General features: G+C 47.5%; 1 protein-coding gene across 4 annotated transcripts; it reads right to left on the bottom strand.

Annotated features, from left to right (window-relative positions):
- Window positions 1-41,231: 41,231 nt before the first annotated feature.
- Window positions 41,232-84,559, bottom strand: FAM221A (family with sequence similarity 221 member A). 4 transcript variants are annotated; one of them, XM_063921734.1, is made up of 7 exons: window positions 84,261-84,559; window positions 58,392-58,565; window positions 55,625-55,815; window positions 48,179-48,385; window positions 45,134-45,229; window positions 43,609-43,674; window positions 41,232-41,586 (listed from the first exon to the last, which is right to left on the bottom strand). In XM_063921734.1, the coding sequence occupies exons 1-6, from the start codon at window positions 84,326-84,328 to the stop codon at window positions 43,643-43,645; spliced, it is 768 nt and encodes a 255-aa protein (XP_063777804.1). In that variant the 5' UTR covers window positions 84,329-84,559; the 3' UTR covers window positions 41,232-41,586; window positions 43,609-43,642. The 4 variants fall into 4 exon arrangements, with proteins under 4 accessions (XP_063777804.1, XP_063777802.1, XP_063777805.1 ...); XM_063921732.1 differs by having other exon boundaries at window positions 43,609-43,679; window positions 84,261-84,552; XM_063921735.1 differs by lacking the exon at window positions 84,261-84,559 and adding an exon at window positions 84,002-84,025 and having other exon boundaries at window positions 43,609-43,679.
- Window positions 84,560-124,573: the final 40,014 nt, after the last annotated feature.

The following is a 124,573-nucleotide window of genomic DNA, read 5'->3' as shown; positions in this document are numbered from 1 at the left end:
TGGCAGGTACAGACAATAAAAAAAAAGGTACTGGAGGGTATGTAAACTATGGACACAGTGGGGGGAATTTAAATGTTTGAAAAGTCAGTTTGCTGTCTGTTTTTTTCCCATCTAATAGACAGGGAAAAAACAGACACACAACCGACTTTTCAAACGTTTGAATTTCCCCCAGTATGTTAGAATGTGAATTGGAGGTACTGTGTGGCATAATGTGTACTGACAGCCCTACAATGTGACACAACATGAACTAGGGCACTACTATGGGGCATTACATTACCAACTGCTGCAGAGAGGTGTATCTTTAGAAGCATTGGGACAGGAGCCCCTTTAAAATGTTGCTACGGGACAAACAAAGTTCTTGGTGTGGCAAATTGAAAGCATCACTGTGGGGCATATTGCCAATTTGGTGGCATTACCATGTGTCATTACCATGTGTCATATGGATTTGGGGCACAGATATGTGGCATATATGTAACCCTGATTTAGGGTTTAAACAACACTTATACTGAGGTAGTTATAATATGGTGATTAAAATGGAGTATAAGCATATATATTATTCATATAAAAGTTAATGGATGTTGTAATACTGTATGCATGTTTTGAGGTAAATAATATAGTTCACATATATGTAATTGTATGTACATTGATGTAAATGTAGTGGTGAATACAATTAAGGTTTATTTTATGGTTTCACAGTGTATCTAAAGGGTTAATGTCCTTGTGCTCCTAACTGTCAATCACCTAGTGGGGTGATTGCCAGTGGGCGGGGCATCACCTCAGGGTGGGTCATGTGATTACTAGAGAGGGGTGAATAGGCCACCCGTGCTGTGAGTGTAGCTGAGGGAGAGACTGCATATCCCTTGGTGAGAGGACAGAGTTTTTTGCTGCTCCGGCCGTCACCCGCATTATAGCTGAGCGGTATACATTGCGGCGGCCGGAGGGGGCTTAGTGTGTGTAGCCAGAACAGGGCTTCCTTACTGTAAAGGTGGTGACAGCAGCATTGAGACTCAGAACTGTTCATAGAACCCGGCATCAGCGCTAGTCAACTCACCCAGCAGTATTGGAAGGGCGCATCTGTGACAGGGAGACAGAGAGGGTTCCTTCCTACCTATTACCGTCACAGACTCTGACAGCCACAACAAAGAAGCCAGGACCAGCAGCAGAGGCTCCTTTCTGTGTGGCTGTAAGTGTAAGAGAGGAGTCGGGGGAGCAGCCTGCAGCAGCATCACTAGATCGTAGAAGTGTGAGTGTATAATCCAGCCATTTATATTACACCTACACTATTGTACATAGTCAATTTCATATTGGGACTACGGACTCCAGGGCTAGGCCGCAATAACGGCTATTAAGCAGGAGGTTAGTAATGGGTCACAGTAGTCAAAGTGACCTATAATTACAGTTCCATGTATGGCTTAATCATAGTGCTAAGGAGAAGGTAGAAAGCACTGGGTATATATATGTAACAGGAGGAGTGGAGTGAAACTTGAACTGTTTAACGCTTCATAAATGCAGTTTTAAAGCTCCCCACATATATCATCATCACATCAGTCAAAGGAGAGCCAGAGACATTGTTCCGCAGCGCTAAATAGAAAGTAACACCCTAAAGCTGCCACCTAATGTGTGTATTTATGCCCCTGAATTAGCAGAATTAGAGTCAAGGACATTAAAGGTAGCCAAACTACAGTGACATTGGATGAATGTTAAAGCCTCTTAGCCACAAAGGATTAGAATATCATCCCGATTCAACGACTAGCTTGTGGCACTTTAATACAACTGTGTTATATGTATATTCGTGAACCCGTAAGAAGGACTGACACATTAGAGACTATTAGTTATAAAGTTGAAGGATTTGAGCTCACTGTGACTATGAAAAGAGAAACCATCTCTTGCAGATATATTATATATAGATTCATCCTAAGAGACAACAATAATTTGAGCCATACAGGAATCAAAAAGCTATATATGCTCTGAAATATAGAAAGAATCAGCTACTTCAAATGGACACAAGGACGCAGCATAACAAAGGTTTATCATACCAGCTTCTTAGGAGTTTAGTTTAATACTGGACAACTACTGTTAAATTTTTACTGAGGAAAGGCTACAGATCCCTTGGTAATCAACTGTTGATATTACTATCTATGAGCTAAATAGATACTTTCTGTTATCTGCCAATGAGGAACTATAAGTTACCTTATAGGAGAAAGTAATCGCTACCATAAGTAGACTGAGCCAAACATCTTTCTCTTTAACTGAAAGGAGAACTGATAGTTGATACTAAAACATAGTGTCAGACATTCTGTATTAACTGCTGTTATTTTTAGGAAGTTTATGGGCCCTTATAGTGCACTGTCATATTAAGAGTACCCGGGTCCCTCTAACGCCTAAGGGTTTCTTGAAAAGAAAAAGGATTTGTTGTATTGCATGCAGGTACTGTGTATAGGCCTAATTGACTGGGGGTTAGCATGGATTAATGACTTAAAGGGGAATGTGTAATTGATGAAATGTTAATGTATACTTAATCCATTTGGTACTGGTCATTAAAGTGTTATACTTGCCATGTGTGTCTGGTCCATCTGGAAGTTGATCTGAAGATCCTGGAAGAAAGAGACAGGTATATTAGATAATATATCTATGATATAAGGGAATCATCCCCTAAGGATAGAAATCAGGCTTACTCAAGCAAGCTTTAACGGTAGTTAAATACTGCACATAGCTTGAGTTGAGGCACAACTATTAGGCAACCATCCCTTAATATAATACATAGACAGCTCTCGTTCAAGGTATTGAGGGTAGGGTTACATATGGAGGCACTGCTGAGATAGAAGTTACACTCAGGCCCTATTACACCACAGGTGTCAGCTGCCATTAATTATTATTGATAAAGTCCTCACATCCCTAAAAATAAAATACAAATATGGGAAAGAAGCAAAGGAACAGGGAGAAGGTTGGACATAAAGCCATTGCTGTATCAGTTGGGAGAGTTGAAGCCAATAGAGAATGTAAAAGTATGGACAAACAAGAGTACCATAAGGGACCAGGCTTAAAGGAAGAGGTGACATGCCAGTTTGTGGGAACTTTTGTAAATAACCTAGGTGTGAAAAATGAAAAAATATTAGATGTCCCTGTAGAGTTGGAAAAGAGAAAGAAAAAATCAAAGGACAAGAAAATCAGACTTGATCCCAACCTAAAGGATAGTGAGGGAGGTGTTAGTGACAACCTTGCTCATACTTTGGTCGCTAACATGGATTATGAAATGATAGGAGGTAAGAATGTTCTACCACTGAAAGAGAGAGTTCCAGGGGAAGTGAAGATAGATGTAGGTATGCAGAAATTAGAAACTGTGCTAAAGCAAATATCTGAGGATTATAAGAAACATGGACAATTAGTATTAGCTCTGCCAAAAGATCAACAGAAGGACCTGCTTTCCCTGTTTCCAACTTCCATTGAGGAACCAACAAGAAGAGATAGCCCAGTGGATCTACAGACCCCGATAGAGGTGATAATACATATAGCACTGGACAGGTCTAAACATATTTATCAGTTGTTGGAGGTTCTAGATGAAACCCGATGGAAGCTAAAAGAAGAACAGATGTTTAACACCAAAATTGATGAGAGGAACAAAGAGCTTGAAAGAGAACTTTGGCTTATACAGAGAGAGATGGAAACCATGGCATCTGATGAAAGACAAACCAGAGTGGATCAGGAACAACAAAAGTTGATAATGTACCAGCAGCAGGAAGACAATATTCATTCTCTGGAATAAAAAATAACTGAGTTGTCTGAATTATTGGAAGTGGGTAAAGAAACTGAAAAGGAGGATCATATTCGTCTGAATGAAATGAAAGAAAGACTGTCTCAGCTAGAATCTGAGAATAAAATACTCAAGGATGCCAACTTCCTAAACAACTGTCCTGAAGACGTATCCATGAATTTTCTATGCGACCGGATACTAAGGACATAGCATTACAGACTGAGGTAGTGGATGGTATATTGCTGAGACAATCTTCTATGAATAAAGTTGATAGTAAAGGGACACAGTATATGTCTCTTAAAATGATTGGCACAGTAATATGGTTCCATGTGAAGAAAGGCTATGGCTTCATTAAAAGGCATGACACCGGAGAGGACATATTTGTACATTGGACATTCATAACGAAGAATAACCCCCTAAAACTGTTGTACAGTGTAGGAGATGGAGAGAAAGTAGAATTTGAAGTGTTGGAAGGGGAAAAGGGTGTACATGCAACAAATGTGACTGGCATAGGTGGAGTACCAGTGAAAGGGAGTCGATTTGCTCCAAACCGACGAGGATCATACAGTTATTGTTATCAGCCACGAGAAGTAGCGGTTGATGAAGGAAGTGCATATTCAGAACAAAGGCAAGGGAGAGATCCAGCTCCATGTCATTCTTCTACAACCTTACATTACCGACCTCTCTCGAGATTCAATGGTAGAGTATATCAGTCCCAGGATCAAGAAACGGAAAATTCAGATGCTAAAGACTTGATAACTTTAGAAGCTTCGTCAGAGAAAGAAACTAGTCTCAGTGACAATCGTAGTGAGGTACATGATAACTTTACCCTAGCACAATATCTTAAATCTTCCATCCGAAGTCCAGTACTAAAAGAAGTAAATAAATCAGGTGTAGAAGAGCAAGGGAAACCAGCACGATCAGAGAACACTATCCCTGGGAGGCATGAAGGCTCTGTAGTTCCATCCCTCCCTAGTTGGCCAAAAGTTAAAATGGTTGAGATGAGGTGGCTTGCTAATGGATGTAATGAACATATACTATTTTAGCATAGTGAGTAAGGTAGATGGTGCAATGGCACCTAAAGATGTTAAACAGTGACAATGCACCAGGGGGAGAAATGTAACCCTGATTTAGGGTTTAAACAACACTTATACTGAGGTAGTTATAATATGGTGATTAAAATGGAGTATAAGCATATATATTATTCATATAAAAGTTAATGGATGTTGTAATACTGTATGCATGTTTTGAGGTAAATAATATAGTTCACATATATGTAATTGTATGTACATTAATGTAAATGTAGTGGTGAATACAATTGAGGTTTATTTTATGGTTTCACGGTGTATCTAAAGGATTAATGTCCTTGTGCTCCTAAATGTCAATCACCTAGTGGGGTGATTGCCAGTGGGCGGGGCATCAACTCAGAGTGGGTCATGTGATTACTAGAGAGGGGTGGATAGGCCACCCGTGCTGTGAGTGTAGCTGAGGGAGAGACTGCATATCCCTTGGTGAGAGGACAGAGTTTTTTGCTGCTCCGGCCGTCACCCGCATTATAGCTGAGCGGTATACATTGCGGCGGCCGGAGGGGGCTTAGTGTGTGTAGCCAGAACAGGGCTTCCTTACTGTAAAGGTGGTGACGGCAGCATTGAGACTCAGAACTGTTCATAGAACCCGACATCAGCGCTAGCCAACTCACCCAGCAGTATTGGAAGGGCGCATCTGTGACAGGAAGACAGAGAGGGTTCTTTCCTACCTATTACCGGCACAGACTCTGACAGCCACAACAAAGAAGCCAGGACCAGCAGCAGAGGCTCCATTCTGTGTGGCTGTAAGTGTAAGAGAGGAGTCGGGGGAGCGGCCTGCAGCAGCATCACTAGATCGTAGAAGTGTGAGTGTATAATCCAGCCATTTATTTTACACCTACACTAAGCACAGCAAGCCATAGGTGACTATTGTACATAGAGATGAGCGCCTGAAATTTTTCTGGTTTTGTGTTTTGGTTTTGGGTTCGGTTCCGCGGCCGGGTTTTTTTTTTTTTGGGTTCGACCGCGTTTTGGCAAAACCTCACCGAATTTTTTTTGTCGGATTCGGGTGTGTTTTGGATTCGGGTGTTTTTTTCAAAAAACACAAAAAAACAGCTTAAATCATTGAATTTGCGGTCATTTTGATCCCATAGTATTATTAACCTCAATAACCATAATTTATACTCATTTTCAGTCTATTCTGAACACCTCACACCTCACAATATTATTTTTAGTCCTAAAATTTGCACCGAGGTCGCTGTGTGACTAAGATAAGCGACCCAAGTGGCCGACACAAACACCTGGCCCATCTAGGAGTGGCACTGCAGTGTCACGCAGGATGGCCCTTCAAAAAAATACTCCCCAAACAGCACATGACGCAAAGAAAAAAAGAGGCGCAATGAGGTAGCTGACTGTGTGAGTAATACTAGCGACCCTAGTGGCCGACACAAACACCGGGCCCATCTAGGAGTGGCACTGCAGTGTCACGCAGGATGTCCCTTCCAAAAAAACCTCCCCAAACAGCACATGACGCAAAGAAAAAAAGAGGCGCAATGAGGTAGCTGACTGTGTGAGTAAGACTAGCGACCCTAGTGGCCGACACAAACACCGGGCCCATCTAGGAGTGGCACTGCAGTGTCACGCAGGATGGCCCTTCCAAAAAACCCTCCCCAAACAGCACATGACGCAAAGAAAAAGAAAAGAAAAAAGAGGTGCAAGATGGAATTGTCCTTGGGCCCTCCCACCCTTATGTTGTATAAACAAAACAGGACATGCACACTTTAACCAACCCATCATTTCAGTGACAGGGTCTGCCACACGACTGTGACTGATATGACGGGTTGGTTTGGACCCCCCCCAAAAAAGAATCAATTAATCTCTCCTTGCACAAACTGGCTCTACAGAGGCAAGATGTCCACCTCATCATCACCCTCCGATATATCACCGTGTACATCCCCCTCCTCACAGATTATCAATTCGTCCCCACTGGAATCCACCATCTCAGCTCCCTGTGTACTTTGTGGAGGCAATTGCTGCTGGTCAATGTCTCCGCGGAGGAATTGATTATAATTCATTTTAATGAACATCATCTTCTCCACATTTTCTGGATGTAACCTCGTACGCCGATTGCTGACAAGGTGAGCGGCGGCACTAAACACTCTTTCGGAGTACACACTTGTGGGAGGGCAACTTAGGTAGAATAAAGCCAGTTTGTGCAAGGGCCTCCAAATTGCCTCTTTTTCCTGCCAGTATAAGTACGGACTGTGTGACGTGCCTACTTGGATGCGGTCACTCATATAATCCTCCACCATTCTATCAATGTTGAGAGAATCATATGCAGTGACAGTAGACGACATGTCCGTAATCGTTGTCAGGTCCTTCAGTCCGGACCAGATGTCAGCATCAGCAGTCGCTCCAGACTGCCCTGCATCACCGCCAGCGGGTGGGCTCGGAATTCTGAGCCTTTTCCTCGCACCCCCAGTTGCGGGAGAATGTGAAGGAGGAGATGTTGACAGGTCGCGTTCCGCTTGACTTGACAATTTTGTCACCAGCAGGTCTTTCAACCCCAGCAGACTTGTGTCTGCCGGAAAGAGAGATCCAAGGTAGGCTTTAAATCTAGGATCGAGCACGGTGGCCAAAATGTAGTGCTCTGATTTCAACAGATTGACCACCCGTGAATCCTTGTTAAGCGAATTAAGGGCTCCATCCACAAGTCCCACATGCCTAGCGGAATCGCTCCGTGTTAGCTCCTCCTTCAATGTCTCCAGCTTCTTCTGCAAAAGCCTGATGAGGGGAATGACCTGACTCAGGCTGGCAGTGTCTGAACTGACTTCACGTGTGGCAAGTTCAAAGGGCATCAGAACCTTGCACAACGTTGAAATCATTCTCCACTGCGCTTGAGACAGGTGCATTCCACCTACTATATCGTGCTCAATTGTATAGGCTTGAATGGCCTTTTGCTGCTCCTCCAACCTCTGAAGCATATAGAGGGTTGAATTCCACCTCGTTACCACTTCTTGCTTCAGATGATGGCAGGGCAGGTTCAGTAGTTTTTGGTGGTGCTCCAGTCTTCTGTACATGGTGCCTGTACGCCGAAAGTGTCCCGCAATTCTTCTGGCCACCGACAGCATCTCTTGCACGCCCCTGTCGTTTTTTAAAAAATTCTGCACCACCAAATTCAAGGTATGTGCAAAACATGGGACGTGCTGGAATTTGCCCATATTTAATGCACACACAATATTGCTGGCGTTGTCCGATGCCACAAATCCACAGGAGAGTCCAATTGGGGTAAGCCATTCCGCGATGATCTTCCTCAGTTGCCGTAAGAGGTTTTCAGCTGTGTGCGTATTCTGGAAAGCGGTGATACAAAGCGTAGCCTGCCTAGGAAAGAGTTGGCGTTTGCGAGATGCTGCTACTGGTGCCGCCGCTGCTGTTCTTGCGGCGGGAGTCCATACATCTACCCAGTGGGCTGTCACAGTCATATAGTCCTGACCCTGCCCTGCTCCACTTGTCCACATGTCCGTGGTTAAGTGGACATTGGGTACAACTGCATTTTTTAGGACACTGGTGAGTCTTTTTCTGACGTCCGTGTACATTCTCGGTATCGCCTGCCTAGAGAAGTGGAACCTAGATGGTATTTGGTAACGGGGGCACACTGCCTCAATAAATTGTCTAGTTCCCTGTGAACTAACGGCGGATACCGGACGCACGTCTAACACCAACATAGTTGTCAAGGCCTCAGTTATCCGCTTTGCAGCAGGATGACTGCTGTGATATTTCATCTTCCTCGCAAAGGACTGTTGAACAGTCAATTGCTTACTGGAAGTAGTACAAGTGGGCTTACGACTTCCCCTCTGGGATGACCATCGACTCCCAGCAGCAACAACAGCAGCGCCAGCAGCAGTAGGCGTTACACGCAAGGATGCATCGGAGGAATCCCAGGCAGGAGAGGACTCGTCAGAATTGCCAGTGACATTGCCTGCAGGACTATTGGCATTCCTGGGGAAGGAGGAAATTGACACTGAGGGAGTTGGTGGGGTGGTTTGCGTGAGCTTGGTTACAAGAGGAAGGGATTTACTGGTCAGTGGACTGCTTCCGCTGTCACCCAAAGTTTTTGAACTTGTCACTGACTTATTATGAATGCGCTGCAGGTGACGTATAAGGGAGGATGTTCCGAGGTGGTTAACGTCCTTACCCCTACTTATTACAGCTTGACAAAGGGAACACACGGCTTGACACCTGTTGTCCGCATTTCTGGTGAAATACTTCCACACCGAAGAGCTGATTTTTTTGGTATTTTCACCAGGCATGTCAACGGCCATATTCCTACCACGGACAACAGGTGTCTCCCCGGGTGCCTGACTTAAACAAACCACCTCACCATCAGAATCCTCCTGGTCAATTTCCTCCCCAGCGCCAGCAACACCCATATCCTCCTCATCCTGGTGTACTTCAACACTGACATCTTCAATCTGACTATCAGGAACTGGACTGCGGGTGCTCCTTCCATCACTTGCAGGGGGCGTGCAAATGGTGGAAGGCGCATGCTCTTCACGTCCAGTGTTGGGAAGGTCAGGCATCGCAACCGACACAATTGGAGTCGGACTCTCCTTGTGGATTTGGGATTTCGAAGAACGCACAGTTCTTTGCGGTGCTACTGCTTTTGCCAGCTTTAGTCTTTTCATTTTTCTAGCGAGAGGCTGAGTGCTTCCATCCTCATGTGAAGCTGAACCACTAGCCATGAACATAGGCCAGGGCCTCAGCCGTTCCTTGCCACTCCGTGTGGTAAATGGCATATTGGCAAGTTTACGCTTCTCCTCCGACAATTTTATTTTAGGTTTTGGAGTCCTTTTTTTACTGATATTTGGTGTTTTGGATTTGACATGCTCTGTACTATGACATTGGGCATCGGCCTTGGCAGACGACGTTGCTGGCATTTCATCGTCTCGGCCATGACTAGTGGCAGCAGCTTCAGCACGAGGTGGAAGTGGATCTTGATCTTTCCCTAATTTTGGAACCTCAACATTTTTGTTCTCCATATTTTAATAGGCACAACTAAAAGGCACCTCAGGTAAACAATGGAGATGGATGGATTGGATACTAGTATACAATTATGGACGGGCTGCCGAGTGCCGACACAGAGGTAGCCACAGCCGTGAACTACCGCACTGTACTGTGTCTGCTGCTAATATATAGACTGGTTGATAAAGAGATAGTATACTCGTAACTAGTATGTATGTATAAAGAAAGAAAAAAAAAACACGGTTAGGTGGTATATACAATTATGGACGGGCTGCCGAGTGCCGACACAGAGGTAGCCACAGCCGTGAACTACCGCACTGTACTGTGTCTGCTGCTAATATATAGACTGGTTGATAAAGAGATAGTATACTCGTAACTAGTATGTATGTATAAAGAAAGAAAAAAAAACCACGGTTAGGTGGTATATACAATTATGGACGGGCTGCCGAGTGCCGACACAGAGGTAGCCACAGCCGTGAACTACCGCACTGTACTGTGTCTGCTGCTAATATATAGACTGGTTGATAAAGAGATAGTATACTCGTAACTAGTATGTATGTATAAAGAAAGAAAAAAAAAACACGGTTAGGTGGTATATACAATTATGGACGGGCTGCCGAGTGCCGACACAGAGGTAGCCACAGCCGTGAACTACCGCACTGTACTGTGTCTGCTGCTAATATATAGACTGGTTGATAAAGAGATAGTATACTCGTAACTAGTATGTATGTATAAAGAAAGAAAAAAAAACCACGGTTAGGTGGTATATACAATTATGGACGGGCTGCCGAGTGCCGACACAGAGGTAGCCACAGCCGTGAACTACCGCACTGTACTGTGTCTGCTGCTAATATATAGACTGGTTGATAAAGAGATAGTATACTCGTAACTAGTATGTATGTATAAAGAAAGAAAAAAAAACCACGGTTAGGTGGTATATACAATTATGGACGGGCTGCCGAGTGCCGACACAGAGGTAGCCACAGCCGTGAACTACCGCACTGTACTGTGTCTGCTGCTAATATATAGACTGGTTGATAAAGAGATAGTATACTCGTAACTAGTATGTATGTATAAAGAAAGAAAAAAAAACCACGGTTAGGTGGTATATACAATTATGGACGGGCTGCCGAGTGCCGACACAGAGGTAGCCACAGCCGTGAACTACCGCACTGTACTGTGTCTGCTGCTAATATAGACTGGTTGATAAAGAGATAGTATACTCGTAACTAGTATGACTATAAAGAAAGAAAAAAAAACCACGGTTAGGTGGTATATACAATTATGGACGGGCTGCCGAGTGCCGACACAGAGGTAGCCACAGCCGTGAACTACCGCACTGTACTGTGTCTGCTGCTAATATATAGACTGGTTGATAAAGAGATAGTATACTCGTAACTAGTATGTATGTATAAAGAAAGAAAAAAAAACCACGGTTAGGTGGTATATACAATTATGGACGGGCTGCCGAGTGCCGACACAGAGGTAGCCACAGCCGTGAACTACCGCACTGTACTGTGTCTGCTGCTAATATAGACTGGTTGATAAAGAGATAGTATACTCGTAACTAGTATGACTATAAAGAAAGAAAAAAAAACCACGGTTAGGTGGTATATACAATTATGGACGGGCTGCCGAGTGCCGACACAGAGGTAGCCACAGCCGTGAACTACCGCACTGTACTGTGTCTGCTGCTAATATATAGACTGGTTGATAAAGAGATAGTATACTCGTAACTAGTATGTATGTATAAAGAAAGAAAAAAAAACCACGGTTAGGTGGTATATACAATTATGGACGGGCTGCCGAGTGCCGACACAGAGGTAGCCACAGCCGTGAACTACCGCACTGTACTGTGTCTGCTGCTAATATATAGACTGGTTGATAAAGAGATAGTATACTCGTAACTAGTATGTATGTATAAAGAAAGAAAAAAAAACCACGGTTAGGTGGTATATACAATTATGGACGGGCTGCCGAGTGCCGACACAGAGGTAGCCACAGCCGTGAACTACCGCACTGTACTGTGTCTGCTGCTAATATAGACTGGTTGATAAAGAGATAGTATACTCGTAACTAGTATGTATGTATAAAGAAAGAAAAAAAAACCACGGTTAGGTGGTATATACAATTATGGACGGGCTGCCGAGTGCCGACACAGAGGTAGCCACAGCCGTGAACTACCGCACTGTACTGTGTCTGCTGCTAATATAGACTGGTTGATAAAGAGATAGTATACTCGTAACTAGTATGACTATAAAGAAAGAAAAAAAAACCACGGTTAGGTGGTATATACAATTATGGACGGGCTGCCGAGTGCCGACACAGAGGTAGCCACAGCCGTGAACTACCGCACTGTACTGTGTCTGCTGCTAATATAGACTGGTTGATAAAGAGATAGTATACTACTAATATTATATATACTGGTGGTCAGGTCACTGGTCACTAGTCACACTGGCAGTGGCACTCCTGCAGCAAAAGTGTGCACTGTTTAATTTTAATATAATATTATGTACTCCTGGCTCCTGCTATAACCTATAACTGGCACTGCAGTGCTCCCCAGTCTCCCCCACAATTATAAGCTGTGTGAGCTGAGCACAGTCAGATATATATATACATTGATGCAGCACACTGGGCTGAGCAGTGCACACAGATATGGTATGTGACTGAGTCACTGTGTGTATCGTTTTTTTCAGGCAGAGAACGGATATATTAAATAAAACAAACAACTGCACTGTCTGGTGGTCACTGTGGTCGTCAGTCACTAAACTCTGCACTCTCTTCTACAGTATCACAGCCTCAGGTCAATCTCTCTCTCTCTCTCTCAACCCTAATCTAAATGGAGAGGACGCCAGCCACGTCCTCTCCCTATCAATCTCAATGCACGTGTGAAAATGGCGGCGACGCGCGGCTCCTTATATAGAATCCGAGTCTCGCGAGAATCCGACAGCGTCATGATGACGTTCGGGCGCGCTCGGGTTAACCGAGCAAGGCGGGAGGATCCGAGTCTGCTCGGATCCGTGAAAAAAACCATGAAGTTCTGGCGGGTTCGGATTCAGAGAAACCGAACCCGCTCATCTCTAATTGTACATAGTCAATTTCATATTGGGACTACGGACTCCAGGGCTAGGCCGCAATAACGGCTATTAAGCAGGAGGATAGTAATGGGTCACAGTAGTCAGAGTGACCTATAATTAATTACAGTTCCATGTATGGCTTAATCATAGTGCTAAGGAGAAGGTAGAAAGCACTGGGTATATATATGTAACAGGAAGAGTGGAGTGAAACTTGAACTGTTTAACGCTTCATAAATGCAGTTTTAAAGCTCCCCACATATATCATCATCACATCAGTCAAAGGAGAGCCAGAGACATTGTTCCGCAGCGCTAAATAGAAAGTAACACCCTAAAGCTGCCACCTAATGTGTGTATTTATGCCCCTGAATTAGCAGAATTAGAGTCAAGGACATTAAAGGTAGCCAAACTACAGTGACATTGGATGAATGTTAAAGCCTCTTAGCCACAAAGGATTAGAATATCATCCCGATTCAACGACTACTGTAGCTTGTGGCACTTTAATACAACTGTGTTATATGTATATTCGTGAACCCGTAAGAAGGACTGACACATTAGAGACTATTAGTTATAAAGTTAAAGGATTTGAGCTCACTGTGACTATGAAAAGAGAAACCATCTCTTGCACATATATTTAATATAGATTCATCCTGAGAGACAACAATAATTTGAGCCATACAGGAATCAAAAAGCTATATATGCTCTGAAATATAGAAAGCATCAGCTACTTCAAATGGACACAAGGACGCAGCATAACAAAGGTTTATCATACCAGCTTCTTAGGAGTTTAGTTTAATACTGGACAACTACTGTTACATTTTTACTGAGGAAAGGCTACAGATCCCTTGGTAATCAACTGTTGATATTACTATCTATGAGCTAAATAGATACTTTCTGTTATCTGCCAATGAGGAACTATAAGTAACCTTATAGGAGAAAGTAATTGCTACCAAAAGTAGACTGAGCCAAACATCCTTCTCTTTAACTGAAGGGAGAACTGATAGTTGATACTAAAACATAGTGTCAGACATTCTGTATTAACTGCTGTTATTTTTAGGAAGTTTATGGGCCCTTATAGCGCACTATCATATTAAGAGTACCCGGGTCACTCTAACGCCTAAGGGTGTCTTGAAAAGAAAAAGGATTTGTTGTATTGCATGCAGGTACTGTGTATAGGCCTAATTGACCGGGGGTTAGCATGGATTAATGACTTAAAGGGGAATGTGTAATTGATGAAATGTTAATGTGTACTTAATCCATTTGGTACTGGTCATTAAAGTGTTATACTTGCCATGTGTGTCTGGTCCATCTGGAAGTTGATCTGAAGATCCTGGAAGAAAGAGACAGGTATATTAGATAATATATCTATGATATAAGGGAATCATCCCCTAAGGATAGAGATCAGGCTTACTCAAGCAAGCTTTAACGGTAGTTAAATACTACACATAGCTTGAGTGGAGGCACAACTATTAGGCAACCATCCCTTAATATAATACATAGACAGCTCTCGTTCAAGGTATTGAGGGTATGGTTACATATATATGAGATTTATCTTGATAATTTTAGACTCGTTCAGTGTGCCATCATTTGGAAAATATGTGGTTTACGTACACTGCTGCTGTTTATCTCTACACAGTATAAAATAAAGTCCCTGTCTTAGGGGTCTGTCTGTTTGTTTGGGCTTCTTTAGAACAACTGGATGAATTTTGATGCAGTTTTCACAATTCTATAGAGCATTTGTCGAGAAAGGTTTAGGTGTATGAAACATTAATCCAGGGGTTAAAGTGAGGGGGAACGAGGCAGAACTGAGCTCCACCCCTTCTTCTTTTTTTTTTTTGAGAAATATTTTTTATTGATTTTTAACATTTAACAATATGTTTGCAAAACAAGAGATACATACATCAAATATTAGCACACATTGTGCTTAGTAACAGAGTAACAAAGACAGTGTATCTGCATAAGAAATGGGAGAGATAATAAAACAGATCAGCCAAGTAGGCATGCCTGAGCGTACAGAACCACGAGAAGGTGGCCATAAACAAAAAGAAAAAAAAAGGAACACCAATTAAGGGCAAAGGAGTACCTCTCGTTACGGCAATTTGCAATACAAGATAGAGGCGAAAGTTAGATTAGCAGAGGGAGAAAGAAAGAGAAAGAGGGTGGGAACGAAAGAGGGGAGGGGGGGGGGAATAGGGAAATAGCCGGACGGTCCCGAGAGCCGGAGCTATGCATCAGGGTAATACACAATGGATTTAAGCCTAGAGCATGGGAACCCTTAGGCATAAGCATAGGTCGAAGAATATTATATGGTAGCCAACGGAGGTTCAGCACCGAAATATGTCGTCCATGGAGACCATGTTGCAATAAAGTGGTCTGGGGTGTCATGAAGTATCGCAGTGATACGTTCTAGTCTATAGGTTTGCCATATAGCGTTTATGGTAGCAGGAACAGTAGGGGGTGATATTGATTTCCAGTTAGCTGCAATTTGGCATTTAGCTGTATTCAGAATATGCTTAACTAATTTCTGTTGTTGGCGGGGAGTGTGAGGAACTGGACGAGAAAGCAGATTGTAGAAAGGTGATGTCGGAACCGATAGGCCCAGAATGTTAAAAATTAGGTTATGAATTTTAGTCCAGTATCCCGTAATCCGCGGGCAATTCCACCAAATGTGCAGCAGGGTTCCGCGTTGACCACATAGTCGCCAGCATCTATCTGAGCAGGAGGGGTAGATTGTATGGAGACGTGTAGGTACCAAGTACCAGCGATAGTATAATTTGTAAGAGTTTTCTTTAATTCGAACTGAGATGGAGCTCGTGGAGATTTCCTGTTTGACAACAGACCAATCCACAGGCGTCAGAGTCTCACCCACCTCCCGTTCCCAGGCTATCTCATGTGGCTCCTTTTGGGGCAAATTATGGGCAAGCAAAATTTGGTATATAGCCGACAGCAATCCCTTGGTTGAACGGCAAGTGCAGCACAAAGATTCGAAGCTCGATTTACCTCCCATGGAGGATGGTCTGGGGATAGAAGCATAGAAGTGGCATATCTGTAAGAATTGATAGAAGGCTGAGTGTGGGAGGGAGAAACGGGATTGTAGATCAGCAAACGTAGGGAACGAGTGGAGAGGAGCAATGTCCAAAAGGAACAGTATGTTGTTATTGATCCATGAATCAAATGCTGGATGGTTTTCTCCCGGCAGGAAGCTAGGATTATTCCACAGAGGGGTGAAAAGGGGATGGAAGGAACGTAGCTGGTAGAGCCGGGAACAAAGGTCCCAAATGGAAAGAGTAAAGCGTACAGTGGGCAACAAAGAAGAAGCAGGAGGGCGATATTTCGTCTGGCACCATAGAAAGCTATAAGGAGAGTACTTTTGAAGTGAGGCTGCCTCCAGATGCGTCCATACTCTATGACCAGGATTAGCGTGCCAAAGGACACACGCAGTTAAGTGAGCAGCTCTATAATATTTAAGGAGATCAGGAACTCCCAGACCTCCCTCCAGGCGGTGCTTTTGAAGAATTCGCATCTTCACCCTGGGCTTCCTCCCCGTCCAGATAAATCTAGTGAGATCAGCCTGAAGGTTTTTTAGAACTTTAGTAGGGACATGGATGGGGAGAGTTTGCCACAGGTACAGCAGACGGGGTAGTAACGTCATCTTAACAGCCGTCATTCGCCCAAACCAGGACATGATATACTTATTCCAGTTGGTCATGTCATGTTTAATAGAGGATAGTAACCTGGGAAAGTTGGCAGCATAAAGACCAGAATAGGATTTCGTTAAGTATATACCCAGGTATTTGAGCTTATCAGCTTGCCAAGTACACGGGAAGGAAGCCTGGAGAAGTCGGAGGTCCGGGTCCGCGACATGCAGGGCCAAGATTTCGGTTTTGTCCGAATTAATGTTATAATTCGAAAAATGGCTGTACGTAGATATCTCCTCTAGCAAGTGTGAAAGGGAGGCGTGAGGGTCCGTGAGAGTAAGAATAACGTCATCGGCATACAGTGCGATTTTGTGATTCTGACTTCCCGACACGATACCAGATATATTACGATTTAGTCTAATTCTAGCCGCTAACGGCTCCATAATGAGGGCAAACAGCATGGAGGAGAGAGGACAACCCTGTCGGGTGCCGTTGCGTATGGGAAGGGGGTCGGAGGATAAACCGTTAATTAGAATGGAGGCTGAGGGATTGTGATAAAGCGAAGTGACACCTTTATAAAAGGCCCCATGCATGCCCATATTGAGCAGTGCCTGTTGTAAAAATGGCCAGGCCACCCTATCGAAGGCCTTCTCAGCGTCAAGGGCCACCACCAGTGTCGAAAGAAACCTATCTTGTGCCAGGTGGATGAGGTCGATAAGGCGCCTGGTGTTATCTGAAGCTTGTCTACATGGGATAAAGCCGACCTGGTCGGGGTGGATGAGGGTGGGCAGAAATGGGGCAAGTCTGTTAGCCAAAATTTTTGCAAAGAGCTTCAGGTCGACATTTAGAAGTGAGATAGGTCGATAGTTCTTCATCTCTAGAGGATCTCTATCAGGTTTAGGAATGAGGATAAGGTTGGCCCTGGTGGTGGCCTCATCAAATGATCCCCCGTCTAAGACTGAGTTAAATAGAGATTGAATCATGGGGAGCAACGGAGTTATACATTTTTTATAGTACATGGCGGTAAAACCATCAGGGCCAGGGGCTGCAGAACGGCGTAGCTGTTTAACGGCAGCCGAGATTTCCTCTATAGAAATGGGGGCGTCAAGCTTCGACACGTCCGATTCAGATAGCTTAGGGAGATTACAAGAGGATAGGTAGTCTTGAAGTTCTCTGACATGGTGGGAGTCAGAGTCCGTGGTGGGTGGAAGGTTGTACAAAGCTGTGTAATAATCTCGAAATTGAGAGGCCATACGCGTCGGGTCGAACGTGGTGGAACCGTCAGCGCATCGTAAAGAGACAATGCGGTTTTGGGTGCGCTTCGCTCTGAGTTTCTGGGCTAGCAAGGTATCAGCCTTATCAGATTTCTCATAGAACCTCTGACGCGCCCACAAGAGCGCCTTGACTGCCTTTTTGGTCAGAATTTGAGACAATTGGCCCTTAACTGCTAGGAGTTTGGAATATGTTTTCTTTCTGGGGCGGCGTTGATGCAGAAGGGTCAGGGCAACAAGTTCCGATTCGAGGTCTCGGATACGTTGCGCCTCGGTTTTTCTCTGGGCAGCCGAGAGGCTTATAAGGTAGCCACGAATGGTGTCCTTGTGTGCTTCCCATAGCAAGGAGGGAGTGATGTCTGGAGTCGCGTTTTCTGCGTAGAAATTTGTCAGTGCAGTGGTAATATCAGCAACATTAAATTTCTTGAGGAGAAGGGACTCATTTAAGCGCCAGGATCGGATAGGGGGGAGTGAAGAGGGAGTCGAAATCTCAAACAAGACTGCCGAGTGGTCTGACCAGGAGGTGGGGAGTGTCCGAGCACTGAGGAGCTGTCGGGTCGTGTCACGGTCCACAAACACATAGTCAATACGCGTATAGAGATCATGAGGCGGGGAGTAGTGAGTAAATCCCTTCGCTGAGGGATACAGAGTTCTCCAACCATCATACAGATTATAAAGTGACAGATGTGATTGTAGGCGTTTAGCTAGTTTGGTGGTTGAAACAGCAGTAGCACCGGGATGGGACCTGTCCAGAAGGGGATCCATAGTAACATTACAGTCTCCACCAATTATAGTCATGCCTGTTGGGAGCCGGGAGAGCCTGTCAAAAAAGGCCGTAAAAAGTGAACCCTGCTGCGCACTAGGGGCATACACGGAAGCCAGAACGAGAGGAACCTGGTTATAGGAACAGGAGAGGATAATGTAGCGGCCCTGGGGATCCGATATAGTATCGTGAACAACTATTGGGAGGCCACGACGAATCATGATAGCGGTGCCTCTACGCTTAGCGGGCATGTTAGAGTAGTAGACATGTGGAAATTGTTTACAGGACATAGAGGGATGAGGGGATTTAAAATTAGTCTCTTGGATCAAAACAATATCGGATTTCCGTCTATTAAATAATTGGATGGCCATGGCTCGTTTAGTGGGAGAGTTAAGGCCGTTAGCATTAACCGATAAAACGTTCAAAGTCATGGTGGGAAGGGATGCGGGTGATGCAGAGTGGAGGGCAGGGAGGGACCCGTCCGGCTACGGGGATGAAAATGAGGAGAAGAAAAGAATGGAAAGAGTGAAGAGGGAGAAGAGTCCGTATAAACATACAGAAGGGAGAAACCCTTTCCTATAGAAGGGCCGGGTTCAACAAGGAAAGGATAAGCACCGTCCGGGCGCATCCTTCGGTGGGGGGTTTGGGCTCGTAGCAGAAGAGCAAATAAAGTGAGGAGAAATATAGAGAAAAAGAGAATAGGGGAAGCGACCATGTGACAGGGGGATAGTGGTGGCTGACAGAATTGCATTAGAAAAACAAATATGTGGATATTGCGAGCAGCATGAGCATAGGAGGAGGGCGGGAGAAAACATTCAATAATATCAGAGATTGATCAAATATAAACTAGTGATGAGCGGATTCGGTTTTACTCGGTTTTACTCGGTTCTCAAAACGGCATCTTATTGGCTCACGGATGTCACGTGTTTTGGATAGCCAATAAGATGCCGTTTTGAGAACCGAGTAAAACCGAGTAAAACCGAGTAAAACCGAACCTCGCTCATCACTAATATAAACATTACTGGAACAATACGAACAGGAACAGAAAAACACAGTACTAATCCGCCAGCATCTATGCATTGAGTTATCAAAATAGTAAGGCGGAATCAACCCCATAATGGGGAGCTCCTAGTAGTAAAGTAGAGTGCGTACAGCACAACAGTATCAGGGATTGAGGAAAGACACAACCATCAGGCATAAAAAGAAAACATGGGTAACAAACGTGAAAACACGACAGAGATAAAAAGAAAAAACTGTGGAAATCACATTAGTGAAGGCTGTGTTTTGAAATACCGGGGAATGTTCAAGTGGAAGACCAATCTGGAGCTGGAGCCCTGGGGCCCGGGGCCGAGGATGACAGCTGGTTCCGTATCGAACTATGTAGATCCTCAAAGATGCCAAGAGTTTTAAGCAAGTCCACTCCTTGTGTAGGGGTTTTGATTGCAAACATCGTACCATTCCGAGTAACTTGCAATTGGAAGGGGAAGCCCCACTTATATTTGATGGAATGGGCTCGGAGTGTCTTGGTTATATCGACGAGGTCTCTGCGTTTCTTAAGGGTGGAGGGGGCCAGGTCTTGAAAAAGCTGCAATTGGGAGCCGGCATAAGAAACCAACGGCGTCCCTCTAGCCGACAGCATGATTCGTTCCTTGCTGGAGTAGTAATGGAAACGTATAATAACGTCACGTGGCGGTTGGTTTGGAGGCGGTTTAGGACGGAGGGCCCTATGGGCACGGTCCAAATGAAGGAAGGCACCAGAGACATCCGGGATCAACTGTTGAAAGAGCTTCCCTAAGTAGTCGGGAAGAGACTCAGATGACACACTCTCAGGAATGTTGCGGATTCGGATATTGTTCCGACGTTTGCGGTTATCAATATCCTCTAAGTGGTCTCTGTACGCTTCCATATCGGCCCGAATGTCCGAGATTTCTTGTTCAACCACCGTCTGAAAGTGGCACACTTCATCGACCTTGCGTTCTAACAAATCAGTACGGGAGCCAAGGTCAGCCAGTTCGGTTCTAAATTCAGTTAAGACTGCCCTCATCTCTGACTGAATAGTTTTCGTGACAATGGCCACGATATCTTGAGTAGAAAGTGGAGCAGGGGAGGTAGAGGGATCGATAGAATCAGATGACTGCTCGGCTGAGAGTGAGTTCCGAGCAGAGGAACCAGCCTTCTCCCAAGCACGTAAGATACTAGGTTTAGGCGCCTGGGAATTCTTGCGGTTTTTCTGAGACATTATTGGTACAGAGTCCTGGGTAAATATAGTAGTATAATGCAATATAGGCGACAAGAACCCCTGTCACAATATGGTCGCTGTAATTAGGGTGCCATGAGCCCCATGCGGCTCACCGAGCGTCTAAAGAAGCGTAGAAGCTGCGTGGAGAGCACCACAATAGGGGGTGTAGAAGGGTATGGAGCCCTGTATGATGAGAGCGTAGCCCCCAGATCCTCAGAAATTCCCAGATCCTCCGTGGTACGGAGCGCAGGAGGAGGGGGGGCCGCGTCAGGTCTGAGGTCCCGGGCCGCTAGGTCGACCAGGCCGCAACCCGTGGGGGCCGAGCACGCTGTCCACGGCTCCCGCGGCGAACAGCTGGCGAGGCAGTGGGAGGAGCCCGGGGCCCGAGCAATCAGGCAGCAGATGTTGGGTGAGGAGAGAGAGTCCTCCCGTGCCCCACTCAATGTGACCGCCGGCCTCTGCTATTCTCTGAGCTATATGGGGGTGAAAGTGCAGGCAAGATGGCCGCCGCCATTGTGGCTGTGCCTGCTAAATTGGTGGTGCAGTGAGTGCTTACCGTACTGATTACCGGGCTCCGGGCTGTCACGAGTGGCCCAGATCTGCAATGTCCAGCAGGCAGCGGGCAGACGCTGTGTCTCCTGTGTGCGCGGGCCCGCCGTCCGAGCACCGCGGCTCTGACTTCCGGCGGGTGACGGAGATGCCGCTCGACGGGACGAGCGTTCACAGTCCCCGGCTCCTTACCGCTCCGTCTCGCAGGTGAGGACCAGGGCAGACCCGTAGACAGCAGGCGGGGAGAGCTAGGCGGCTGGTAGCAGCAGAGCTGAGCGGATCCGGGAGCCTCCACCACCAACTTCCGGCCCGACCCTTGGAAAATCGAGGTCCCGGCTTCAGACCCAGCGTAGGCCGCAACCCGCACGGGCACCTAAAGTGACCGCCGGCTCCGCAGCGAACACCAGGCAGCTGCCGCAGGGTAACAGGGACAGTGGCAGGCCTCTATAATCTATATGGGGTGGCTCAGCTAGAGTATATTTGCAGCTTAATACAGGAGCTGGGAGGCCCCACGTCCGTCCTTGTGCACAGCAGGCCACGCCCCCCGAGTTCCACCTCTTCTAATGGTAGGGGGAACTAGTTCCACCACCTCCATTTTCTGCACAGTAATTCCAACAGAAAAACCTGCCCCATCACCTACATTAATAGATGTGTTACTGATGAGCTGCAGCCACCTCCCCCTTCCTCAGGTCCTGGTGGCTTCAGGGTCTTTCTCCATCTACAGCCCACCCCTCCTGGTACTCACGCTGTGTCTGTTGGACAGCATTCATCCCCTCCTCAGGGCCCAGTAGCTTCCTTTTCTGTCACGGCATATGTGAGGTCATGCTGTCACCGCTGCTGAAGTGAAGAGGAGCCATGAAGAGGAACAGGCTCTGTGCATCTTGAAGACAAGATGAGAGGGGGCTGGAGCGACAATAGAAGTGGGGAAGCTGCTGGAGGGATACAGGGCATGAAGCTGCTGGAGGGACACAGGCGATGAGCTGCTGGAGTGACAGAGGCAGAGATGTGTATAAGGGGCACTACTATTGTGGGCATTATGTGTAAGAGGCACTACTACTGTGGGCATTCTGTATATAAGTGGCACTACTACTGTGGGCATTATGTGTAAGGGGCACTACTACTGTGGGCATTCTGTATATAAGTGGCACTACTACTGTGGGCATTTTGTGTATAAGCGGCACTTCTGTGGCCATTATGTGTATAAGTGGCACTACTGTGGTCATTATGTGTAAGGGGCACTACTACTGTGGGAATTATGTATAAGGGGCACTACTGTGGGTACTGCATATAAAGGGCACTACTGTGTGGCATAATATGTATAGAGGGTACCACTGTGTAGTGCAATGTGCATAAAGGGCACAACTGAGTGATGTAACTCAAATAAGGGTCAATGCTCTGCGGTGTAATGTGAATAAAATTGTACTACTGTGTTGTGCAATTTGAATTGAAAGTACTATTATGTGACCATGTTGCTTCTTTGTGAGATCAATGTCCCTTTATAAAGTATGGGAAGTAGGGAACTAATTTATAATTTGCAAGGGGGTGCCGAAAACACTAGCACTGGCCCTGGCTCCACTTAATGTGGGAGGGGGGGGGGGGGGGGGGTGTAGCTGGGTAAATGAGTTCCACCACCTCTCCAGGACCACTTTAGGCCCTGCATTAATCTATGACAAAAGGGAGCCAAGCAGTGACAATTTTAACATAAAGAGTACATTTACTGATGGCAAAGTGAAAAACACATTTTAGCCATTAAGGGGCAGTGTTGGATTACATTTTAATGACAAAAGCACATTGCTAAATAGCATACAAAATAAATCCATGTTACAGGAAAAGCCACCGGGTGGTATTCATGTGACCGGCGGTCTGCTGACCGACAGTCACATGACCACCATCCCGCCGGCTCAGTATCCCGATGGTCGGCATGCCGACCAACAGGGACTATTTCCACTCATGGGTGTCCACGACACCCATAGAGTGGGAATAGAACCCGTGACGACCGCAGGTCGCTACCGAGCCCGCAGCGTGGCGAGCGCAGCGAGCCCGCAAGGGGCTTGCTGCACTCGCTCCTCCCCGCCGGGATCCCGGCGTCGGTATGCTGCCGGGATCCCGCGTCGGTAAGCTGACCGGAGGTCAGGAGACCGCCGGTCAGCCATACTACACCCAAAGCCACCAACAAAATGAAACTACATTGTGATCTCTTCATCTCTAAAAAAAATAAAATAAACCACTGAACGGATTTTGATGCAGTTTTCACAATTCAATAGAGCATTTTTATAGGAAGGTTTAGGTATGAGAAACATTAATCTGCTGTCTTTCACCCTCTCATCTTCCCCTCTCCACTCCACGCACAGACCTACTATCACCAGACGCAATCTCGGGTCTCTCAACCCCGCTATCCTGTCCTCCCTCGAGACCTTCCTTTCTTCTCTTTCTACTATGACTTGTCCCAACCAGGCAGCCGCCTTCTATAACTCTTCCCTTACTGCTGCTCTCGACTCTGTGGCCCCTCTCTCCTCTGTCCCCCTCCGCCACTCCAAACCCCAACCCTGGCACCCCCGAACTTACACGATTCCTACAAAAATGTTCACGCTCCGCAGAACGCTCCTGGAGGAGATACCACTCTCTGGCAGACTTCCTCCATTTCAAGTTAATCCTCTCCTCCTATAGCTCTGCTCTTTCTCTCGCCAAGCAATCCTTTTTCCAAGCACTCATCTCTTCTCAGTCCTCCAGTCCACGCCGACTCTTTGAAACTTTCAACACTCTCCTTCGCCCCTCTCCTCCTTCCCTCCCCTCCTCCCTCACTGCCACTGACTTTGCCTCCTTCTTCATCTCCAAAATTGAGGATATTCAAAATTACATCTCCTCCCATCACACCTTTGCTGCCCCCCGGCCCCCACCATCCCTCCCCTCCATCCATCCCACCCTGTCCTGCTTCCGTCCCACCTCAGACTAGGAAGTCCACTCCCTCATCCTATCCACACCCCCCTCAACCTGCCCCTTGGATCCCCTCCCCTCCCGACTTCTCCGCTCCCTCCCCCCCCCCACTGCCTGCTCCCACCTTGCTCACCTCTTTAACCTATCTCTCTCTACTGGCATCTTTTCCTCATCATTCAAACATGCTCTGGTGTCCCCTATTCTCAAAAAAAAAAACAACCTCAACCCTTCATCACTCACTAGCTACCGACCCATCTCTCTTCTCCCCTTCTCCTCCAAACTACTTGAACGACTGGTCTACAGCCGCCTCACAAGCTACCTCTCTTTCCACTCCATCCTTGACCCACTACAATCTGGCTTTCGCCCACTCCACTCCACCGAGACTGCCCTGGTGAAAGTCACCAATGACCTGCTTTCGGCCAAATCCAAGGGCCACTTCTCTTTGCTTATCCTTCTGGACCTCTCTGCTGCCTTTGACACCGTGGATCACCCTCTCCTCCTCTGTACACTCCAAAATGTTGGCCTCTCTAGCACCGTCCTTGACTGGTTTACCTCATACCTCACTAACCGCTCCTTCTCTGTGTCTGCCTCCGGAACCACCTCACACCCTTCCATCCTTCCTGTTGGTGTCCCTCAGGGTTCTGTCCTAGGCCCCCTTCTGTTCTCCCTGGACACCTCTTCCCTGGGTGCGCTCATTAACTCCTTTGGCCTTCAATACCACCTCTATGCTGATGACACACAACTCTACCTCTCCTCTCCTGATCTGTCCCCCTCTGTCCTCTCTCAGGTCTCCAGCTGCCTCTCTGCCATCTCCTCCTGGATGTCTGAGCGCTCTCTGAAGCTCAACATGGACAAAACTGAACTCATTATCTTTCCCCCAGCCAGAGCAACACCCCCTACAAATATCTCTATCACTGTTGACAACACTATCATCTCCCCCGTTTCCCAACTCCGATGCCTGGGCGTCACTCTTGACTCCTCCCTCTCCTTTGCACCCTACATCCAAGCTCTGGTGCAATCTTGTCGGTTCCAGCTACGCAACATTGCTCGCATCAGGCTATTTCTCTCCCAGAGTGCAACTAAACTTATCATCCACTCACTGGTCATCTCACGACTCAACTACTGCAATGTTCTCCTCACTGGCCTCACTTGCTCCCACCTCGCACCCCTCCAATCTGTCCTCAACTCCGCAGCTAGGCTCATCTTCCTCTCCCACCGCTCCACTTCTGCCACTCCCCTTCGACAAAATCTACACTGGCTCCCATTCCCCTACAGAATCCTCTTCAAACTCCTAACCCTCACATACAAGGCCATCTCTAATTCCACTGCTCCCTACATCTCTAACCTCCTCTCCCTTCATACCCCCTCCCGCCCACTACGGTCGGCTGATGACCGTCACCTCTCCTCTGCCTTGGTCACTGCTTCCCATGCACGAGTTCAGGATTTTGCCCGTGCTGCACCCCTTCAGTGGAACGCGCTCCCCCGCTCCATTAGACTCTCCCCGACCTTGCAAAGCTTCAAATGGGCACTGAAAACCCACCTATTTATCAAAGCGTACCCCTCCAATGCATAACCTAGTCCTTAGGCTGCTCCTCCATCCCCCTGCCCCACACCTTGAACATCTCTGCTTTGCTTGCATACTGCCATTAGGCTTCCTCCTGCTTGCTTGCACCTCATGTCATCTGTCTGTCACCCCTCCCCACTAGATTGTTAGCTCTTCAGAGCAGGGCCCTCTTTCCTATTGTTGTCTAAGCCCTCTTCTCGACACATTTCAGTCAGCGACCATCTTTACCTGCTTTTTCTCCTACTGGTAAAGGCTCCTCTCTATCTATGGCCGACAGCCCCAAGTAGTACAATGATTACTCCCTTGCTACTTACATCTGAGCTGTATTGTGTTTTGAGAACTGTGGTGCTCTTTGTTACCTGTACTCCATTTTTTTTTATTTAATTACTGTTATGCTAAGTTTTGTCTCCCTGTACTGTCCTTTGTATGGCACTGCGTAACACTTGTGGCGCCCTATAAATAAAATGTAATAATAATAATAATAATCTATGACAAAAGGGAGCCGATCAGTAACAATTTTAGTGAAGCAATTAAAAAAAAAAAAAAAAAACACAGCCGCCCGGGCGCTTTCTTGACTTACGCTGCCAAAATCATTAAAGATATATCACAACGATGGACTTTATTTCATATTATGTCAACAGTGATTTGTATTATCCGGTTTCTTAAGAAAAAAATTATGCAAGCCCTGTTTCTGATACAAAATTAAATTTTTTCCTTTGTTTTCTGTTCCTATTTAATTTATGTGAAAATTTTTTATTTTTCCTCAAAGTAATCTTATAAAACCTTGGTTAAAAACCCCATCAACGTAAATTAAAAATTGCTCCCATGTGAAGCTGGGGTGGGTCACTAGTACTGAATATATTGCTATTTTATAAAGCAGCTGTAGTTGTTTTTTAGTTTAACTGTGGTCACTAACTATTGGCATTACGGTGTGGAATATTATTAATTGGGGCATTACTGTGTAGTATATTATAAGTTGGAGTTGCTGCTATGAGGTATATTATGAATTTGGATCACTACTGTGAGGCATATTATCATACCCCCCAATTGTCCTACTTTTCGGCTATTTTCTGACAGCTGGACGGTAGTTGCTTTTATAAGCTGTCAATATGGTACAAAAGCAGAACCATGGGGGTCATTCCGAGTTGGTTGCTCGCTAGCAACTTTTTGCAGCGCTGCGATCAGGTCAAAACTCTGCAAAACTGCGCATCCACCACAATGCGCAGGATTGTCGTACTGGTACAAAGTGGATTGGTGCTGGGCGATGGATTTAACGAAGAATCCATTCGCACAGCCAATCGCATGAAGATTGACAGGAAGTAGGCGTTTATGGGTGTCAACTGACCATTTTTTCTGAGAGTGTTTGGAAAAATGCAGGCGTGTCCAAGCGTTTTTGCAGGGCGGGTGTTGGACGTCAATTCTGGGACCGGACAGGCTGAAGTGATCGCAAGGGCTGAGTAAGTTCAGACCTACTCAGAAACTGCACAAACTGTACTGCTCGGCTGCAAAAGCGTTCGCACACTTGCAAAGCTAAGTGCACAGCTGCAAAAAGTTACTAGTGAGCGATCAACTCGGAATGACCCCCCATGTTGGTGGATATATCTCCCACTATGTACTTCATGTAGTGGTCAAAGGTAACAAAATTGCAGATTCTCATTCCTTTCTCCAGGAGACTGGTCCTTGCCCAAAGTAGTTTTTCAAGTCTATGGTGTGTTATGATTATAGAAATCCCAATAGCATGATTGGACACCCTAGATCACATCACCGTGCATTATTTACCAACAACTGCACATGTACCAGCATAACCACACACCTGACCTACTTCCAGTTGTCACCCAGATCCACAGCATTACTCACAGAGACAGGGCTGGATTAAGCCTTATGGGGCCCAGGGCACTTGAAACAGGGGGGACCCAGTGGAAGGTGGGGGGTGTATATTAGATTGTATATACCTCCCAACATGTCCCATTCCAATGCTCTCTACCTGGACTTCCCACTTAATATATGATTGGTGTCACCTGTGTTGAACTATTTAATTGATAAGAAAGGTATTTCAACACAGGTGATTGCAATCATAAATTAAGAAGGAAGTCCAGGGAGAGAGCATGTACTCCCGCTTGGAATGGGTCATGGTAGGAGGTATGGATTGTGTTATTAAATTTAAACCAATGGTGTATATTAGTTTTAAATTAATAGTTTAGTAATGCCTGGGTACTGTTTATAGCTCCACCTAATTGAAAGACAACTATTTTATTACATTTTCTTGTAGTGTAACAAAGACTACTTAACCTTAAAATACACATAGAAATATAAAATCATTTATCTTGTCACGTGCAAGAAAAGCAGCAGCCTCTGTACTACTTACACACTGGGACAGGACTCAGGAGGACTCTCTGTGCATGTCTGTATCTCTAGACCCAAATGGTTTAGTTGTATAACAGTTTGCACAGGACTCAGACACCCAAGAAGGGAGGAGGAAAAGCTGGGATACCTGTGTTACTTACAGCTCACTCCACCCCCCTATCTCTCCTCTGGTCGGAAAGCTCGGTCAGGAGCTCCTGAAACATGATACTCCTGTGTCTCTGCCTGCACTGCATACTGTCCTGCTTGCATTCTGGCTGCTGGTTCTGCTGCTGCTTAAGAGGGAAAGTTTGTGATGTTAGTGTGCTCTGACGGGGGGCCTCCTGATAAAGGTGGACTCGGGGTACAGTATGCCCTGCATCCGCCCCTTAATCTGGCTATGCACAGAGACACTACTCACAGAAATACAGCCCATTCCTGCCTCACTGACAGCAGCCCATCCCTGCCTCATTGACAGCAGCACATGCCTGCCTCACTGACAGCAGCGCATCCCTCCCTCACTGACAGTAGCCCATTCCTGCCTCACTGACAGCAGCACATGCCTACCTCACTGACAGCAGTGCATCCCTCCCTCACTGACAGCAGCATATGCCTGCCTCACTGACAGTAGCCTATCCCTCCCTCACTGACAGTAGCCCATCCCTGCCTCACTGACAGCAGCACATGCCTGCCTCACTGACAGTAGCCCATCCCTCCCTCACTGACAGTAGCCCATCCCTGCCTCACTGACAGCAGCACATGCCTGCCTCACTGACAGTAGCCCATCCCTCCCTCACTGACAGCAGTACATGCCTGCCTCACTGACAGCAGCCCATCCTTGCCTAACTGACAGCAGCACATGCCTGCCTCACTGACAGCAGCACATGCCTGCCTCACTGACAGTAGCCCATCCCTCCTTCACTGACAGTAGCCCATCCCTGCCTCACTGACAGCAGCACATGCCTGCCTCACTGACAGCAGCCCATCCCCACCTCACTGACAGCAGCGCATCCATTTTATTGACAGCAGTGCATCCCTGCCTCACTCACAGCAACGCATCCCTGTCTCACTCACAGCAACGCATCCCCACCTCACTGACAGCAGCACTTCCCTGCCTCACTGACAGACCTACACATTTCTGGCAGAAAATCCAGTTAAATGTTTATTCGTGAATTTTTTTTTTCAAATTAAACAGCTTATTCTGAACTATTTTTCCTCTTATTCTGTATCTGTTTCACCCTATTTCATCACAACAGGGGACATTTTATAAGATAGATATACCGATCTTGGGTGTGCGGTTGTGCTCTGATATACACACATGCCTTGGTTGGTTAAATACACTTCGCCTTTGGTCTTGTGCGTCAAAGTATACACCAGGACATGCGTATCTTTATCTCTCTCTTTCTATATATATATATATATATATATATATATATATGTATACAGTACCAATCAAAAGTTTGGACACACTTTCTCATTCAATTTGACTGGTACTGCATATATTTATATATATATATATATATATATATATATATATTAAATATGTGCAGTACCAGTCAAATTGAATGAGAAAGTGTGTCCAAACTTTTCATTGGTACTGTATATCTATCTATCTATCTATATATATATATATATTTTTTTTTTTTTGTGACATGGATCACACACACGGGGATTCAGATGAACACTTTTGGTGTTTATTTCGCACAGCAGGTCACCACATAGCAAGTTGATTACATACAGTCGGTATTACAGGCAGTAGCATACAGGTACTAACAGCATAGCAGACTCTTCATAGCCTCCAGTGGTCCCTAGTCTAACCCACACAACCCGGCCTACCACTCGGGTAGCTATTCCACCATCGAGAGCAAGGTGACTCTGTCCTGGAAACCCTTATATCAGGAAATTCCAGGTGCTGCTGATCACACACCTGGGAGTCTGCTACTGCTTCTAAAACCTGGTCTGGATCCTCCACAGTACTTTCACATGGAAAACTGCTGTCTCTTCCACACTCCTCCCCCCTTAGCTTCAACCACACTGGTGAAGCTACACTATTTTCAAGCGAGCTCTCTGCCTCACCCACCCCCACCTGTGTATTCAGCTTTTCCAGCATCAGGTGCCACTCAATCACCACTGCCAACTCCTCAAATGTCTGGGGGTCAGCCTGAGTACTTACTTGGTCATCATATATCTTTATCCATATGGATGAATAGCTTGTAATGTCAAACCTAGTAAAGCACTGTGATAGATGCTAAATGTTAAAACTAATGGGTCCAATAACTCCACCTGTGCTGCAGATTTTCAAGACCTAGCAAAATGAGAGGGAGGTTCAATTGGTTCCGGTATGAAAGATAGTGTCTAGTTAGACAGTCAATAGATAGACACCATATGTTAGACAGACATTAGGTCGACAGGGTCAAAAGGTCGACATAGTCAAAAGGTCAACATGGAAAAGGTTGGCAGGTAAAAAGGTCGACAGGTCAAAAGTTTGACAGGGTCAAAAGGTCGACATGAAAATGGTCGACATGAAAAAGGTAGACACCATGTTTTTTGCATTTTTGTGGTTTGTGTGGATAGTTTTGTCATCTGGGACCCCCAATTGTAGAAAGGCATACCCTCGCTGCGCTCGCCACAAGGTTTATAACCAACTCTATGCCGACATGGATAGAGAAAGTATGAAATAATCCAAAAACATGTTAAATTAAAAAAACACATTTGTCTATCTTTTTATGTCGAACTTTATCATGTCGACCTTTTGACCATGTCGACCTTTTGACCCTGTCGACCTAATGTCTGTCTAATATATGGTGTCTATCTATTGACTGTCTAACTAGACACTGTCTATCTACTAAACGGATAGGGGTTCAATTTAGGTACTGTAACAAGACCTCTCATATGTGTAATGTTCTATTTCTTTCTAATTCCCCCCAGGCCAGAGAAGGTAGACCACTGCTTACCCTCACAGCCATTAAACTGTGCCTCATATCAGTCATTCTGTCCCATTATCAGTTGCAAGATAGAAGGGCTGGCAAAAACATGGGGGGTCATTCCGAGTTGTTCGCTCGGTAAATTTCTTCGCATCGCAGCGATTTTCCGCTTAGTGCGCATGCGCAATGTCCGCACTGCGACTGCGCCAAGTAAATTTGCTATGCAGTTAGGAATTTTACTTACGGTTTTTTCTTCGTTCTGGTGATCGTAATGTGATTGACAGGAAGTGGGTGTTTCTGGGCGGAAACTGGCCGTTTTATGGGTGTGTGCGAAAAAACGCTACCGTTTCTGGGAAAACGCGGGAGTGGCTGGAGAAACGGAGGAGTGTCTGGGCGAACGCTGGGTGTGTTTGTGACGTCAAACCAGGAACGACAAGCACTGAACTGATCACAGATGCCGAGTAAGTCTCGAGTTACTCAGAAACTGCACAGATGTCTTATCGCAATATTGCGAATCTTTCGTTCGCAATTTTGATAAGCTAAGATTCACTCCCAGTAGGCGGCGGCTTAGCGTGTGCAATGCTGCTAAAATCTGCTTGCGAGCGAACAACTCGGAATGACCCCCATGGTCAGAGGTGCGTAGTGTGACCAGATCTGATGCATCTAAAGGTCACATCAGCAGCTGAAATTCATCACCAACTTGTTGAGGTGTACGGTGATAATGTCACGTCACAGAAACATGTTTAGGTTTGGTGTACTGCCTTTGGTAGACATGAAGTGGTGCACCAAACCCAACCTGTTTCTGCGATATGACATTATTTTATAGAATGTATTTGATACCTCTAAGCTGATTGGATGCCATGGGCTACTTCTCCACTGTTCCACTTTTCACTGCTTCATACATCTCCACCTTTTTTAAACATATCCACAAATGGCGATGTGAGTATGATGAGGGATTGCAGGCCCATGTGACAATGGCCCTCATTCCGAGTTGTTCGCTCGCAAGGCGATTTTAGCAGAGTTACACACGCTAAGCCGCCGCCTACTGGGAGTGAATCTTAGCTTCTTAAAATTGCGAACGATGTATTCGCAATATTGCGATTACAAACTACTTAGCAGTTTCAGAGTAGCTTCAGACTTACTCGGCATCTGCGATCAGTTCAGTGCTTGTCGTTCCTGGTTTGACGTCACAAACACACCCAGCGTTCACCCAGACACTCCTCCGTTTCTCCAGCCACTCCCGCGTTTTTTCCGGAAACGGTAGCGTTTATATCCACACGCTCATAAAACGCCGTGTTTCCGCCCAGTAACACCCATTTCCTGTCAATCACATTACGATCGCCGGAGCGAAGAAAAAGCCGTGAGTAAAAAAACTATCTTCATAGCAAAATTACTTGGCGCAGTCGCAGTGCGAACATTGCGCATGCGTACTAAGCAGAAAAACGCTGCGATGCGAAGAAAATTACCGAGCGAACGACTCGGAATGAGGGCCAATGTACATGGTAAAAAGTGCAAATTTACTTCAGTGTTCTGCCTATTTCACTAAAGGTGACAAGTATCCCAAACTACGCTTAGCACATGTTGGAGAATCTCTGTAAGATGCTTATTCAATTAGTAGGGAGTTTTGCCTAGGGTGTGGAGAAACCTTGCACCGGCCCTGTGTACATCGCCCTCTATAGCCAGACATTCAGTATATCACAGGGTAACATCACTGGTTGCCTCTATGTCCTTCATGACCCCAGTGACCTTGGGGCTGATTCAGACTAGGGATGGACATCGGAACACAATGTTTTTTATTTGATGTTAGTGTTTTTACCATTTGATGGCAGCATTCCGATGTTTGCCGCCATCGAATGGTAAACATTTGATGGTTTTCCGATGGTTTTTCCGGGTCCTGCCCCCAGTCCTATTCCCAGCCGGCTACGCCGCATTTGTGCATGTGCAAAAAAATAAGAATTTACTCACCGGTAATTCTATTTCTCGTAGTCCGCAGTGGATGCTGGGTACTCCGTAAGGACCATGGGAAATAGACGGGCTCCGCAGGAGACTGGGCACTCTAAAAGAAAGATTAGGTACTATCTGGTGTGCACTGGCTCTTCCCTCTATGCCCCTCCTCCAGACCTCAGTTAGGGAAACTGTGCCCGGAAGAGCTGACACTACAAGGAAAGGATTTGGAATCCAGGGTAAGACTCATACCAGCCACACCAATCACACCGTACAACTTGTGATAACTATACCCAGTTAACAGTATGAACAACAAATGAGCCTCATTAACAGATGGCTCATAACAAAACCCTTTAGTTAAGCAATAACTATATACACGTATTGCAGAGAGTCCGCACTTGGGACGGGCTCCCAGCATCCACTACGGACTACGAGAAATAGAATTACCGGTGAGTAAATTCTTATTTTCTCTGACGTCCTAGTGGATGCTGGGTACTCCGTAAGGACCATGGGGATTATACCAAAGCTCCCAAACAGGCGGGAGAGTGCGTATGACTCTGCAGCACCGCATGAGCAAACTCAAGGTCCTCCTCAGCCAGGGTATCAAACTTGTAGAATTTTGCAAACGTGTTTGACCCCGACCAGGTAGCAGCTCGGCAAAGTTGTAATGCCGAGACCCCTTGGGCAGCCGCCCAAGAAGAGCCCCCTTCCTCGTGGAATGGGCTTTTACTGATTTAGGATGCGGCAGTCCAGCCGCAGAATGTGCAAGTTGAATCGTGCTACAGATCCAGCGAGCAATAGTCTGCTTAGAAGCAGGAGCACCCAGCTTGTTGGGTGCATGCAGGATAACAGCGAGTCAGCATTTCTGACTCTAGCCGTCCTGGAAACATAGATTTTCAGGGCCCGGACTACATCCAGCAACTTGGAGGCCTCCAAGTCCCGAGTAGCCGCAGGCACCACAATAGGTTGGTTCAAATGAAACGCTGATACCACCTTAGGGAGAAATTGGGGACGAATCCTCAATTCTGCCCTGTCCATATGGAAGATCAGATAAGGGCTTTCACATGACAAAGCCGCCAATTCTGACACACGCCTAGCCGAAGCCAAGGCCAAATATATATATGACCACTTTCCACGTGAGATACTTCAACTCCACGTTCTGAAGTGGCTCAAACAATGTGATTTTAGAAAATCCAACACTACGTTGAGATCCCAAGGTGCCACTGGAGGCACAAAAGGGGGCTGAATATGCAGCACTCCCTTAACAACGTCTGAACTTCAGGCAGCGTCTTTTCTAGCCTTTAACAGCGTAGGAATCACTTCATCTGGAACGCCCTTTTCCGTTAGGATCCGGCGTTCAACCGTCAAGCCCTCGAACGCAGCCGCAGTAAGTCTTGGAACAGACAGGGCCCCTGCAGTAACAGGTCCTGTCTGAGAGACAGAGGCCATGGGTCCTCCGAGATCATTTCTTGTAGTTCTGGGTACCAAGTTCTTCTTGGCCAATCCGGAACTACGAGTATAGTTCTTACTCCTCTTTTACTTACTATCCTCAGTACCTTGGGTATGAGAGGAAGAGGAGGGAACACATCAACCGACTGGTACACCCACGGTGTCACTAGAGCGTCCACAGCTATCGCCTGAGGGTCTCTTGACCTGGCGCAATACTTTTTTAGCTTTTTGTTGAGGTGGGACGCCATCATGTCCACCTGTGGCCGTTCCCAACGGTTCACAATCTGCGTGAAGACTTCTGGATGAAGTCCCCACTCTCCCGGGTGGAGGTCGTGCCTGCTGAGGAAGTCTGCTTCCCAGTTTTCCACACCCGGAATGAACACTGCTGACAGTGTTAGCACGTGATACTCCGCCCATCGGAGAATCCTTGTGGCTTCTGCCAACGCCATCCTGCTTCTTGTGCCGCCTTGTCGGTTTACATGGGCGACAGCCGTGATGTTGTCTGACTGAATCAGCACCGGCTGGTTTTGAAGCAGGGGTTCTGCTTGCCTTAGGGTATTGTAAATGGCCCTTAGGTCCAGAATATTTATGTGTAGGGAAGTCTCCTGACTCGACCATTGTCCTTGGAAATTCCTTCCCTGAGTGACTGCTCCCCAACCTCGGAGGCTTGCATCCGTGGTCACCAGGACCCAGTCCTGAATGCCGAATCTGCGGCCCTCGAGAAGATGAGCACTCTGCAGCCACCACAGCAGAGACACCCTGGCCCTCGGGGACAGGGTGATCAGCCGATGCATCTGAAGATGCGATCCTCACTTGTCTAACAGGTCCCACTGAAAGTTCCTTGCATGGAACCTGCCGAAGGGAATTGCTTCGTAAGAAGCTACCATCTTTTCCAGGACTCGCGTGCAATGATGCACCGACACCTGTTATGGTTTCAGGAGGTCTCTGACCAGAGATGACAACTCCTTGGCCTTCTCCTCCGGGAGAAACACCTTCTTCTGTTCTGTGTCCAGAAACATGCCCAATATCAGCAGACGCGTCGTAGGACCCAGCTGCGACTTTGGGATATTCAGAATCCAGCCGTGCTGTTGTAGCACTTCCTGAGATAGTGCTACTCCGATCAACGACTGCTCCTTGGACCTCGCCTTTATAGGGAGATCGTCCAAGTACGGGATAATTATAACTCCCTTTTTTCGAAGGAGTATCATGATTTTGGGTTCACAACGGCTGGCCGGCGGTCGGGCTCCCGGCGACCAGCATCCCGGCGCCGGGAGCCCGACCGCCGGCTTACCGACAGCTTGGCGAGCGCAAATGAGCCCCTTGCGGGCTCGCTGCGCTCGCCACGCTACGGGCACGGTGGCGCGCTACGCGCGCCACACTATTTTATTCTCCCTCTATGGGGGTCGTGGACCCCCACGAGGGAAAATAAGTGTCGGTATGCCGGCTGTCGGGCTCCCGGCGCCGGTATACTGAGCGCCGGGAGCCCGACCGCCGGCAAACAGAAGACCACCCCATGATTTTGGCCATTACCTTGGAACACACCCTCGGTGCCGTGGACAGACCAAACGGCAACGTCTGGAATTGGTAATGGCAGTTCTGTACCACAACCTTGAGGTACTCCTGGTGAGGTGGGTAAATGGGGACATGTAGGTAAGCATCCATGATGTCCAGTGATACCATGTAATCCCCCTCTTCCAGGCTTGCAATAACCGCCTTTAGCGATTCCATTTTGAACTTGAACTTCCTTATATAAGTGTTCAAGGATTTCAAATTTTGAATGGGTCTCACCGAACCGTCTGGTTTCGGTACCACAAACATTGTGGAATAGTAACCCCGTCCCTGTTGAAGGAGGGGAACTTTTATTAACACCTGCTGGAGGTACAGCTTGTGAATTGCCGCCCGTACTACCTCCCTGTCCTGGGGAGTAGCTGGCAAGGCTGATTTGAGGTAACGGCGAGGGGGAGACGCCTCGAATTCCAGCTTGTATCCCTGAGATACCACTTGTAGAACCCAGAGATCCACCTGTGAGCGAACCCACTGGTCGCTGAAGTTCCGGAGACGCGCCCCCACCGCACCTGGCTCCGTCTGTGGAGCCCCAGCATCATGCGGTGGACTTAGTAGAAGCAGGGGAGGATTTTTCTTCCTGGGAACTGGCTGTCTGGTGCAGCTTTTTCCTTCTCCCCCTACCTCTGGGCAGAAAGAAAGCACCTTTGATCCGCATGCCTTTCTGAGGCCGAAAGGACTGTACCTGATAGTACGGTGCTTTCTTAGGTTGTGAGGGAGCATGAGGTAAAAATGTCGATTTCCCAGCTGTTGCTGTGGATACGAGGTCCGAGACACCATCCCCAAACAATTCCTCACCCTTATAAGGCAAAACCTCCATGTGCCTTTTAGAATCAGCATCACCTGTCCACTGCCGGGTCCATAATACCCTCCTGGCAGAAATGGACATTGCATTAATTCTAGATGCCAGCCGGCAAATATCCCTCTGTGCATCCCTCATATATAAGACGACGTCTTTAATATGCTCTATGGTTAGCAAAATAGTATCCCTGTCGAGGGTATCAATATTATCTGACAGGGTATCCGACCACGCTGCAGCAGCACTACACATCCATGCTGAAGCAATTGCAGGTCTCAGTATAGTACCTGAGTGTGTATATACAGACTTCAGGATAGCCTCCTGCTTTCTATCAGCAGGCTCCTTCAAGGCGGCCGTATCCTGAGACGGCAGTGCCACCTTTTTTGACAAGCGTGTGAGCGCCTTATCCACCCTAGGAGATATCTCCCAACGTGACCTATCCTCTGGCGGGAAAGGGTACGCCATCAGTAACTTTTTAGAAATTACCAGTTTCTTATCGGGGGAACCCCACGCTTCTTCACACACTTCATTCAACTCATCTGATGGGGGAAAAAACACTGGCTGCTTTTTCTCCCCAAACATAATACCCTTTTTAGTGGTACCTGGGTTAATGTCAGAAATGTGCAACACATTTTTTATTGCCGTAATCATGCAACGGATGCCCCTTGTGGATTGTGTATATGTCTCATCCTCGTCGACACTGGAGTCAGACTCCGTGTCGACATCTGTGTCTGCCATCTGAGGTAGCGGGCGTTTTTGAGCCCCTGATGGCCTTTGAGACGCCTGGGCAGGCACTGGCTGAGAAGCCGGCAGTCCCACAGCTGTTATGTCATCGAACCTTTTATGTAAGGAGTTGACACTGTCGTGTAAAACCTTCCACATATCCATCCACTCTGGTGTCGACCCCGCAGGGGGTGACATCACATTGATCGGCACCTGCTCCGCCTCCACATAAGCCTCCTCATCAAACATGTCGACACAGCCGTACCGACACACCGCACACACACAGGGAATGCTCTGACTGAGGACAGGACCCCACAAAGTCCTTTGGGGAGACAGAGAGCGAGTATGCCAGCACACACCACAGCGCTATATAAACAGGGATTTACACTATTACAGAAAGTGATTTTCCCTATAGCAGCTATACAATACAGTTTTGCGCCTAAATTTAGTGCCCCCCCTTTCTTTTTTTACCCTTTGAGCCTGGAAACTGCAGGGGAGAGCCTGGGGAGCTGTCTTCCAGCGGAGCTGTGAAAAGGAAATGGCGCCAGTGTGCTGAGGGAGATAGCCCCGCCCCTTTTTTGGCGGGCTTCTCCCGCTCTTATATTAATATTATGGCAGGGGATTTTTGCACATATATAGTTTTTAGACTATATTATGTGCTTTTTTGCCAAAGTAAGGTACTCTAATCGCAGCCCAGGGCGCCCCCCCCCCCCCCCAGCGCTCTGCACCCATCAGTGACCGAAGTATGTGGTGTGCATAGGGAGCAATGGCGCACAGCTGCAGTGCTGTGCGCTACCTTAATGAAGACCGGAGTCTTCAGCCGCCGATTTCCAGGACGTTCTTCTTGCTTCTGGCTCTGCAAGGGGGACGGCGGCGCGGCTCCGGGACCGGACGACCGAGGCTGGGCCTGTGTTCGATCCCTCTGGAGCTAATGGTGTCCAGTAGCCTAGAAGCCCAAGCTAGCTGCAAGCAGGTAGGTTCGCTTCTCTCCCCTAAGTCCCTCGTAGCAGTGAGTCTGTTGCCAGCAGATCTCACTGAAAATAAAAAACCTAATAAATACTTTCTTTACTAGAAGCTCAGGAGAGCCCCTAGTGTGCAACCAGCTCGAGCCGGGCACAGATTCTAACTGAGGTCTGGAGGAGGGGCATAGAGGGAGGAGCCAGTGCACACCAGATAGTACCTAATCTTTCTTTTAGAGTGCCCAGTCTCCTGCGGAGCCCGTCTATTCCCCATGGTCCTTACGGAGTACCCAGCATCCACTAGGACGTCAGAGAAAAACAGGTTTTTTTGCACATGCACAAATCAAATGAATAGTTTTTTCTATTGAAGTCTTTTGAAGCGATGTTTAGTTACCATCGCATCGAAAGATTTGATGATGGAAACCCAGCCATCTTTTGATGGTGGGCTTCCGATGTCCATCCCTAATTCAGACCTGATCGGTGCTGTGTGTTTTTGCACAGCAGCGATCAGGTCTGAAATGTGCATGCCGAAGGCTGTCGTAGCCCTGCGACCGCCTCTGCCTGACTGACAGGCCGGCGGCGTTCGACCGCCATTTAGGGAACGTGGTCCGGGCAACACAGGCGTGCCCGGACCATTGGGGGGGTGGGCCGCGGCGGTTGCGTGATGTCACACTCACCTGATGCGACCCTTACAGCGACGTGTAGCTCCCTGCCAGCGTGCAGGAGCTGCGCTGGCTGAGAGCTACTCTTCCAGTACAAAAGCATCGCTGCTGTGCGATGCTTTTGTACTTGTGCGACAGGGCACTGACATGTGGGGCGTGCTAGCCCTGTGCGACTGACATGCGGGGCGGGCTAGCCCTGTGCTGGGCATCCCCCCGCATGTCAGTGTGACTGATCGTAGATGTGCTAAATTTAGCACATCTACGATCAGGTCTGAATTAGCCCCTAATCCCACAGCATGCAGAGTGGAAGATGTAAATAAAATGGGCTTGAGTGTAACAATGGTGATGTATAAAATGAATAAAAATAAAGATGTTCTTTAAACCCTTATCCCAGTTATATTTTTATTATGTACCATTGTATCTGTGCGGAATCTGTTGTTATATGTATATTTATTTACTTTTGTTATAAATAAGAGTAGATTAGGCTGTAGGCTTTGTGATGGCACCCTCTGCTGGTCTGCAATATATTAACAGAGATTTCCTACAATTGCTCATTTTATGGGGTCCATTGTCAATTTATTGTTTACTCATTTAGCTGGAATCCCGCCAGCCGCCAATGCTGTCGTAACAGGGCTATTCCCATTTGTGGGTGTCCATGACACCCATAGAGTGGGAATAGATCCTGTGGCGAGCACAAGGAGCCACCGAGCCCGCAGCACGGTGAGTGCAGAGAGCCGCAAGGGGACTCTTACCGCTTGCCCCGCTGCCGGCATTCTGGCAGTCGGGATGCCGCTGTCGGGATATTGATAGGTGGCACCCCATCTGCCAGTCATCCATGCCGAACCCGCCCTAGCATGTAACATAAGAAAAATGCTAAAATAAAAACACAAACATCTTAAAATAAATCTTTAACTAAAATATATTCCACCAAATCATCATCTGCAATATGACTAAATTAAATTCCAATGGATCCTCCATTTCTTTTATTTCTCCAGGAACATCCATGGGGTAGAGGAGGTCAGCTACTCCTCAATGACCCCTGATTTTCCTGAACCACCTGAAGCTCCGGCAAGGGCCTGGGCTAGATGATCACCAAACAGTAAGTACTATGGGCCTAATTCAGAGTTGTAATTGCATTTTCTTCGGCTACAGAGCTGGTAATGTTGGCAAGTGAAGCTGCCGTCCAGGAATGAAAAGAGACGCCCACCGGAGCTATCACAACTCATTCACAATTGTATACACATTCGTAGCCTATATGCAATAACGGGAAACATCGACTGCTCTAGTAGGTCTATGGCTACACTGACTGGACGCGGCAGTAGCGACACAGACGCCATGTTTCTCTGCATACATGATCGCAGCTGAAGACAGATACACGCCCCGAAAACGGCCATGACACGCCTGCATTGTTGCTGCTACTCCCCTTCCTGTCAATCACTCTGCGATTATATCCTCACTGTGAGCGCGATCGCAAAGGGACCTCGACACATGTACAAAGGGATCGCAGCGCATGCTTAGTCTGCCGACAATCGCTCGATTGCGAAAACATTGGCATGGCATACAACTCTGAATTAGGCCCTAACTTTGAAAGAGGGGACCCCCCCTTTCTGAAATGGGTGCCCCTGATTTCATGGATGCCAGGTTGGGGGGAGATCTTCTCCCATCCCTGGACTCCATGATTTTTCTGATCACATTGAACACCAGGCAGTAATCTCTATGGAGGCACAAAATTGATAGAAATGTCTCCCCTCTTTCAAACAAGGGTGCCCCATTCTTTCTAGGTTCCAGGACTGAGGAGATAAAGCAATTTACAGTCCCTCCCACCTTCTATGGCAATACTTTTAACGTTTAAAAAGTGAAGTCAGTGATACTCCAGACTCCCCACCGGTGATCAGTATTTTTTGGGAGAAGGAAAGTAATCCGGGGACTCATCATCCGCAGTTTTAAGGTATATGCGGATGACAACCCCCACTCGTCCTCCGCAAAGCAGGGGTTAACTAGCATAGCTATGGTGGGGGGCCAGAATAATGTATGCACATTTGTAACAGATAATTTTATTAGAGAAACTCACAAGTAAACTGGTACACTTGAAACAATACAGTGGGGCCAATTCAATTTTTGCCGGCGCCCCCATGGGCATCTATCGGAGAAACAATTGAATAGCTTCGATAGATGTCCATCAGCATAGATCCCAAGCAGGGGGAACCGGCAACAATCGAATAGCTATGACAGATGCCCATTACTATAGACAGTCAGCAGGGGGTGCCTTCAACAATTGAATCAACCACATTGAGTACAAACAAGAACTGTTTTCTGAGAAATCCCTGTCCTCAGGGCCGCTGAGTGCTCGGACGCTTAGAATTCAGTCTTCTTAATTCTTTTTCTTTCTTTAACTGTAGAACATAGGACATCATTATCAGGATGTGATCACAAGAACCATTCCTTTGGCCCCCTCCCACCACTCAAATCATTGTAACAACTGATCTTATAGCCATCATTTAGGTTGAATGTGTCTCATTTATGTACAGTAACAGGTCTTTTTATTCCTAATGTAAATCTATTTCTGTATAGGGCGTACAAGAACAAGCTTGGCCCATTCTGTGTACAGATGGCTTCCCATTAAAACTCTCACTAAATACCAGCCAGGTACCAGGCGTACAAATACAGAAGCCACCCAAACCACCTGCGTAAAAGCTGTGATCTGTGTGTGCTAGGCACAGAAGCACCATGGATGCAGTAGCGGCTCTTGCCACGGGCAAGCAGGCTTTTTGCCCAGGGCGACGCTACCCTGAGGGCGCCGCCGTGGCAAGAGCCGCTACTATTATCCTCCCTCCTTCCCCGCTTCCCGGCGCCCGCTGCAGCCGGCGTCGCTGACTCACGCTAGAGGTCAAAATTGAACCCTAGTGTCAGTGCGACGCTGCTATGGGAGAGACGTCATGACGTCTCTCCCATAGAGAGGAGCCGGCACCCGGAGACAGCAGCAGCAGCGGTCCGGAAGCAGGAGCGAGACTGGTAAGTATTGTGATTTTTCTTTTAGGGTTTCAAAGCGGCTACAGGGGGCACATACTGGGGGCACAGCTACAAGGGGCACTACTACTGGGGGCACAGCTACAAGGGGCACATCTACAGGGGGCACATACTGGGGGCACTGCTACATGGGGCACAGCTACTGGGGGCACTACTACAGGGGCACTGCTACAAGGGGCACAGCTACAGGGGGCACAACTACTAGGTGAACAACTACAGGCGGCACTGCTACAGGGGAAACAGCTACTGGGGGCAAATTAACTGGGGGCACAGCTGCTGGGGGCACAGCTACAGGGGGCAAATCAACTGGGGGCACTACTACAGGGGCACTGCTACAAGGGGCACAGCTACAGGGGGCACAACTACTAGGGGAACAACTACAGGGGGCACTGCTACAGGGGAAACAGCTACTGGGGCAAATTAACTGGGGGCACAGCTACTGGGGGCAAATCTACAGGGGGGCACAGCTACAGGGGGAAAATTTACTGGGGGCAAATCAACTGGGGGGCACAACTACTTGGGGCAAATCTGGGGGCACAGCTACAAGGGGCACTACTACTGGGGGCACAGCTACAAGGGGCACATCTACAGGGGGCACTGCTACAAGGGGCACATCTACAGGGGGCACAACTACTGGGGGCAAATCTACAGGGGGGCACAGCTACAGAGGGCAAATCAACTGGGGGCACTACTACAGGGGGCACTACTACAGGGGCACAGCTACAAGGGGCACAGCTACAGGGGGCACAACTACTAGGGGACCAACTACAGGGGGCACTGCTACAGGGGAAACAGCTACTGGGGGCAAATTAACTGGGGGCACAGCTACTGGGGGCAAATCTACAGGGGGCACAGCTACAGGGGGCAAATCTACTGGAGGGCACAACTACTTGGGGCAAATCTGGGGGCACAGCTACTGGGGGCACAACTGTGGCCACTACCCTCCCCTATGAAGCCACGCCCCTGTTTTGCCGCGTGGGGGGGGGTGCCAGTTGAAACTTTCGCACTGGGCGCCACAAGGTGTAGGATGGTATCTAGTATGGAGAATTGCATTATTGCGCTGTTCTGCACTCCCTACCACAGGTGCTACACAGGGACCTACTGTACATTCCATGCCACTGGATCAGAGTCCTGGGAGAATTTAAGAATGGCCAGCTACAACTACAACTTGCGGTGCAGGAGTCAATCCACCAAACATAGTAGCTGATAAATGTTCTTGAATTATCTTCTTCTATGCAAGCAAAATACTTATGAAGCACCAACACTTTTGCATTTCCGATGCATTTAATATTATCATTATAGTTTTACAAAAAATAAAATGTATAACTGAATTGCCAGTGGATAAGTACCCTAAATCTGACTACCCATCAGTGTAATGTATTACCTACCCTTTCCTGATACCGCTTTTCAAAGAAAGCCATGTCATCTTCTTCCGATGTCTTCAATCTGGACATCTGCTCTAAAACATTAAATAAAAAGCTACCTTTAATTTGGCCACTGTTATTTAACAGTCTCTCAATGATCATTATATTATCAGAGCAATTCATATGATAGCTTTCATGTATAGTAGAAATTGCAAATACATAGGAATTATATACTAATATTTAGAAATAAAGTTACTGCAGATTTATTTATGTCTATTTTTCTGAAGATTATATTTGGGTAGGCTTTACTGTAAAGTACTTTATTATTTAGTAATTATTAATAGTAATAATCTTAGTAGTCATTAATTTAGCAATTTCGTGCAAATGACCTCATCACCTATAGCGGGGGTGGGGAACCTTTTTTTCTGCCAAGGGCCATTTGGTTTTTTTCAACATCATCCGCGGGCCATTTTTGAAGCGCACCCATTTAATACAATGGTAAAAAATGTATTTATTCAATTGATGAAAACTCACTCATGTATTAGGGACTAACATGTTATTACTGTGTAAAGAAAAAATATATGTTAACACATAAAAGCGTTTTACTCAGGGAATACTCTGCAACTAAGAGAACTTTTATTACTAGTAATGTTAGGCAGATACCCCATTAGTCATAGGCTTGCTAACATCAACCGTTTGACTCAGTGGGTAATTCAGACCTGATTGTTGCTGTGCGTTTTCGCATGTGTATGCACCGCAATACGCCGGCGCGTTGCACGGGTACAAAGCGGATCGCCACTCAGCGATGGGTTTGTGCGACAGATCCGTTTGCATGGGCAATCGCAAGGAGATTGACAGGAAGAAGGCATTTGTGGGTGCCAACTGACCGTTTTCAGGGAGTGTCTGGAAAAACGCAGGCGTGTCCATGTGTTTGCAGGGAGGGTTCCTGACGTCAATTCCGGTCCCGGACAGGCTGATGTGATCGCAGCGGCTGAGTAAGTCCTGGGCTGCGCAGAGACTGCACAAAATCAGTTTGTACAGCTCTGCTACACATGCGTTCGCACACTTGCACAGCTAAAATACACTCCCCCTGTAGGTGGTGACAATCTGATTGCAGCAGTACAAAAATCGCCTGCTAGCGATCAGGTCTGATTTAGGCCCTAAGAGCACTCTGTTCTTTTGCTGTTTTTCTCATATATTTCCCAATTGGATTAAAATAACTGACTCAAATCTGTTTCTTCTACATCATTTATTACATTATTTATAGGTTATTGCAATAACCCCTTATTAGGCTGCAGATTGAAGACTAGGGGGTCTATTCATGAAGCAGTGAAAAGAGTGGAGAAGTGAGCCTGTGGAGAAGTTGCCCATGGCAACCAATCAGCTGCTCCGTACAATTGTATGGTATGCAAATTATAAATGTTACTTCAATGTTGATTGGTTGCCATGGATAACTTCTCCACTGGCTCACTTCTCCACTCTTTTCGCTGCTTCATGAATACATCCCTATATAGATTGCATAATATTATGTATACAATGCTTGATTTACCAGTAACTGCTGTTGCGGATGGTGGGTCGTATGCTCTTAGAAATGGATGGGATCCACCATCATCAGGAGTTTCCAAAAGATGCCGACTGGGAGCCCCTAAAATAACAAAAACAAAATGTTCCTCAGTGTTCAGTGTCTATTGGCTATGATAACTTGGCAGCCATTTTGTGTGAACAGAAATCTGTGTTAAGTAGCACGTTTGTACTTACCATGGCCGCCATAAGAGTGTTAAGCCATAGCTATGGGCACTTACCCTGGAATTTATGGGTTAACATGTGTTAGCTGTGGACTTACAGCAGGGAAGAAATTAAAAGGTCAAGGCTATACTCCAGCAGTAAGCCACGTGGCTAGTTGAAGATGCCCATGACTGAATGTGGTCATTGGTTCCTAGTGAACAGATGCTCATGAATAGCAGTTTAGTGAATACAATGACTGCCTCTTTTTGTGTATAGTTATGATAGCCCGCATTCTCATAAACATTGCTGTGGACAACATATACATATACTTTAATATGTAGTTGGTCCCTCTATTGCAGCTATAACAGCTTCCACTCTTCTTGGTAGGCTTTCCATAAGATTTTGGAGTGTTTCTGTGGGAATTTGTGCCCATTCATTTTGTAGAGCGTTTATGAGGTCAGGCACTGATGTTGGACGAGTTGGCCTGGCTCGCAATCTCCATTCCAGTTCATTCCAAAGGTGATAACCTTCCCCTAGTGACTAATCCTGACCTCCCCCGGAAGCCTACCCCTAACCCCCTCCCCCCCCCCCGCAGCCTAACCCTAACCTCCGCCACCCACTGCAGCCTAACCTCCTCCTAGTGACTATCCCTAGCCTCCCCCGTGCAGCCTACCCCTAACCTCCACCACCCAAGCGGCCTAACCTTAACCTCCCCCTAGTCACTAACCCTAACCACCCCCCAGCAGACTAACCATAACCTTGCCCTAGTGACCAAACCTAACCCTCCTGCCTAACCCTAATATCAACATTTTGATAATGGCAGGATTTCACATGTCAACATTTCAGATGTCGACATTGTGAACATGTCACCATTCTGAGGATGTCAATATGTTGCCTGTAAACATTTCAGTAATATAGACTTCATATCTGTTGACACTGTGGTGTCAACATCCCTTCCCCCTTCTCTGATCCCTGGTACTTCCTTACTATATCCTTTCTTTCTGCTAAAAATGTTGCATACAAGATGTAGTCACTAAATGGGGTAATATTACTGCTAAGCAACATGTGATTCTTTATACTACACATTCTCTGTGATGCTTTGCTTCCCTGCTATGCTATGCCTTCTCTGTGATGCTTTGCTTCCCTGCTATGCTATGCCTTCTCTGTGATGCTTTGCTTCCCTGCTATGCTATGCCTTCTCTGTGATGCTTTGCTTCCCTGCTATGCTATGCCTTCTCTGTGATGCTTCCCTTCCCTGCTATGCTATGTCTTCTCTGTGATGCTTCCCTTCCCTGCTATGCTGTCTTCTCTGTGATGCTTCCCTTCCCTGCTATGCCTTCTCTGTGATGCTTCCCTTCCCTGCTATGCTATGTCTTCTCTGTGATGCTTCCCTTCCCTGCTATGCTATGCCTTCTCTGTGATGCTTCCCTTCCCTGCTATGCCTTCTCTGTGATGCTTTGCTTCCCTGCTATGCTATGCCTTCTCTGTGATGCTTTGCTTCCCTGCTATGCTATGCCTTCTCTGTGATGCTTCCCTTCCCTGCTATGCTATGTCTTCTCTGTGATGCTTCCCTTCCCTGCTATGCTATGTCTTCTCTGTGATGCTTCCCTTCCCTGCTATGCCTTCTCTGTGATGCTTCCCTTCCCTGCTATGCTATGTCTTCTCTGTGATGCTTCCCTTCCCTGCTATGCCTTCTCTGTGATGCTTCCCTTCCCTGCTATGCCTTCTCTGTGATGCTTCCCTTCCCTGCTATCCTATGCCTACTCTGTGATGCTTCCCTTCCCTGCTATGCCTTCTCTGTGATGCTTCCCTTCCCTGCTATGCTATGTCTTCTCTGTGATGCTTCCCTTCCCTGCTATCCTATGCCTTCTCTGTGATGCTTCCCTTCCCTGCTATCCTATGCCTTCTCTGTAATGCTTCGCTTCCCTGCTATGCTATGTCTTCCCTGTGATGCTTTGCTTCCCTGCTATGCTAAGTCTTCTCTGTGATGCTTTGCTTCTGTGCTATGCTATGTCTTCTCTGTGATGCTTTGCTTCTGTGCTATGCTATGTCTTCTCTGTGATGCTTTGCTTCCCTGCTATGCTATGCCTTCTCTGTGATGCTTTGCTTTCCTGCTATGCTATGTCTTCTCTGTGATGCTTCGCTTCCCTGCTATGCTATGCCTTCTCTGTGATGCTTTGCTTCCCTGCTATGCTATGTCTTCTCTGTGATGGTTTGCTCTCCTGCTATGCTATGTCTTCTCTGTGATGGTTTGCTCTCCTGCTATGCTATGTCTTCTCTGTGATGCTTCGCTTCCCTGCTATGCTATGTCTTCTCTGTGATGCTTCGCTTCCCTGCTATGCTATGCCTTCTCTGTGATGCTTTGCTTCTCTGCTTGTATACTGTGTGTGACTGAGTCTGTATACAGATAAAAGCTGCGGCTGCTACATAGTAGCACTTTGTGTACAGACTCAGAGACTTAGTTGCACACAAATATACAAGTGTCATATATCAAATTAATCACCTTGTGCGTACTAATCGCATTGCATTGTGACTAAGACACATTCTCGGAAAAAGAAAAAGCAGAAAAGACGCCCAACGCTAAAAGATTCTCAGGCGATCTGGCGTACCAAGACAGTCTTATTGTCGTGACTGCAGCAAGGCTGTATGAGGACACATCTGCATCTTTTATGGGACTGCATCCTTGCAGATGAAACATCTGTTCGCTACATTGACAAAATGTGTGTTGTCTCTTGTACGGCAGGATATTACTTACTGTCTTTAACACACAAATTATATGACATTAAGAACAAATGAAATTGTATAAAATAATAATGCAATACAGTTCCACTCCAGCGTTTATTCTAGTCACAATCAGGCTGACATTTACCTACACCACTGTCATCAAGTCTCATATAACCTTCAGCAAGAGAGCTGAAGCCAGTCAATCCTCCCATAGCAGCATATGGGACACTGTGTCCGACAGGCTTTCCCTGATCTAGTCGTTCTTCCTTTGTTTCTACAACAGTATCATGAGCGTAGGCTGGCTGGGAACAGCCACAGGTGAAAGAACTGTGGAATCCTGCACAATTTGAGCCTGTAGGAAGAGAGAAGCAAATCATTTAGTATGTTCATAGTTGATGGTGTATTTATACAGGGAGCTTAAAGTGGTCCTGGGAAAAATCTGAAAGTGGCCTCACCAACTGTAGGTGGAGTCAATAGAAGCAGGCATGGTTAGCACATAGGCCAATCCAACATGCAATGGTAGGCAGAGGAACAAGAAAAGCATAAGCATGCGTTATAGGGACCTGTTTACAATGCAGGCGTTTTAGGGACCTATCTACAAGGCATTATAGGGATCTATAAACAAGGGAAGCGTTTTGAGGACCTACAGTACATACAGAGCAGGCATTTTAGGGAACTGTATACACTACATTGAGCATTCCTGTGATAGTTATACAATACAGAGGGAATATTTTTGACTGCCACCCAATACTGACAGCATATTGGTGAATAATATACAATAATCAATAGAAAGAGCATACCCAGTGACCACCTTACAATACAAAGAGCCAGAGTCGGACTGGGGCATGCAGGGCCCACCGGGGGAATACAGTGGTAAAGGTCCATGTTTAGGGGTGTGGCCACACTCTCTCTCTCTCGAGGGGGTGTGCCCAGCCGCCACATTGGTTTGCCTAACCATTTTGCATGGGCTAGCCCCCTAGATAAATATATACAGTAAATACTGTAGTGCATGCATGATAATGTACTAGATTAGTAACAGCACAGTAGCGCTGACTATTCTTATAGCTGCAGCTTTTGACATCTGCAGTTATCGTTACCCTACCACCACAGCAGGGACAGCTGTGACCCTTGCTGTGGCGGCTGCCGGCTTCTGGCTGCACAGTAGATCTTGCGATAGCAGCGAGATCTTGCGCATGTCTAGAGGAGACAGCCGGGCAGTGAGACATTAGGCTGATGCACTGTGGGTTTTGGACCGAGACCCCAGGAGAAGGGGGAGGGGGGGGGGGGGGGGAGGGTGTTCACTCCCCCATTCCGGCAAACGAGATGTTGATATAACTTGTCGGTGCAGCTAAGTTAATACATCTTGTCGTTGTTGCTTTGATAGAGGTGAAGCAGGAAGAGCTATAGTGGAACGATATGTGCTGCTATAATACATCTCGCCCCTAGTACATTATAGGCGATCTAAGATGCAAAAATTAGGAAAATGTAGCACAATGGTAAAAAGGCAAAAGACAGGTCTGATACGAGTCATCCACGCCACGCATCATTACGCTGAATCTACAACTTTTCACCAATTAATTTGCTACAAAAATACTAATCCTAAGTATCTAGAACACTATAAGCTAAGATGCAAAACTGAGGTCAAATTGGTCATACTTTGTGCTACAAAGGTGTCCCTAATAAAGTGGCCACAAAATGTATCAGAATGTAGAACGTCTGATAATGTTACTAGAACTTCTTTTATTGAAAAGCTTTTTTTTAATTATTATTATTATTATTATTATTATTTTAGTTGCAGTGCTCTTGTAATTGCAAAAAAAAAATAAGATTTTACTCACCGGTAAATCTATTTCTCGTAGTCCGTAGTGGATGCTGGGAACTCCGTAAGGACCATGGGGAATAGCGGCTCCGCAGGAGACTGGGCACAACTAAAAGAAAGCTTTTAGACTACCTGGTGTGCACTGGCTCCTCCCACTATGACCCTCCTCCAAGCCTCAGTTAGGACACTGTCCCCGGAAGAGCTGACACAATAAGGAAGGATTTTGAATCCCGGGTAAGACTCATACCAGCCACACCAATCACACCGTATAACTTGTGATACTATACCCAGTTAACAGTATGAAATATAACTGAGCCTCTCAACAGATGGCTCAACAATAACCCTTTAGTTAGGCAATAACTACATACAAGTATTGCAGACAATCCGCACTTGGGATGGGCGCCCAGCATCCACTACGGACTACAAGAAATAGATTTACCGGTGAGTAAAATCTTATTTTCTCTGACGTCCTAGTGGATGCTGGGAACTCCGTAAGGACCATGGGGATTATACCAAAGCTCCCAAACGGGCGGGAGAGTGCGGATGACTCTGCAGCACCGAATGAGAGAACTCAAGGTCCTCCTCAGCCAGGGTATCAAATTTGTAGAATTTTGCAAACGTGTTTGCCCCTGACCAAGTTGCAGCTCGGCAAAGTTGTAAAGCCGAGACCCCTCGGGCAGCCGCCCAAGATGAGCCCACTTTCCTCGTGGAATGGGCTTTTACTGATTTAGGATGCGGCAATCCAGCCGCAGAATGCTTCAGCTGAATTGTGCTACAAATTCAGCGAGCAATAGTCTGCTTAGAAGCAGGAGCACCTATTTTGTTGGGTGCCTACAGGATAAAAAGCGAGTCAATTTTCCTGACTCCAGCCGTCCTGGAAATATAAATTTTTAAGGCCCTGACTACGTCCAGTAACTTGGAATCTTCCAAGTCCCTAGTAGCCGCAGGCACTACAATAGGTTGGTTCAAGTGAAAAGCTGATACCACCTTAGGGAGAAACTGGGGACGAGTCCTCAATTCTGCCCTATCCATATGGAAAATCAGATAAGGGCTTTTACATGACAAAGCCGCCAATTCTGACACACGCCTGGCCGAAGCCAAGGCCAATAACATGACCACTTTCCACGTGAGATATTTCAAATCCACAGTTTTAAGTGGCTCAAACCAATGTGATTTTAGGAAACTCAACACCACGTTGAGATCCCAAGGTGCCACAGGAGGCACAAAAGGGGGCTGAATATGTAGCACTCCCTTTACAAATGTCTGAACTCCAGGCAGTGAAGCCAGTTCTTTCTGGAAGAATATCGACAGAGCCGAAATCTGGACCTTAATGGAACCCAAGTTTAGGCCCATAGTCACTCCTGACTGTAGGAAGTGCAGAAAACGACCCAGCTGAAATTCCTCTGTTGGGGCCTTCCTGGCCTCACACCACGCAACATATTTTCGCCAAATGCGGTGATAATGGTTTGCGGTTACTTCTTTCCTGGCTTTTATCAGCGTAGGAATGACTTCCTCTGGAATGCCCTTTTCCTTTAGGATCCGGAATTCAACCGCCATGCCGTCAAACGCAGCCGCGGTAAGTCTTGGAACAGACAGGGCCCCTGCTGTAGCAGATCCTGTCTGAGCGGTAGAGGCCATGGGTCCTCTGATATCATTTCTTGAAGTTCTGGGTACCAAGCTCTTCTTGGCCCATCCGGAACCACGAGTATCGTTCTTACTCCTCGTCTTCTTATTATTCTCAGTACCTTTGGTATGAGAGGCAGAGGAGGGAATACATAAACCGACTGGTACACCCACGGTGTCACTAGAGCGTCCACAGCTATAGCCTGAGGGTCCCTTGACCTGGCGCAATATCTAGTTTTTTGTTTAGGCGGGACGCCATCATGTCCACCTGTGGCCTTTCCCAACAGTTTACCAACAGTTGGAAGACTTCTGGATGAAGTCCCCACTCTCCCGGGTGTAGGTCGTGTCTGCTGAGGAAGTCTGCTTCCCAGTTGACCACTCCCGGAATGAACACTGCTGACAGTGCTAAGACGTGATTTTCCGCCCATCGGAGAATCCTTGTGGCTTCTGCCATCGCCATCCTGCTTCTTGTGCCGCCCTGTCGGTTTACATGGGCGACTGCCGTGATGTTGTCCGATTGGATCAGTACCGGCTGGTTTTGAAGCAGAGGCCTTGCCAGACTTAGGGCATTGTAAATGGCCCTCAGTTCCAGAATATTTATGTGTAGGGACGACTCCTGACTTGACCAAAGTCCTTGGAAATTTCTTCCCTGTGTGACTGCCCCCCAGCCTCGAAGGCTGGCATCCGTGGTTACCAGGACCCAGTCCTGTATGCCGAATCTGCGGCCCTCTTGAAGATGAGCACTCTGCAGCCACCACAGTAGAGATACCCTGGTCCTTGGAGACAGGGTTATCAGCCGATGCATCTGAAGATGCGATCCCGACCACTTGTCCAAGAGGTCCCACTGAAAGGTTCTTGCATGGAACCTGCCGAATGGAATTCTGCTTCGTAAGAAGCTATCATTTTTCCCAGGACTCGTGTGCAGTGATGCACCGATACCTGTTTTGGTTTCAGGAGGTCTCTGACTAGAGATGACAGCTCCTTGGCTTTCTCCTGCGGGAGAAATACTTTTTTCTGTTCTGTGTCCAGAACCATCCCCAGGAACAGTAGGCGTGTGGTAGGAACCAGCTGTGACTTTGGAATGTATAGAATCCATCCGTGCTGTTGTAGCACTTCCCGAGAGAGTGCTACTCCGACCAACAACTGCTCCTTGGACCTCGCCTTTATAAGGAGATCGTCCCAGTACGGGATAATTAAAACTCCCTTTTTTCGAAGGAGTATCATCATTTCTGCCATTACCTTGGTAAAGACCCTCGGTGCCGTGGACAGTCCAAACGGCAGTGTTTGGAATTGGTAATGGCAATCCTGTACCACAAATCTGAGGTACTCCTGGTGAGGATGGTAAATGGGGACATGTAGGTAAGCATCCTTGATGTCCAGGGATACCATGTAATCCCCCTCCTCCAGGCTTGCAATAACCACCCTGAGCGATTCCATCTTGAACTTGAATTTTTTTTATGTATGTGTTCAAGGATTTCAAATTTAGCATGGGTCTCAACGAACCGTCCGGTTTCGGTACCACAAACAGTGTGGAATAGTAACCCCGTCCTTGTTGAAGTAGGGGCACCTTGACTATCACCTGCTGGGAATACAGCTTGTGAATTGCCTCTGGCACAGCCTCCCTGCCTGAGGGAGTTGTCGGCAAGGCAGATTTGAGGAAACGGCGGGGGGGGGGGGGGAGACGCCTCGAATTCCAGCTTGTACCCCTGAGATACTACTTGAAGGATCCAGGGATCCACCTGTGAGCGAGCCCACTGATCGCTGAAATTTTTGAGGCGGCCCCCCACCGTAACTAGCTACGCCTGTGGAGCCCCCGCGTCATGTGGTGGACTCAGAGGAAGCGGGGAAGAATTTTGATTCTGGGAACTGGCTGACTGGTGCAGCTTTTTCCCTCTTCCCTCGTCTCTGTGCAGAAAGGAAGCGCCTTTGACCCGCTTGCTTTTCTGAAGCCGAAAGGACTGTACCTGATAATACAGTGCTTTCTTAGGCTGTGAGGAAACCTGAGGTAAAAAATTTTCTTCCCAGCTGTTGCTGTGGATACGAGGTCCCAGAGACCATCCCCAAACAATTCCTCACCCTTATAAGGCTCTATGTGCCTTTTAAAGTCAGCATCACCAGTCCAGTGTCGGGTCTCTAATACCCTCCTGACAGAATGGACATTGCATTAATTCTGGATGCCAGCCGGCAAAATATCCCTCTGTGCATCCCTCATATATAAGACGACGTCTTTAATATGCTCTTATGTTCGCAAAATAGTATCCCTGTTTGACAGGATCACAGACCACGCTGCAGCAGCACTATCTGCAGGTCTCAGTCTAGTACCTGAGTGTGTAAATACAGACTTCAGGATAGCCTCCTGCTTTTTATCAGCAGGTACCTTCAAAGTGGCCGTATCCTAAGACGGCAGTGCCACCTTTTTTGACAAACGTGTGAGCGCCTTATCCACCCTAGGGGATATCTCCCAGCGTAACTTATCCTCTGGCGGGAAAGGGTACGCCATCAGTAACTTTTTAGAAATTACCAGTTTCTTATCGGGGGAACCCACGCTTTTTCACACTTCATTCACTCATTTGATGGGGGAACAAAACACTGCCTGCTTTTTCTCCCCACACATAAAACCCTTTTTTAGTGGTACTTGGGTTAATGTCAGAAATGTGTAACACATTTTTTATTGCCGGGATCATGTAACGGATGTTCCTAGTGGATTGTGTATATGTCTCAACCTCGTCGACACTGGAGTCAGACTCCGTGTAGACATCTGTGTCTGCCATCTGAGGGAGCGGGCGTTTTTGAGCCCCTGATGGCCTCTGAGACGCCTGGGCAGGCGCGGCTGAGAAGCCGGCTGTCCCACAGCTGTTACGTCATCCAGCCTTTTATGTAAGGAGTTGACACTGTCGGTTTATACCTTCCACCTATCCATCCACTCTGGTGTCGGCCCCACAGGGGCGACATCACATTTATCGGCATCTGCTCTGCCACCACATAAGCCTCCTCATCAAACGTGTCGACACAGCCGTACCGACACACCGCACACACACAGGGAATGCTCTGACTGTGGACAGGACCCCACACAGCCCTTTGGGGAGACAGAGAGAGAGTATGCCAGCACACACCAGAGCGCTATATAATTTAGGGATTAACACTATATTGAGTGAATTTTTCCCAATAGCTGCTTGTATATACAATATTGCGCCTAAATTTAGTGCCCCCCCTCTCTTTTTAACCCTTTGAGCCTGCAAACTACAGGGGAGAGCCTGGGGAGCTGTCTTCCAGCTGCACTGTGAAGAGAAAATGGCGCCAGTGTGCTGAGGGAGATAGCTCCGCCCCTTTTTCGCAGACTTTTCTCCCGCTTTTTTATGGATTCTGGCAGGGGTATTTATCACATATATAGCCTCTGGGGCTATATATTGTGATATATTTTCCAGCCAAGGTGTTTTTATTGCTGCTCAGGGCGCCCCCCCCCCAGCGCCCTGCACCCTCAGTGACCGGAGTGTGAAGTGTGTATGAGGAGCAATGACGCACAGCTGCAGTGCTGTGCGCTACCTTGGTGAAGACTGATGTCTTCTGCCGCCGATTTTCCGGACCTCTTCTTGCTTCTGGCTCTGTAAGGGGGACGGTGGCGCGGCTCCGGGAACGAACACCAAGGCCAGTTCCATGCGGTCGATCCCTCTGGAGCTAATGGTGTCCAGTAGCCTAAGAAGCCAAAGCTAGCTGCAAGCAGGTAGGTTCGCTTCTTCTCCCCTTAGTCCCTCAATGCAGTGAGCCTGTTGCCAGCAGGTCTCACTGTAAAATAAAAAACCTAAAATAAACTTTCTTTCTAGGAGCTCAGGAGAGCCCCTAGTGTGCATCCAGCTCAGCCGGGCACAGAAATCTAACTGAGGCTTGGAGGAGGGTCATAGTGGGAGGAGCCAGTGCACACCAGGTAGTCTAAAAGCTTTCTTTTAGTTGTGCCCAGTCTCCTGCGGAACCGCTATTCCCCATGGTCCTTACGGAGTTCCCAGCATCCACTAGGACGTCAGAGAAATTAAAGGGTATAAAAAGGGAAAATAATATAGGAATCAATGCAAGCATGTAACAACAGAACAGGCGATGGAACAAACCTAAGAAAATGAAAACAAGAAACGAGAAGGAGGGGAATCACGCTCTTACACTTGGTGCAGTGGTAGGATCCTGCGACCGTGTGGTCATCAGCATAGTGCTTACACCTGCAGCGAATCGGCTGGGATCCATTCAGAGGGACGTAGTGATAAGACTTGCACTGGCATTTGCTGACTTTACAAGGCAAGTGAATGGGACGATCCTTAGGAAGCTCTTTAAAATCTGTCTTATGTTGCTTGTATCTAAAAAAAGAAAACGTTTATAGAATGGATAACTTGAATCTGCTGAGAGCAGATGGGTCCTTCTCCTCTTGTCAGGTAAAATACACAGCGGCCGGATATACAGTCATAATACTTATATACTTGTTCCTAAAAAGAAGAGTATATAAAGTGAGACTATATTGTTATGTTCATATGTAGGGGCAGATTTATCAACTCTTAGGGGCAGATGTATGAAACCTTGGATAGTGATAAAGTGCAGAGAGATAAAGGGGTCCATTTATCAACAAGTTTTTGCTATTTAAAGCTCGATGCATATGATAAATGGAGCTCCAGCCAATCAGTTCCCAGCTGTCATTTTTAAAACACATGACATGGGCTGATTGGCTGGAGCACCATATATCATACGCAATGAGTTGTAAAGGGTTAAAACTTGTTGATAATGGGCCCCAATCTACCAACCAATCAGCTCCTGTCATTTTTCAAACACAGTCTGTAACATGGCAGTTAGGAGCTGATTGGCTGGCACTATATCTCTCTCCATGGCTTAGTACATCTCCCCTTAGGAGGGGTATCCAACTAGCCACAGTTAATTACCGCAGCTAACTGTCTCGCCGGGGGCTATCCAATTATCCCCGATAAGCCAACGCTAGCCGTGGCTGATCGGTGATTCGGTTTCCCCTGCCTCAGGCAGGCAAAACCAGATCCTCAGAAACAGTCCTGATTTCACCCGAAAATGGGGCTGCTTCTACCAAAAACACACAGGTTTCACTGAACCTATGTGCTTTCAGGAGACCATGTGTTTTTTTTTTACAGGCGACCAAATTGGATAGCCTGTAAAAAAAACATACAGGTGAAACATCGGGAAAGATGTATCTTCACCTTTAATTGGATACCCCCATAGAGAGAGACAAACTAAAGAGTGATAAAGTACCAACCAATCGGCTTCTGACATTTTACAGCCTGCATTTGAAAAATTAGTTGGAAGCTTATTGGTTGGTACTTTAGCTCTCTCCAAGGTTTGATACATCTCTCTCCAGTCTTCATTTTACTTTGTATTAAGCAAAGCAGAGACAGTTCCACAAGTTCACTGTATTCTTACAACTAGAAAATAATACAGAATAATCTCTTTAATGTTTACTAAAAGGTGGTAAACAGGGAATTTCTTTACCGTGGAAAAGAAATGTTTGATTCTTGCACTTTGTAACCATTATCCCAATTGGTCTTCTATATAAATTTCACATTTTCTTTCTTATTTTAATTACGGAATTGACTGATAATAGAATGGATAAAGATATATAATAAATGATTAATGTTTTCGCTTTGAGATGACTAAACCCTTAATACATTTGAAAGCCCCAGACTGAGCGTTAATAATAGTGGATAAAGCAGCCAAGTACAGTTGTGTGGTTCCCGTCAATCTGGGGGTCTAGGGTAGGGCTACTGTGTTATCATTATATACAAACTTATTTTATACTCTGTGGATTTTCATAAACAGACGGCTTCTATACGCAATGTCATCTACTGACTGCATTGTCTAATGGACACAAGCTCCGGAGCATGATACATATAGCCACATTTCATAGAATCCCACAAAATCCTACGGGGACTGCTCTGCCACAGTCCCTACTCTTAGATATGGGGGTAAATCAATGCGGTAAAACCTCAGAAAATTATTTGTAGATTTTACTTAAAAATGGCTTTAATACACCCCACCCAATGTACTTGAAGTTTTACAGTAACTTGTGCGTATTACTTTTCTTTAGTTATCCTGTGTTTTTATCACTGCGCACCTTGCATGCATTACATAGGTGTGACTGCACCCTCAGACTATACGATCAAAGTGACCATATTATTACTTTTATATGCACAGCAAAGGGCTAACAAGTTTCTTTCCCATTCTTAGTGAAACACATGCTGTGGGTGCAGAGCAAGCCCTACACTAAAGTGCTCAATGGGGGTCGTTCCGACCTGATCGCATGCTGACGTTTTTCGCAGCGCAGCGGTCAGGTCACTACTGCACATGTGTATGCACCACAATGCGCAGGCGTGTCGTACGGGTACAAAGCAGAACGTTGCTGTGCGATGGATTTAACGAAGAATCCATTCGCACAGCCGATCACAAGGAGATTGACAGAAAGAAGGCGTTTATGGGTGTCAACTGACCGTTTTCTGGGAGTGTTTGGAAAAACGCAGGCGTGTCTAAGCGTTTGCAGGGCGGGTGTCTGACGTCAATTCCGGGACCAGACAGGCTGAAGTGATCGCAAGGGCTGAGTAAGTTCTGAGCTACTCAGAAACTGCACAAACTATTTTTGTACCGCTCGGCTGCACATGCGATCGCACACTTGCACAGTACATATACACTCCCCAGTGGGCGGCGACTATGCGTTCGCACGGCTGCAAAAAGTAGCGAGCGAGCGATCAACTCAGAATGACCCCCAATGTGCAGTTATTCTGTGCACAATGCCACATTTTGAAGTAATAAAGCTTGTCTAGAGCCATATATAAAAGGTGAGAGAGAAAAACTACTATTACGAGTGTGATATTGTGAACAGTGTAAGGACTGTGATGGTACAGATGTCACCAATACTGTTTTTTACCTGTGAGTACAAAAGCAAGGAGTCTCTGGGCCCACAAGCTTACAGTCCATTCCTGTTGGTGATCTCCAGCTGACAAACAGTCGATTTTGGATTCTCATTGGAAGCACTGTCTTCTTATATTGCTCATATTCTTCTGGGCTAAACAGCTTACCTCCATCATCTTCTCCAACAATCCTGCCAAACAGATAACAGTATATCGCTGGTGCTAATTCATTGCAACCAAGTATCAAAAATGATAAATATTTTCGCTAAAAATAAAATAAATATGATGCATATTTAAGTTAACTAATTGCAATTTAACATTGCAGATTATGGCTGTCACGATCCTAGGCACGGCGATTCCCCAGATACGCCGATCTGCGAATCCCTGCCACGTGACACCGCTACTGGATACCTGTGCGCGTGTGTTCATTTCACACAAAATCACTGCCACCAGCCAAAGTACAAACGTTTAGGGTATGACCCAAGGCAAACTTATGGCTTTTGCCTGCACCTAGAATTATTAATATTTTGGTAACGCCTCTTTCAGAGAGTTGGGTTGGATACACAACAGAAACCAAATCTAAAATTAGATTATTTAATTCAAGTAAAACACTTCAAAGCTTATTGAAAAAAGAAAGTTACAAGAATATAATGATAAAAAGTCAAAGTCACAACAGAAAAACAACTTCAAGAAAATAAAAATAAGAAGATAAACCCACCGATCCTAGCACGCATGCAGAGTAGAACGATGAGGTGAAGTGAAGCCGCTTCGGATATATCGGAACATTACAGAGCCAGAATGTTCTCCTGACCCACTTCTTTGATAATGCACCACTTACACTCTGTGGGTCTCCTATTTAAAAAAACATGCTGCCCCTTCAACCCCCCTCCCTCTGGAGTGTTACTGTTAACCCTTCCATAAGCCAGAGAAGGTATTGAGTGTCAGCTCATACTGGGCTTCCCGGCTACTCTCTCAGGGACGAATGGCCTTATCTTCTTCTCCTTTGAAGCTCTGGCCATGGTTCTTGTGTAAACAAATGGCTAGTTCTGAGAGGACACAGAGCAGGAAGGGCTCAACACTTCTCTGGCCCTAGCTATGGTTCTGGGGTAATTAAACTAAACTAAATTTCACACCTAAACAGTCAGTGTGTCTCTGAGTTCTGTAGCTACAATGAAATGTCAGCAGATCAATCAAGCTTCAACCGTTTAACATGCAAAGACAGTTATCACATACTGATATTGATACATCAATTGGGATAATACAAATTTCAGTCATGCCCATTTCGATATAACCCAGATGCGTTGGCATCACATCCATTGATACGTCACTCGGATATCCTGGTATCATCTATATTGATATCACACTACTTATTAACAGGCCTATTCCTACTTGAAATAGCCTGGATCATGACACCTCCCTCTTTAAGATCAGCATGGGAGCAGTGGCACGTCAGGCTGAAGTCTCCTATGACCTTTTCACACAGGGTTTATACATAACCACACACAGAGCATTTGCAGACATTGATCAATACAATATTATTTGCAGTTATGCATGTTCTGGCATCATAATGGAGTCCAATCATGACAATGGCATTTTCTCCAGATGAATAAATGAAAGTAACAAAAAGAAAAACATTACACTTCAGACTGTAAGGACACTGTCAAGTAAGTATTGTACAATGAGATCACATAGCAATATAGACAAAGTGTTTGGGAGGTAGATCATTTGCCAGGCAGCAAAGCAAGATGGCCTTTCAGAATTTCAATAAATCAGTTTTAAACATACTTGAGAACAAAATTCTTTTTCCCCATGAATGGGAAAAAAACAATTTTAGAGGCGCTGATATTAAAATATATTATTAATAAATACACCATATGCCAATATATATATAATTTGGGTTTATTATTTAAATCTAAGTAAAAAAAAATAAAAAATTATATTTGTTATTACCGGCCGGTAAATATAATAAGGTATATTCCACTGTTTAAACAATCACATATAATACAATAAAAAGATTTTTGAGACAATAAAAAAACTTATCACATAATAAAAAGATCTGCAATATAAATGTCCTCAAAAGGTTTTTTGGTTTCCAAATACTGGTGATTTATTACACCTAAATGTGAGCCCAATATTGTTATAATATGTACATCTCCCGGACGTTGGTAGCAGTTCCTTTATATGCGGACATATCAGGAGGTCAAAAAGAAGCGTTTTAGCTTATGGTTGTTTAAAAGTTCCCAGAAAACAATACTGGCTCACCTGATGATGTTTGATCTGTATTTGGCTGAGGTAAAGCAATCTCCCAATTTATATGCAGTGTAGGGATCAAAGGTTCTTTGTATATGAGGAGCTATTTGGCTGGAGAAATAAAAGCTTTTCAGCAATGTTCCCACTGGGGCGAGGTGTATTAATGAAAGCTCACCTCGTTCTCTGTGTCAGTTTGCACACTGCACATAACCTGTGTGGTAGGCGCTGCTTCAAGCGCGGCTCTCTCCCCGGGCAGTTTCGTAGCTTGCTCCCTCTATGCTCTGTGTCGGGCTGCACCCCGCACACAGATCGCACGGCAGGCGCTGCTGTCGGTGCCGCTCTCCCCTTGGAAGCCCAGTGTCCAACAGGGCATGCAGATCAAGTTGGTCTCCTCAATGGGGTCAAATGTAAAAGTCTGGCTTGTAATGAACAAATAAAGAAGTTTACGCATTTCTCCGCCTTCAAGTCAAATCGGCGGCTTCCTCAGAACGTAGTGAGGCCGTCTGTAGGGAGGTGTACTTTTAAACCATTCCTGATTCAATACACCTGTGCTGTTAATTAGATTTAACACCTCCTATTCTAACTAATATAGGGTTCTCTTAAATTAGCATTCTCCCACTGCCTTATTGTCAATATACACAGCCTAACACCACTTACATAAATAATTTAAACCCATATGGGTATAATATAGAAAATACTTCACCCTAATATATTTTAATAAACTCTATTACCTTTTTTTTTTAAAGATAGATATATATTAATTGTATAAATTATATAAATATACAGAGAAGAAGTGGTCATCGCGATCTTACCAATTGACTGAATATTAGAGTCAATTTAAACTACATATCTAGTAACATAACTTCATATCAATATAGAGAGACTTCCTAAAATTGACTCTAATATTCAGTCAATGGGTAAGATCGCGATGACCACTTTAAGAGAACACTATATTAGTTAGAATAGGAGGTGTTAAATCTAATTAACAGCACAGGTGTATTGAATCAGGAATGGTTTAAAAGTACACCTCCCTACAGACGGCCTCACTACGTTCTGAGGAAGCCAACGATTTGACTTGAAGGCGGAGAAACGCATAAACCTCTTTATTTGTTCATTACGAGCCGGACTTTTACATTTGACCCCATTGAGGAGACCAACTTGATCTGCATGCCCTGTTGGACACTGGGCTTCCAAGGGGAGAACATTGTTGAAAAGCTTTTATTTCTCCAGCCAAATAGCTCCTCATATACAGAGAACCTTTGATCCCTACACTGCATATAAATTGGGAGATTGCTTTACCTCAGCCAAATACAGATCAAACATCATCAGGTGAGCCAGTATTATTTTCTGGGAACTTTTAAACAACCATAAGCTAAAACGCTTCTTTTTGACCTCCTGATATGTCCGCATATAAAGGAACTGCTACCAGCGTCCGGGAGATGTACCTATTATAACAATATTGGGCTCACGTTTAGGTGTAATAAATCACCAGTATTTGGAAACCAAAAAACCTTTTGAGGACATTTATATTGCAGATCTTTTTATTATGTGATAAGTTTTTTATTGTCTCAAAAATCTTTTTATTGTATTATATGTGATTGTTTAAACAGTGGAATATACCTTATTATACACTGCTCAAAAAAATAAAGGGAACACTAAAATAACACATCCTAGATCTAAATGAATTTAATATTCTTATTAAATACTTTGTTCTTTACATAGTTGAATGTGCTGACAACAAAATCACACAAAAATTATCAATGGAAATCAAATTTATTAACCCATGTAGGTCTGGATTTGGAGTCACCCTCAAAATTAAAGTGGAAAAAAACCACTACAGGCTGATCCAACTTTGATGTAATGTCCTTAAAACAAGTCAAAATGAGGCTCAGTAGTGTGTGTGGCCTCCACGTGCCTGTATGACCTCCCTACAATGCCTGGGCATGCTCCTGATGAGGTGGCGGATGGTCTCCTGAGGGATCTCCTCCCAGACCTGGACTAAAGCATCCGCCAACTCCTGGACAGTCTATGGTGCAATGTGGCATTGGTGGATGGAGCGAGACATGATGTCCCAGATGTGCTCAATTGGATTCAGGTCTGGGGAACGAGCGGGCCAGTCCATAGCATCAATGCCTTCGTCTTGCAGGAACTGCTGACACACTCCAGCCACATGAGGTCTAGCATTGTCTTGCATTAGGAGGAACCCAGGGCCAACCGCACCAGCATATGGTCTCACAAGGAGTCTGAGGATCTCATCTCGGTACATAATGGCAGTCAGGCTACCTCTGGTGAGCACATGGAGGGCTGTGCGGCCCCCCAAAGAAATGCCACCCCACACTATTACTGACCCACTGACAAACCGGTCATGCTGGAGGATGTTGCAGGCAGCAGAACGTTCTCCTTGGCATCTCCAGACTCTGTCACGTCTGTCACATGTGCTCAGTGAGAACCTGCTTTCATCTGTGAAGAGCACAGGGCGCCAGTGGCGAATTTGCCAATCTTGGTGTTCTCTGGCAATTGTCAAACGTCCTGCACGGTGTTGGGCTGTAAGCACAACCCCCACCTGTGGGCGCCGGGCCCTCATACCACCCTCATGGAGTCTGTTTCTGATCGTTTGAGTAGACACATGCACATTTGTGGCTTGCTGGAGGTCGTTTTGCAGGGCTCTGGCAGTGCTCCTCCTGTTCCTCCTTGCACAAAAGCGGAGGTAGCGGTCCTGCTTCTGGGTTGTTGCCCTCCTACGGCCTCCTCCACGTCTCCTGATGTACTGGCCTGTCTCCTGGTAGCGCCTCCATGCTCTGGACACTACGCTGACAGACACGGCAAACCTTCTTGCCACAGCATTGATATGTCATCCTGGATGAGCTGCACTACCTGAGCCACTTGTGTGGGTTGTAGGGAGGTCATACAGGCACGTGGAGGCCACACACACTACTGAGCCTCATTTTGACTTGTTTTAAGGACATTACATCAAAGTTGGATCAGCCTGTAGTGTGTTTTTCCACTTTACTTTTGAGGGTGACTCCAAATCCAGACCTCCATGGGTTAATAAAGTTGATTTCCATTGATAATTTTTGAGTGATTTTGTTGTCAGCACATTCAACTATGTAAAGAACAAAGTATTTGATAAGAATATTTCATTCATTCAGATCTAGGATGTGTTATTTTAGTGTTGCCTTTATTTTTTTGAGCAGTGTATTTACCGGCCGGTAATAACAAATATTAAAAAAAAAAAAATGTTTTATTAGATTTAAATAATAAACCAAAATTATATATATATTGGCATATGGTGTATTTATTAATAATATATTTTAATATCAGCGTCTCTAAAATTGTTTTTTTCCCATTCGTGGGGAAAAAGAATTTTGTTCTCTTGTTTTCTCAATTGTGGGAAGAGTAAACCCACACAAGAGGCTGCAGATATTTAAATATTATCAGCTTGCGCTGGGTGAATTTCTTTATATTTAAACATACTTGCCTACCTGACCCTCTCCATGAGGGAGAGAATGCTCTGTTCCTGGACTTTCCTGGTAATGTATGATTGCCATCTCCTGTGGTGAAACACTTTTCTTATCAATTAACTAGCTCACCACAGGTGATGGCAATCATACATTACCAGGAAAGTCCAGGAACAGAGCATTTTCTCCCTCATGGGGAGAGTCAGATAGGCAAGTATGGTTTTAAAAAGAAAGCGTACCCCACACTAACCAGATGTAATCATGGGGGGTTAACGAGCAGGCTTATCCCGATTACCACAATGGTACACTTATTGTTATTTGATAGAGGAGTGGCCTGTAAAGGTCCAATAGCTCAGTGTCAAATAGAAAGAGAGAGAAAAGGGAATTTTGTATGATTAACAAAAGTGTCCTTACTGCCTACATTTACAGGTAACAGAATTCTCGTCAGTGCAGAACACATTAGTGGACAACGGTGAGGCGGATCCCTGCTTGAATCTTAATCCAATTTTTGATCATTTTCATAGTGATTTATGATTTTTGAATCACATTTTTTACAAAATATAAATCAAATTTTTTGTAAATTGAAGACTTTTAAAAGATTTGTTAACAATTAATTGATATTCTAAGTAATGATATCAGGGTCCAGTGTGCACTTCAATTAAAAAAACAAAAACAACTAATCCAGTGGTTCCCAAACATTTTTCAATCACCGCTCCCTAGATTATCAGGCCAAAAGTTTTATTATTTTATTGGAAAATTCAGAAAAAAATATATGAAATTAAGTAAACTGTGTTTATATGTCAGACTTAGGTTCCGTTATGTAGTGAGGGACAGGATTCACTTCTATTTGTCCACATATTTTATGACTGGAAGCCACCAGCACTGGTTTTGCCTATTTATTTACCATAAATAATTTTAATTGGTCCTGGATCACCAACCCAGGGCATCCCTACAAGTGCCTCAAGCCACTCCAGGGTGCCACGGCACCCAGTTTTTTCTATCACTTTCCTTCTGTCAACAATCCATTAGCATATTATGAAAGTGACTGCATAACTCTGTTACCCTATCATAGTACAACGGGTTCTGTGGTCAAATCCCAGCGCTCTGATAGAACCTCCGTCACTTTCACAATATGCTGATGGTATATCACTGCATTAGAACATTGGTAGCCTGGACAGAAAATCATAGCATTCTAAACAGCCCTGAGGTTGCGTGGAGAGTCTCATCTGCTGGTTGTGTGTCTAGTCTGTAATGCTTTACAAGAGGTAGGTATGTTGCTCCAAGGGGCTACTTTGCATAATTCTGCAGTGGTTCCATCTCTATTGCACTCAATGCAGCAGGTGCTGCTTGTATAGAATACATCATGATGATTTTCCTGCCAGGTGATTGTTTCTTCAGCCATTGAGCCAGAGATGTTTTGAAGGTTGGTCGGACCATATTCTGCCCTTCACCTTACTTAACTGTAGGACGACTTTCAGGCATCTTCTGATGCATAACACCACTAACAACATTAATTTCTCAGCCACCTTATTACTTAAAGCTGAGGCGACGGTAAGAATGACGATCTCCTGATATTCAAGTCAATCAATGTTCCTAAGCCTCTACGTTCCTCATTAGGGATCCCTACACCTGTCCATATATACAACAGGAACTAATTTAACTCCAGCAGGAGCCAGTCTTTTATTAAGTCTAGCTTGAACAATGACAACCTCAATGAGGATCTAATTTTCTTTCCAAATAATCCACATTCAGTAGGCTTACGAAGATTGCTATTAAAAGTCAGTCTACCAAGTATGACTGTATCTGGATACCTTCTTACTGCAGCACCAATGTAAAGGGCCCTACACACTGGCCGATGTGTGCGGCCGATATGAACGAGATCGTTCAGTAATGAACGGGAAAGAGTTCATATGTTTCAGTGTGTAGGCACCAACGATGAACAATGGGGGTAATTCCAAGTTGATCACAGCAGGATCTTTTTTAGCAATTGGGCAAAACCATGTGCACTGCAGGGGAGGTAGATATAACATGTGCAGAGAGAGTTAGATTTGGGTGGGTTATTTTGTTTCTGTGCAGGGCAAATACTGGCTGCTTTATTTATACACTGCAAATTAGATTGCAGATTGAACACACCACACCCAAATCTCTCTCTCTCTGCACATGTTATATCTGCCTCCCCTGCAGTGCACATGGTTTTGCCCAATTGCTAACAAAAATCCTGCTGCGATCGACTTGGAATTACCCCCAATACGCGGTCGTTCATCGTTGAAGGGTTCCAATGGTTACATGCCAATGCCAAAAATGATCATCCATTTGCTGTGCCGTCATTGATCAGCAATGGCAAAAAGAGGGTGGTTCCAACGCTCTAGTGTGTACTATAGATGCAGAGTGTAGTTTCAATATTAATCCGTGAATAGGCCTCACTTTGTTAAACTTAGATAAAGGCCTTGTATATACTATTCACTCTTGGGTGAATGCAGGGCAGTGGGCACTGAGGAGTGGGGAGGGCTGTTGATTACTCTAGGGGGCATGACGAGGACTTTAGGAGATGCTGGGCTGAACCCAAACTCAACCCACACTGTAAATAGATGCCAAGTACATGCGCACAGCTTCTATTCACCCGGCGGTGATTGGTAAACCCCCATGCAAGAAGGAATGTAGTTATGTGGCCAACGGTCTCCTACATTCTGCCCCCTTAGAATCCTGACAGTCGGCATGCCGACAAGCAGGGACTTATTCCCACTCGTGGGTGTCCACGACACCTGGAGCAGGGCGAGTGCAGTGGACCAGCAATGGGCTTGTTGCGCTTGCCAACTCCCCGCCCCCCAAGCCGTGCAGGGATCCCGGCATCGGTATGTTGACCGACAGTCTCCTGACCACTGGTCACGCATACGCAACCACTCCAAGACAATGCGGCCTGCGGGTGGAGACGGCACATGCTAGGCTGTTTCAGCAGATCACAGGACAACAAAATCGCCGCCCTAGGGGGGAGTGTAAATTCGCCCCGTAAAAGTGTGCGATTGCATGTGTACGCTGTGCGAAAAATGTCCCTCAGTCAGCAGAGAGCTGCAAATCCGTTCGTAACTAACTCACTAATGTTGTTTCCAGTGTGTGCAGTGTGTGCGCAGTCCAGGACTTATTCCTACAGTGCGAAAAGAACAGGCTGATCGGGTCCGGAGCTGACGTCACATACCCTCCCTGAAAAAGCTTGGGCACTCCTGTGTTTTCCCTGACACTCCCAGAAAATAGGCAGTTACCACCCACAAACGCCCTCTTCCTGTCAGCTTGCGAATAGCTGTGCGATCGAAATTTTCGCACCAGCTTGTCACTGTTTGGTGACGCGCGAGCGCATTTCGGGGCATATGCATGCGCAGTCAATCGATAAATGCCCGCTGTGCGAAAACGCACAGCAGCGATCAGGTCTGAATCGGGTCCTTCGTTTGGTAATAATAGTGGTGTTTAGGAGGTTTACTCCATAAATAACCAGACAGCAACTGGAAAAATAAGATTTTAAACCTACAGGTAAATATTTTTCTCGTAGTCCGTAGAGGATGCTGGTACTCCGTAAGGACCATGGGGAAAGACGGGCTCCGCAGGAGACATGGGCACTTTAAGAAAGACTTTGACTCTGGGTGTGCACTGGCTCCTCCCTCTATGCCCCTCCTCCAGACCTCAGTTAGAGAAACTGTGCCCAGAGGAGACGGACAGTACAAGGAAAGGATTTTTGTAATCCAAGGGCAAGATTCATACCAGCCACACCAATCACACTGTATAACTTGTGATATACTACCCAGTTAACAGTATGAAAAACAACATAGCATCAGTCCAAGACCGATGAAACTATAACATAACCCTTATGTAAGCAATAACTATATACAAGTCTTGCAGAAGTAGTCCGCACTAGGGACGGGCGCCCAGCATCCTCTACGGACTACGGGAAAAAGATTTACCGGTAGGTTTAAAATCTTATTTTCTCTAACGTCCTAGAGGATGCTGGGACTCCGTAAGGACCATGGGGATTATACCAAAGCTCCCAAACGGGCGGGAGAGTGCGGATGACTCTGCAGCACCGATTGAGCAAACAGGAGGTCCTCCTCAGCCAGGGTATCAAACTTATAGAACTTTGCAAAGGTGTTTGACCCCGACCAAGTAGCAGCTCGGTACAGCTGTAGTGCCGAGACCCCTCGGGCAGCCGCCCAAGAAGAGCCCACCTTCCTAGTGGAATGGGCTTTAAACCGATTTCGGTAACGGCAATCCTGCCGTAGAATGCGCCTGCTGAATCGTGTTACAGATCCAGCGAGCAATAGTCTGCTTTGAAGCAGGGCCGCCAACTTTGTTGGCTGCATACAGGACAAACAGTGCTTCTGTTTTTCTGATCCTAGCCGTTCTGGCCACGTAAATTTTCAAAGCCCTGACCACATCAAGGGACTCGGAATCCTCCAAGTCACGTGTAGCCACAGGCACGACAATAGGTTGGTTCATATGAAAGGATGAGACCACCTTAGGCAGGAATTGAGGACGGGTCCGCAATTCCGCTCTATCCATATGGAAAACCAGATAGGGGCTTTTATGTGATAAAGCCGCCAATTCCGACACTCGTCTAGCCGAAGCCAAGGCTAACAACATGTCCACCTTCCAGGTGAGATATTTCAACTCCACTGTCTGAAGTGGTTCAAACCAATGTGACTTAAGGAACCTTAACACCACGTTAAGGTCCGAAGGCGCCACCGGAGGTACAAAAGGAGGCTGAATAAGCAGAACTCCCTTCACAAAAGTCTGTATTTCAGGTAATGAGGCCAATCCCTTTTGAAAGAAAATGGATAAGGCCGAGATCTGAACTTTAATTGAGCCTAATTTTAGGCCCAAATTCACTCCAGTTTGTAGGAAGTGAAGAAAACGGCCCAGGTGGAATTCTTCCGTAGGAGCATTCCTGGCCTCACACCAAGAAACATATTTCCTCCATATTCGGTGATAATGTTTAGATGTCACGTCCTTCCTAGCCTTTATTAGCGTTGGAATGACCTCATCCGGAATACCTTTTTCCGCTAGGATCTGGCGTTCAACCGCCATGCCGTCAAACGCAGCCGCGGTAAGTCTTGGAACAGACAGGGACCTTGTAGTAACAGGTCCTGCCTTAGAGGAAGAGGCCACGGATCTTCTGTGAGCATTTCTTGCAGATCCGGATACCAGGTCCTTCGTGGCCAATCTGGAACAATGAGAATTGTTCTCACTCCTCTTTTTCTTATTATCCTCAACACCTTGGGTATGAGAGGAAGAGGAGGAAACACATATACCGACTGGAACACCCACGGTGTCACTAGGACATCCACAGCTACCGCCTGAGGGTCTCTTGACCTGGCGCAATACCTTTGTAGCTTTTTGTTGAGACGGGACGCCATCATGTCTATTTGGGGTAGTCCCCATCGACTTGCAATCTGCGCGAAGACTTCCTGATGAAGTCCCCACTCTCCCGGATGCAGATCGTGTCTGCTGAGGAAGTCTGCTTCCCAGTTGTCCACTCCTGGAATGAACACTGACGACAGAGCGCTTACATGATTCTCCGCCCAGCGAAGAATCCTGGTGGCTTCCGCCATTGCCACTCTGCTCCTTGTGCCGCCTTGGCGGTTTACTTGAGCTACTGCGGTGATGTTGTCTGACTGGATCAGAACTGGTCGATTGCGAAGTAAGATCTCCTCTTGGCGTAGGGCGTTGTGTATGGCCCTTAGTTCCAGGATGTTGATGTGAAGACAAGTCTCTTGACTTGACCAAAGTCCTTGGAAATTTCTTCCCTGTGTGACTGCTCCCCAACCTCGGAGGCTCGCGTCCGTGGTCACCAGGCTCCAGTCCTGAATGCCGAACCTGCGGCCCTCTAGAAGGTGAGCCCTGTTTAGCCACCACAGGAGAGATACTCTCACCCTGGGGGACAGGGTGATCCTCTGATGCAATTGCAGATACGACCCGGACCATTTGTCCAATAGGTCCCATTGGAAGGTCCTTGCATGGAATCTGCCGTATGGAATGGCTTCGTATGTTGCCAACATCTTTCCCAGAACTTGAGTGCAATGATGTACTGACACTTGTTTTGGTTTCAACAAGTTCATGACTAGAGTCATGAGTTCCTGTGCTTTTTCCGTCGGAAGAAAAACCTTTTACTGGTCTGTGTCCAGAATCATGCCCAAGAAGGGCAGACGAGTTGTAGGATTCAGCTACGACTTTGGAATATTGAGAATCCAGCCGTGTCGCTGTAAAACATTCAGTGAAAGTGATACGCTGCTCAGCAACTTCTCCCTTGATCTCGCTTTTATGAGGAGATCGTCCAAGTACGGGATAATTGTGACACCCTGCTTGCGCAGGAGCACCATAATTTCCGCCATTACCTTGGTGAAAATTCTCGGGGCCGTGGAAAGCCCAAACGGCAACGTCTGAAATTGGTAATGACAATCCTGTACCGCAAATCTCAAGTACGCCTGATGAGGAGGATATATGGGGACATGCAGGTATGCATCCTTTATGTCCAGAGATATCAAAAAATCTCCCCCTTCCAGGCTGGCGATGACCGCCCTGAGCGATTCCATCTTGAACTTGAACCGTTTTAAGTAAAGGTTCAGGGATTTTAAATTCAAAATGGGTCTGACCGAACCGTCCGGTTTCGGAACCACAAACAGAGTTGAGTAGTACCCCTGCCCTCTTTGAAGCAGGGGAACCTCTACCACCACTTGTTGCAGACACAATTTGTGAATTGCCTGTAAAACTATCTCCCCTTTCCAGGGTTGTTTCGGTAGGGCTGATTTGAAAAACCGTCGAGGAGGCACTTCTTCGAATTCTAGCTTGTAACCCAGGGAAACAATTTCTATTGCCCATGGATCCACCTGTGAGTGGACCCAGACGTGGCTGAACAGTCGAAGACGTGCCCCCACAGGAGCTGACTCCCTCAGGGGAGCCCCAGCGTCATGCGGTGGATTTAGCAGAGGCCGGGGAGGACTTCTGTTCCTGGGAACTAGCTGTGGTGTGCAGCTTTTTCCCCTCTGCCCTTACCTCTGGCAAGAAAGGACGATCCACGTGCTCTCTTGCTTTTATTGGAACGAAAGGACTGCATTTGATAATGAGGCGCTTTCTTAGATTGTGAGGGAATATATGGCAAAAAATTTGATTTACCTGCCGTAGCCGTGAAGACGCGATCCGAGAGGCCCTCTCCGAACAATTCCTCACCCTTGTAAGGCAACAACTCCATATGCCTCTTGGAGTCGGCATCACCTGTCCACTGCCGGGTCCATAAGCCACGCCTAGCAGAAATAGACATAGCGTTTATTCTGGAACCCAGTAAACAAATGTCTCTTTGAGCATCTCTCATATATAAGACAGCATCTTTTATATGCCCTAGAGTCATTAAAATGGTATCCTTATCAAGAGTCTCAATATCTGCTGATAAGGAATCTGTCCATGCTGCTACAGCACTACAAACCCAGGCCGACGCAATAGCCGGTCTGAGTAACGTACCAGAATGTGCGTAAATGGACTTCAAGGTAACCTCCTGCTTGCGGTCAGCAGGATTATTGAGGGTAGCTGTATCTTGGGATGGAAGCGCTATCTTTTTCGATAAGCGTGTTAAAGCTTTGTCCACCCTAGGGGAGGATTCCCACCGTATTCTGTCCTGTGACGGGAAAGGATACGCTATAAGAATCCTTTTGGGAATCTGCAGTTTTTTGTCTGGAGTTTCCCACGCTTTTTCGCATAAATCGTTCAGCTCATGTGAGGAAGGAAAGGTGACCTCTGGTTTCTTTCCCTTAAACATGTGCACCCTCGTGTCAGAGACAGGGGGTTCCTCAGTGATATGCAAAACATCTTTTATAGCGATAATCATATATCGAATACATTTTGCCACCCATGGCTGCAATTTTGCATCTTCGTAGTCGACACTGGAGTCTGAGTCCGTGTCGGTATCTGTGTCAGCTATTTGGGATAGTGGGCCCTTCTGAGTCCAGGTGACATTGGGACAGGCATGGGTTGACTCCCTGACTGTAACCCAGCTTCAGCTTTGTCTAATCTTTTGTGCAGTAACATTTGCACTCAAAACATTCCACATATCCATCCAGTCAGGTGTCGGCACTGCTGACGGAGACCTAGCATTCATACACTCCCCCTCCTCCTTAGATGAGCCTTCAATCTCAGACATGTCGACACACGCGTACCGACACACCGCACACACACACAGGGAAGCCCTTTTTCTGAACACAGGTTCCCCACCAGGCCCTTTGGAGAGACAGAGAGAGAGTATGCCAGCACATACCCCAGCGCTATATGACCCAAGAAAAACACCTAGTAGCGCTTTGCAATCTGTATTGCGCCAAATATGTGCCCCCCCTCTACTTAAAAAACCCTCTTTCACCGTGTGTCAAGCAGGGGAGAGTCTGGGGAGCTTCCTCTCAGCGGTGCTGTGGAGAAAAGATGGCGCTGGTGAGTGCTGAGGGAGAAGCCCCGCCCCCTCGGCGGCGGGCTTCTGTCCCGCTCGAAATAATTCAATTTATGGCGGGGGCTCTCTATATACATGTACAGTGCTCAGCTGTACATGTATATACACTTATATGCCATATAGGAGGTTTAAATTGCTGCACAGGGCGCCCCCCCCTGCGCCCTGCACCCTTACAGTGACCGAAGTGTGTGAGGTGAATGGGAGCAATGGCGCACAGCTGCAGTGCTGTGCGTTACCTCCGTGAATAATCTGAAGTCTTCTGCCGCCTGTGATGATCTTTTCCTCACATACTCACCTGGCTTCTATCTTCCGGCTCTGCGAGGAGGACGGCGGCGCGGCTCTGGGACGGACGGCGAGGGTGAGACCTGCGTACCGATCCCTCTGGAGCTAATGGTGTCCAGTAGCCTAAGAAACAGAGCCCTGAAACTCAGAGAAGTGGGTCTGTTTCTTTCTCCTCAGTCCCTCGATGCAGGGAGTCTGTTGCCAGCAGGCTCCTTGAAAATAAAAAACCTAACAAAAATGCTTTCTTACAGGTAGAGCCGGCCCTAACCAATATGATGCCCTAGGCAAGATTTAGGCTGGTGCCCCCTAGCACCACCGCTAGTTCCGCCTCTGACCCTGCACTCCTTTCCCAGCACCATCACCCCCCACCACAGCAGTCCTTTTTTTGTTTTCCTACCCCTGTAATTTAAATAAGAACAGTGTGCACATTCGGTGCACAGCCCGAAAAGGTATGTGTTTTTGCTGGCAAGGGGCATGGCCACACAATAGTACCCCCAATTCAAATTACACCACACAGTAGTGCAACTTTATTCACAATTTATCATATGATAGTGTCCCTTATTCACATTACATCACACAGTAGTACTAATTTACCTTATATACGTTACTTCTCACAGTAGTGCCCCTCATTCACATAACATCATACTGAATTGCTCCTTATTCACATTACATCACACCACATTGCTCTTTATTCTCATTATACCACACCATATTGCTCTTTATTCTCATTACACCACACCATATTTCTCCTTATTCACATTACACCACACCACATTGCTCTTTATTCACATTAGACCACACAGTAGTACCCTTTCTATACGTTACGCCACACAGTAGAGCACCTTATACACATAATGCCACACATTGGTAAGCATTTATACACATAATACCACACAGTAATGCTCCTTACACACATGACACACATTATTAATGTCCTTATAAACATAGTGCGCCTTACACATTATGCCAACCCTTATTAATGCCCTTATACACATAATTTCCCTTACACATATGCCGAACATTGTTAATGCCCTTATACACATAATGACACACATAAAGTCCCTTACACATATGCTGCACATTATTAGTGCCCTTATACACATAATGAAACACATAGTGCCCCTTACACATATGTTACACATTATTAATGCCCTTATACAAATAATGACACATATAGTTCCTGGCGTGAGTCAACTGGCAGCTCTGCTAACGTTGGGTGCCTATTTTTTATGAAAATGCATCTTATTTGCATTGCTATGTGGCTAGGATGCACAAGCAGCTTCTGCTGATTAAAATAATATGCAGCATGCCTGTATATTGTGTGCGACTGTGGCTGTATCTGCATACAAAATGCTGCACACAGAATATAGGCATGCCACATATCATTTTAATCAGCAGAAGCTGCTTGTGTCCCTAGGCATACCAGATGCCCTAGGCAATTGCCTAGTTTGCCTATGTCTAAGGCCGGCTCTGCTTACAGGAAACTCAGGAGAGCTCCTGAAATGCACCTAGCTCCTCTGGGCATAGTATCAAACTGAGGTCTGGAGGAGGGGCATAGAGGGAGGAGCCAGTGCACACCTAGAGTCAAAGTCTTTCTTAAAGTGCCCATGTCTCCTGCCGAGCCCGTCTTTCCCATGGTCCTTAAGGAGTCCCAGCATCCTCTAGGACGTTAGAGAAATAATATTTATTATAACATTTGTTTTCCCAGGAATATTCATCTAATCAAAATGAGAAAGGATAATTTAAACAACAGCTATAAAAAAAATAAAAATGAAAAATAAATGATGAGACGCTGCCCAGGGTGCAAGGTCGAAGGGCGGTACCATCACTGCCCCGTTGGCACCTGCATTTGGCTTCTAGGGTCTCTGGAAAAGGAACCCTGCAGCCTGAAAATCCACCTTAGCAACAACCTTAGGGCACACCATGCTCTCAGTTTTCCGGTACCGGCCTCCACTTTATGACATCACATTTGTGGGGGTGGGGAGGGGCAGGGCCAGTGAATCAATGACCTATTACAGCAGGGGTGGCCAACCAGTCAGAGGCAAAGAGCCAGAAAAGATCTGTAGTAAAGGGCAAGAGCCACTATCGGGGATGTGGCCTAGTTTTCACAAAGCCACACCCCATTTTTGTGCGCGCACCTTTCGGTATGACATTTGTAGGAGTATGACCTTGTGTCATAACCCCGTTTTTAGTCATGTTGTACAGCGCCACATACATATAATGCCCCAGTACAGTGCCACATACATATAAGAATGCCAATAAATGGGTGCCTCCACAGTGCCAGATACATATACTCCCCTCCACAGTGCCAGATACACATATGTCCACACAGTGCCAGATAAATATATGCCCCCAGTGCCAGATACACATGCCCCCACAGAACCAGATACACATGTCCCCACAGTGCCAGCTATGCCCCCAGTGCCAGATACACATGCCCCCACAGTTCCAGATATGCCTCCAGTGCAGATACACATGTCCACACAGTGCCAGCTATGCCCCCAGTGCCAGATACACATGTCCTAACAGTGCCAGATATACCCCCAGTGCCAGATATGCCCCCCAGTGCCAGATACACATGTCCTAACAGTGCCAGATATGCCCCTAGTGCCAGATATGCCCCCCCCCCAATGCCAGCTACACATGTCCTTACAGTGCCAGATATGTCCCCAGTGCCAGACATGCCCCCCCCAATGCCAGCTACACATGTCCTTACAGTGCCAGATATGCCCCCAGTGCCAGCTACACATGTCCTTACAGTGCCAGCTATGCCCCCAGCGCAGATACACATGCCCCCACAGTGCCAGCTATGCCCCCAGCGCAGACACACATGCCCCCACAGTGCCAGCTATGCCCCCAGCGCAGACACACATGCCCCCACAGTGCCAGCTATGCCCCCAGCGCAGATACACTTGCCCCCACAGTGCCAGCTATGCCCCCAGCGCAGATACACTTGCCCCCACAGTGCCAGCTATGGCCACAGTGCAGATACACGTCCCCACAGTGGCTCGCCCCCCCCCCCCCAAGTGCTGCTGCTCACCGTGTGGCTGCTGTGAGGGGAGGCGAGGAGAGCGCGCGCCTCTCCTGTTCCTCTGACTCCAGTGGCAGTGTATATCTTCAATTCAGCGCCTGCCCGTGAGCCAATCAGGAGCCTTAGCTGCTGGACCGCGAGTTCTGATTGGCTCATGGTCCGGCACCGAATTGAAGCTAGACATCGCCGCAGGAGTCAGGGCAGGAGAGGCGCGCGCTGCGCTCTCCTCCCCTCTCCTCACGCGCCGCTGAGAGTCCTTTGAAGTAGCGCAGCGGTGGCTGGGAGCGGATCGAGTCGCATGCGGACGATGAAAGAGCCGCATGCGGCTCGAGTGCCGCGGGTTGGCCACCCCTGTATTACAGTGTACATAATTACTAACCTCAAATTACAAAATTAGGTATAGACAAACTTAAGGTGATAGGGAATTACTGCAGATTACATTGTAGGGGGGGGGATGTGTGGGATGCAGTGGAATGCCTGAAAAAAATAAGAATTTACTTACCGATAATTCTATTTCTCGTAGTCCGTAGTGGATGCTGGGGACTCCGTAAGGACCATGGGGAATAGCGGCTCCGCAGGAGACTGGGCATAAAAGTAAAGCTTTAGGACTACCTGGTGTGCACTGGCTCCTCCCCCTATGACCCTCCTCCAAGCCTCAGTTAAGATACTGTGCCCGGACGAGCGTACACAATAAGGAAGGATTTATGAACCCCGGGTAAGACTCATACCAGCCACACCAATCACACCATATAACTTGTGATCTAAACCCAGTTAACAGCATGATAACAGAGTAGCCTCTAGAAAAGATGGCTCACTACAGCAATAACCCGATTTTTGGTAACAATAACTATGTACCAGTATTGCAGACAATCCGCACTTGGGATGGGCGCCCAGCATCCACTACGGACTACGAGAAATAGAATTATCGGTAAGTAAATTCTTATTTTCTCTGACGTCCTAGTGGATGCTGGGGACTCCGTAAGGACCATGGGGATTATACCAAAGCTCCCAAACGGGCGGGAGAGTGCGGATGACTCTGCAGCACCAAATGAGAGAACTCCAGGTCCTCCTCAGCCAGGGTATCAAATTTGTAGAATTTTACAAACGTATTTGCTCCTGACCAAGTAGCTGCTCGGCAAAGTTGTAAAGCCGAGACCCCTCGGGCAGCCGCCCAAGATGAGCCCACCTTCCTTGTGGAGTGGGCATTTACAGATTTTTGGCTGTGGCAGGCCTGCCACAGAATGAGCAAGCTGAATTGTACTACAAATCCAACGAGCAATAGTCTGCTTAGAAGCAGGAGCACCCAGCTTGTTGGGTGCATACAGGATAAACAGCGAGTCAGATTTTCTGACTCCAGCCGTCCTGGAAACATATATTTTCAGGGCCCTGACAACGTCTAGCAACTTGGAGTCCTCCAAGTCCCTAGTAGCCGCAGGCACCACAATAGGTTGGTTCAGGTGAAACGCTGAAACCACCTTAGGGAGAAACTGAGGACGAGTCCTCAATTCCGCCCTCTCCGAATGGAAAATCAGATAAGGGCTTTTACAGGATAAAGCCGCCAATTCTGACACGCGCCTGGCCCAGGCCAGGGCCAACAGCATGACCACTTTCCATGTGAGATATTATAACTCCACAGATTTAAGTGGTTCAAACCAATGTGACTTTTGGAACCCAAAAACTACATTGAGATCCCAAGGTGCCACTGGAGGCACAAAAGGAGGCTGTATACACAGTACCCCTTTTACAAACGTCTGAACTTCAGGGACTGAAGCTAGTTCTTTTTGGAAGAAAATTGACAGGGCCGAAATTTGAACCTTAATGGACCCCAATTTCGGGCCCATAGACACTCCTGTTTGCAGGAAATGTAGGAATCGACCCAGTTGAAATTCCTCCGTCGGGCCTTACTGGCCTCGCACCACGCAACATATTTTCGCCAAATGCGGTGATAATGTTTTGCGGTTACATCCTTCCTGGCTTTGATCAGGATAGGGATGACTTCATCCGGAATGCCTTTTTCCTTCAGGATCCGGCGTTCAACCGCCATGCCGTCAAACGCAGCCGCGGTAAGTCTTGGAACAGACAGGGTCCTTGCTGGAGCAGGTCCCTTCTTAGAGGTAGAGGCCACGGATCCTCCGTGAGCATCTCTTGAAGTTCCGGTTACCAAGTCCTTCTTGGCCAATCCGGAGCCACGAATATAGTGCTTACTCCTCTCCATCTTATAATTCTCAGTACCTTGGGTATGAGAGGCAGAGGAGGGAACACATACACTGACTGGTACACCCACGGTGTTACCAGAGCGTCTACAGCTATTGCCTGAGGGTCCCTTGACCTGGCGCAATACCTGTCGAGTTTTTCCCAACGGTTTATAATCATGTGGAAGACTTCTGGGTGAAGTCCCCCCTCTCCCGGGTGGAGGTCGTGTCTGCTGAGGAAGTCTGCTTCCCAGTTGTCCACTCCCGGAATGAATACTGCTGACAGTGCTATCACATGATTTTCCGCCCAGCGAAGAATCCTTGCAGCTTCTGCCATTGCCCTCCTGCTTCTTGTGCCACCCTGTCTGTTTACGTGGGTGACTGCCGTGATGTTGTCCGACTGGATCAACACTGGCTGACCTTGAAGCAGAGGTCTTGCTAAGCTTAGAGCATTGTAAATGGCCCTTAGCTTCAGGATATTTATGTGAAGTGATGTCTCCAGGCTTGACCATAAGCCCTGGAAATTCCTTCCCTGTGTGACTGCTCCCCAGCCTCGCAGGCTGGCATCCGTGGTCACCAGGACCCAGTCCTGAATGCCGAATCTGCGGCCCTCTAGAAGATGAGCACTCTGCAACCACCACAGGAGGGACACCCTTGTCCTTGGTGACAGGGTTATCCGCTGATGCATCTGAAGATGCGACCCGGACCATTTGTCCAGCAGGTCCCACTGGAAAGTTCTTGCGTGGAATCTGCCGAATGGGATTGCTTCGTAGGAAGCCACCATTTTTCCCAGAACCCTTGTGCATTGATGCACTGAGACTTGGCTCGGTTTTAGGAGGTTCCTGACTAGCTCGGATAACTCCCTGGCTTTCTCCTCCGGGAGAAACACCTTTTTCTGGACTGTGTCCAGGATCATCCCTAGGAACAGAAGACGAGTCGTCGGAACCAGCTGCGATTTTGGAATATTGAGAATCCAACCGTGCTGCCGCAACACTACCTGAGATAGTGCTACACCGACCTCCAACTGTTCTCTGGATCTTACCCTTATCAGGAGATCGTCCAAGTAAGGGATAACTAAAACTCCCTTCCTTCGAAGGAGTATCATCATTTCGGCCATTACCTTGGTAAAGACCCGGGGTGCCGTGGAGCATCCAAACGGCAGCGTCTGAAACTGATAGTGACAGTTCTGTACCACAAACCTGAGGTACCCTTGGTGAGAAGGGTAAATTTGGACATGAAGGTAAGCATCCTTGATGTCCAGAGACACCATGAAGTCCCCTTCTTCCAGGTTCGCAATCACTGGTCTGAGTGACTCCATCTTGAATTTGAACTTCTGTATGTAAGTGTTCAAAGATTTTAGATTTAAAATCGGTCTCACCGAGCCGTCCGGCTTCGGTACCACAACAGTGTGGAATAATACCCCTTTCCCTGTTGCAGGAGGGGTACCTTGATTATCACCTGCTGGGAATACAGCTTGTGAATGGCTTCCAAAACTGCCTCCCTGTCGGAGGGAGACGTCGGTAAAGCCGACTTTAGGAAACGGCGAGGGGGAGACGTCTCGAATTCCAATTTGTACCCCTGAGATACCACCTGAAGGATCCAGGGGTCTACTTGCAAGTGAGCCCACTGCGCGCTGAAATTCTTGAGACGGGCCCCCACCGTGCCTGAGTCCGCTTGTAAAGCCCCAGCGTCATGCTGAGGGCTTGGCAGAGGCGGGAGAGGGCTTCTGTTCCTGGGAACTGGCTGATTTCTGCAGCCTTTTTCCTCTCCTTCTGTCACGGGGCAGAAATGAGGAACCTTTTGCCCGCTTGCCCTTATGGGAACGAAAGGACTGCGCCTGATAATACGGCATCTTCTTATGTTGAGAGGCGACCTGGGGTAAAAATGTGGATTTCCCAGCTGTTGCCGTGGCCACCAGGTCTGAAAGACCGACCCCAAATAACTCCTCCCCTTTAAAAGGCAATACTTCCATATGCCGTGTGGAATCCGCATCACCTGACCACTGTCGTGTCCATAACCCTCTTCTGGCAGAAATGGACAACGCACTTACTCTTGATGCCAGTCGGCAAATATTCCGCTGTGCATCACGCATATATAGAAATGCATCTTTTAAATGCTCTATAGGCAATAATATACTGTCCCTATCTAGGGTATCAATATTTTCAGTCAGGGAATCCGAACACGCCAACCCAGCATTGCACATCCAGGCTGAGGCGATTGCTGGTCGCAGTATAACACCAGTATGTGTGTAAATACATTTTAGGATACCCTCCTGCTTTCTATCAGCAGGATCCTTAAGGGCGGCCATCTCAGGAGAGGGTAGAGCCCTTGTTTTTACAAGCGTGTGAGCGCTTTATCCACCCTAGGGGGTGTTTCCCAACGCACCCTAACCTCTGGCGGGAAAGGATATAATGCCAATAACTTTTTAGAAATTATCAGTTTTTATCGGGGGAAACCCACGCTTCATCACACACCTCATTTAATTTCTCAGATTCAGGAAAACTACAGGTAGTTTTTCCTCACCGAACATAATACCCCTTTTGGTGGTACTCGTATTATCAGAAATGTGTAAAAAAATTTCATTGCCTCAATCATGTAACGTGTGGCCCTACTGGAAGTCACATTTGTCTCTTCACCGTCGACACTGGAGTCAGTATCCGTGTCGGCGTCTGTATCTGCCATCTGAGGTAACGGGCGCTTTAGAGCCCCTGACGGCCTATGAGACGTCTGGACAGGCACAAGCTGAGTAGCCGGCTGTCTCATGTCAACCACTATCTTTTGTAAAGAGCTGACACTGTTAATTCCTTCCAACAGTTCACCCACTCAGGTGTCGACCCCCTAGGGGGTGACATCCCTATTACAGGCAATTTGCTCCGCCTCCACATCATTTTCCTCCTCATACATGTCGACACAAACGTACCGACACACAGCACACACACAGGGAATGCTCTGATAGAGGACAGGACCCCACTAGCCCTTTGGGGAGACAGAGGGAGAGTTTGCCAGCACACACCAGAGCGCTATATATATACACAGGGATAACCTTATATAAGTGTTTTTCCCCTTATAGCTGCTGTATTGTTAATACTGCGCCTAATTAGTGCCCCCCTCTCTTTTTTAACCCTTTCTGTAGTGTAGTGACTGCAGGGGAGAGCCAGGGAGCTTCCCTCCAACGGAGCTGTGAGGGAAAATGGCGCCAGTGTGCTGAGGAGATAGGCTCCGCCCCTTTTTCGCAGACTTTTCTCCTGCTTTTCTATGGATTCTGGCAGGGGTTAAAATTCATCCATATAGCCCTGGGGGCTATATGTGATGTATTTTCGCCAGCCAAGGTGTTTTTATTGCTGCTCAGGGCGCCCCCCCCCCCTAGCGCCCTGCACCCTCAGTGACCGAAGTGTGAAGTGTGCTGAGGAGCAATGGCGCACAGCTGCAGTGCTGTGCGCTACCTTGGTGAAGACAGGATGTCTTCTGCCGCCGATTTTCCGGACCTCTTCTTGCTTCTGGCTCTGTAAGGGGGCCGGCGGCGCGGCTCTGGGACCGGACTCCATGGCTGGGCCTGTGTTCGATCCCTCTGGAGCTAATGGTGTCCAGTAGCCTAAGAAGCCCAATCCACTCTGCACGCAGGTGAGTTCGCTTCTTCTCCCCTTAGTCCCTCGATGCAGTGAGCCTGTTGCCAGCAGGTCTCACTGAAAATAAAAAACCTAAAACTAAACTTTTCACTAAGCAGCTCAGGAGAGCCACCTAGTGTGCACCCTTCTCGTTCGGGCACAAAAATCTAACTGAGGCTTGGAGGAGGGTCATAGGGGGAGGAGCCAGTGCACACCAGGTAGTCCTAAAGCTTTACTTTTGTGCCCAGTCTCCTGCGAAGCCGCTATTCCCCATGGTCCTTACGGAGTCCCCAGCATCCACTAGGACGTCAGAGAAAACAATATGAAAATCCAAAGTTGTCTTTGTCAGAGGGTTCTACAGCGAGGGTTGGGTACAGAATCCCAGCAGTCAGAATCCTGGCGATCAAAATACAGATGCCGGAATCCCGACCGCCAGAATGCTGGCAGGGGGGCGAGCCCCTTGTGGGCTCGCTACGCTACGGGATCGGACTCCGTGTGTGTCGTGGACACCCAGGAGTGGGAATAGCTGTGGCGGTGCTGCTGGCATTATGGCGGTCGGGATTCCGGCGTCTGTATTTTGACTGTTGGGATTCCGACCACCAGGATTCTAACTACATCCCCTACAGCAATTTAGGCTGTGTACACCCCAGACAGATATGGGCGATCAAAGCAAGTATTTACCCAGTGCCGTAACTAGGTGTGTGCAAAGGGGGCATTGCACACAGCGCAGTTAGGCTGTGGGCGCACCCTCCGCACACACTGATTGCTCCCCACCAGCTGCAGCGCTGCCGCTGCCTGCTGTAGTGTAGTGTAATATTAGTAGCGCTGTGCCCGGCACCTTCCCCGGAGGCAGCGCTGCTAATATACATTACATTACAGTCACAGCAGGCAGCGGCGCGCTGTCTGTGAATGCAGACTCTCTCCCCACGATCATTCCCCCTCTGCTCAGTCCGCCCCCCTCCTCCTGCACTTCTCAGCACTGTGTGTGCACACACTTCCGGATTCTGGAGATGACTCCTAGACGGCTGCTGCTGCCTTCACACGAGTGAAGTAAGTTTATCTCTCCTCTCCCTCCCCTCCTGCAGACTCCATAACATGTAGGTACTGTACACCAGTATGTGTACATTAATGTTTTGGGCAGTAAACTAAACCAGATTAAGATAGACTGGCCTTGTGGTTGCTCATCCTGGACTGTATCTCAGCGATTTTAAAAAGAAATCACTGTGTAAAATACAGTGTAAAGATTTGTAAAAAATAAATTTAAAAAAACCCTCCAAAACCTGCACATACATTAATCTGTGTTTGTATGTGTGTATATGTAATGTGTGTATATATATATATATATATATATATATATAAAGTACTGCTGTCTGTGACTATCAAACGCTGCTATGCTGTGTAATGTGACTGATGGACACTACCGTGCTGTGTAATGTGATCGACTGACGCTACCGTGCTGTGTAATGTGACTGACTGATGCTGCCATGCTGTATAATGTGGCCGATGGACGCTACCGTGCTGTATAATGTGGCCGATGGACGCTACCCGGCTACCGTGCTGTGTAATGTGCCCGACGGACGCTGCCGTGCTGTTTAATGTGACTGATGGACGCTACCGCGCTGTGTAATGTGATTGACTGAAGCTATCGCACTGTGTATTGTGACTAGTGGACACTACCATGCTGCGTAATGTGACTAATTGGCGCCACCGTGTGGTGTAATGTGACTAATGGACGCTACCGTGCAGAGTGATGTGAGTAACAGACGCTACTGTGCGGTGTAGTGTGAGTTAAGGGTGCTACCGTGCGGTGTTATGTAAATAATAGATGCTCCATGAAGCCACACCCCTATTTTTTGATGCCCGTAACTAGCGGTGTGATTGATGGGGAGGGGGGGGGCGCCGATGCTATTTCTTGCACACAGCGCTAAAATGTCTAGTTACGGCACTGTACTTACCGATCGGCCGCTCTACGTGTCGGTCCTGACATAAAGCATGTCTGGCATTTGCATTTGCCCACCCAGCTGTGACGTCAGTCAACTGCTCGTACACGCCGATATATTGCCCACTGGCTGTGCAACATCATTCACAGACCTATCAATGGTACACACCCGCCAAACCACTAGTGATATATCGGCATTTTGCTCGAATGCCCAGGTGTGTATGCAGCATAAGTCACGATTATTTTCTTCAGTTGTAGTTAAAGCAAAGAAAATGTAGCAGTAATCAAATTAAAAGTGCATTAACTAAATGGTTACGACCCGCCAACACAGGTGACCCCTTCCATCATATACAATACACTGCTCCTAGACTTCCCTCTTCCTTAATGATTCCCCAATCACCTGTGCTGAACTTGTTAATTGAGAAGAAAGGTGTTTCACCCCAGGTGACGGCAATCATAATTGAAGTGGGGAGTCCAGGAGCAGAGCATTGCACCTGAAGGAAGGGCTCATGTTGGTCTGTAATTACACTGGCCACACTGACTGTTACCACCAGGTATCTTAGCAACAGCTGAAGTCAGGTGTAACCTTTATGTGACGGTGCTCTGCTGCACTGGGTGTAAGGGAGTCAGGGACCCCGGTATGTTGCAGTGTGACTGACCTCCTGTACTCCAGGTAGTCATCTATGGCCCCGGCAGCAGCAGCCCCCTGGAAGTGCAGCCTCTCCATGTCTCCCGGTCATGTAGCTGCAGTGAGGCTGAGGGAGGAGGCACGGAAGGGAAGGGAGGCTCTGGCTGCACACAGGGGCGGCTTCCAGGAACCACAACCTGCCGCTGCTAGGTGTGGGCGACATTGTCTGCCCGGCAGCCACAAGGTGGCGCTAATGCATTTGTGTCTCGTCAGGTGGTGTGGTACTACAAGCCCCAGAAAGTCCAGCAAGCGGAGGCTACAGCTGTAGTGCTCGTTGTTACCAGGCCCGTCAATGATCATGAATGGTCATGTCCCTTCAACGGCATGGGGCCTTTATGGGGTGACAGGCTGAGCAGGGGAAAGCCAATGTGTAAGACAGCTACAGTAAACCAGGGGTGATAGATATATATATATATATATATATATATATATATATATATATATATATATATATATATATATATATATAATTATTATTATTATTTTTTCATTCATTTTTGTTTTTATTTTTCTATTGAACTGTCGTATCTAAGGATCGTAAGTATACGACATGGCATGGATTACCAATAGTTGTAGTGTGGTGCAATTACAAAGTGTAGCCACAAGATGGCGATAGAGACTATCCTAAGATGAAAAGTAAAAAATGCTTTATTTAATCTTTCAATGCCACTCAGGGGCAGATTTAACAACCAGTCTAACCAGTGATTCAGAAAAATGGGTGCTCCAGCCGATCAGCTCCTAATTGTTATGTGTTTGAAAAATGACATGCGCTTTTGGCTGGAACACAATTAACAATGTAACCAGTGATAACAAGAATATCACTTGTAACATCTGCCCCAGTTCCATCCACTTCTTCACTAAAGTTATAAAACGGAAATGGCTATTAATGGGTTAACCATCGATAGTTGATGGTTTTTATCCCTAGGGCGGCAAGTCACTTTTTGCACATTGATTGCACATGCTCAGACCTCAGTTGCTGACTGATAACACACCACTATGGTCGGTGTTCACCATCAATGAACTTTCTCTGACGTCCTAGTGGATGCTGGGACTCCGTCAGGACCATGGGGATTAGCGGCTCCGCAGGAGACAGGGCACAAAAATAAAAGCTTTAGGACTAGGTGGTGTGCACTGGCTCCTCCCCCTATGACCCTCCTCCAAGCCTCAGTTAGGTTTTTGTGCCCGTCCGAGCAGGGTGCAATCTAGGTGGCTCTCCTAAAGAGCTGCTTAGAAAAAGTTATTAGGTTTTTTATTTTCAGTGAGTCCTGCTGGCAACAGGCTCACTGCAACGAGGGACTTAGGGGAGAAGAAGTGAACTCACCTGCGTGCAGGATGGATTGGCTTCTTAGGCTACTGGACACCATTAGCTCCAGAGGGATCGAACACAGGCCCAGCCATGGAGTCCGGTCCCGGAGCCGCGCCGCCGACCCCCTTGCAGATGCCGAAAGGTGAAGAGGTCCAAAAACCGGCGGCAGAAGACTTTTCAGTCTTCATGAGGTAGCGCACAGCACTGCAGCTGTGCGCCATTGTTGTCAGCACACTTCACACCAGCGGTCACTGAGGGTGCAGGGCGCTGGGGGGGGCGCCCTGGGCAGCAATGATAATACCTTGTTCTGGCTAAAAATACATCACATATAGCCCCTGGGGCTATATGGATGTATTTAACCCCTGCCAGGTCTCACAAACACCGGGAGAAGAGCCCGCCGAAATAGGGGGCGGGGCCTATCTCCTCAGCACACAGCGCCATTTTCCTGCACAGCTCCGCTGCGAGGAAGGCTCCCAGGACTCTCCCCTGCACTGCACTACAGAAACAGGGTAAAAAAACAGAGAGGGGGGGGCACTTTTTTGGCGATATTGATATATTAAGCTGCTATAAAGGAAACAACACTTCTGTAGGGTTGTTCCTATATATTTATAGCGCTTGGGTGTGTGCTGGCAAACTCTCCCTCTGTCTCCCCAAAGGGCTAGTGGGGTCCTGTCTTCGATAAGAGCATTTCCTGTGTGTCTGCTGTGTGTCGGTACGTGTGTGTCGACATGTATGAGGACGATGTTGGTGTGGAGGCGGAGCAATTGCCGGTAATGGTGATGTCACCCCCTAGGGAGTCGACACCGGAATGGATGGCTTTGTTTATGGAATTACGTGATAATGTCAGCACGTTACAAAAATCAGTTGACAACATGAGACGGCCGGCAAACCAGTTAGTACCTGTCCAGGCGTCTCAGACACCGTCAGGGGCTGTAAAACGCCCTTTACCTCAGTCGGTCGACACAGACCCAGACACGGACACCGAATCTAGTATCGACGGTGAAGAAACAAACGTATTTTCCAGTAGGGCCAAACGTTATATGATCACGGCAATGAAGGAGGCTTTGCATATCTCTGATACTGCAAGTACCACAAAAAGGGGTATTATGTGGGGTCTAAAAAAAACTACCTGTAGTTTTTCCTGAATCAGAGGAATTGAATGAAGTGTGTGATGAAGCGTGGGTTAACCCCGATAGAAAACTGCTAATTTCAAAGAAGTTATTGGCATTATATCCTTTCCCGCCAGAGGTTAGGGCGCGCTGGGAAACACCCCCTAGGGTGGATAAGGCACTCACACGCTTATCAAAACAAGTGGCGTTACCGTCTCCTGAAACGGCCGCCCTCAAGGATCCAGCTGATAGGAGGCTGGAAACTACCCTGAAAAGTATATACACTCATACTGGTGTTATACTGCGACCAGCCATCGCCTCAGCATGGATGTGCAGTGCTGGGGTGGTTTGGTCGGATTCCCTGACTGAAAATATTGATACCCTGGATAGGGACAGTATTTTATTGACTATAGAGCAATTAAAGGATGCTTTTCTTTATATGCGAGATGCTCAGAGGGATATTTGCACTCTGGCATCGAGAGTAAGTGCGATGTCCATATCTGCCAGAAGAAGTTTATGGACGCGACAGTGGTCAGGTGATGCGGATTCCAAACGGCATATGGAAGTATTGCCGTATAAAGGGGAGGAATTATTTGGGGTCGGTCTATCGGATTTGGTGGCCACGGCAACAGCCGGGAAATCCACCTTTTTACCTCAGGTCCCCTCCCAACAGAAAAAGACACCGTCTTTTCAGCCGCAGTCCTTTCGTTCCTATAAGAACATGCGGGCAAAAGGACAGTCATATCTGCCCCGAGGCAAAAGAAAGGGTAAGAGAGTGCACCAAGCAGCTCCCTCCCAGGAGCAGAAGCCCTCCCCGGCTTCTGCAAAGCCCTCAGCATGACGTTGGGGCTTTACAAGCGGACTCAGGGGCGGTGGGGGGTCGACTCAAGAATTTCAGCGCACAGTGGGCTCACTCACAGGTGGACCCCTGGATCCTGCAGGTAGTATCTCAGGGTTACAGGTTGGAATTCGAGAAGTCTCCCCCTCGCCGGTTCCTAAAGTCTGCTCTGCCAACGTATCCCTCAGACAGGGCGACGGTATTGGAAGCCATTCACAAGCTGTATTCTCAGCAGGTGATAGTCAAGGTACCCCTCCTACAACAGGGAAAGGGGTATTATTCCACACTATTTGTGGTACCGAAGCCGGACGGCTCGGTAAGACCTATTCTAAATCTGAAATCTTTGAACCTGTACATACAAAAATTCAAGTTCAAGATGGAGTCACTCAGAGCAGTGATAGCGAATCTGGAAGAAGGGGACTTTATGGTGTCCCTGGACATCAAGGATGCTTACCTGCATGTCCCAATTTGCCCTTCACATCAAGGGTACCTCAGGTTCGTGGTGCAAAACTGTCATTATCAGTTTCAGACGCTGCCGTTTGGATTGTCCACGGCACCTCGGGTCTTTACCAAGGTAATGGCCGAAATGATGTTTCTTCTGCGAAGAAAAGGCGTATTAATTATCCCTTACTTGGACGATCTCCTGATAAGGGCAAGGTCCAGAGAACAGCTGGAGGACGTAGTAGCACTAACCCAAGTAGTGCTGCAACAGCACGGGTGGATTCTGAATTTTCCAAAATCTCAATTGACCCCGACGACACGTCTGCTGTTCCTGGGAATGATTCTGGACACGGTTCAGAAAAAGGGGTTTCTTCCGGAGGAGAAAGCCAGGGAGTTATCCGAACTTGTCAGGAACCTCCTAAAACCAGGAAAAGTGTCTGTGCATCAATGCACAAGAGTCCTGGGAAAAATGGTGGCTTCTTACGAAGCGATTCCATTCGGCAGATTCCACGCACGAACTTTTCAGTGGGATCTGCTGGACAAATGGTCCGGATCGCATCTGCAGATGCATCAGCGGATAACTTTGTCTCCACGGACAAGGGTGTCTCTTCTGTGGTGGTTGCAGAGTGCTCATCTGTTAGAGGGCCGCAGATTCGGCATACAGGACTGGGTCCTGGTGACCACGGATGCCAGTCTGAGAGGCTGGGGAGCGGTCACACAGGGAAGAAACTTCCAGGGAGTGTGGTCAAGCCTGGAGATGTCTCTTCACATAAATATACTGGAGCTAAGAGCGATTTACAATGCTCTAAGCCTGGCAAAACCCCTGCTTTAGGGTCAGCCGGTGTTGATCCAGTCGGACAACATCACGGCAGTCGCCCACGTAAACAGACAGGGCGGCACAAGAAGCAGGAGGGCAATGGCAGAAGCTGCAAGGATTCTTCGCTGGGCGGAAGATCATGTGATAGCACTGTCAGCAGTGTTCATTCCGGGAGTGGACAACTGGGAAGCGGACTTCCTCAGCAGACACGATCTACACCCGGGAGAGTGGGGACTTCATCCAGAAGTCTTCCACATGATTGTGAACCGTTGGGAAAAACCAAAGGTGGATATGATGGCGTCCCGCCTCAACAAAAAACTGGACAGGTATTGCGCCAGGTCAAGAGACCCTCAGGCAATAGCTGTGGACGCTCTGGTAACACCGTGGGTGTTCCAGTCAGTGTATGTGTTTCCTCCTCTGCCTCTCATACCAAAAGTACTGAGAATTATACGGCAAAGGGGAGTAAGAACGATACTCGTGGCTCCGGATTGGCCAAGAAGAACTTGGTACCCGGAACTTCAGGAGATGCTCACGGAAGATCCGTGGCCTCTACCTCTAAGACGGGACCTGCTTCAGCAGGGACCGTGTCTATTCCAAGACTTACCGCGGCTGCGTTTGACGGCATGGCGGTTGAACGCCGAATTCTAAGGGAAAAAGGCATTCCGGAAGAGGTCATCCCTACCCTGGTAAAAGCCAGGAAGGAGGTGACTGCACAACATTATCACCGCATTTGGAGAAAATATGTTGCGTGGTGTGAGGCCAGGAAGGCCCCGACGGAGGAATTTCAACTGGGTCGATTCCTACATTTCCTGCAAACAGGATTGTCTATGGGCCTCAAATTAGGGTCCATTAAGGTTCAAATTTCGGCCCTGTCGATTTTCTTCCAGAAAGAATTGGCTTCAGTTCCTGAAGTCCAGACTTTTGTAAAAGGAGTACTACATATACAGCCCCCGGTTGTGCCCCCAGTGGCTCCGTGGGATCCTAATGTAGTTTTGGATTTTCTCAAATCCCATTGGTTTGAGCCACTCAAATCGGTGGATTTGAAATATCTTACATGGAAAGTAACCATGCTACTGGCCCTGGCTTCAGCCAGGAGAGTGTCAGAATTGGCGGCTTTATCGTATAAAAGCCCATATCTGATTTTCCATTCGGACAGGGCAGAACTGCGGACGCGTCCTCAGTTTCTGCCTAAGGTGGTTTCAGCATTTCACCTGAACCAGCCTATTGTGGTGCCTGCGGCTACTAGCGATTTGGAGGATTCCAAGTTGCTGGACGTTGTCAGGGCATTGAAAATATATATTTCAAGGACGGCTGGAGTCAGAAAATCTGACTCGCTGTTTATACTGTATGCACCCAACAAGCTGGGTGCTCCTGCTTCTAAGCAGACGATTGCTCGTTGGATTTGTAGCACAATTCAACTTGCACATTCTGTGGCAGGCCTGCCACAGCCTAAATCTATCAAGGCCCATTCCACAAGGAAGGTGGGCTCATCTTGGGCGGCTGCCCGAGGGGTCTCGGCATTACAACTCTGCCGAGCAGCTACGTGGTCGGGGGAGAACACGTTTGTAAAATTCTACAAATTTGATACCCTGGCTAAAGAGGACCTGGAGTTCTCTCATTCGGTGCTGCAGAGTCATCCGCACTCTCCCGCCCGTTTGGGAGCTTTGGGATAATCCCCATGGTCCTGACGGAGTCCCAGCATCCACTAGGACGTCAGAGAAAATAAGATTTTACTTACCGATAAATCTATTTCTCGTAGTCCGTAGTGGATGCTGGGCGCCCATCCCAAGTGCGGATTGTCTGCAATACTTGTACATAGTTATTGTTACAAAAAAATCGGGTTGTTATTGTTGTGAGCCGTCTGTTCAGAGGCTCCTACGTTTGTCATACTGTTAACTGGGTTCAGATCACAGGTTGTACGGTGTGATTGGTGTGGCTGGTATGAGTCTTACCCGGGATTCAAAATCCTTCCTTATTGTGTACGCTCGTCCGGGCACAGTATCCTAACTGAGGCTTGGAGGAGGGTCATAGGGGGAGGAGCCAGTGCACACCACCTAGTCCTAAAGCTTTTATTTTTGTGCCCTGTCTTCTGCGGAGCCGCTAATCCCCATGGTCCTGACGGAGTCCCAGCATCCACTACGGACTACGAGAAATAGATTTATCGGTAAGTAAAATCTTATTTTTTCAGCTAGAATGCACCAGAACTCCATTGCTGAAGGTCTTTTGTAAAGTGATGTAATCAAGAACGGTATTCCGGAACTGCCTGTCTGCGGGCCTAACGACAGGGGGATACAAGTTTGTTCAGTGCACTGCACAGAGAGCAGCCATGAAGAGGAGGACCCGGTGGCGCAGCCATGAAGAGGAGGACCTGGCGCAGCCATGAAGAGGAGGACCAATGTTTTTTCTATCCTTGTGGATACTGGGGAATTCTAGATTACCATGGGGTATAGATCGGGTCCACTGGAGCCTGGCACTTTAAGAAACTAATAGTATGTGCTGGCTCCTCCACCTATGCCCCTCCTAGCAGACTTAGTTTAGAAAATGTGCCCAAGGAGCTGGGTGCATTCTGTTGCTCTCCAGAGAGTTTTCTTCAGAAATTAATTTTAGTTTATTATTTTCAGGCACACTGGTTGGCAACCAGTCTGCCTGCGTCGTGGGACTTAAAGGGGGGACCGAACCAACTTTCTAAGGTTCGTCATCCCAGCTGACAGGACACTGAGCTCCTGAGGTGATGTTCACACTCCCAGAGGTTGAGCCCACGCCTGCAGCATGCCGCCACCCCTTAACAGATGTCGAAGACAGAGGAACAACAACGTGGTGCAGGGAGTGTTACACCAGGGACCCGGTTAGCGGGTCCCTGGTGCGTGATGGTGGCATGAGGGACAGTATCCACCCGGCTACGGGCCGCGGTGCACACTGACTGACTACCTAGACTGGCAACAAGTAACCGGGGGCTCTGTGCTCTCGTTTTTACACTGATTATAGACAGCCAGTATAAAAAAAATTATGAAGGGACTGCGCGCCATCATGGGGGCGGAGCTTCCCAGAGAGCGGGATGGCAAACGGCGACATTTCCTGCTGCTGCTGCTTCACAGGCTGCACGCGGACTCTGCTCCTCCAGGACCCACTGAATCACCATTGTAAACTGGTACCAAGGGGTTATAGTGAGGGGGGAGCGCTAGTTCAGCGGTTTTACCGCTGTAAGGAAAATGACACTAAGAGGTCACCCAGCGGGGCGCTGCTCAGTCTGTGGTGAAGTGTGCTGGTTCATATATCTCTCTGTGTGTCACTCCTTGCAGGGTGGTCCGGGTTAGTGTGCTTATCTCACTAATATTACTGTGTACAAGCATGTCTGCAAATAAGTCTGTGTGTACTTTGGGGGTCATTCCGAGTTGTTCGCTCATTGCCGATTTTCGCTATACTACGATTAGTCGCTTACTGCGCATGCGCTTAGTTATTTTACACAAAAGTTAGGTATTGTACTCACGGCATAACGAAGCTTTTTCATCGCTGTGCTGATCGTAGTGTGATTGACAGGAAGTGGGTGTTTCTGGGCGGAAACTGGCCGTTTTATGGGAGTGTGCGGAAAAACGCAGGCGTTCGAGTTGCAAAACGCAGGAGTGGCTGGAGAAACGGGGGAGTGGTTGGGCAAACGCTGGGTGTGTTTGTGATGTCAAACCAGGAACGAAAAGGACTGAGCTGGTCGCAATGGCTGAGTAAGTCTGGAGCTACTCAGAAACTGCTAAGAAATTTCTATTCGCAATTCTTCTTTCTTAGCTAATCTTTCGTTCGCACTTCTGCTAAGCTAAGATACACTCCCAAAGGGTGGCGGCTTAGCGTGTGCAATGCTGCTAAAAGCAGCTAGCGAGCGAACAACTCGGAATCACCCCCTTTATGCAAAGCTAGGTTTTCAACCTCCCCACAAGGTTCACTGATGTGTACCCAATGCTCAAATCCTGGTAGTGAAGTACAGGCACCAGAGTGGATGAAATCATTTAAAACTTTGATTTCCAAGCCCTGAAACAAATTATGGACACGTTTATGGCAACTGCTGCCGACCACAGACAGGCTCTTCAGCCCCCCCCCCCCCCCCCCCCTCCCCGTTAGTCTCTCACAAACGCACTCTCCCTCAATTATTGCAATTTTATTCTGAACTACCAGAGCTTTATGAGGGAGAGACTGTGGTGGACGAGGATGATTCCCTGTCCCCGGATGTTGAAGCCCTCATTTATGCCATTAGAGAGGTGCTTAACATCCCTAATAAGGAGGAAGAGCAGGCAGAGGAATCATTTTAATGTGAAGCCTAAGTCCTTTGCTACCTTCCCGGTTTCTAAGGAATTAGAATCACTAGCTAGGGCAGCATGGATTAATCCTGACAAGAGATTTATTACCCCTAAACGGGTGTTAAATTCCTTCCCTTTCCCTGCAGAGGATAGGAAGGTCTGGGAAACCCCGCCGACGGTGGATACCTCTGTATCCAGGCTGTCACGTAAGATAGTTTTGCCTGTCCCGGGGGCCGTTTCCCTTAAAGACTCATCTGATCGCAAGATTGAAACCACTCTTAAATCAATTTATACTGCAGCAGGGGTTGCCCAACGCCCTACCATAGTTTGCGGCTGCATTTCTAGAGCCATGGTAAAATGGTCTGATGAAATTTTGAAAGGGTTGCTCACACTACTTCAGGAAAAGATAGTTACGTTACTACAACACATCCAAAATGCTGCAAACTTTATGAGTGAGGCTGTCAAAGAACTTAATATCATTAACAGCCGCACTACTGCTATGGCAGTATTAACATCAAGTGGTGGACACTGTTGACAACGGATGCCAGTCACCGGGGATAGGGGGCTGTGACTCAAGGTGCGCTGTTCCAGGGGACGTGGTCCTTTCAGGAATCGGCTCTGGAACTCAGGGCAATTTACAATGCTCTAATACGGGCCTCATTCCTTCTTTGGAATCAAGCCATCCAGGTGCAGTCGGACAACAACACGGTAGTGGCATACATCAACCGACAGAGAGGAACCAGAAGCAGAGCCACAATGAGAGAGGTGTCAAGAATACTCCTCTGGGAGGAATCCAACGCAAGGGCCTTTTCCGCGGTGTACATTTCAGGAGTGGACAACTGGGAAGCGGACTTCCTCAGCAGGCACGACCTCCATCCGGGAGAATGGGGCCTCCACCCTCAGGTGTTTCAACAACTGGTTCACCAGTGGGGTTGTCCACAGATAGACCTGACGGCTTCTCGGCTCAAGAAAAAGCTCCGTCGTTACTGTTCCAGAACGAGGCACCCACAAGCGGTGGTGGTGGACGATCTGACGACGCCGTGGACTTACCAGTATGTTTACCTGTTTCCTCTAATTCCTCTAATCCCAAGAGTTCTCAAAAGACTCAAAAAGGAAAGGGTTCAGGCAATTTTCATTGCCCCGGATTGGCCTCGACGGGCCTGGTATGCGGACCTCCTGACCCTGTTGTTGGAGGATCCCTGGCCTCTGCCGCTTCTCAAGGACCTTCTTCAACAAGGACCGTTCGTCTATCCAGACTTACAGCAGCTACGTTTGATGGCCTGGAGGTTGAGATGGAAATTTTAACCAGGATGGGTCTTCCCTCCAAGATAGTTTCCACTATGGTTCAGGCCCGTAAGGTGGTTACCTCCAAACATTACCACTGCATTTGGAAGAAATATGTTTCTTGGTGTGAGGGTCGAAAATGTTCTCCTGTGGAAATTCGTCTGGGTCGTTTTCTTCTGTTCCTGCAAGCAGGTGTGGATAAGGGCCTACGATTAGGCTCCATCAAGGTTCAGATTTCGGCTCTCTCTATCTTCTGTCAGAAGCAATTGGCGGTACTTCCTGATGTACAGACCTTTCTTAAGGGGGTGTTGCACATTCAGCCACCCTTTGTTCCTCCCACGGCTCTGTGGGACCTAAATGCGGTTTTGACCTTTCTACAGTCGGATTGGTTTGAACCCTTGCATAGGGATGACTTAAAATACCTCACATGGAAGACTGTTATGTTACTGGCCTTGGGTTTGGCTAGGCGTGTGTTGGAATTGGGGGCCTTGTCCTGTAAGAGACCTTACTTGGTGTTTCACGGGGATAGGGCGGAGCTCAGAACTCACCTACAGTTTTTGCCGAAAGTGGTATTGGCTTTTCATGTGAATCAACCCATTGTGGTTCCAGTCTTACCCGACACTTCAGTTGCTCCAAAGTCCCTGGATGTTGTACAGGCTTTGAGGATTTACATCAAAAGGACAGCTCGTCACAGGAAGTCTGACTCGCTTTTCGTCCTTTATGATGCTAAGAAAATTGGTTGTCCTGCCTCCAAGCAGTCCATTGGTCGTTGGCTCATTTTGACTATCCAACAGGCCTATGCTTCCGCGACTCTGCCGATGCCAAGTTCTGTTCAGGCCCACTCCACGAGGTCCGTGGGTTCTTCCTGGGTGGCCGCCCGGGGTGTATCGGCCTTACATTTGTGCCGGGCAGCTACTTGGTCAGGTGTGAACACCTTTATTAAGTTCTACAGGTTTGACACCTTGGCCAAGGATGACCTTCAGTTTGGCTAGGTGGTTTTGCAGGGGTCTCAGCACTCTCCCACCCGTTCTGGGAGCTTTGGGACATCCCTATGGTAATCTAGAATTCCCCAATATCCACTAGGACGTAAGAGAAAATAGGAATTTAATACCTACCAGTAATTCCTTTTCTCGTAGTCCGTAGTGGATACTGGGCGCCCGCCTCTGTACTTAATTTTCCTGCTTACCTGGTTGTAAGTGTTGTGGTTGGGTTTGCTGTTGCTTTCCCTGATCCATGTTTGTATAGCGTTGCTATCCTTTATATAGTTAGCGTTGCTTTCCTCTGTTTTGGTTAGCTCTGCTCTGTTGTGTGTTGGTTCATTACTTCACTGCTTTGTGTGTTTTATCCTTCTCTCAAAGTATGTCCGTCTCCTCGGACTGAGTCTGCTAGGAGGGGCATAGAGGGGAGGAGCCAGCACACACTATTAGTTTCTTAAAGTGCCAGGCTCCAGTGGACCCGATCTACACCCCATGGTAATCTAGGATTCCCCAGTATCCACTACAGACTACGAGAAAAGGAATTATCGGTAGGTATTAAATTCCTATTTTTTTTCTCTACTTGGCGCAGTGTGCATGATGTCATGACATTGCGCCGTTGGAAGGCAGCAGATTGCAGAGCAGAGGAGCTGCACAGGGAAGAGGAGCAGCACTGCAGGCAGAAGCCAAAGAAGGTAAGTTGGGGCTGGGACGACACATGAAGGCTGGAGTGATACATTTGGGAGCTGGAGTGACATGGTGGGCTGGAGTGACACCAAACAATCAGACATTCCTGCCTCTAATTGCAGGAGTCAGCCAGAAAAATATTTAGCATGTATCCTGCTTTTTCTGACTTTTTCAATGTATTGTCTGTGGATCTGGCTTATTCAGTGTATTGTATATGGATCTGGCTTTTTATGTGGCTCCTGCTTTTCTTAAATATGTAGGGGCCCATTTAGTAGTGATGTGCACCGGAAATTTTTCGGGTTTTGGTTTTGGATTCGGACGCGTTTTGGCAAAACCTCCCTGAAATGTTTTTGACGGATTCGGGTGTGTTTTGGATTCGAGTGTTTTTTTACAAAAAAACCCCTCAAAAACAGCTTAAATCATAGCATTTGGGGGTCATTTTGATACCATAGTATTATTAACCTCAATAACCATAATTTCCACTCATTTTCAGTCTATTCTGAACACCTCACACCTCACAATATTTTTAGTCCTAAAATTTGCATGGCTAAGCTAAGCGACCCAAGTGGCCGACACAAACACCTGGCCCATCTAGGAGTGGCACTGCAGTATCAGACAGGATGGCAGTATTAAAAAATAGTCCCCAAACAGCACATGCTGCAAAGAAAAAAAGAGGTGCACCAAGGTCGCTGGATGGCTAAACTAAGCGACCCAAGTGGCCGACACAAACACCTGGCCCATCTAGGAGTGGCACTGCAGTGTCAGACAGGATGGCAGATTTAAAAAATTGTCCCCAAACAGCACATGATGCAAAGAAAAAAAGAGGTGCAATGAGGTAGCTGTGTGACTAAGCTAAGCGACCCAAGTGGCCGACACAAACACCTGGCCCATCTAGGAGTTGCACTGCAGTGTCAGACAGGATGGCAGATTTAAAAAATAGTACCCAAACAGCACATGATGCAAAGAAAAAAAGAGGTGCACCAAGGTCGCTGGATGGCTAAGCTAAGCGACTCAAGTGGCCGACAAAAACACCTGGCCCATCTAGGAGTGGCACTGCAGTTTTCTAGTGAGAGGATGAGTGCTTCCATCCTCATGTGAATCTGAACCACTAGCCATGAACATAGGCCAGGGCCTCAGCCGTTCCTTGCCACTCCGTGTCGTAAATGGCATATTGGCAAGTTTACGCTTCTCAGCAGACGCTTTTAATTTTGATTTTTGGGTCATTTTACTGAACTTTTGTAGTATACTTGACGACACAGAGGTAGAGCAGTGGACTACTGTACCGTACTGCTATATATATATACTGGTGTTCAGCAAAATTCTGCACTGTCCTCCTACTATATACTGCGCACAACTAAAATGCAGCACAGGTATGGATGCATAGTATACTTGACGACACAGAGGTAGAGCAGTGGACTACTCTACCGTACTGCTATATATATATATATATATATATATATACTGGTGGTCACAGCAAAATTCTGCACTGTCCTCCTACTATATACTACAATGCAGCACAGATATGGAGCGTTTTTCAGGCAGAGAACGTAGATATTTTCAGCACACTGAGCACAGATATTTGCAGCACACTGAACACAGAAACTGAGAGAACGCAGCCACGTCCTCTCGCTATCATCTCCAAAGCACGAGTGAAAATGGCGGCGACGCGCGGCTCCTTATATAGAATACGAATCTCGCGAGAATCTGACAGCGGGATGATGACGTTCGGGCGCGCTCGGGTTAACCGAGCAAGGCTGGAAGATCCGAGTCTGCCTCGGATCCGTGTAAAATGGGTGAAGTTCGGATCCCGAGGAACCGAACCCGCTCATCACTACCATTTAGCAATGAGTGCTAAAACTTGTTGCGTATGATAAATGGTGCTCCACTCAGCTCCCAACTGTCATTTTTCAAAAACACTTGACAGTTAGGAGCTGAACACATGGCAGGAGCTGATTGGCTAGAGCACCATATATCACATCTGCCCTTGCCCCCATGGTTCCTGAACCTAGTTTCCAAAAAAAATAGCCCTGAGTAAAAGTATTTGCCATCAGTTTTAGGCCATTAGTTAAGTCTAAGGCGACAGTGTCTATAGGGCCAGAGGCAGGGCCGTAACTAGGTGTGTGCCGATGGTGCCTTGCCCACAGCGCACATGCGCTGAAGGCGCACCATCGGCAGCACACCCCCACCCATACACGGCCGCAGCCACTGTTCTCACTATAGAGTTCAGTGCTGCCGCCTGTCTCCCGCCGCGCGTCAGAGCCTCCGCCTCTGCAGGGACTCTGAGCGTGGCATTCCCCCACACTGCCGCCTGTCTTCCGCCGCCCGCTCTGCATGTACTCAGAGCGCGGCATTCCCCCGCACTGCTGCCTGTCTCCCGCCGCCTGGAGCCGCCCGCTCTGCACGGACACAGAGCGCGGCATTCCCGTGCACTGCTGCCTGTCTCCCGCCGCCTGGAGCCGCCCGCTCTGCACGGACACAGAGCGCGGCATTCCCCCGCACTGCTGCCTGTCTCCCGCCGCCCGCTCTGCATGGACTCAGAGCGCGGCATTCCCCCGCACTGCCGCCTGTCTCCCGCTGCCCGGAGCCGCAGCCTCTGAAGGTACCAGGGGACAGCCTGGAGGAGGATGCCATTAGGGTTATCTGATAGGGTTAGTGATATCTGATAGGGTTAGTGATAGGGTTAGTGATATCTGATAGGGTTAGTGATATCTGATAGGGTTAGTGATAGGGTTAGTGATATCTGATAGGGTTAGTGATATCTGATAGGGTTAGTGATATCTGCCTGACAAAGAGGAGGTGAGGGCAGAGCCATAACTAGGGGGCTCTGTCTGCCGTAATGTGTAAAAATGGGGACGCTGTCTGCTGTAATGTGCAAAAAAAGGGGGGCGCTGTCTGCCATAATGTGTAAAAAAGGGGGGCGCTGTCTGCTGCAATGTGTAAAAAGGGGACGCTGTCTGCCGCAATGTGTATAAAGGGGGCTCTGTCTGCCGTAATGTGTAAAAAGGGGGACTGTCTGCCGTAATGTGGAAGGGACGCTGTCTGCCGTAATGTGTAAAAAAGGGGGACGCTGTCTGCCGTAATATGTAAAAAAGAAGGACGCTGTCTGCCGTAATGTGTAAAAAGGGGACGCTGTCTGCCGCAATGTGTATCAAGGGGGCTCTGTCTGCCGTAATGTGTAAAAAGGGGGACTGTCTGCCGTAATTTGTAAAAAAGGGGATTCTGTCTGCCGTAATGTGTAAAAAGGGGATGCTGTCTGCCGCAATGTGTATAAAGGGGGCTCTGTCTGCCGTAATGTGTAAAAAGGGGGACTGTCTGCCGTAATGTGTAAAAAAAGGGGACGCTGTCTGCCGTAATATGTAAAAAAGAAGGACGCTGTCTGCCGTAATGTGTAAAAAGAGGACGCTGTCTGCCGTAAGGTGTAAAAGGGGCTCTGCCTGGTGTAGTGGTGCTACTGTGCGGCGTATTCTGAATAATGGAGACTACTGTGCACCATTATATGAATTGGTATTATTTTGTGGCCACACCCCTTTCCCATGAAGCCACGCCCCTATATTTTTTGCACGCGCCTACGGCGCGCACTGCCACCGGTATCCGTTGAGGGGGGGCGCCGATGCCATTTCTTGCACACAGCGCTAAAATGTCTAGTTACGGCACTGGCCAGAGGTGACACTTTCGGAGAGATAGAAAAACACCTGGATTCAGGAAATAGAATATGCACTCAGATAATCCCATTACTGAGTTGAAATGTTTACTAAGCGCTTAATTTGCCTCCAGGGTCCCAACAGGAAAATGAGAAATAAAGATCTAGCTCTCATCCAAGCTGGGCAGCAAATTGACATTACATTATGACTGAATCTTACAATAATTTCTGCTGATTTCAGGGTATATTTTGATATTTTGCATTATGCTCCTGCAAGACATCTGTTATACAACACCCCCCCCCCCCTCCTATGCACATGTTTCTCAATACTATGGTATTGGGATTTATTGTACTAGCAGGTATCAGTAATTATACCACTTTCAGAACGCTAAGCTGACTCGCACCCAGGATTTGTACACGGGTCCTTCCTGGGTGCGACCCGGCTGAGATCCCTTTCAGACTGGCAGCCCGATCCGGCTTATTGCCGGGTTGGAGATGTCACCACCTGAGGAGGTGCTTGAAGGTGATATTTTCCTATTCCGTGAATTAGTGCCGGCCAGGTCACATCAACCCGGCTCACCAGTTCACACTGCACCCTTGTTCAACTCTGCTCACTACCCGGGTTGAAATATCATGTCGCTCGAGCTGGGTTATTACCACTGGCCCCTTTCAGACTGCGCCGCAACCTGGGTTGCTGCACGTTCACGTGCAAAAACCTGGGTTATTGCTGACGGTCTGAAATGGGTATTACGGATACTGCCAATGTAATGAAAGCAACCTTTTTCTGCTGGCTGACTGGGCTTGAATTTGGCGCAGTATAATTTAGGCCTGTATTATAATTATAGCTCTAGTGTGTTGTTCTGGAATATTCCATACACCACAGGTGTGTCTTTAATGATATAGAAGAGTACACTGCCATTTTAAAAATAAAAAACTTGCTTTCAATATTTTTCTTTTTTTAGAATGCTTAATAATAAAGCCCTAGTTTCATTTGTCGAACGTAATCTATGTTGGCACGGTATGATATTGGCATAGGGACTAAAACATTAGATGGGCAAGAATCAGGGCAGGCGCTACCACTAGGCAGCTTTAGGCAGCTCCCTCTGGGCGCCGGTACTTGAAGGGCGGCGCTGAGTGGAATACCATGAGGGATGAGACGTGAGGCATCCGCTCCATGCTTACCCGAAGTCGGCTTTGCCGGCCGGGGCTGGAGCTGCATGTCCGGCACTTGTCCCTGCCTACCCCTCCTGAGCCATTCACATACTCTCCCCCTTGGCAGTTGTTTATTTGATTTGCCTGCTGCGGCAGTGCTGCCAGTGCCGATGTTCCTGGTAGCGGCATCACAGCGGGGATTAGATTATTGCGGGGCGATCAGGCCTGCAGATTAGCTGGGAAGAGTTGAGGGCGGGCAGATCATTAGATCAGCCATTCACTAACATAGCGTTTGCATTGCTGCTAAAAGCAGCTAGCGAGCGATCAACTCGGAATGAGGGCCATAGGCCCTCATTCCGAGTTGATCGCTCTCTGCCGATTTTCGCAGCGCAGTGATCAGGTTGAAAATCGGCAATTCTGCGCATGCACATGGTACGCAGCGTGCATGCACTAAGTACTTTCACACAAAACTTTGTAGTTTTACACAAGCTCGAGCAACGCTTTTCAGTCGCTCGAGTGTTCGTTGTTTGATTAACAGGAAGTGGGTGTTTCTGGGCGTCAACTCAGCGTTTTCAGGGAGTGTGCTAAAAAACGCAGGCGTTCCAGGTAAAAACGCAGGAGTGGCTGGAGAAATGGGGGAGTGGCTGGCCAAACGCAGGGCACGTTTATGACGTCCTTTCGATCGCTAACCTTTCGATCGCACTTCTGCTAAGCTAAGATACACTCCCTGAGGGCGGCGGCCTAGTGTTTGCATTGCTGCTAAATGCAGCTAGCGAGCGATCAACTCGGAATGAGGACCATAGGCCCTCATTCCGAGTTGATCGCTCTCTGCCGATTTTCGCAGCACAGCGATCAGGTTGAAAATCGGCAATTCTGCGCATGCACATTGTACGCAGCGCGCATGTGCTAAGTACTTTCACACAAAACTTTGTAGTTTTACACAAGCTCGAGCAACGCTTTTCAGTCGCTCGAGTGTTCGTTGTTTGATTGACAGGAAGTGGGTGTTTCTGGGTGTCAACTCAGCGTTTTCAGGGAGTGTGCTAAAAAACGCAGACGTTCCAGGTAAAAACGCAGGAGTGGCTGGAGAAATGGGGGAGTGGCTGGCCAAACGCAGGGCACGTTTATGACGTCAAACCAGGAACTAAACAGACTGCAGTCATCGCAAGCTAGGAGTAAGTATTGAGCCACTCTGAAACTGCATGAAATTTTTTAGTAGCAGAATTGCTAACCTTTCGATCGCACTTCTGCTAAGCTAAGATACACTCCCTGAGGGCGGCGGCCTAGCGTTTGCATTGCTGCTAAAAGCAGCTAGCGAGCGATCAACTCGGAATGAGGGCCTATGTTCTAATTGTTCTCTGATACTGGGCTGCATCCTGCTCTCCCTAAAGTAATCCTTCTGTGAGGAGATCTAGGTAGGGGGGCCCTCTCCTGGGTTAGATGGACACCACCAAACACACAGTCGGGAAACATAAATCCTAGCCCATCTGGGCGCTAACTACACAAACATATTCTCATACCTTCCAACTGTCCCGATTTTCGTGGAACAGTCCAGTTTTTTGGGACCGTCCCGCTGTCCCACCCGTGGGTCACAGCAGTGGCGTAAGTTTATCCCAGTGGCCCATAGGCAAGAAAAATAGTGGTGTCCCCCCCCCCCCTATATATCATCCGTGAGCCAATAAGATGCCGTTTTGAGATTCAAGTAACACCGAGTAAAACCGAACCCGTTCATCTCTAATTCTAACTATATGAAGCTACTACAAAATCGTTGCAACTAGGCAGATCTATGTAGGGGTCCAGCCACACACTACATAGATCTCCTCAGTCACTCACAATGCTGATTATTTCTCTGACAATTAATTTGCAAGTGTCATATCCAGGATTAGAACCCACAACCTTTTACACTGGTAGTATGCACCTCACTGATGGAGCATTCTGTTCATGTAGAGGAAGTATGAGAATTCTAACTATAGGAATTTACGTGTAATTGTCAGAAATAACTTCATATAGTTAGTGTCACGATCCGGGTATCTGGACGCCATTACTTACCCTTCAGATGCCTTCTAAGGCTGGCTCAGCGTTCCAGGACCGGATCCCATCTGTCATTCTGATGTCCATGCTCCTGCCTTGGTCCGGAGATTCCATTCCAAGTTTCCTCAAAAGCCAAAGAAGTGTCCTGGGGCCACTCCTAAAGGGGGGGGTGCTGTCACGATCCGGGTATCTGGACGCCATTACTTACCCTTCAGATGCCTTCTAAGGCTGGCTCAGCGTTCCAGGACCGGATCCCATCTGTCATACTGATGTCCACATTCCTGCCTCCTCTCCTGTCACTCTAAGATGCGGTCACCGCAACGCCTGTAACATCCGGAATGGCGTCTCCCGCGGCCTCCGCCGCTGTTCCTGAGTTTCTGCATGCAGAGTGTCAGAGTGGTGATTACGTCAGCCGAGGCCTCCGCTGTGCCCGCGTGGTTAAGTGTGCACTTATCAGTCTGGCGTCTCCTGTCTCCTGTGGCCGGCGCCGCCATTACTGTTTTAATTCCCACATGGATTACGAACCAAACTTCCCTCCAAGTGTCTGCATGGGCGCAGCCATCTTGGATTCTGTCACCTGTTCATTTCCACCAATCTGTTGTTACCATTGTAAATCTGCATAATTGCCTAGCCAATCCCTTCCTTGCTGCAGGTATAAGTATTCTGTGCCTGAGCAAGGAAGGCGTCAGTGCTTTGGTTGTCAAACCTAGTTCCAGTTTGTCTCTCTCCTGTGGTTGTTTTCCAGGTTCCAGTTCCTATCTCCAAACCTCCACTAAAGAGACCTGCACCAGCATTCCACCTGCGGTGTAGCCTGACTCTCCTATCCATTTGGATTCATCTGCTTCCAGCTACAGATCCACCTGCTTACAGCAATCAGCTTCCAGCAGAGATCAGCTCTTCTTAAAGTGCCGGTACCCTTTTCTACAGATTACCATTTATCACCGGTATTATTATTTCACCGCTCTCAAGCTCCATATATCATTTCATATTTCATCGCTCTCAAGCTACATTTATTATTTAACTGGTTTCAGCCAGTATCCACTCCGTGCCAACATCAGTCTGGTTCCAGCCAGTATCCACAGCAGCCGTTTTATCCACAGCAGCCCAGCTTTTCCTGGAACACCAGCTGGTACGATCCTGGGCTATTTCCATTGCTACAGTCGGGCCTGGTAAGGACTTTCCAACTAGAAGATTATAAGAACTATCTCACACTACCAGGGCCCTGTGGCCTTGCCACCCTGTAGTACCCAGGAACTGTATTTATCCTCTGCTGATTTTATGTTTTCTTTTACTGCTGCTGTGTTACGGAGTATGTCATAAATAAACATCATTGACTTTTACTTTGGTTGTCGTGGTCACGCCTTTGGGCAATTCTTCTACATGTAACTTACATGTCTAGGGGTCTGATACAACCTCCCAGGTTCCTTTACACCTCAGCCCCTACAACTGAGGCTGCCTCCCGTCAGCTCAGGCCCTCAGTTGTGACAGTTAGAATTCTCATGTTTCCTTTATAGGAGCAAATAGCTTCATAAGTAATGTGTCTGCTTCCAGTATATCTATAATAAAGAGGGTGTGATGTGTAAGGTGCAGTGACTAGTGGGGAAGTTGGCTACGGAGAGATACCGGCTGCTGTCTATTAACTTAATTGATTAATGTCGGAACAGGAGGAGAGGTGCCCCACTTCAAAGCAGGAGCCCGGCGGCAGCTGACTCCGTTGCCTCCCAGACTTCTGCCTCAGTGTCCCGCGATGGGGGGTGGCAGTTGGGAGGCTCCTGTCAGTCACCACTGCTCTGCAGAGCAGCGTGAATAGACGCTGTGTGCTCTGTTCACAGGATACAGAAGGACTGGGGGCAGCTCATAGAGCGCTGGCCATGCCACCACTGTGAGGTATATGGAAGGCGTGGCAGGCGGTCGTGGGATTCCTGCGAAGTCATGCCCCCTGTTACTGAAGCCACACCCCTTTTAGGGCGGGCACGACTTTGCCGCGCAGAGGAGTCCCGCTTCTCCTGAACTAAAAGTTGGGAGGTATAGATTCCCTCTCTCAGAATGGTACAACCTTATGCCCCTACCACAAACATAAGCATATGTACAGTATTCGCGGTCAGGAAATCACAGTGTCTCTTAATGGGCCTTCTGCCTATTGCCTCAGCCCAGGGAGTGAGACACTGAGTAAAAAAACGTACACACCTTAGTCAGCCTCTACAGCAGGCATGTCCAAACTGCGGCTCTCCAGCTGTTGTGAAACTACATATCCCAGCATGCCCTGACACAGTTTTGCTGTCAGAGAATGCAGAAGCTGTGTCAGGGCATGCTGGGATATGTAGTTACACAACAGCTGGAGGGCCACAGTTTGGACATGCCTGCTCTACAGCATGGGTCTTCAACCTGCGGCCCTCCAGCTACTGTGGAACTACACATCCCAGCATGCCCTACCACAGTGTTGCTATTAAGACATGCTCAAACTGAGCAAGGCATGCTGGGATGTGTAGTTCCACAACAGCTGGAGGGCCACAGGTTGAAGACCCATGCTCTACAGATATAAGTATTAATTAGCCTGTTCCAGTCTAAAGACCTAAAAAGGGGCTTAATATGGAACCCACCATCACTCTCCATCCATAACCCCAGGAACCGTTAACCGGATTTTTCTAAAGCCCAAAAGCTTACCAAATCAGTTTTTTAATCACAGATATTTTCCTGGGGTTTTAAAACATATACAGTATGTCAGAAACCTGGGACAAATACAGTATATCTCCCATGTACAAGCCTACCATTTTGAACCTTGGTTTCAGCAAGTATAGTATATATGCAGACCTTGGCTCTCCACATCTGGAAACTTGGGGTGAGGCACCCGTTTCCAGAATTGCCAGCCGTCCCACACCTGCGCAGTTTCCTCGTAGTCAGAATTGTTTTGATTATCAGTATTCTTAGTGCACTTTCATTTAAATTTTTTCTGCATCATGGCACTACAAATCTCAGCATGGTGGCACCTCTTATTATGTTTTAAATCAGGGATTTAAATCAGGACCTTTGGCTCTCCAGCTGTTGTTGAACTACACATACCAGCATGCCTTGCTACAGTTTTGCTATTTGGCCATGCAAAAACTGTTGCAGGGCATGCTGGGATGTGAGTTCAACAACAGCTGGAGGACAGAAGGTTCCCCATCCCTGTTTTAAATTATGGTGTGCAGTCCAGCCACCCCCTTTAGTCATGAAGTTTATGTCTTCGTCCCCACTGAACTCACTGCTTCATACATTTACTCCTCATTGCCCCACCTCCTGCTGATGCTGCTGCATCCCATGCCCCGCTTCTTCCTGCTGCTTGCTGCTGGAGCAGGACTCGTCTCCCGGCCACACAATCTGGACTACAAGCCAAGGAGTATGTATACTGCTCGTATCTGATGTACAGGCATAGGCGTTTCTATCATGGGTGTAATGTGTGCGGTGCAGGGGAACCCACGCCACACACATTGCACCAATATTTTAATACTCACCTCTCCGGAGTCCAGCGTCGGACGCTGCAGCCGTCACGGAAGAAAATCCCTTCCAAAGTGGCCGCCGCGCATGCGCAGTACAAAATTTGTCTCCGGAACATGGTGGGCTTCCTGTTTCCGGAGACCTGCGCATGCACAGTAGACTCCGGCTTAATGCCAGAGCCTAGGGCACCGTGGAGAGGAGGGGGCCCACCCGGAGTCTGCACATGGGCCCCCTCCTCTCTTAAGACACCCCTGTGTACAGGAATCAGTATGTTATCCCAGTGCCGTAACTAGACATTTTAGCGCTGTGTCCAAGAAATGGCATCGGCGCCCCCCCTATAATGCAAAACAGGGCAGTGCGCGCCATAGGTGCGTGCATAAAATATAGGGGCTTGGCTTCACAGGAAGGGGTGTGGCCACACAATAATACCAATTCAGATTACGGTGCACAGTAGTTTCCATTATTTAAATTACGCCACACAGTAGCGCCACTACACCAGGTAGAGCCCCTTTTACACATTACGGCAGAGTCCACCTTTTACACATTACGGCAGACAGCGTCCCCTTTTTACACATTACGGCAGACAGCATCTTCCTTTTTACACATTACGGCAGCGTCCACTTTTTACACATTACGGCAGACAGAGTCCCCTTTTTACACATTACGGCAGACAGTGTCCCCTTTTTACACATTACGGCAGACAGCGTCTTCCTTTTTACACATTACGGCAGACAGCGTCCACTTTTTACACATTACAGGCAGACAGCATCCACTTTTTACACATTACGGACAGACAGCGTCCACTTTTTACACATTACGGGCAGACAGCATCCACTTTTAACACATTATAGCAGACAGCATCCCCCTTTTTACACATTATGGCAGACAGCATCCCCCTTTTTACACATTACGGCAGACAGCGTCCTCCTTTTTACAAATTAGGTCTGGTAGGGGATAGGGTGAGGGGACAGTTCCGTAGGGGACAGGGTGAGGGTGCTGGGACAAGTCAGGTCGAGGACAGGGAGAGGATGCAGGGACAGAACATGTAGGAGACGCTAACCCCCCTTCAGTATTCTGCATCACATTACAGTACTTCACACAGCGTCCTCCCCACAGAAAACAATAAAATTACCTTCTAATTAACGCCTCTGAGCTGTGCCTGCAGTAGCTCCCCCGGCAGTCTGGTCACCGAAGAGGGGAGAAAAGGGAGGCGGAGCTGCTCGGCCGCAAGTCCTGCAAAACAAATCTGCCGGGTACGAGTGCCTCCAGTCCACAGCCAGCCACGTACATGTGGCTGCGGAACATATTTGCAGCCTGACCTCCCCTCCGGTCCATCCAGCCACTGCAATGCATAGCCGGCGGCCGGCGGGACTTGGCTACACTCAACCCCAGGATGTACGGGGGATGAGCCTCATGCTGGTGCGGGGAAGGGAGAGGGGTTGGCCGACGACTCTTGCCTGGGTCCCCCTCTACCCTGAGTCCGCCGCTGGAGCAGAGGTTTACATGGCGGTTGCTGGCAGCTTGTGTCAGGAAAAGGTTTTTTTCCTGTCACCACTGTCAGTCTCCTTGGGGAATATGCGCTCTAACTAGGTGTGCGCTGTGGGCAATGTCCCTTCTGCACACACCTCGGTACGGCACTGTATCCCGCCGCATGGGTTCCTGGCGCTCTAAATACTGACGACAGGATCAGGAAGATCAGAACACTGATGAGTGAGTAAGGGGTGTTCAACCCTCTCCCCACCCCCCTAACTCTCCCTACCTGCAGCCTAACCCCAACCTAACCTTTAGTGCCTAACCCTAGCAGGCCCCCAGAGGTGCCTAAATCTAATCCCCACTGCCTAAACCTCCGGACATCCAGGTGATGTCCTCTCATCCAGGCCCAGCCCCCATCACATCCGGACACGCAAATTGCGCAGTCTGGATCCCAGTGTGGCAGTCGGGAATCCAAGGGATTTATATAACTTTGTGGCCCAGCGTGAGACTCTACAGTGAACGGGAGTCTCCCGCCGGATGCAGGAAGGTATGCAACTATGAGTAGGGTGCACACATACAGTTTGAAGTTAACTGCCACATGTTTGAAAGAGGAAAAGATATGTAGACGGGCTCTGAGAGAGTAGCAGCAGATGTGTGGGTGGGCTCTGAGAGGGCGAATGCAAATGTTTGGGCGGCAGTGGATGTGCGGACGGGCTCTAAGAGGGCAGCAGCGGATTGCAGACGGGCACTGAGAGGGCGGATGCAGATGTGCGGACGGGCTTTGAGAGGGTGGCAGCGGATGTGCGAACAGCCTCTGTGTTGTACGTAATCTGAGTTGTAGGCATATGATTTACTTACAACTCTGACTAGGTCCAAAATGTGTTGTTTTGAAGGTGATCCTGTGGTAAAGTCTTCAGGGTATATTTACTAAGGTGTGAAGGTTTTTTTTAGAAGTGGAGATGTTGCCCATAGCAACCAATCAAATTCTAGCTATTATGGTCTAGAAGCAGCTAGATAAATGTTAAGTGGAATCTGATTGGTTGCTATGGGCATTATTTCCACTTCTAAAAAAAACTCACACCTTAGTAAATGAACCCTTTGGGTTCAGTATGAGTTACCGATGGACAGGATGCCGGCGGTCAGTATACCGACAGACCTCCATTAAGCCCCCTAACACTCACCTTTTCCCTACCCTAACCCTCCCTTGTGGGTGCCTAACCCTAACCTCCCCTTCTATGTTCCTAACTATAACCTTCTCGTGGCTGCACCCTAACCCCCTTCTGCTGCGTAAAACCACCACCTCCCCCTTCCCCCGCAGCAGGATGGCATAGCGTCCCGTTGTCCGAATGATCGGGATGCTGGTTGATGGTATTTTGGCGCCGGCATTCCGCCCAGCGGTATATCGATTAGAGATGAGCGCCTGAAATTTTTCGGGTTTTGTGTTTTGGTTTTGGGTTCGGTTCCGCGGCCGTGTTTTGGGTTCGAACGCGTTTTGGCAAAACCTCACCGAATTTTTTTTGTCGGATTCGGGTGTGTTTTGGATTCGGGTGTTTTTTTCAAAAAACACTAAAAAACAGCTTAAATCATAGAATTTGGGGGTCATTTTGATCCCAAAGTATTATTAACCTCAAAAACCATAATTTACACTCATTTTCAGTCTATTCTGAATACCTCACACCTCACAATGGCCCTCATTCTGAGTTGATCGCAGCAGCAAGAAAGTTAGCAATTGGGCAAAACCATGTGCACTGCAGGGGAAGCAGATATATCATGTGCAGAGAGAGTTAGATTTGGGTGGGTTATTTTGTTTCTGTGCAGGGTAAATACTGGCTGCTTTGTTTTTACACTGCAAATTAGATTGCAGATTGAACACACCCCACCCAAATCTAACTCTCTCTACACATGTTATATCTACCCCTCCTGCAGTGCACATGGTTTTGCCCAATTGCTAACTTTCTTGCTGCTGCGATCAACTCAGAATGAGGGCCAATATTATTTTTAGTCCTAAAATTTGCACCGAGGTCGCTGTGTGAGTAAGATAAGCGACCCTAGTGGCCGACACAAACACCGGGCCCATCTAGGAGTGGCACTGCAGTGTCACGCAGGATGTCCCTTCCAAAAAACCCTCCCCAAACAGCACATGACGCAAAGAAAAAAAGAGGCGCAATGAGGTAGCTGTGTGAGTAAGATTAGCGACCCTAGTGGCCGACACAAACACCGGGCCCATCTAGGAGTGGCACTGCAGTGTCACGCAGGATGGCCCTTCCAAAAAACCCTCCCCAAACAGCACATGACGCAAAGAAAAAAAGAGGCGCAATGAGGTAGCTGTGTGAGTAAGATTAGCGACCCTAGTGGCCGACACAAACACCGGGCCCATCTAAGAGTGGCACTGCAGTGTCACGCAGGATGTCCCTTCCAAAAAACCCTCCCCAAACAGCACATGACGCAAAGAAAAAAAGAGGCGCAATGAGGTAGCTGTGTGAGTAAGATTAGCGACCCTAGTGGCCGACACAAACACCGGGCCCATCTAGGAGTGGCACTGCAGTGTCACGCAGGATGTCCCTTCCAAAAAACCCTCCCCAAACAGCACATGACGCAAAGAAAAAAAGAGGCGCAATGAGGTAGCTGACTGTGTGAGTAAGATTAGCGACCCTAGTGGCCGACACAAACACCGGGCCCATTTAGGAGTGGCACTGCAGTGTCACGCAGGATGTCCCTTCCAAAAAACCCTCCCCAATCAGCACATGATGCAAAGAAAAAGAAAAGAAAAAAGAGGTGCAAGATGGAATTGTCCTTGGGCCCTCCCACCCACCCTTATGTTGTATAAACAAAACAGGACATGCACACTTTAACCAACCCATCATTTCAGTGACAGGGTCTGCCACACGACTGTGACTGATATGACGGGTTGGTTTGGACCCCCCCAAAAAAGAAGCAATTAATCTCTCCTTGCACAAACTGGCTCTACAGAGGCAAGATGTCCACCTCATCATCACCCTCCGATATATCACCGTGTACATCCCCCTCCTCACAGATTATCAATTCGTCCCCACTGGAATCCACCATCTCAGCTCCCTGTGTACTTTGTGGAGGCAATTGCTGCTGGTCAATGTCTCCGCGGAGGAATTGATTATAATTAATTTTAATGAACATCATCTTCTCCACATTTTCTGGATGTAACCTCGTACGCCGATTGCTGACAAGGTGAGCGGCGGCACTAAACACTCTTTCGGAGTACACACTTGTGGGAGGGCAACTTAGGTAGAATAAAGCCAGTTTGTGCAAGGGCCTCCAAATTGCCTCTTTTTCCTGCCAGTATAAGTACGGACTGTGTGACGTGCCTACTTGGATGCGGTCACTCATATAATCCTCCACCATTCTATCAATGTTGAGAGAATCATATGCAGTGACAGTAGACGACATGTCCGTAATCGTTGTCAGGTCCTTCAGTCCGGACCAGATGTCAGCATCAGCAGTCGCTCCAGACTGCCCTGCATCACCGCCAGCGGGTGGGCTCGGAATTCTGAGCCTTTTCCTCGCACCCCCAGTTGCGGGAGAATGTGAAGGAGGAGATGTTGACAGGTCGCGTTCCGCTTGACTTGACAATTTTGTCACCAGCAGGTCTTTCAACCCCAGCAGACTTGTGTCTGCCGGAAAGAGAGATCCAAGGTAGGCTTTAAATCTAGGATCGAGCACGGTGGCCAAAATGTAGTGCTCTGATTTCAACAGATTGACCACCCGTGAATCCTTGTTAAGCGAATTAAGGGCTCCATCCACAAGTCCCACATGCCTAGCGGAATCGCTCCGTGTTAGCTCCTCCTTCAATGTCTACAGCTTCTTCTGCAAAAGCCTGATGAGGGGAATGACCTGACTCAGGCTGGCAGTGTCTGAACTGACTTCACGTGTGGCAAGTTCAAAGGGCATCAGAACCTTGCACAACGTTGAAATCATTCTCCACTGCGCTTGAGACAGGTGCATTCCACCTACTATATCGTGCTCAATTGTATAGGCTTGAATGGCCTTTTGCTGCTCCTCCAACCTCTGAAGCATATAGAGGGTTGAATTCCACCTCGTTACCACTTCTTGCTTCAGATGATGGCAGGGCAGGTTCAGTAGTTTTTGGTGGTGCTCCAGTCTTCTGTACGTGGTGCCTGTACGCCGAAAGTGTCCCGCAATTCTTCTGGCCACCGACAGCATCTCTTGCACGCCCCTGTCGTTTTTTAAAAAATTCTGCACCACCAAATTCAAGGTATGTGCAAAACATGGGACGTGCTGGAATTTGCCCATATTTAATGCACACACAATATTGCTGGCGTTGTCCGATGCCACAAATCCACAGGAGAGTCCAATTGGGGTAAGCCATTCCGCGATGATCTTCCTCAGTTGCCGTAAGAGGTTTTCAGCTGTGTGCGTATTCTGGAAAGCGGTGATACAAAGCGTAGCCTGCCTAGGAAAGAGTTGGCGTTTGCGAGATGCTGCTACTGGTGCCGCCGCTGCTGTTCTTGCGGCGGGAGTCCATACATCTACCCAGTGGGCTGTCACAGTCATATAGTCCTGACCCTGCCCTGCTCCACTTGTCCACATGTCCGTGGTTAAGTGGACATTGGGTACAACTGCATTTTTTAGGACACTGGTGAGTCTTTTTCTGACGTCCGTGTACATTCTCGGTATCGCCTGCCTAGAGAAGTGGAACCTAGATGGTATTTGGTAACGGGGGCACACTGCCTCAATAAATTGTCTAGTTCCCTGTGAACTAACGGCGGATACCGGACGCACGTCTAACACCAACATAGTTGTCAAGGCCTCAGTTATCCGCTTTGCAGTAGGATGACTGCTGTGATATTTCATCTTCCTCGCAAAGGACTGTTGAACAGTCAATTGCTTACTGGAAGTAGTACAAGTGGGCTTACGACTTCCCCTCTGGGATGACCATCGACTCCCAGTGGCAACAACAGCAGCGCCAGCAGCAGTAGGCGTTACACGCAAGGATGCATCGGAGGAATCCCAGGCAGGAGAGGACTCGTCAGAATTGCCAGTGACATGGCCTGCAGGACTATTGGCATTCCTGGGGAAGGAGGAATTTGACACTGAGGGAGTTGGTGGGGTGGTTTGCGTGAGCTTGGTTACAAGAGGAAGGGATTTACTGGTCAGTGGACTGCTTCCGCTGTCACCCAAAGTTTTTGAACTTGTCACTGACTTATTATGAATGCGCTGCAGGTGACGTATAAGGGAGGATGTTCCGAGGTGGTTAACGTCCTTACCCCTACTTATTACAGCTTGACAAAGGGAACACACGGCTTGACACCTGTTGTCCGCATTTCTGGTGAAATACCTCCACACCGAAGAGCTGATTTTTTTGGTATTTTCACCTGGCATGTCAACGGCCATATTCCTCCCACGGACAACAGGTGTCTCCCCGGGTGCCTGACTTAAACAAACCACCTCACCATCAGAATCCTCCTGGTCAATTTCCTCCCCAGCGCCAGCAACACCCATATCCTCCTCATCCTGGTGTACTTCAACACTGACATCTTCAATCTGACTATCAGGAACTGGACTGCGGGTGCTCCTTCCAGCACTTGCAGGGGGCGTGCAAATGGTGGAAGGCGCATGCTCTTCACGTCCAGTGTTGGGAAGGTCAGGCATCGCAACCGACACAATTGGACTCTCCTTGTGGATTTGGGATTTCGAAGAATGCACAGTTCTTTGCTGTGCTGCTTTTGCCAGCTTGAGTCTTTTCATTTTTCTAGCGAGAGGCTGAGTGCTTCCATCCTCATGTGAAGCTGAACCACTAGCCATGAACATAGGCCAGGGCCTCAGCCGTTCCTTGCCACTCCGTGTCGTAAATGGCATATTGGCAAGTTTACGCTTCTCCTCCGACAATTTTATTTTAGGTTTTGGAGTCCTTTTTTTTCTGATATTTGGTGTTTTGGATTTGACATGCTCTGTACTATGACATTGGGCATCGGCCTTGGCAGACGACGTTGCTGGCATTTCATCGTCTCGGCCATGACTAGTGGCAGCAGCTTCAGCACGAGGTGGAAGTGGATCTTGATCTTTCCCTAATTTTGGAACCTCAACATTTTTGTTCTCCATATTTTAATAGGCACAACTAAAAGGCACCTCAGGTAAACAATGGAGATGGATACTAGTATACAATTATGGACTGCCTGCCGAGTGCAGACACAGAGGTAGCCACAGCCGTGAACTACCGTACTGTACTGTGTCTGCTGCTAATATAGACTGGTTGATAAAGAGATAGTATACTCGTAACTAGTATGTATGTATAAAGAAAGAAAGAAAAACCACGGTTAGGTGGTATATACAATTATGGACGGGCTGCCGAGTGCCGACACAGAGGTAGCCACAGCCGTGAACTACCGCACTGTACTGTGTCTGCTGCTAATATAGACTGGTTGATAAAGAGATAGTATACTCGTAACTAGTATGTATGTATAAAGAAAGAAAAAAAAACCACGGTTAGGTGGTATATACAATTATGGACGGGCTGCCGAGTGCCGACACAGAGGTAGCCACAGCCGTGAACTACCGCACTGTACTGTGTCTGCTGCTAATATATAGACTGGTTGATAAAGAGATAGTATACTCGTAACTAGTATGTATGTATAAAGAAAGAAAAAAAAACCACGGTTAGGTGGTATATACAATTATGGACGGGCTGCCGAGTGCCGACACAGAGGTAGCCACAGCCGTGAACTACCGCACTGTACTGTGTCTGCTGCTAATATATAGACTGGTTGATAAAGAGATAGTATACTCGTAACTAGTATGTATGTATAAAGAAAGAAAAAAAAAACCACGGTTAGGTGGTATATACAATTATGGACGGGCTGCCGAGTGCCGACACAGAGGTAGCCACAGCCGTGAACTACCGCACTGTACTGTGTCTGCTGCTAATATATAGACTGGTTGATAAAGAGATAGTATACTCGTAACTAGTATGTATGTATAAAGAAAGAAAGAAAAACCACGGTTAGGTGGTATATACAATTATGGACGGGCTGCCGAGTGCCGACACAGAGGTAGCCACAGCCGTGAACTACCGCACTGTACTGTGTCTGCTGCTAATATAGACTGGTTGATAAAGAGATAGTATACTCGTAACTAGTATGTATGTATAAAGAAAGAAAAAAAAACCACGGTTAGGTGGTATATACAATTATGGACGGGCTGCCGAGTGCCGACACAGAGGTAGCCACAGCCGTGAACTACCGCACTGTACTGTGTCTGCTGCTAATATATAGACTGGTTGATAAAGAGATAGTATACTCGTAACTAGTATGTATGTATAAAGAAAGAAAGAAAAACCACGGTTAGGTGGTATATACAATTATGGACGGGCTGCCGAGTGCCGACACAGAGGTAGCCACAGCCGTGAACTACCGCACTGTACTGTGTCTGCTGCTAATATATAGACTGGTTGATAAAGAGATAGTATACTCGTAACTAGTATGTATGTATAAAGAAAGAAAGAAAAACCACGGTTAGGTGGTATATACAATTATGGACGGGCTGCCGAGTGCCGACACAGAGGTAGCCACAGCCGTGAACTACCGCACTGTACTGTGTCTGCTGCTAATATAGACTGGTTGATAAAGAGATAGTATACTCGTAACTAGTATGTATGTATAAAGAAAGAAAAAAAAACCACGGTTAGGTGGTATATACAATTATGGACGGGCTGCCGAGTGCCGACACAGAGGTAGCCACAGCCGTGAACTACCGCACTGTACTGTGTCTGCTGCTAATATATAGACTGGTTGATAAAGAGATAGTATACTCGTAACTAGTATGTATGTATAAAGAAAGAAAGAAAAACCACGGTTAGGTGGTATATACAATTATGGACGGGCTGCCGAGTGCCGACACAGAGGTAGCCACAGCCGTGAACTACCGCACTGTACTGTGTCTGCTGCTAATATATAGACTGGTTGATAAAGAGATAGTATACTCGTAACTAGTATGTATGTATAAAGAAAGAAAGAAAAACCACGGTTAGGTGGTATATACAATTATGGACGGGCTGCCGAGTGCCGACACAGAGGTAGCCACAGCCGTGAACTACCGCACTGTACTGTGTCTGCTGCTAATATAGACTGGTTGATAAAGAGATAGTATACTCGTAACTAGTATGTATGTATAAAGAAAGAAAAAAAAACCACGGTTAGGTGGTATATACAATTATGGACGGGCTGCCGAGTGCCGACACAGAGGTAGCCACAGCCGTGAACTACCGCACTGTACTGTGTCTGCTGCTAATATAGACTGGTTGATAAAGAGATAGTATACTCGTAACTAGTATGTATGTATAAAGAAAGAAAAAAAAACCACGGTTAGGTGGTATATACAATTATGGACGGGCTGCCGAGTGCCGACACAGAGGTAGCCACAGCCGTGAACTACCGCACTGTACTGTGTCTGCTGCTAATATAGACTGGTTGATAAAGAGATAGTATACTCGTAACTAGTATGACTATAAAGAAAGAAAAAAAAACCACGGTTAGGTGGTATATACAATTATGGACGGGCTGCCGAGTGCCGACACAGAGGTAGCCACAGCCGTGAACTACCGCACTGTACTGTGTCTGCTGCTAATATAGACTGGTTGATAAAGAGATAGTATACTACTAATATTATATATACTGGTGGTCAGGTCACTGGTCACTAGTCACACTGGCAGTGGCACTCCTGCAGCAAAAGTGTGCACTGTTTAATTTTAATATAATATTATGTACTCCTGGCTCCTGCTATAACCTATAACTGGCACTGCAGTGCTCCCCAGTCTCCCCCACAATTATAAGCTGTGTGAGCTGAGCACAGTCAGATATATATATATACATTGATGCAGCACACTGGGCTGAGCAGTGCACACAGATATGGTATGTGACTGAGTCACTGTGTGTATAGTTTTTTTCAGGCAGAGAACGGATATATTAAATAAAACAAACAACTGCACTGTCTGGTGGTCACTGTGGTCGTCAGTCACTAAACTCTGCACTCTCTTCTACAGTATCACAGCCTCAGGTCAATCTCTCTCTCTCTCTCTCAACCCTAATCTAAATGGAGAGGACGCCAGCCACGTCCTCTCCCTATCAATCTCAATGCACGTGTGAAAATGGCGGCGACGCGCGGCTCCTTATATAGAATCCGAGTCTCGCGATAGAATCCGAGCCTCGCGAGAATCCGACAGCGTCATGATGACGTTCGGGCGCGCTCGGGTTAACCGAGCAAGGCGGGAAGATCCGAGTCGCTCGGACCCGTGAAAAAAAACATGAAGTTCGGGCGGGTTCGGATTCAGAGAAACCGAACCCGCTCATCTCTAATATCGATGCCAGGTTTGTGTCCTCCCTCGGGATCCTGGCGTCGATATATTGACCGCCGGAATCCCGTTCATCAGGAAGCTAACTGCTTCCCACCCCTTCAAGTTTAATAATATGACAAATACTGGGCTATGCAAACAGGTGACTTTATTAATCCTAATAAGCTAACAATGTTGGTATTATAGCATTTACAACAGCTAGCGTAAAAATGTCCCACCGTTACTTTGTACCAGGGACGTGCAGTCAGGGGAGGCAGGGGAGGCAGTGCCTCCCCTGTCATTAATGAGTAAAATAATACAAAGAAGATACTTATGACACATAAGTATCTTCTTTATTATTTTACCTATGTGAAAATCAGTTTGGGAGGCACCGATCGTGGTGCCTCCCGTAGTGATTGGGAACGGTATGGGGAGCGGGGGGCGGGCGCAGGCGGGCCCTAGCAATGGGCTGGAAAAGCCCATTGAAATAACATGGGAAAGCGGCACCATTAGTGGTACCGCTTTCCTACAGGGACGTGCTTTCATCCTATGAAAGCACGTCCCTGTGAGTGAAGGCACAGTGATTGGCCAGCGGATCCGTCACTGGATCCGCTGTCAATCACTGTGTGGGCGTCGGTACCTGCGGAGGTGCGGGCAGCGGAGATGCGGGATGCGGCGGGCCGGGCGGTGGAGGTGCTGGCGGCAGAGAGGCGAGCGGCGGTAGCGGCGGCGGGACGCGGCATTCAGACCCCTTGTGCAGAGTTTGGCAGCGGAAGCGGTACCCATTTCAAAAATGGCGCCTCAGCGTCATTTTTGAAATTCAAGATGGCCGCCGCGAGCCAATCATGGCTCGCCGCGTCATCGCCCCGCCCCTCCCGCTGACTTATATAAGTCAGCGCGAGGCAGCGGCTGTCAGTCCGACGGCGGAGGAGGAGCGGAGAAGAGCTCCTGAAGACGCCGTGGAAGTCCTGGATGGGCGGCGGCTATGCAAAAGAGCTTAGCAGCCGCCGCCCACCAGGTGAAGATGCTGGAAGTCCTGGGAAGGCGGCGGCCATGCAAAAGAGCTTAAAGGCCGCCGCCTCCCAGGTGAAGACGTCGTGGAAGTCCTGGATGTGCGGCGGCTATGCAAAAGAGCTTAGCAGCCGCCGCACACCAGGTGAAGACGCCGGAGGAAGACCCCAGAAGCCCTGGGGAGGTGGCGCCCCCCCAGGTGAAGACGCCGGAAGCCCTGGGAAGGCGGCGGCCATGCAAAAGAGCTTAAAGGCCGCCGCCCCCAGGTGAAGACCCAGTTTAATAAAGGATTTTTTAAAGAATGTGTCTTGTTTTTTTTCAATATTTTCTTTACAGGTGGACTACAGGTGCCAGCGGGCCCTTTATGTCCGGGCATGCTGGCACTTGTGGTTCTTCAAGTGCCAGCATGCTGGGGCAGGCTTGCTGGGACCTGTAGGCCACCTGTAAAGAACAATATTACTATTCTTTGCAGGTGGACTACAGGTGCCAGCGGGCCCTTTATGTCCGGGCATGCTAGCACTTGTGGTTCTCCAAGTGCCAGCATGCTGGGGCAGGCTTGCTGGGATCTGTAGGCCACCTGTACAGAACAGTATTAGCATACAATGAACCCCGCACCCACCGCCACCAGGGGTGCGGGGCATAGCACTGGGCTATCAGCCCAGTGCTGGTTGTTGCTCGGGAGGGGGGACCCCATTTAGATTTTTTGGGGGGCCCACTTTCCGAGGAATTCCAGCCCTAGGCTGACTGGTTTGGGGGGTGTTTAATGGCATGGCAGGGGGACCCCACACTGAGTGTCTCCCCTGCTATGGCATTATCCCCCCTGGCTGGTTCTGCGTTTCTGCCTGGTGCTGGCTTTAGTGGTGTGGGGGGACTGCACTTTTTTTTTTTTCCCGGGGGGGGGGGGGGTGTTAGCTGCAGTGCCTCCCCAGGCCCGGACCTCACCGCACGTCACTGCTTTGTACGTATTCCCTATACAATACTAACATTAAGCAAATGTGCTAGATAATGAAGCTAGTTGTTTACATAACAGAATGTGTTGCATAAGACTGTTCCCTTTTGTGACCCTATTATATCCATTGAGGAACAACATTTATATAAAACATGAGCAACATTGTGTTGGCTATACAGAAATTTTCTCAGGAAATGGTGATACATTTACATAGCAATAAATGGAATTTTAAGAAAAAGTTCCCATAAAGGTCTGGGAATTAACAATAGATACTTGCAGTTTCAGTTTACTTGCTGTGTGTTACATAAGGTTTGAGAACATTTTGTGGACAAGACTTTTTGTCCTTTTAAATCTTTGTGCCATTGGCTATTCTTCTAAAGAGCCTCTGGCAGTGCATAAGTAGGTGTTTTTGTGGGTTTTTTTTTTTTTTTTTTTTAGATCTAATTGCATCTGGGGAAATTGTTGCTACATAAAGCTGTTATCTGGGGATCTGTTGGTTCTGTTATATACATCTGGTAAATTAATGAATGAAGCTCACCATATTTAAACAGTGATAAAAAGGTGAGTGGGACCAATCACCAGCTGCAATTGCTTGTCAGTATAAAGAAATCTGAATTTGACTGAGGGTGATGGAGCCTCACATTCCCAATGCTCTGGGTGTGTTTACCTTACGCCTGTCACAATCCTGACTAAAATCAGATTATTTGGTGATTTACCTCTGCCATCTGTCCTGTATCCTGTGTATTTTCTGCTGGCTGGGATAAACAGCTCATCAGTACCATTAGTTCCCTGAGTGCTGAGTTCTCTATCTGGAAAGTGAGACTTGCTAACAAGCTGCACTTGCGTTAATTAACCTTCTGTGTGAATGCTAAATTCAGCAATTCTCCTCATGCTGTCCTATGCGTCCTTGCCAGCGTCCACAAGTCCAGTGGTCACCAGCTGGAACTCCCTGTGCTCTCAGGCCTGTGGCCATTACTGTCTATCTCTGCAAACTACACCACGCTCGAGTTCCCTCCAAAACCAGCTATGGACGTTGCCATGACAGTTCCTGGTCAGCTGACCTTCCTGGGCCCAATCCGGAATAACTTCCTCATCATGTGACTCCCTCATCCAGTCAGCAGTGAGCAAGAGGTATAAGTTCCAAATTCGAGCACTGGCAAGCTGTCAGTGCTTTGTTGTCTCTCAGTCTGTAGTGAATACCTGCATCTTCAGACTGTTCTGCATTCCATCGTGGCATCTATGCCTTGCTGGTTCCATCCTGCTTTCTGAACACCTACCTTGTTGGTTCCGCCCAACATTCAGAAAATCTGCATTGCTGTCTTCATCCAGCATTCTAGAAATCTGCATTGCTGTCTTCATCCAGCATTCTAGAAATCTGCATTGCTGTCTTCATCCAGCATTCACAGCAAACCTGCTCTGCTGGTTCTGTCAAGCACTCCAGAAGGTTTTTATCCAGCATTCTACAAACCTGCCTTGCTGGTTTCGTCCAGCATTCTGAACTCCTGCCTTGTCAGAAAGCCAATCCTGACATCTGGAAAACCTGCTGTGCTGGTTCCGCCCAGCCTTCTGCAAATTGAATTCACTGGTTCCGTCCAGCATCTGGAAAACCTATTGTGCTGGTTCCACCCAGCCTTCTGCAAATCTACTCTGCTGGTTCTGTCCATCATCTGGAAAACCTGCCATGCTGGTTCCACCCAGTTTTTTGCAGATCTGTTTACTGGTGACTCCCAGCATTCCTACTGCTAGTCTTCATAAACTTTCTGTTCTCAATGACCATCCAGCTACCTATTGCACTGGTGGTTCACGTCACAAGTGTTTCAGTACCCAAATAGCTGGTCACTTCCTCTCCTACGTTCCTCAGCCAACTGCCACATCTGCATGAGGAGATTGTATCTTAAGCCTGTGCAATTCTGTCCACTACTCTCAAGTCCAGACCCTGAGACTAGACCTAGACCGAATTCACAAATAACCACAGCCATGACAACGCCAATGTTTGACCATGCACATCAGCAGCTGAAATTCATCGCCAACTTGTTGAGGTGTACGGTGATAACATCATGTCACAGAAAGGGTGTGATACTGCTTACCAGCCATCGGGATGCCAGCGATCACATGACCGACACCGGCATCCCGAACATGAGAATGCCAACAGGGGACAGGGTCATTATTTACACACATGTCAGGGAGGCTCTAAGAAAGTGAAAGGAAGCTTCGGCTGTATATTGGACAACTCACCAGAACCACTGCACCCAAGCATGCCCTGAGTGCCCACACCACCACATATGGCTGGCAGGTGTTTCTGGGGTGCAGCTTATACTGGGTGAAACAAGTTGATAAAGAGCCCTCAGTCTGCCAGCAGACCCCTCATCACCAGCAGAAGGAAATTATTGGAGCCTCAATAGAAAAGGTAACACTACTGAAAAAAAACATTACCTCAAAGTGACTTTTTAATGGCATTATTTGTTCTGCGCAAACTATACCAGTGGGTGGGGCTATATACCAAGGGAAGTGTCTCCCCACAGGCAAAGTGACATAGAAAGGAATATTGTGGAATTAACCCTCCAGTGAAATAAACTTGTATAAAGAAAGTAAAACGCTATATAGCGTATCCCATGAACCCATAATATTAACATCTTTTCCCTTAACGTTTTACATTTTATGTTTATGTTGTTCAACTCTGTTATGTGTGTACCGGTATTGGAAACCAGTGTATGCCATTTTTCTGAAATATATGTTTTCATTAACAAGTTTATGTATTTATTGTGAAATAAACTCCTTTGACAAAATAAAAATTGACATATATAGTGGCAGATGCTCAATTAGCCTAGTCACTAGTGATATCATTCAGGTGCTTGAAAGCAGTGCTGGCGCAACCCGCTTAGCAATGGGATGCAGAGCAGGTAGGCGCAAGGAGGGAGAGGCGCTCTCCCTGCTCTGCATCCCAGCTGACTGTTGTTGCCGCTGGCTGCCGCAGTGCCCTCACAATGAGGACAATTACGACCTGAAAAGTGGGCGGAGCTACGTAGTATCAGGGGGTGGAGCTACACAGGCTTATAGGGGCGGAGCTACACGGGCCTGAGGGGGGTAGAGTTACACGGACGGGACCAGGCCAGGGCTGCATGTAACAGAATAGTGATCTGCTGTTACCTGGACTGGAGGGAGAGAGTGTGTGTGTGTGTGTGTGTGTGTGTGTGTGTGTAGGCTTACACTGATGTATGTGTGTGTGGCACCAGTACTATGTGCATTTTGTGTATAGTCTGCGCTGTTGCTGGGTGCATTATGTGTGTAGACGGCGCTGCTGCTGGGTGCATTATGTGTGTAGACGGTGCTGCTGTGTGCATTGTGCGTAGGCGACGGTGTTGATGTGTGCATTTTGTGTAGGCAACGCTGCTGCTGTGTACACTGTGTGTAGGCGATGGTGTTGATGTGTGTACTGTGCGTAGACGACGGTGTTGATGTGTGCATTGTGCGTAGGCGACGCTGCTGTGTGCACTGTGTGTAGGCGACGGTGTTGATGTGTGCATTGTGCGTAGGCGACGCTGCTGTGTGCACTGTGCATAGGCGACGGTGTTGATGTGTGCATTGTGCGTAGGTGACGCTGCTGCTGTGTGCACTGTGCGTAGGCGACGGTGTTGATGTGTGCATTGTGTGTAGGCAACGCTGCTGCTGTGTGCATTGCACCTTAGCCGCGAAATGACCTTTAGTAAAGTGTGGGAGGGCGCAAATTTATAGTTTGCAGGAGGGCGCCGAACACCCTAGCACCGGCCCTGCTTGAAAGGGAGGGGTATTTCTAAGCAAGAAAAAAAGCATTTTGTTTTCCCCAGCACCCTGAATGATAGCAGTAACAGGATATAAATCCCACACAAGGGCCCTCATTCCGAGTTGTTCGCTCGCAAGCTGCTTTTAGCAGCTTTACACACGCTAAGCCGCCGCCTACTGGGAGTGAATCTTAGCTTCTTAAAATTGCGAACGAAAGATTCTCAAAATTGCGACCACACACCTCTTAGCAGTTTCTGAGTAGCTCCAGACTTACTCGGCATCTGCGATCAGTTCAGTGCTTGTCGTACCTGGTTTGACGTCATAAACACACCCAGCGTTCGCCCAGACACTCCCCTGTTTCTCCAGCCACTCCCGCGTTTTTCCCAGAAACGGTAGCGTTTTTTCGCACACACCCATAAAACGGCCTGTTTCCGCCCAGAAACACCCACTTCCTGTCAATCACATTACGATCACCAGAACGAAGAAAAAACCGTGAGTAAAATTCCTGACTGCGTAGTAAATTTACTTGGCGCAGTCGCAGTGCGGACATTGCGCATGCGCACTAAGCGGAAAATCGCTGCAATGTGAAAAAATTTACCGAGCGAACAACTCGGAATGACCCCCAATATTAGAATTCAGAGATTTCGGAAACATATATTTGCGCAAATGTATGATTAATCATACAGGGTGCTGGGGAAAACAAAATGCTTTTTTTCTTGCTTAGAAATACCCCTCTCTTTCAAGCACCTGAATGATATCACTAGGCTAATTGAGCATCTGCCACTATATATGTTTGTTGTGAGAGGCAGAAAGGATCCTGCATTAGGAGGAGGTGCAGGTCCTGATATGCCATATGGAGCATTATGGGGTTGCTCCAAGGTAGGTAGCTCTTAACGTAGATATATTTAAGTAAGGAGCCATTATCATGTGGCTCCTTGCTGGTTAATCATAGACCCAGATTGGGGTTATAAAGGTGTGGGGTGTGGTGCCCCTGGATTGGCTGAGCTGGATGGCTTAAGTGTGGCATACACTGGTGTTTCTATAATGGGTGCAGTGTGTGCGGTGCACACGGGCCCCTGAGTCTAGAGGGGGCCCCCACCGCACACACTAAACCCATTTTTAAAATACTCACCCCTCCAAAGTCCAGCTCCAGCATCCGCAGAGCTATTAGAACACAGTGAAAATGGCTTAGCTGCCATTTTCATGGAGTTCTGCGCATGCGCAGTAGAGAAATCTCAGGGAAAATGGCCACCGCGACATCTGCGCATGTGTAGTAGAGTCTGAGCCCTCTAGTGCTCAGACTCTACAGCGCTCTGGGCAGAGAGGAGGGGGCCCGAACAGAGGAGGCTGAACATGGGCCTCTTCCTCTCTTAAAACGCCCCTGGTGGCATACCTTTACATTCTATTAACACTTATCACTTACTAATTTCTTTAACACTATTTCTCATTTTAATTACATCTCATTTTTGTATCACTTTCTTTATAGCTTTGGCTTCCTAACACTAATTTATTAACATTATAGTTTTTTCACTGGTATGCTGCCCTGGGCTTTCTGGCTTATGCTGATTTTTGGTGTGCCACATCCTGCACTTAGATATGGCGCAAGGCAGGGGCGGATTGTCCCACCAGGACACCATGACAGATTCCGATGGGCCGGTCCCACATCCCCCTCAGCCAGGCCGATTCACACTCAGGCTGGGCTGGCTCACACTGCTTCCAGTACTTGTGGTTCATTGGAAT

Source organism: Pseudophryne corroboree, chromosome 5 (assembly GCF_028390025.1).
Source record: "Pseudophryne corroboree isolate aPseCor3 chromosome 5, aPseCor3.hap2, whole genome shotgun sequence".
NCBI classification, from domain to species: Eukaryota; Metazoa; Chordata; class Amphibia; order Anura; family Myobatrachidae; genus Pseudophryne; species Pseudophryne corroboree.
The sequence above is the reverse complement of the archived record's forward strand: the minus strand, read 5'-3'. Positions and strand labels throughout refer to the sequence as shown.

Coding starts and splice junctions, on each gene's coding strand:
- FAM221A (XM_063921732.1), bottom strand. CDS start 84,328: ATGGAGAGGCTGCACTTCCAGGGGGCTGCTGCTGCCGGGGCCATAGAT. Junction 55,816..58,391: donor CCTTGCTTTTGTACTCACAG/GTAAAAAACAGT, acceptor TTCTTTTTTTAG/ATACAAGCAACATAAGACAG. Junction 43,680..45,133: donor ATCCGCAACAGCAGTTACTG/GTAAATCAAGCA, acceptor TTAATGTTTTAG/AGCAGATGTCCAGATTGAAG.